Raw genomic sequence first — 103,932 nt, 5'->3', positions numbered from 1 at the left:
TACTTCCTAGGAGGGTTTGTAAGAAAAACATATTATTATTATTATTATTTTGTTAATCCTCATCCGAGGATATTTTTCCCGTTGATCTTTTTTTTTTAGAGAGAGTGGAAGGGAGGGAGAGAGGGGAAGAGGGCGAGAGATATCTGTGTGAGAGAGACACATCTGTTGGTTGCTTCCTGCACACGCCTGACCGGTAAGTGCCCTCGACTGGGAATTGAGTCTGCCACCCTTCTGTGTGCAGGCCGGCGCTCTAACCACTGAACACACTGGTCAGGGCAGGGAAACATGTTTTTAAAGGAGTTCTCCTGGAAGGTGGGTTTATATTGTAATGAATGGGTACTCAGGGCTGGGCCATAATTGGTCTGTGGTGAGGTTGCCCTGAGCATCTTCGATATACAGGCTAATTCTGAGCCTAAGGGGTGACCTACAGCAGCACAGACTCCACAGGGAGGCTGAGCCAGACAGGCAGGGCGCCCGAGCTCTCCGCCTTTGCCTTGGGAGATGGCTGGTCACGAGCACAGTGGTTTAGAGGCTTCCTCTGTGTAGTAAGGACACAACTCAAATCCAGTGCAGCCCTGAGGTTGTCAAGGGAATGAGCTGCAGAGCCTGAGCGGACACAAGCTGGCACCTGCCTGCTGGCCAGGCTGCGGTTCTAGGGTGTGGCGCCTGTGTCCTTGAGAAGCCTCAGCCACTGAATGCCCTCGTGCCCTGCGAGGGGCCTTTGGAGTCCCGACAGCTCCTTGCCTGCCCTGATGGCCGGGTTGCTCCTGCTCCTGGGGAAGGTGGGTGCCGCCTGCATGCGTGGCCCGGAGAGCCAGGTGCACGGTGCATGTCGGGGAGACCCAGGTGAGTGGGGAGGGAGCGGGAGGTCCCGGCGCCGGGCGTGCCTCTCAGGGGAGACGGGGAGGCTATGGAGGACCTCCCATTTCCTCCGGCTCCAGGTACGTCCTTTGGGTTAGGGCCTGTGCTGTGCTGCGGGGGAGCTGGGGCTCAAAAACAGAGCCCTCCAAACGCTTTCGGGCATCACTTTCTTCCTTGGTAAAATGGAGAGCATTCTCCTGATTTCACAAGGGCTCCGGGAGTGTGAGTGAGTGTGAATGACAGAGCTTGGTGACCCTGAAAGGCGGTGTCCATCCTCGGTCACCTTACTCACCAGCCCTGTGGCCTTTGGCAAGGTATTTCACCTCTTGGAGCCTTCCTCATAAAACGGGGTAATAATGCCCCCACGTGGGGTTGTTTCGAGGATTAAACGAGATGAGGTGGGTAAAGCGTTTTAACACAGGAGCAGATGATTTCGTGCACATCCCCAGCGTTGTTGCTGATACAACTGTTGAAGAGGCTTTTATCAGTAGATACCACTCCCCCGCACCTCCCCCTCCGGGGCTGGGCCACCTGGGTTCCATGTGACGCCGCTGGGCTCCCAGCCAGGCTGAAATAAACAACCCCTTCCCTGTCCTTGCAGGACAAGGCTGTGAGGTCTGTGGGAGCCTCCTCAGGCGTCTGGTCTTCAAGATCTGTTTGCTCTCCGGGTGGGAGGCGGGAGAAGGGTTGCTTCTTGCCAGGAGTGGATCCTGCAGGAAACCAGCACAACGGGAAGCTGACCCTGGAGCCTTCAGAGGGAGCAGTGGCCCTCACCTGCCCAGGGGCCCTGGGCGTCTGCAGAGGCCGGACAAGGGAGCCAGCCAGCGGGGGGGGGGGGGGCACAGCCTGCCTTGGGGGCCCAGGAGGGGTGGTTGGTAGGAGAAAGGTGTTAGGTTAGAGTAGCTTTGAGTGGAAAAGAGAAAAGGGCCTGGAAGTAGGCACTACACATGCTCTGAAATGGCAGGACGTGTTTCATCGTGTGTGTGTGTGTGTGTGTGTGTGTGTGTGAGAGAGAGAGAGAGAGAGAGAGAGAGAGAGAGAGAGAGAGAGACCAGCCCATAGGCCCGACAATGCTTGCCCACGCCTCCCTCCACCTTCCTGGAAAAAATCTTTATGTCTAAAACATGCTGGAAGTCTCCCAAGGTCAGGAAGTCACCCAAGTAAACAGTCTCCATCCAGGCTCTAAGGCAGCATGAGCCCAGCGTCTCCCCTTGGCTGCCCGTGCCTCCCAGCCCAGCACTCTTCTCCCCGGGCCTTTGCAGGAGCCCAGGGTTGCTGGCCCTGTTTGTGGATCCTTCGGGCACAGCAACCTTTCACCTGCAGTGTTGGTGGGGGGAGCGTTGTGTTTTCTTTCAGTTTTATCTCTCTCTGTTTTTCTTTTCTGTTTTTTAAGACGCACACAGCTGTGGTCCAACATGGAAAGAAGTGGTGGCCTCTGGGAGGGACCCTCCTGTTTCATGGGTCGGGCTGGGAGCGGCTGCTCTGCAGGGGTCACGGCAGGTCTTTCCTTCTCTGAGTCAGTAGTTCTTCCTGTGCCCTCTGTTAGAGATAATTTACCTCCCCCGCCCCCCCCCCCCCAAAAGGCATCATTCATATAAATATTATGTATGCAGACATCAAATAGTTAATTTAGCCCATTAATTAAATGAGGGAGCTGGCAGGATTACCCACCAGTTTAGAGGAGGAATCACAGTGAGCCAATGTAAAGGAAGGTTGAGACTGCCTTTTTTGGGGTGGGGGAGAGGGGCCAGTTGAGTCTCATTGGGTTGTACTCTGTGTGTCCATAGACAAGCAGTATTTTGCATGAACTCTGTAACTTAGAGCAGGGTGGGGAACCTCTTTTCTGCCCAGGGCCATTTGGATATTTATAACATCATTCATGGGCCATACAAAATTATCAACTTAACAATTAGCCTGCTCTATCTGGCCAAACAACTCACCCCTAATGCCTTGGACAGGGCCAGACCAAATGCTTTGGGGGGCCATATATGGCCTGCCGGCTGGACGTTCCCCACTCCTGACTTAGAGACTTGTAGATGAGCTCAAGGGCAGTGAAAGTATAGAGTCAGAATCAGATAAGTGGAAGGGTGTGCTCTAAACAGTGCATTGTTTTCCACCAGACACACCACAGTCTTTGCTTTTCCAAATTTCCCTCCACTCCCGCCACCTGGCAGAGCTCACTTTTCAAAATAGGACCCCGGCAGCGAATCCAGAGTTGCCAAGTCTCTCACTGCAAAGCAAAGCGGAGCCTGGGGGCTAGGGGGCCTGCCAGGTGCCCTAGGCCAGGGGCCACTGTGGGAGGCGTCCTGGGGGCACTGGCTGCCCTCTCCGTCCTGAGTGGGTGGGTGGCTCAGGCTGTCTGCTGCCCAGAGAGCCCGGTGGCAGCAAAGCTGCTGTAGACTGTCCCTGTCCCCGCCTGTAGACACTCAGTCACTGGATCCAAAATGGAATCTGCTCTTCCCAACCCCAAATGTCACCCATATCCCAACCTGCTCTTTCCGTCTTCCCCACCTCAGCCAAATCCAGGCGTGTGAGTATCACCTGGGCTCTGAGGATGACATCAGCTCCAAAGTCAACAACACTAAGTCACCTGTTCTAACAGTTAAACCAAGGGATCCTGGCGTTTCACTCCTGGCACAACTGTCGCGATTTTCCTTTTCCTTCTGAACAATTCCCAGGACTCCTCTTGCTCACGGTGTGTGCATTCGAATCTCTTTCCAAGCATAACTGCGTTTTGCAGTGAGCTTACCTTCCTTCTGTGGGGCTCTCAGCGGCTCCGGGGAGCTGCGGGGAGGGGGGACTGGGTGGCATTCCCTGTGAAAGAAGCTGTATGGAAGTTCTGAGAAGCTGGGCTGTGGGGTGCCCCCCCTCCGGTGGGTGAACTCTCCCCTCCTTCCTCCCTGAAACACAATTCTTACACCTGGCAAAGGTAGGCACTTACATTTGTGACTGTGGTCTTTTTTTCCTACCCCACCCCTTCCTTCCTCCCCAGGCTGCCCAGCTACTGGCCTTGCAGCAGTATGGGCGAGCGCCCTTGGTGGCTCTCGTGTGCCAGGCTGAAACGGGCATCTCGGACCAGAGTTCTTCGATCCCAAGTAGCTGCTACTAAAGTGTGATAGTCCTGTATCCTCATTAAAAGCACCTTGGGCACTGCTGGGCTGGTGGGGTATGTGTGGGATTGAGATAAGAGGAGAGAAGTAACCCTGTTTTCTCCATTTTGCATGAGTACGGACTGCACTTGCCCAGGATCGGAACACAACTTACCTTGCCAGGATAGCCGCTGAGTGGCAGAGCTGGGTTTCCAGCCCATGATTTCCACTCCGAGGAATGCCCTCCCTCGCTCTGATGACAGTAACTCACAGGACACCGTGAGCAAGAAAGTGGGCCGGTGCGGGGCACACACTGACAGCAGTGTGAAGGCAGTGTAGTGCAAATGAAGGAGCCGGGAACTGCCACCGTTTCCTGGTGAAATGGAGATCATAATCCCAGCCCTGCAGCTTAGGCAGGAGGGTTGTGGTTCTCAAAGTGTGGTCTCTAGACCAGCAGCCTGGGAACTTGTTAAACATGCAAATTCTGTGGCCCCACTCCAGGTCCATGGGATCAGAAACTCTGGGATGCAGCTGGCGCTCTGTGTTTAATGCATGCTCAAGCATGAGGACCATTGCATAAGGATAGAGTCAGAATAGACTAACCACTATAGCAATACCCTCTAAACGTGGGTGGCTTTGAAAAATAAATGTTTATTTCTTGCTCATGTCCCCGTTGCTACTGGGCTGTAATGCTCTACTCCACACAGTCTTTCAGGGACCCAGGCTCCTTCCAGCTTGTGGCTCCAAACTCCTATAGGTTTTTCTCGAATTGGCTCTAGTCAGCTGGTGGTTGGGTAAGAGAGTGAGGCCTGGATGGCCTGCACACCACTTGTGTTCGCATTCATTGGCCAGGAATCCGAAGCCACACTGACCTGGCAAGTGTCCAGCTGTGTGCCTGGGAAGAAGAGGAGAGGTCAGGTATAGGAGGACACCAGTGGTCTATGCCCCAAGTCCCACCACTTAGGGAAGTGAAGACTGGAACTGGATTTTCTGACTTCTGGAATCTCCCTTTGTAGCAAAACGGAGGGCCCAGTCTGCCGTGGGCTGGTCTGCCAGCCTGCAGCCTCTGCTGAGCCTTCTGGCTCCTGGAGGCGGTGGGCACCTCATCCGCTGGGCGGAGGTGTGAGCTCTCACAGGGCCAGAGCTATGGTCTGAGCAGTGGGGGGCAGATGGCACACTAATTCCTGCAGTGCACACAGGTTTGACATGGGAAGTGTGGGCCCAGCTGTGTGACCCTAGAATGACTGTCCAGCTCAGAACAAGAGCCCCGGGGATGGGGTGGAGGGGAGGGCAGAAACCTGTTAGGGCTCAACAAGACCTGGGTTTAAGTCCTGGATTCAGTAGCACCTATGTGACCTTGACAAGGAAATTGGCCTTAGGATAATACAAATGCCTGCTTCATAATCTTGTTCTGAGAATGAAGTGAGATACAGAAATCCAGCCCTTGGCACAGTGCCTGCTGCCACACAGTAGGTGTGTAGGGAGTATGAGCAGTTCTTCCCTGGCTGCTCCCCTGAGGAGGGTGTGGGGGTGGGGTGGGGGGGGCAGGGCTCCGCTGGGGTAAGGACCTGCTCTGGAGCCACTCTGGAGCCACGCTCACTTTGGACCCGCTGCTGCGTGTTTGGTCCTATTGGTCGGGCAGCCTGGGGCCTGGCTGGGCTGGGTCAGCTGTGACTCTCAGCTGAGGGACAGTTGGCAGGGCTGACAAACTGTCTTTAGTCGGAGCCAGGGAGGGAACTTGGGAGGGCTTTGTGGGCGGCTGCCCTGCCTGCCAGGGACGCTGCCCAGAGTGTAAGCCTGCTGGCCACCTGGGACCCCGGATTGCCTCCTGCCCTTTAGTTAATAAGAACCAGTCCTGGACGGAGGCAGCCAATCTGTTAGACTTTGCTGAGCCGCCCCATTCCAGGGAATTCGGGTGGAGCAGAGTGTTTTTTAATTAGCAGGACTGGGGCTCCAGGAGAGGTTTAAGGGGCAGAAGGTGTGGGCAAGGGCAGGCCCTCTGTGTAGACGGCTGTGAGAGAGAGGCCACCAGCTCAGGACTGCTTCCCTCACCCCCTCCCACCCCCCCACTCCCCAGGACCAGGGCTTCCTACCCCGCTAGCTATGTACAGGCACAAGGGACTCCGCATCCTCGGAGCAGGGGACTCCCCCTCTAGAAAATCCTCTCTTCACTGCGTCCCGGCTTTCCAGAGTGAGGCTAAGGAAGGGGGCTGGGGCGGTGAGGAAGTGGGTCGGCTGCATTCAGAGATGGGGGCCTGGGAGGACTGCCTGGAGGGGCATGGAGATGGTCTGGCCCAGGTGCCTGAGCTTCTTAGTGTCCATCCTGTCCATCTCTGCTGCATCCTTGGCAAGACAGGGAGGGCCAGGCCACTGGGGTGGTCAGGACACGGGGGTCACAATGACCTTAACTCAAGATTAAGCAAAAAGAGGCTTACCCGCCGCTGTGCAGGGCGGGCTAGTGACATTCACACAGAGAAGCCAGGCCTGGGGCTAGAACGGACTTGACACCTCCAGGTGTTTCTCTCCATTGGCGGCTCCCCCCACCCTCCCCCTGCACGCAGACCCTGCCTCCTCCAGCAGCCCCAAGTTAGCAACGGAGGCAGGAAAGTAGCCTATTTCTCCCGGGGTTTCTCTGTCAAACCCAGGCTCAAGTCACACATGCCTGTCTGGGACTGAGGACTTTCCCCTTTAAACCAGGGGAGTCTCGGGAGCCTGCTGGGCAGACAGAACTGCCCACCACAGCCCAGCACCCCCACCCAATATTTTGATTCACCAGGTTAGTGAGGAACCAGGTCCCAGATTAAGGAGCAGGAAAACTCATTGTCGCCGACTGTCACCCACTGAATGCCGACGGGCCTGCACAGCACCCGGGTGACAGGCGGACACACAGGGAAAGGAGTGGTGGAGACTCCCAGCGGCCAGGCCGGGCTGGCTGCACCCCTGGGCTCGGAACTTGGGGCAGAGACCACAAACTCGCGTGTCTGTGCTGTGGTCTTTGGTTTGCGAATGTCAGCGCGGGTGCCCTTACCCTTTACAGGTGCTCCGATCCCACCGATTCCTGGGGGCGAAAGCCCTGGGCCCTCTCCACGGATTCTGCTAACTCCAGGGACTCATGCCCGTGCAGCCCACGTGCCTCCCTCTCCTACGCCCCTCGCGGTCTCTGTCCCTCCTCGGAATGGCAGAACTGGATTAAGTTCTTTTCCCCCCCTAACTAAGAAATCTACTCACAGCAAGTGTTTTGTGTGTTATGTCATGTTGGTGAAGATTTGGTGGGAATATAAATTAGTGCAGCCGCTATAGAAAATAATATGGAGATTCCTCTAAAAATAAAGAATGCGTGGCTCAGTGGTTGAGCGTTGAACCAGGAGATCATGGTTCGATTCCTGTTCGGGGCATATGCCCAGATTGCGGGCTCGATTCCCAGTGTGGGACATGCAGGAGGCAATCGATTCTCTCTCATCACTGATATTTCTCTCTTTCTCTCCCACTCCCATCCTCTCTGAAATCAATGAAAATAAATAAATAAGCTGTCCTAATACGTTAAAAAATAATTAAGACTAGAACTACCACATGACCCCACAATTCCACTTCTGGGTACTTATCCAGAGGATATGAAAACACTAATTCGAAAAGATACCTGCACCCCTATGTTCATTGCAGCGTTACTGGCAGTAGCCACGATAGGGAAGCAGCCCAAGTGTCCGTTGAGGGATGAATGAATAAAGAAGGCGTGGTGTGTTTATAGGGTGTCCCAGAAAAAGGTATACACCCTTTACAACTGATGTTTCTTTCTTTTCAGATTTAACCCATTGGAATTAATAATCATTGAACGTGTGTGTATATTTTGGGGGGACACCCCGTATACAATGGAATATTAGTCATAATTTTGGAATTTTCACTCTTATGACTCATGTTGTAGTAGTTAACCTTATCGATGCCACAGCACCCCCAGAGAGCACAGCCACTGGGGGAGGTCCTGCAGGGTCACAGGCCTCCGGCGAGGATCTGGTTGGTTATCCCTGCGCTGCTTATGGAATGCACACCCTGTCCCACCCTCACCCGCCATTTTGACCAGATACTAAGTAATTGCACATGCATTTGGATCTGTGTCTGGCCTTTCTCACTTCCATCCTCCTGTTCTTGTGTCAGAACTGAGATGTTTGATTTTACACATTTGAATACTGACGGTAGAGTTCAACATTCCTCGTTATTTTCTGGGCTGTTCTCACGTTAATTCTCTTGGCTAACTGGGGGATTATTTTATCACGCCTCTTCCCCACTTCCCAGTTGATTTTCAGATTTGGCTTGAAATTGTATTAAATGTATAAATTAATTTAAGATTTTATTACTTATGTGTTGATGCTTAACAAATTGCCTGGAAGTATATACACACTGAGGGTTATGGGAACAGCCTTGCTGGGTGACTCTGGCTCAGTCCCTTGTGAGGTTTCAGTGAAACTGTTGGCTGTTGACCAGGGCTGCAGCCTCACCTGCCCAGAGCCTCTGCCACCCTCACCCACCTGACTGTTGGCAGGAGCTTCAGTTCCCTGCCACGGGGGTCTCAGGACATGGTTTCCCCAGAGAGAGTGAGGAGAGTGTTGCAGAAGACCAAAGAAAACCAAAGACGCTTCTAAGAAAAAGGAATACGCCGGCGGACTCAGGGAACAGCCTTCCAAATCTGAGTGAAGCAACATGCATGGGGCTTTCCTTTATATCTCCCTCCCTGTGGTCTTTGTCCCACAAACATGCTTCCGGTCCTTTTGCGGGCCTTGTAAGAAGGCCTCCAGGTGTTGGGGGTCTCCAGGCCATATCTGGTGGTCTGGCCTGGCGCTAGCATTAATAACCCGCCTTCCGGGGCAGTGCACTGTATCTGGGAAGGAGAGAGGGACTTAATTATAGGTTATCAGGAATGTACACTGAGCTTGCTGGCTTGGATTCTGATCACTAGCCCCAAATATCAGGGTTACATTGGAATTAGCCCCTTTTAGCCTTCTCAAGAGGAGAGAGAACCTAAAGGGGAAGCTCACATGTCTACTGCCTAATCCAAAAGGGGACAGGTCATCATTCCTGCATAGTCTATTGGTCACACAGACCAACCCTGATAGTGGGAGGGGTCACAGAAGGCCAGGAGGCAGGGCTCTTGGGGCCTCTTGGAGGCCCCCTAACAGAGATGAACCGAACACTTTACAGCATTAGGTCTTTCTGAATGTGCCGTGTTCCTGTACCCACTTAAACCCAACGTGTGTTCTCAGGGAAGATTTCCACTTTCCTTCACACAGGTCCCCGCTTCGTTAAATCCATCCTCAGTATTTCATATCTATTTGGCTGCTATTGTGAACGGGATCTTTTCCACTTGGTATTTTCTAAGTCCTTGTGCTCAGACAGGGACACTATTGATTTTTATGGCCACAATTTGTCAGTAGAGCTTAACTGGTGACAAGGCAAAAACCACTCAACTTTCACTGAGCCCTGGGATTGCGAAACCGAGACCAGGTGAGATCCCACATGTGCTCTTGGGAGCGGCTTCCCCATGTGACTCCGTGCAGGGGAGGTGAGCAAGCATAAGGAGAGCCTTCCTGTAGCTGCTGCTCGCGTGGTGGCTGTGCCCAGGGGTTTCCAAGCCGAGGTGATGGGGTTCTCTGGCCAACACTTGACCCTGCCTTGGAGGGAGCCTGTGGCAGGGTGTGAGAGGACAGCCGGGCGTGCTGCCTAGTGCCCACGGAGTCAGCCCCTCTGCCCATGACTTCAGTCCCCGTCTCCAGCAACCTCTGTCCAGGATCCTGTTCTGGATGCCTCCTCGGTGTATGCTCAGCTCTAATCAACTCCACCTTGAAAGTTCCTCATCCATTCCCTCTTCTTTTTTGTTTAAATATATTTTATTGATTTTTTACAGAGGAAGGGAGAGGGAGAGGGAGAGAGAGTTAGAAACATCGATGAGAGAGAAACATCAATCAGCTGCCTCCTGCACACCCCCTACTGGGGATGTGCCTGCAACCAAGGTACATGCCCTTGATGGGAATCAAACCTGGGACCCTTGAGTCCGCAGGCTGACCCTCTATCCACTGAGCCAAACCGGTTAGGGCCATTCCCTCTTCTAATAGGCATTTATCTGGCACCTGCTGCGTTCCGGGCCAAGCAGTGTTCCGGGCAGAGGGCATCAGTGGAGCACCTGCCCTTGTGGTGTGTGTCATCTCCTAAGGGAAGAGAGACAAAAACAAATAAGTAAGATGATGTTTTACAAAGTAAGGGATAAGGGGAAAACTGAGCAGGAGGATGAGGAGTATAGAGGAGATAAAGGTTTGAACAAAGACTCGAAGGAGGTGATTGGACCACGTGGGTTCCAGGCAGAGGGAACAGCCCGTGTAAGGCCCTGGGGAGGCCGGTGCCTGGTGTCTGCAGAAAGCCTAGGACACCAGCGGGATAGAGCCAGGGAGGGAGGGAGGGAGTGTGTTGGTGGTGGGAGGGGCTGCCTGAGGAGGTGAAGGAGGGAGGCAGATTATGGGCAAGGACTTGGCTTTGACTCAATAAATGAGCCATTGCAAGGATTTTAACAGATCTGATCTGATTTTAGTCTTAAGAGGATTTTAGGTGGAAGCAGAGATGCCTGATAGGAGGCTCTGGGGTGAGCACTCTCCCAAGTCTGCGCTCCGTGATTCCCACTGGCAACGCCAGCTCGGACTCCTCGCCTCTGTCTAGGCTTAGGCTTGGGCCGCGGTCAGAGGCTTGGGCCACCGTTCTCCTGCCTCCTGCTCTCCAGTCTCCGTTCCTATCCAGCACCAGAGCTGTGTGAGCAATGCCTCCAGGCCCTTCTTCAGCTCCGAACCTCCGAGTCACATTTGTAAAGGACTTTTGAAATACATCTTATTTCAGTCATATGAGTCATGTAGCTGACTCAGGGCATTAAACAATATGGACTTGTCTAAAGTGGTCTCCCTCCCTCTTCCCAGAAGAAAGCAAAGAACCATGTGTGTTCTTCGATATTTTTTCCTTTGTCTACACAAAATAAACACAGGCTTTAAAAAGGGGATTACACTGTGCACAATGTTATGCATTTTCATTTGATCTGCCCTGGACATTTTTCCTCGCTACACCTCTGTGAAGGTGTGGTGTTCCACCCTGGGCGGCCTCTACCCCACCGAGGGGCCATTCGGGTGGTTTCCAGAAGAAACTGCGTTAGCATGCAAAATCAAACGTACACATCGGCCAGCAAAAAATGAAAACAAAATAAAACGAGTTGAAAGGCGGCAGAAACCCATGTCTGAATACCCCAGGTATCCCCCCCCCCCCCCCCCCCCCCGCCCCGCGAAGGAACCGCCACAGGCTCCTTTCGTGCGCGGCCCCAGCCCCTGGGGTCCGGGCCATTAACAGCCGCGGTGTCCCCCTCGCTTGGCTGGCCAGGGGTTCCCCTCTCCTCAGGTCCTGGCACGTCCCTGAGCCTCCCACGGCGTCCCTGTGCGCTTGGCCAAGTCTCCCCACATAGGCTGTCCCTCTCCTCGAGGCCGCCAGGGGGCGCCCCAGCCCGGGCCCAGCGGCCCGCAGCTCCGGGGAGGGCGGATCGGCGGGCGGTCGCCCAGCGGGAGGGGGCGCCACGCGGGCGGAGCAGCTCCCGGCCGCGCCCGCAGGAAATCCGACGCCGCCGGCGCCCCGCTGCCCTCCGTGGCCTGGCCTCCTGCCCCACTGACCTGGGATTGCCAGGTAGCACCCTGCCCTGCGGCACAAAACGGGGTGCTTCCCATCTGACCACTGCCCACCTTCTCCGAACGGGGTCACCGCCGCAAGAGTGACACCGTCCCCCTGTGCCCGCACCCGGGACCCCCGCCCCCCAGCGGCCTGCGGGTCCTGCTGCGCGCACAGTGCCCTCTGCCCCCCGGGGGGCCCAGGAAAAGGGGGGAGGCAGCCAGCGCTTTCTGCGCGTCCTCTCTCCCCTTCTATTCTCCGGCCCCACCCGCCACAGCTCGCGCACTGGCGGGAAGAGTGTGGGGAGGCAGGAGGCGGCTAGAGAAGGTTCTGGGTCCGAGAACCTCGGAGGCCAGGACTTGGAGGTGGGAGGACAGAGGAGAGGGCGCAGGGCCAGGGGCCAGGGCCGGTGCTGCGTGGCAGGAGCCTCTGTGTGGGAGCTCCGAGGTCTGGGTCACGCGGGGACAAGCCCGCTAGAGGGAGGGCAGCCTGGCCCTGCACGCTTCGTTGTGATGCTGTGGGCTTGAAGCTCATCTGAACCCCCTTAATTTTTCTTCCTGTTCCCTGTGGTCCATCACTCTTGGGTGGAGGAAAGATCACCGATGCCACCAGGCCACAGTGCCGAGTCCTGTTGATTTCCTCCTCCTTGGGTTACATTTTTAAACCATCAAAACATTTGTAGTTGCCAGTGGATGTTAAATTTGAAATCTGGGTAGGTCCCAATGTGGCAGCTCATCGGTTGGGTAGCCATAGGCAAGTCACTTACCGACCCTGAACCCCCGTTTCCTTATGGGAGTACACGGGCAGCGGTGAGCAGCTCCGAGCACCTGTCAGGCCGGTTCCGTCTCAGCTACAGTGGCTGCTGCCCACCTGAACGCTGGCGACATCTGCTCTGTCCCCGTGCGCCAGATCCCAGGCCCCCGGGCGATGCGGTTTTGTTCTTTTTGGTCACCTTCAGACACATTGCAGCAAACAACAAAAAGACCAGCGACAGCCACCAAAACTGCGGGTTCATCTGTCAGCCCATGCCCCCGGCTCAGAACCTCACTGTCGGGAAAGGGGAGAGGCTGTCTGCCTCCGTCTGTCCTTGAACTCCACGGAGAAGCCCCTTCCGTTGTCCCTCCTGATTCCACGTTGTTTTCTTCTTGGCCCTCACACAGAGGAAGCTCTCTCCGCCCCTCAGGCGGAGTTTAAAGCATTACCTCGGGATGCCAGACGTCCTGGAGAAGGTTGGAAATGTGGAGCCGTGGAGGGAAGGCTGGGGAGCCTAGAGGCTGCTGGCTGGCTGCTCTGGCCTGTTTGAAATTGGCTCAAAAGACGTGGAATTAGTAGGCGAAGTCGCCTGCGCCTCCTCCTCTTACCTGCGGAGGAGAGATCGGTTCCTGGCTGGCCGGGGCAGTGTCATCGATACAGCTGGTGTCATCGTTACCTTCCACTAACAGATCACTCGACACCCGTGGCCCCGGCAGGGCTGTGCCTGGCGCTGTCCCGGGAGCTGGAGCTTTGACCCTCCCATTGCCCTGAGCCCCAGGCAAGCCAGCGGGGCGCTGCAGCGATGCGGCGCTTGGTGACCCAGCAGGACTAGATTGTTCCTGGTGCCTGCCTCCCCTGTCGGGTCCCAGCCGCCTCTCGGCTTCCAGCTGCCCGGCCGCCCGTTGCTGTCCTGGGCAGAGGAGATGAGTTTGCCGCTTGCTGGGAGCTGAGGCAGAGTGACATGCAGCACGGAGAAGGGGCTCTTAGGGAGGCCCTGGAGTGAGGAGCCGGGTGAGGAGCAGCCTGGGGTGTCCGGCCGCCCGGGCTTTGCTGGTGTGGGCACCCGGGTGGCACCATGCTGCAGCAGATCCTGCACGACATGTACATCGACCCCGAGCTCCTGGCCGAGCTCAGCGACGTGCAGAAGCACATCCTCTTCTACAAGATGCGCGAGGAGCAGCTGCGGCGCTGGCGGGAGCGCGAGGCCTGGGAGGCCCTGGCCCAGGCGGAGGGCCTCAGGCCCCCGAAGGCCAAGCGAGGTATGTGCCAGGGAGTTACTGGGGGGCTTCTTATTGATGCCGGGCTAGGTTCTGCTTTAAGACGGGCACTGGTGGGATGCGAGGTTGGAGCTTGAAACCCTTGTTCTGTGAGCGTCCGGTCCCAGGAGCACGGGCCGTGGTTTTCTGTCCAGGTCCGTAGGGCCCCGGGGCTGCAGAGGGGGCCGCCCAGGGGCGTGATGGTGCTGGGGAACGGGACAGGCTTTGTCTTGTGGGAAGCTCAAGTCCTGGGAGGACACTGTCAGGACCTCGGGGGGTCTTCGACGCCGTTGGTGACTGCCTGGCGAGGAAGCCGGTGCAGCCAAGCTGTGCAGCCGCTCCCTTTCTTGTGTGGGAGGCACACTGTTCTGGGCGAGGCCAGCTCTGGGCACTGTTACTCTCTGCCCTGCCCTGGTGTGAGAGGATCCTCCCTGGGCACCTGGAGGGGGTGCTGGGGGATGCCCTGCACAGAGTGCCAGCCCCAAATGGCAGTAGCAACTGCAATCGAGCAGGAAGGGCCCGGCCCACATTGCGGGGGTTGCCTGCTGTCATGTGCGGTCAAGCCCAGGGACGGTGCACCTGTGAAGGAAGGCACCCTGAGCCGGCGGCTGCTAGGTGCGGGCCGGGACTCAGGATCTGGGGGGGGGCCCTCCGTGCATGCTGCCTACAGAGTGTGCAGCACCCGTTCATTCCTCTCCCCTGTACTCCCCACCAGCCTAAAATGGCCTCTATCTGTTCTCCAGAGTGAAGGGCAGACTTGATCTGTTTAGAGTTTCCAGTCAGGATGAACTCCTGTTTCTGTGCTGGGCATGCTGGCCCCTGGGGCACCTGGCTCCTGCTCTCTATCCCGGGCTCACTGGACAGTCCCTGCCGTGTGCCACAGGCCACCCTCGCACCACCGGGCAGCTCGCTCCAGCCTCTGTCTTTACATGAGTAGTTCTTCCTACTGGAATGTCCCCCTGCCTTTGTCCTCCCGACAAACTCCTTCAGGACTGGTCCCCTCCCTTGGCATCTTTTGGGGATGCTCCTGGCACAGGGAAGTACTTACTCCTCTGCAGCTGCTTGGCATCGCCCCCCCGGCCCCCCTGCTCTACACTTGCCACGTTGGCATTCGTCATCTGCTTGCTTGGCTCCCCCGGGGACTCAAAGAGTAGGAGGCCTTACTCCATTGTCTTCCATCCCGGGTCCAGCCCAGAGCAGGCACCTCGTTCTGCACAAGATGCAGCGGGACCCCAGGGGGCAGAGCTATGACTTGGCTATGCATGGCTGGTGCCAAGGCTGGGCTGATGGAATTAGTAGGAATTAGTAGGAATTAGCTGGAATTTCACCAGCTGCATCATTAGCTGTTGAAAACGCAGGCCGTCTTTCCAGCCCCACCCGGCCGGCCCTGGGGCCTCACACGGGCTGTGCAGTGACTCTTTGGGGAAGAAGACAGATGCCTGAAAATTTAACTGCAAAAATATTTTTACGGCGATTTGTCACACGCTGACATCTACGTTCTCATGTATAAATTATGCCTTAAACTCATTTGGGTTTCTGGTGCAGATGACTCTTTTCCGGGTAATTAATTTTCTGATTTATAAAGAATGGAAAAAGAGGAGAAAACACAGAGGAATGTGTGTGTTCCAGGTCAGGATCCCATCCAGATCTCAGCTCTTTGCTTCGGTCCCGCCTGGGGAGCTGTCGGGGCAGATCAGGGGGAGCCCTGGGGCCAGCTGTGCCCCAAAAGCAGCGCAGCTTCCGGCTGCCGGTCCAGGATGCACGGTGCCTGGTGCCTGCTTCCTGTCCTCGGGTCATGACGCAAGTTTCAACAACCTCTCACCTCCTCGGTGAACTTCGCGCTTACCAGCTGCCTGCCCCCACTGAACACTCCCATAGCCCGGTGACCCCGTTTCAGTGAAGCCATGGCTTACCGAAGTGCCGCAATCCATCATGTCGACACTAAGAAATGGAGTTGGGACCCATATCCCATGACTTTGACCGTGGGTGCAGTTACTGATGTTTTTCTATTCATTCACTTTTGAATTATGACTCAAGTTCAACAGATCATCTGTGCACTCGCTCATTTCTTCATTCACTCTCTTATCCAACATAACTAAGTGCTGACTGTGGTCACCTGGACAGAGTTTTGCCGATCCCGGGGAACACAGCCGGGAGCAAGGCTTGGTGCAAAGCAGCCACATGGTGGCTCAGGGTGGGCGTGGGTGGGGACAGGCTCCGTGGGCTGGATCTTTTCCTCTTCCTTACCTTCATAGGCACTCCCTCCACCAAGGTTGCCCGAAGGTAGCGTCTGCTGTGCCCTGTTGAGCTGTGTGCCAGCCCCTGGGGACCCCCGAGCACAACTTAGTCCTGGTGAACCTGGAAGGACGCTTCGCTGCCTCCTGTCCATTGCCCCAGTGCTGCTTGGCCCCTAAGGCCTCCACCCCACCCTCTCTTTTCTGGGGACATTTCCCAGCTCCTCGCAGGCCTTACTGGCTGCTTCTAGGGCTCGGGTGCTGAGGGCAGGGTGGGGCCAGGCACACCTGTCGCTGTGGGCGTCTGCTCTCCAGTTGAGCCAGGAGAGGGTAGGAGCCAACACTGGTGATGCAGATGGTGCCAGGTCACAGAACTGATCCTGGAGCACACATTTGGGGCTGCACAGACATCGCTGGGGTGAAAGATGACAGTTATGACGGGAAGCATCACTCCCCTGACGACATGGCCTGTCTCTTGTTTTCACTTTATATTTGGTGAGGATCTTTGGACGTTCTAAGTGTCGTGAAAGACACACATCTTCAGCGTAGGCGCCCTCTCACCTGCCATCAGTTTTGCTGCTTTGCCACATTCCCGACAACGTTTGATGTCCCACAGAAATCGGTGTCCTTAGGCTGAGGCTGGGAAGGCAGTACATCACGTTCCTGCTGGATTTCAGCCAGGCCCAGCATGGTTACGGCCTTGGCGACCTCTTTCCCTCCTGTGCTCTTTCACCAGCGCAGGAACCCACACCCCTACCAGGGGCTGCAGCCTTCACAGCCTCCGGCCCCTCTGCGTGCTCAGCTGTCCTGTTTACTGGGGCTGAGCCGGTGTGGCCTGGGACACAGGACTCGGGACACTTGTGTTCGAACTGCTGTCATGACCCAGAAAGCTCCCCCCTGGCCTGTCAGTTCTTCCATGATCGGCAGTTTCTGTCGGTGTTAGGTCGGTTCCTCGGTGACCACCTCCCTATCCGTCCCTACATCCTTTGCCTGGGAACCAGACATCTTTCCCACCCTCTTTCCCACTTCCTCTTCAGTTACTGACCACAGCCACACTGCGGCTCAGGCCCGCACACGGAGCGGCTGGCTTATTGTCCTCTGTGCTTCTTGCTCACACGGCCACCCCCGTGTTAGCATCTCCACGGGCCTCCGTGCCGGCCCCTGCCTGGCCCTTGCTCCAGCCTACGGAGCGCTCTCGCGCAGCTGGGTCCCAGCCCCACTGCCTCTGTTCCCCACAGCTGGGGTCAAGAGGTGGCTTCCTCCCTCCTTGCGCCCCCTCTCCCTGCCGGCTCAGCCTGTCAGCTCCCAGAAGCAGCCCTGACCGGGGCCTGAGGGAGACACCTCCTAACATCCTCTCTGTGTCGAAGCGTTAAGCTGCTCCTGCTGCATACCTGCCCAGGCTTTGGTGCCTCATGTGTGCCTGGTCCATGCCCTAATGAAGATGTGGGACACAGTCCTAGCTGTGCAGCTGCTTTCATTCAGTAACCATGGCAACCTTCCCCGGGGCCCGAGCCCTCCTAGCCTCAGTGTGTTCCCTTTCCCAGCTTGGAAGTCCTGACTGTACTTGGCTGCAGACATCCCTAATGCAGCGCTGTTCTCACACTGACGCTGTATGACCCTTTCTCCCCGTGCCCTTTCAGCATGCTAATTAGCTCACGCACTTTCCTTCCTCAGTGGCACAGAACATGCAAATGCCTTTCACTGGCCTCTGCCCACTCTCCAACCCAATTTCCACCCATTGGGGTCCCTCTGCTCTTTCCCGAGCCCTCTTGAGGCCAGTTCCCTCCAGCATTCATTTCTCATTACATGGTGAGCTTTTCACTGACTACCTTCCCAGTGAGCCCCATCCCAATCTCTTTTCACAGCACTCTGCCCAGTTTTCTTCATAGTGAGATGTGATTTTAAGCTGTTGGGTTCGTTGTCTCGAGAAATTGCCGAATGAATTCACGGACAAGGGAGGGGTAAGCAAAAGGGAGAGAAATTTATTAAAGTGAAAGTAACAAGGCTCTCCGCATGTGAGAGGGGTCCCTCCCAAAAAGGGTTTCCGCAGAAGCTTACCAGTCTAGGGGTTTATATTTCTTGCACTTGTCTTCTATTGGCTTTTTCGAAAATTTCCTTCCTTATCACTAGCCAATCTCCTCTTGCCCTCGTCTTCCTGCTTTTAGCTCCTGCTCTTGGGTTGGGTGGAGGGGTGGGAAGGGCAGCCCTAGAGTTGGCTGGTACATTCTGCCGCTCTTGCTCACATCCTGACCATCCTCTTGATCTGCTGTCTTCCCTCTCCTAGGCCCTTACCCTAAACTGCCTGATCCTAACTCCTCAACAGCAGATACTTTTTAATAAAAGAGTTTCCCTATTTTTAAACAAAAAAAATGTGCTACCATCCACACCACATAAAATTTACTATTTTAACCATGAAATGCTGTGCAATCTAGTGATATTTAGTACGTTCAAAACTTTGTGTAACCACCACCTCCATCTTGTTCCAGAACATTTCTGCATCTTTGAATCAGTCACTCCCCATTCCCCCCTCCCCTTAGCCCCTGGCACCACTGACTCCTTTGTGGATTCCTCCTTCTCTCTCTCCTTCCCTTCCCTTCCTTCTCCTCTCTCTCTCTCCTGCCTCTTCCTGCTTCTGAATCTGTTTGCTCAGTTGAGGCCAGTCTCCTCCGTGAGCCTGAAAGTACCACAAGACCATGGGTGTTGCTTGCATTGTTTCTATCTGGACTGTGCACACAGCCTAGGGCAGGCGTCCTCAAACTACGGCCCGTGGGCCACATGCGGGTGTTTTTACCATTTTGTTTTTTTACTTCAAAATAAGATATGTGCAGTGTGCATAGGAATTTGTTCATAGTTTTTTTTTAAACTATAGTCCGGCCCTCCAACGGTCTGAGGGACAATGAACTGGCCCCCTGTTTAAAAAGTTTGAGGACTCCTGGCCTAGGGCTTTGGTGGGTGTGTGGGCGTGGCGGCGGGGGGGGGGGGAGGGGGGAGAGTAGCTGCTAAGACCTTTGCAGCCTCGTGTGTCAGAGGGGCTCGATTGGAGGGACAGGTGTTACCGATTTCTTCTTGAGTGAAAGACTGGGTGCTGGTGCTGTGTGACTCCTCCCTAGACCTTGAAAATCTTTAGTGAAAGTATAAAAATCACAATATGTGAGTTTTGGGGATATATTGTAGAAGTCAAAACACAATCTGTAATATACAAGTAATGGGCATTCTGTTACCTCTCCCCTCGTACTTCTAACTCATTTCATTTCTTGTTTTAGGATTTTGACTTAGATTTTAGTTCCACAAGTTCTGCTTTTCGTCTTTGCATCTGCTTAATGTATATTGCCTAAATCTTTTCTTTCTCTCCGCCTTTTGCCCCTGTTTTGTTTGTAGGAGAATCTATTGGAAAATGTAGGGCATATGCTATTTTAAAACTTTTTAAAAGAAAGGCACTCAAATTTATTTTCTCCATCGTTATCAAGATTGAACCATTATTTACTAAAGATGAAAAAGATAAAGGTATTTTTCAATTCTTCTCCATTATTTTGTTTGTATAATCAAGGATTTAAAAAATGTTTTTATTTATTTCAGAGAGGAAGGAAGAGGGAGAGAGAGATAGAAACATCAATAATGAGAGAGAATCATTGATCGGATGTTCCCCCCTGGAATCGAGCCCAGAACCCGGGCATGTGCCCTGACCTGGAATTGAACCATGACCTCCTGGTTCATAGGTCAATGCTCAACCATTGAGCTGCACTGGCCGGGCTTAATCAAGGATTTTAAATAGATTTTGTTTATTTATATCATCTTTCAAGATTTGTTAAAATCAGTAATTATTTGGACATTAATTCTACTTTGCATTGGTTTCATTGCAAAATTGCTCCCTGCATTTTTTCCCTCTGAGGGGAGGTGATACTGCACCAGGGATTTGGCCAACCCACCAGCACCCCCTCACTGTTAGGATTTTCAGTGCATCAGATAGAAATCATTTAACACCAAGAGAAACCCAGGCTTGAAGCTGTCTTCCGCCCACCCCGTGTTGCCAGATGTGGTGTGGGCTCCATTGATTTTGGCATGCTGATTTTCTTCAAGCTCCTGCATGAAATTTTCTGTTGGTTCCAACAGTTTCCTAGTAAATACACTTGGATCACCAAGTTGCCAGTGAACACCGGGGTGTTGGAGGTGGGGGTGCCCAGATTTCTGGAGCTGTTCTCAGACCCCTTTCCTGGGTACCGGGGGCAGTGCTTCTAGGACAGTACTTTGGTGGTGGTGGGGAGGGGGGGCTTGGGGAGACCACTGAAAGAATGTCCCCAGTGCCTGGCAGGTGTGGGTGTCCCCAGGGAGGAGGGTGCGGCTTTTTGGGCTGTGGCGAGAGATCAACCTTACTCGGAGCCCTTACTTGTCAGCTCTGAGCATTCTGCCTCTAGGAGAGAATGGGAAGCGTGGCCTCGTCCAGCGGAAGGCTTTCGGGGGGGAGCCCCAGGGAGCTCCCCAAGAGGGGCTGAGTTCTGGATGCTAAGGAGGAAGGGTCAGGCAGCAGGCAGAGCGAGGTGGAGCGCCTCGTGTGGGGCCTTCCTGGGTCCCTTCAGGGCCTTCTTTTAACTCTCCTCTCAGGGACCTGGGAGTGGGGTCCTTTATGTTTCATAAAATCGAAGACATCAGAGCTAGAAAGACAACTATTTTTATACGCTGCTAAAAAAAGAAAAGAAAAGCTGTAGCCCTTGCTGGTTTGGCTCAGTGGATAGAGAATTGGCCTGCAGACTGAAGGGTCCCGGGTTAGATTCTGGTCAAGGGCACATGCCTGGGTTGCGGGCTCGATCCCTAGTAGGGGGCGTGCAGGAGGCAGCCAATCAATGATTCTTTCTCTTCATTGATGTTTCTATCTCTCTCTCCCTCTCCCTCTCTGCAATCAATAAAAAAGCTGTAAATTAAACCAGATCCACCATTGTTTTGTCAAATGAACTCAAAGAGTTTGGAGGCATTGGCTAGAATTAAGTGACACAAATTATTCATGGTTCTTAGAGTTTGCAAACCGGACACATATCTAGGAATAAAGCCAGGAATGATCCAAGGAACAAGGGAAAAGCATTCGTTTGTAAATGTGACTGAATCACATGAAAGAAACAGCTCTGCATTCTTGGCCCATTGCTCTGAGTTCACTGGTACCGATAATCATGCTGATGAATTTCAGGGGGGGTGTCAAGTGGCCCCGCAGACTCTGCTGAGGAGGTCGCCCGCTGGGCCGAGTCCAGCATCGGGCATTCCGTGCCGATGACTAGCCATGAGTAGCCGTGCTGTCTGATGCAGGGCTGGGAGCTACAGGGAAGTTCAAAAGTTGAAATGTCATGATAAATTTATTGTTTTTCCTCAAGCTTTAAGTTCTGTTAATAATGTAGGAGTGAGGCTGGGGAGAGAACCCATTACTTTTCCCTAACTTCACTCTTTCCTCATTTATAAGGCGTACCCTGATTTCAGAAATGTTAAAATGTGTCTTCACGTCAGAGAAATAAGTTATTATTCCTGTTTGAGTTCAAAGATAAATATGACTAGATTTTTAAAAATCTTCATGATAAAAGATATGAAACTGAGTTTTAAAAAAAGAAGAAAACAGGAGATAAAAGAAGAAAAAAATATTTGCAACATATTAACAAAGGATTAGGATCCGGGGAACTTGGAGATGCTCCAAATCAGTTAGCAAAGGGTACACAACGGAAAAATGGGAACAGAGATGGAGGAGCAGTTCACAGGAGTGAAATTTCAAATCACAATGACCAGGTGGAAAGGAGTTCGACCTCACTAGTAAATGGCATCAAGCAAATTAAACAGCGAGCTTGGCAAAAGTTTAAAAGGTTTAATAGTAGTAATGTTGATGAGGAACATAAGAGCTTGGGCACCGGGATGGGGTAGGCACAGGCCAGTGCCTGAGGCCATACGCCTGTTCAGTGGCCAGTGGCCTGCAGAGAACTTGAGTTTCAGTGAATATAGTGCCCTCCCCTCCTCTTTGTCCCCCTCCCCCACTTTCTCCTGGCAGCTGGGCTGCCAAAAACCCAGGGACTGAACAGAGTGAGTTTTGCTCAGCTCTGGATGGAGGGAAGCCACTCTCCTGCTTGGTGCAGGGCCCCGGGGGATGCTGGGAGGTTCATTTCTCTCCCCTGCCTCAGGGGCTGATGGCTGCCACCTCCCAGCTTCTCCCCCTACCCCCCTCCCTGCTTCCCCTTCCTGCTGGGAATCAGCAGGGCAGTTTCTGAGAAAGGCTACCTGCTGGTTATCTCCAGACTCCCTGGAACCTGACCCCGCGTCCCAGTCCAGCTGCAGCTCAGAGGAGCTGGGCTGAGAAGTAACAGGTTACCGACTGCTCGCTGCCTGTCCCTCGACTGTCCCTCCCAGTGGCCAGCATTACTGCTTTCCAGGTTTTTCTCGAGTAAAAACTAGCAAAGCTTCTTAGGATTTTCCCAATTGGAACCAGATTTTGTGTTAGACCTGGGGGCCTGAATTCTTTGGGTGCATTTTCACATTTATTAACCCGTCCTTTCAAAATTACACGACTTTAGGTCTCAGGGTTCGCTTATGTTTATCCTATCATTTCACTGAATCGCTTGTCTTTTGGCCACCTTGGTTGGGTTCTCACACCCAGACTTTGTGAAATGCCAAAGAATTAGGAGGTCTGGTCCCTGCCCCAGTCATATGCAGCCCTTTCATTTTATTGACTAAGCTGTGAGACGTGGTAAAGAGGAGAAAACCGAGCTGGGAAGGAGAGGAGTAAGCCTGGGTCCAGAGGCTCTCACTGGACATTGATTCTGCTGTGTCTCAGCACTGAAGGGAGCTGGGCTGGAGGCAGGGCACTCGGGATTTCCCAGTGACCATTGCAATGGGTGCCGGCATACATGGGGCATATGCCCTGGTGGAAGATCTTGGGTTTGCCCCTTGTTCTACTCGTAAGAGGGGCAAGGCTTCTGCAAGAGACGTGGCCTTGAACTTGGGGAGCTATTTCGGGAGCCATTGTACAGTCACAAGGTTGGAGGGAGTGATGGGAGGATGGTTAACATGACTGACCGACCCCGTGTCTGCGTCGCTGACTCTCAGCGAGTGGTTCTGAGTACAACAGGAAACAGCCTGGCGTTACTGACAATGACTCTTATGCCCACACCGTGCGGGCCTTCACATCCTTTGTGCGAGAGGCAGTTGTGCAGGGGTCAGAGCGCCTATTTCAAATGTTGGCTCTGCCCTCTTCCTATTTTCCATTAGTTAACTTGAGGTTCTTGAGGTTAGCAAGTTCCTCAAGCCTCCCTGAGCCTCAGTTTCCTCTTACCATATGTAGATTGGAGATGGTGATGAGAAACCTTATCTCAGATTTGTGGGGAAGATGAAATGAGATGGCCTCGGTTAAACCTGGTTTGTTGAAGGAACCCGATAAACATAAGCACATTTATCATGTGCCCAGTTGAGTTCTCCCCTCCCCACCCCCCAGAAGGTTAAGGCTCACCACTTAAAACAAAAGGCACCTGGCCCAGAGGACACAACAGCTGGGGCAACCACTCCCTGCAGGATTCACTGGAAGGCACCATTACACTGGAAGTGGCTGGTCCCTTAGGAGATTCTATCTATCATCTATGTATGTATGTATGTATCTATCTAGCATCTATCTATCCATCTATTATCTATCTATCTACCTACCTACCTATTATCTATTATCAATCTATCTATCTCTCTATTTTAAGGAATTGGCTCACATGATTGTAGAGACTGGGAAACTCAGCTGCATTAATATGTCTTCAATTTCTCTCAGCAAATGTTTTTGCGATGAGACAACACATTTTGTTAAATTTGTCTCTATTTTATTTTAAAAAAATATATTTTTATTGATTTCAGAGAGGAAGAGAGAGAGAAAGATAGAAACATCATTGATGAGAGAGAATCATCCGTCAGCTGCCTCCTGCACGCCCCACATTGGGGATCAAGCCCGAAACTCAGGTATGTGCCCTGACCAATAATTGAACCGTGACCTCCTGGTTCATAGGTTGATGCTCAGCCACCGAGCTACGCCAGTCGAGCTCAAATTGTTTTATAGGGCTTATTTCTCTCACAGGACCCCAGTAGAGAAAGATTGTTCTAGACATTAATTAGTAGATACATGTAAAATGAGTTGAACTGTGATTAGCAGATAAGCCCTCTATAATTGTTAGCTGTTATTATTGCTTTTATTAATTGTTACAATCATTTGACAGTTATGTGTATTCAAATAGCTTCTCTCATTTGCTGGATTTTAATTGTCTCCATGGTGTGTTTTCTTGTGTAGAAATTTCGAATTTTAATCTGTATTCAAATTTATTAACAGTCTCTAGCAGTTTATTCTTTTTATGTCTTGCAGAAGAAATTCTTCCCTTCCACAAAGTTATAATGATATGCTTTTATATTTTCTTCTAAAAGTTTCCAGTTTCCAAGCATCCCTTTTCACAAACTCAGGAAAGCACTCTTATCAGGATCACGGTGACCTCCATGTGGCTGAATCAGTGGTCAGTTCTCAGTCTTATCCACCCACATCAGCAGCCTGGGACACAGCTGCTCTCTCCTAATTCCTGAATTCTGTCGCCCCCTGGCTTCCGGGGTAGCACTTTCTGTTGGCTGTTCGGCCTCACAGGCTTCTTTGTCCTTGTTTCCTTTAGGGGTCCTCTCCTAAGTGTTGGGGGTCCTGGCCTCTTCCTTGGACTTCGTCTCTTTTCCATCTATACTCACTCTCTACCTGCCTTCACCCAGTTTTGTGGCATTTAATGTCCATACACTGATGACTCCAAACATTTATATCTTAGTTCCAACCTCTCCTCTGAACTCTGTTGTATCCAACTGCCTATAAGGTGTCTAATAAGCATCTCAAACTAATCTAGCCACAACAGAAACTCTGATTTCTCCAAGCTGTTTCTTCCACGTTACCCATTTCAGTAACATCACCATTCGTTCTCTTGCTTAAGCTGAAATATTGATTCTGTTGCTTAAGGTGAAACATTGGAGTTTTGTTTCTTTCTTTCTTTTTTTTTGCCTTTCACAATTAATATCTAAAATGTAAGCAAATATTGCCTTTTCCTTTAGAATATATCGTAAACCTTAACCACTTTACACCTCCCCCACCAGAACCTCCTCAGTGCAAGACATGGCTGTTCTTCACTGGACTATTACCAACGCTAACTGGCCTACAGGGTTTCCTGCGCTCATCTGTGTTCCACACAGCCGGGAGAGTGAGCGTTTTGAAATATGAATGAGACTGTGTATGCTTCGTTCCCCACTCCCCACTTCTAGTGGCTTCCCATCTCACACAGAATAACATCCAAGCCCGCACCAGGGCCTACAACGTCCAACATGATTGGGGCTGCCACTGCCCCTCCAACTTCATTTCCAGTTCTTCTTGCCCCTCTCTCTGTGGCAGCCGCAGGTCTTCAGTAATGACCTGTTCAGGCCCCTGCTTATTCTGGAGAGGCCCCTTTACCTGCAGGCGTCATACTCCTGGTGACACGAGGAAGCCTCGGCTGCCACAGGCTCACTGCTCCACACTTTGGTTGGGTATGGATTCCGTGGAGGTATTGCTTATATTGCTATGCATTTTTCTTTTTCTTTTGTATCTACTGTTGTTATATGTTTGGCGAAGAGAGGTATATCTTCATGGGGACATCAAAAAGAAAAGGCCTTAAGCCTACAATTTTTCTTTGGAGCTCACTGTTAGTTGTGGTCATATTTGTTGCTACATTTCCACTGCTAGATAATGCATACTTTCAATTTTGATTTCTTCTGAGATTTATGGGTTATCAAGCAGATATTTTTTGAATATAAGAAAGTTAATATTTTTAATGGCTCTTCTCCCCATTGATTTCTAATTTTTGTATTATTATTAGAGAATATGGCCTATACATTTTTCTCATAATTTCAAGATCAAAATAAATAAAATATATTCTCAATATTTATGAAACAAAGTCCTTTAGCTGGTAATTAAAATTAGTTGACTATATTATTAATTTAAAATATCTATTTGGTCCACCAACTTCTGAAATAAATGTAGTAAAACTCCCCACCATGAGTATATATGCACTTTGAAATTCTCCTTGCATTGTTAGGGGGTTTTGTTTCATCCAATTGTCTGTTCTGTTTTATGTTCTATAAAGTTTTGTGACTGTTGTATCTTCTTTGTGGGTTGCATCTTTTATTGTCACATATTCTTCTTTGTATAAACACATTTGTCCTTGAATTTGCTTTGTCTGACCTGGTCACTTCCGCTTTCTTTTTGCTTGTCTTTGCACTATCATCCATTATTGCTTACTTTTTTATTTTTAACCTTTTTCTTTTTTCAAATATGTCTTATATTTAAATAATGCACAAATGGATTTTATTTTTTAATCACATCTGATAGTCTCAGATTTTTAATTGGGGAATTAATTCTGTTCACGTTTTCAATCTGATAGTCTCAGATTTTTAATTGGGGAATTAATTCTGTTCACGTTTTCATGTTAAGAAATATACCGAGGGTTTAGAGCTTCTGTGTTCTTTTGTTTGTTACAGTGCTTGACTGTAAATAACAGGATACATGACTAACAATTGTTTAAAAAATAAATCTTTCATATTTATAGAATCATATCTATAATAATAAAAGGGTAACATGCTAATTAGACCAGACAGCTTCTGGATGTCATTCTGGACGCCCTTCCTGACGAAGCTGGGGCTGGACAGGGGAAGCCAGCCAGGGTCCCGATGCCTGTGGGCAGCTGGAGGGAAGCCAGCCCGGGTCCCTGGTGCCTGTGGGTGCCAGAGGGAAGCCAGCCCAGGTCCCGGGTGCTAAAGGGAAGCTGGTGCCAGCAGCCGGGGGAAGGAAGGCCTACTCTTGTACGAATCTCATGCATCAGGCCTCTAGTTTTATTTAATAATTACAGAACTTTATTCTTCAAAGTTCCTTATTTTTCTCAAATGACGAGAAATCTGGAGATGAACTTCAATGTATAGATTTAGTTTATTTGCTTAACAAAATCGTCAAGGGCCCGTCTCCCTCTATCTTCTTCGGCATGGAGCTTTCTTCCTGAGGGTTGCAAAGTCTTCCAGCAACTCCAGCATCACTTCTTCATTTAGGGTGGAAGAAGGAGGTGAGATAAAAGAGTAAAGTGTCAAGGGGTTTCTCCTAAGGAGTCTTCGCCTTCTGTTTGGAGAAAGAAACCCTTTGTTGGGACTTCTGTCTACATCTACTTTGTCAGAAATGGGACATCTGGTCACGTCTAGATCAATTGTTTGCCAAGGAGAATCATAGAATGTGATGGGTTTAGACCAATTTGATTTGCCCTTTGAGGTGGGGTAGAAACTTGCCTGTCCTGGAACTGAGGGTTCTCTGTTACTCCCTGAACAAATCGGGGTTTTCTGAGAAGGCAGGGAGGGGGGGCCGGCATGGATGGCGGGGAGGTAATTGTGAGCTTTCATAGCTGAACTCTTTTTGTTGTTTTCACTTTTCTGTTTCCTTAGTTTTGCAGGATTGGTAAGCCTCTTATCATTTACGTTCTCCCAATATTAATTTGGAAGTTTTATAAATCTGGTAGTTGTTGCCTTCCAGCTCTATTATTCATAATCAAACTGGTGTTCCTCCATTACTATTGCTTTTAACATCTAAAAATAACGATGGTCTATATTGGGGGATTAATGCTGCCTTCTGCAACGGGGAACACTGACATTTCAGTGGGTTAATACAATGGAGGTTTATTTCTGAATACGTCACAGTTTGACGTGGATTAGGCAGTTCTTCTCTGTGCTTTGCTTTCAAACATTGAGTCATGGATCAGGCTGCTTTTTCTTGCAATTCCACCATCCTGGACAAGAGACAGAATGTGGGCAAGGCATGCTTGCTGCCAACAGCTTCAGCTTGAAAGTGGCACAAATCACTTCCCCTGACGTTTCACAGACGAGGATTCAGTCACATGACTCCATGGCACTGAAAGGAAGACAAGAAAGGTATCATCTGCTGGGCTCAGGAAGAGAAAACGGGGTGCTGACATAGCAAGTCACTGCCCCAAGTTGTCACTGTGGTCACTCATGCATTTTGTTCTTTCCCCCATATAAACGCATCCACCCCGCCCTTAAGGTGGACACCCTCAAGTCACATCCAGTCCTACACCCGGCCCAAAGCCTGCAAGGGTTCAGTATTCGTCTCTATAAGGTCCGGATGTGGCTGAAAAGACATGTCACTTGAACACCCCCCGCCCCCCCGCCCACACCTTTAAGACAGCGTACTGTGGGGGAGTAGGGTCAGAATATCCTCTGTGGAGAAGGGAGACTGAGCCCCACCCAGTCACCAGTCTGGCATTCCTGAAGTCCGCTAGGTCAGGCTCTGTGACGTTCACCTGCCCTGGCAGCGAAGGGACAGCCTGGGCAGGATGCTGACTGGGCCCTCGAGGGGGCTCCTCCTTGCTCCTTATTCCCCTTGGTCTCATCTGAAGTGAGCGCTGAGGATGCCCTCCCTGGACCAGCGTGGCCTTTGGAACCTGTCTCCTGGTCATCAAGGTTGCGTACCAGATGGATGTTCAAGTCCTGAACAATCGAAGGCTTTTAAAGTCCAGACTCAAAAACTTAGGAGGCTTCTGATCTGTTTGCTTCGATGTCCCAGCAAACACATCTACCATTCGTTTTTAGACACATTTCACAAATGGTCTGCTCTTCTTTGCCTCTTTACCTCTATTCCTCTCCCTTTCAACTAGAGCAGTGGTAGGCAAACTGCGGCTCGCGAGCCATATGCGGCTCTTTGGCCCCTTGAGTGTGGCTCTTCCACAAAATACCATGTGCAGGCGTGCATGTACAGTGTAATTGAAACTTCGTGGCCCGTGCAGTCGGTTTTCGGCTCTCAAAAGAAATTTCAATCGTTGTACTGTTGACATTTGGCTCTGTTGACTAATGAGTTTGCCGACCACTGAACTAGAGCAGTGGTCGCCAACCGGTGGTCCGCGGGCCACTGGTGCTCCGTGAGGTCCGAAAGGTTGGTGGCCGCTGAACTAGAGTACCTGTCTTAGGCTCTTTGTAAAAATAAGCATGAGAAGATGGCATTTTCTTTTTTTAAAAAAATATATCTTTATTGTTCCAAGTATTACACATGTCTTCCCCCTTTCCCCCCATTTGACCCCTTCTTAATGTGCTCATGTTAGCCTGGCTCCTCTGCAGAGCAGCGGCAAGGATGGGATTAAACACACAGGCCTGTACTGAGGAAATGCCTGTGGGTGAGAAAGGGCTGGGAGCGGGAGGAGGTTGGTTGAGTGAAGGACGGAAAGGTCAGGTTGGGTGGAGGTGTTCTGGGCAGATGTGCCATCCAAGGAAGGTCTGTCCCGGCCTCAGGGAAGTGTCCCACCAGAGGCGTCTGCTGTCTCCCGGGAATGAGCCTGCCATGCTCAGCCACAGGCCGGGAGCTGCCTCTGTGAGCACGGCCGTGGGCAGACACCGGAGCTGGAGTGCTGGCTGCATTCTGCGCCCTGGTTGGGTGTCTGGGTACCTACTCATGGCTGCCACAGGCTCTGCACACAGCTCACTTCACCTGACAGGTTTTACGGGGCTGTCATGCAAAACCTTTAAAAACCCCATCTCTTGCAATTTGGGCTCTAGAAGGAGGTGGCTTTCCCAATCTTACAAAGTCCCAAATTTCTGTATTCTCTCTATTTCCTTTCACTTCCACTTGCAAAGCATTCAATTCTTTCTCGAACTAGTTTCTTTCTCTTAACACCTTCCCAAACACAGCCACTGGCAACTAACACACACCGCGGATTTCCTATTCTCCAGTCTCTCCCCTCAGAGTGACACGTTCAGAGGCAGGAGGGTCTGCCTTTTACATTGCAGTGCCCAACAATTTCACCCAATGTTTTGCTCCTGCATAACGTGATCGCCAGCCATTTAGCCTGCTGAACATCACCGGACACACAACGGCTTAGGTAGTGACCCGTAGTTTCTGTTTCTGTCTCAGTGGTACCCAGTTTTGGGATAGATTTCCATTTTAGTCATGGTAATCAATAGGATCTGTTGCAGTAGGAAAACTGAAAAATCTCAGTAGCTTAATGAGACATAGGTTTTGTTCTTGCTCATGTTACCGGTGGATGTGGGTCAGGGAGACTCAAGGCTTAGCTGCTTCTCCTTGCAACGCCACCATCTCCAATTCCTTATTTCAGCCAGTGGCCGGGGGCGGGGGGGGGCGGGCGGTGCTGAGGGAGGGCGGGAGGGGAGAGGACAGAGGAGCAGGCTCACTGGCCCCTAACTGCCTTGGTCCACGGGTGGCACAGTCACTTCCTTCAGGGGGTGCTGCGCTGTGGTTGATGTTCTCTCTGCTGAAGATGTCAGGGCACTCAGCCTCAGACACAGTCCCAGGCTTGGACACCCGCTTCAGCAGGCTGACTTGGCTGCTGTGCTGCTCCCCAGAGGGAGTGGGAGGGAGAGATGGCCATGGACCTGCACTCAGGCCCGTATCTCTCTGGAATCCTCTTTGATGATGACAGTACTGAAGAGTGGTTGTGTACCATCGGCCAAACTAGGCCATTTCTTACTACTTAGAACACAGATCCGTTCTTCTTCCTTTCTTGTTCCTCCTCATGTTGTGAAGCAGCGAGTGACAAGCACATCCAGTGGCTGCTGGGGGAAGATGGCGAGGTCTGGGTCTGGATCATGGGAGAAGGCCCTGGCGACAAGCCCTATGAAGAGATCTCGGAGGAGCTGATTGCAGAGAAGGCATGGCTGCAGGCACAGAGGGAGGCCGAGGAGCTCTGGTGAGAGGTGCCAATGGGTGTCATGTGGGGCCTGAACTCAGAGCCTTGGGGTGGGTCCCAGATAAGGACAAGTGGTTATGGGTCAGAGGGCCGAGATGCCAGGCAGGTGACTGGCTGTTAGGTGACCAAACATCAAAGTCTTGCTTCAGACAGACCTTATGGATTCAAATCCTGGCTCCACCGATTAGAAGTGAGCTATTTGGGGCCTCAGTTTTCGCATCTGTGGTATGGGTATAACAACACTGCTTCTATTGGATGTGGCTTTTTCTCTCACTGAGTGGTTCCTGGGACAGTAGGCAGATTGGATTCACTTTTGTTATCTGCTTGTTTATCTTTCATGAACATTTGAGTCCCCAGTGGACTAGGTGGACTAGGAAGATTTGGAATCAGAATTCTTTTATAAACAACTTTTAACATCTTTTTGCCAAGTTTGGATGCCAACATCCCCTCCCCCTGCCACCCAATTTTTAGTGACATTGTTTTTTGTTTTTAACCTTTTTATGCTTCAGTTTCCTCATCTTTATTTTATTTTATTTTTTTAAATGTTTTTTATTTTATTTTTTATAGAGAGAGAGGAAGGGAGAGTGATCGAGAGACAGAAACATCAATTGAGAGAAAAACATCATTAATCAGCTGCCTCCTGCACTCCTCCACAGGGAATCAAGCCTGCAACCCGGGCATGTGCCCTGACCATTGAATCAAACCTGCGGCCTCTTCGTTTCTGGGTCGCTCAACTGCTGAGCTACACCGGTCGGGCATAGCGACAGTGTTTTAACTGTAAAATTGTTAACAACAACCCAACATCTGCCACCTAAGATAACCACAGTGAGCATTTAAGCAACAGATGCTCCTTGACTTACAATGGGGTTTTGTCCTGATGTACCCATCGTGAATGGAAAATATCATAAGTTGTATCGAACATCACAGCTTAGCCTAGTCCACCTTAAACGTGCTCAGGACACTTACATTAGCCCACAGTTGGCAAAGTCATCCAACACAATGCATATAGTAATGTGGTTGTTGACCCTTGTGATCTGAGAGCTGTGGCTCTCCAGAGAGTATCATACAGCATATCAACACCCCAGGAAAAGAGCAAAATTCAAAACTCAAGGTACAGTTTCTACTGAATGTGGATTGCTTTGGCACCATTGTAAAACCAAAAAACCATTATCAAACCACCATAAGTCAGGGACTGTTTGTACATGCTGTGTAAATGGCTTTATTCATACAGGGATAAATTGATTAATATAGAGATTAATATAGATTAATAAGAGAATGCCTACTTCTCCCCACCTTTGCCAACATTGAGTTTTGTTGACCTTAGACATTTGTCATCCCGACAGGATAAGAAATAACTGTCTGTAGTTTTTATTTCTGTGTTGAAACCAGACAACTATGGGTCTGGGCTGCCTGTCACTACTTGAGCCAATTAAGTAGAGACAGGGTTGAAATCATATATGAGTGTTTATTCCAGTAGTGCTGGCAGTATGGGAGAGCAGCAGGTTATCCACAAAAATCTGCTCTACCCACCCCCTCCCATAAGCCAGATGCTTATATTGGGTAGAAGGACCAAGATCACGTGGGAAAGTGGGAAAAAGGAATTACAGGCATGGGGAAGTATGCACAAGGAATAAGAATGGGTATAAGGGCTATAGGCAACGTGGGCTGGCAGAGCAAAAGGTGGGTGCCTCTGGGACCAGATCGTTTCAGCAGCAACATTGTTCATCTTCCCATGATGGTAGGCAGTAGTGGGAAAAGGAGAATGGACTGAATTCGGATGTTAACTCCCATGTCCCGGGGTGTACAACTCCCAGCCAGGTTAGAAGGTACTTTCTTTAATCAGAACAGAACAATCACAGCTAACAGAACATGATCAATATTTCTTATAACTATAGCTAATCCCACTATTCTATTTCTGCCTCTAACATTGCTATGCAGACCTTCAGTTTCCCACACGAACTTATACCTTCTGGTGTTCTCTTGGAAGGAGACAGAAGGAGGCAGAGATCACCAAGAAGTTCCGGGATGCTCTGGCCAATGAGAAAGCCCGGATCATGGCGGAGAAGTGGAAAGAGGAGATGGAGGACCGCAAGGCTGCCAAGGTCCTGGAGGAGCGCATTCACGAGGAATTCAAGGTGAGCCCGTGCGTGTGGCCACCTGCTTTAGCCCCCAGGCCGCTGGTCCCTGGTTTAGATCAGTCCTTGGCCACTGGTCATTTCTGCGTTATGAGAACAGAAATCTGTCCTGTCTGTGAGAAGAAAGGAACTTGACGTACCAGTTGGGTCAACCCACTTCTCATTGTTCAGTGGAGAAAACTGAGCGTCAACAGGGAAGAGGCTTGCCAAGGCCATGTGTAGTTAAGGACAGAGCGAGGATCAGGCCTCAGGCCTTCTGCCTCCCAAACCAAGATTCCTGAAATGAGGCCGGGAAAGAGCAAAGTTTGTGGTGGGGTCAACCTGGGATGCAGTTCTAACTCTACTGCTCACTGCTGTGTGACCTGGGGAAGCTTGCTGAACCCTTCTGAGCCTTACTCCCTTGTTTGTAATATTAAGTAATAGCATCATCCAGCTGTGGGGTTTGGAGGATTCAAGGAAATGAAGAAGGTGTATTTCTGGCCTGGATAGGGAGCTGTTGATAAGGCTGCAGACCCGCTCATTCTGGGAGAGCTTGGAGCCGATAGAGGAGCTTTATAGTCCTCTGTAAGAAGCTTAGGTAGCCTGAAGATTTTCTTTTTTTTTCTACAGGAATTAAACATTTTTGGGGGCAGTAAAAAACTCAGAAAATGCATATGAGCAAAAAGAAGAAATAATAATCATTCTGAATCCCAACAATTATACTATTTTGTGAAGTGTAGGTAAATGGCATTTGGCCATTAAAAAAATTAAAAAAAAAACACACACACCTTTTCCTCATAATGATTCTATAGTGAGGACATTGCCCCCTCAAGATCATTTATGTTGCAAATAGTTTCCTTAGTGTTGTGTTGTTTTTTTCTTAAATTTGATTGTAGTCCTCTTAGATGTACAGAAGATTGAAATTTTTCCTAGCTAACTATATCCATCTTTTTATTTTTACTATTTGTTTTATGCTTAGAAAGATCTATGCCACCACAAGCTTCTAAAATACTGATATACATTATTTTCTATCGCTTTCATGAATTTGTTTCTTTGCACTTAATTTTCCTTCACTTGGAGTGTGGTTTGATATAGGGCTTTAACTTCATTTTCTCCCAAGTGGTGAGCCATTGTCCCAGCCTGTATAACAGGCAACCCACCCTCTCTCCTCTCATGGACTTGCTGCCTTGATTCTTACTTCTTATATCTCTCTTCACAGATTGTTCTTCTTTGATTATTCCTGAGCCAGATTTACTTACTTAATTATTGTAGTTTTAAAATAAACCTTAACATCATTATGGTGAGAAACTTTTATTATTCTTCATTTCCAAAATTACCTTGGGTAATCGTATCCATTTTTCCTACTAGAAATATATTTGAGTGATTTTGTCATTATACTTCTCTCTCCAACAACAAAAGCCACAGGATGATTTTCATTGGAATTGCATCAATCTTATAGCTGTATTTGTGGAGGATGGACATTTTCACAATATTAAGTCATTGACTCTTCTTGTTTAGGGATGTGGTATGTTCTTCCTGTTATTCAAAGCTTCTTTTTGTCTTTGATAAAGTTTTTTTTGTTTGTTTTTTATTAATACCTGCAAATGCATTGGCCCAATGTTTACAGTATGCTTATGTCCTTCATATTCACTTATGTGCTTCTATTTTTTGGAGTTTTGTAAAATTTATTGTATTATTTAAGTACTCCACAATTGTTTTTTAGGTAAACCTTAGGTTGATATTTTTTTGTTGCTATCATATATTAGATTGTTCTCATTACCTTAAAACCCATTTGTAATTGCTAGTTATAGATTTATATTGTTATTGATCTGCTTATTTAATTTTCCATTTAATTATATTTTTTAGGAGATTCTCTTGAGTTTTCAAAGTAAAGTAATATTTACTATCAAAACATTTTATGAAAAATATTTTCAAACTTGCAGAAAGGTTAAAAGAAAAATTAAATGAATACTCATATTCTCTACTTAAATTCAACAATTATTAATTTTTGCCACATTTGCATCTCTCTCTCTACACACACACACACACACACACACACACACACACACGTACAGATGACCCTTGAGCAACATAGGTTTGAACTGCTGTGTGGGTCCACTTATATGTGTATTTTTTCAATAATTACTGTAAATGTATTTTCTCTTTCTTAGGATTTTTTGAAATAACATTTGCTTTTCTGTAACTGACTTTACTATAAGAATATAGTATATAATACATAAATATCTGTGTTAATTGACTGTGTTAAGGCTTCCAGTCAATAGTAGGCTATTAAATAGCTACATTTTTGCCAAGTCAAAACCCCCACATTATTCAAGAGTATATGTGCATACATATATAGGACGTCCCCAAAATGTATACATGTACTTTGAATAATTACAAAGGCAGTGTTTATTAAAATAAATTTCATTTTCAAAACTGAGCTACAAGCTGTTCAAGTGTGTATATATTTTTGGGGGACACCTTGCATATGTACAAATATATATACACACACACATGCATATATGCAGTTTTTTGTTGCTGTTGTTTGGCTGAACAATTAGAAAGGAAGTTGCAGACATCATACTTTCACTCAGGGGTGAGCAATCTATTTTCTGTGAAGACCCAGGTGGTAAATTTTGGGCTTTGTGAGCCATATTGTCTCTGTCACCATGACCAGACCAGGCCACTGAGGCAAAAAAGCAGCCAGACACCATGTAAACAAAGTGAGTGGCTGGTCCATAAGACTTCCTTTTAAACAATAGATTGAATCCAGACTCAGCCTGGGAGCCTTACTCCTGGTCAAACCCTACATCCTTCAGCGGACATTGCCCAGGCAAGGACCTTCCCTGCACAGCCACGGAAATCATTATCACTCCTGTTGAAATGAACAATAATTCCATAATAGTATCTACAACCCAGTCCATAGTGGAACAGTCCATAGTTTATATTGCATATGATTACTTAAGTCTGCTGGGGAAGAAAACCAGTACTTTTTATATATCTCTGACCTGTTCCAACCTCTGCCCCCCCTCCCAGAGGAGGGCTGAGCCTCAGATGCTGGGGCGGCTCAAGGCTGCGGGGGCCAGTGTACAAGGAGATCCCAGCGGGACTGAGTTTCCAGCAGAGATGTTTGTGATCGATGGTCTCCTTCAGAACCTCAGTGCTGAGGGATGATAAATTGTGGGCTGTCTGTGTTAGGGTTCACGGAGGGTTTAGTAGAGTCAAGCCTCCCTCAGGTTCACTGAGGGACCCAAATGCGGGCGTTTGGTGTTATTTCCAAAGAAGGTTATGGCCATTCTGTGTTCGTTTGTCACTTATTTACTTATGTATTTATTTATTAAAATATTGGGTTGGCATTGGTCAACATGAACATATAGGTTTCAGGTGTGGGTGTCTATGTTACAATTGTTTTTGTTTTAAAAATTAATTTGCTAAGTGTGACTGTTCAGACTTTGATACACATAGTAATCCTGACTTGGCAGTCTGCATGTTGAGGGGCCTCAGAAATGTGGGCAGCATTTGCAAAGCAGGGGTTGAAGGGGGGGGGTGCGGAGGTGGGGGGCTGACAGGGCAGGGTGTCAGCAACGTCCGCTCACGGATCAGGTTCCAGAGCTGGGATATTGCTGCCAGCCTGTCTGTAGATGCCTCCCCTGAGCTCTTCATCACAGGAAATGGTTAAGCACCGCTGACATCGCTGAAAAGGATTCTGCTGGCGGCCAATTCTTTGCGGTGCTCCTTTGGGGTCTCTCCCCTCCTGTGCCCGGTGGCAGCTTGGACCTGCAGCATGCACTTTGACCTGTGAACGTGACCCTGTGGCTTTTGAGGCGATAAGGGATCTGCAGCTTCTACTTCTGCCCCTTTGGCAAGGTCACTTTGCAAGCTGCCTGCGAGAAGCCCCTCCGCCTGCGATCCCAGGCTGCGGTAAGGAAGCCGCAGCCAGCGGAGAGAGGCCTGAGGAGGCACCGGACACGGGAGGGAGCCTTCTGGGCTCTGGACCCCGCCGTGTGGAGCGGAGGGCCCCCAGCCAAGCTCTGCTCGAATTATTAACTACAGAATCACAAACAAGGAACATGGGTGTTGCTCTAAAGCACTCAGTTTTCTGGTGGTTTGTTAATCAGCATACATACCCAAGACAGCTTTGCGAGAGGAATTTATGCATCAGCTTAGAGATGGGATTAGATCCTTTTGATTGTGTCTTTCAACACCAAGACGATAACAGCATGAGTCTAGCATGCAGCAGCGCACCAACAATGTTCATTTTACTTTTTTTCTTTCCTGAGGATCGAAGTGCAGGTGTTTTGGGTGGAGGTAGTAGTAATTGATTCCTGCTCTCAAAAGGCTTACAGGGTGTCCGGGAGAGAGGGACCACTCTGTGAGCAAGCCTAGCCCCTGGGGACTACAGTGGAGGCAAAGGAGCACCTTCCGGGCCCGGGCACAGAAAGACAGGGATGGCAGGAGATCAGTGGAGTGGTGAACGCTGTGCTGGGGAGAGAAAGGAGCCCATGATGCTGGAGGCAGACGTCACCCTCAGAGGTTGGCTGTGGAGCCCTTGGACGCTGCATTAAGGGGCGGACTGTCTCTGTGGACAAAGCCGAGCTGTGAGGATCTCAGTACAAAGAAGCGCATGGTCAGATCACGTTCTGTGAGGCCAGCTGGTGGCGATGGTGTGATTCAAGTGATGGAAGTTTGGGGGGAAGGACAGGCCAGCAGGAGATTTTTCAGTGGTGAGGTGGGAAATGGCGGGTCTGTGACTGTGGGGAGAGGTAGAAGGGGAGGGATATAGAGCAACGGAGGTGGTGAAATCAACGGGCTTGGCATCACGTAGGTGTTGGGATGAGGAAAAGCAGAGAGCACACGTGTCTGAGCCTCAGGCTGAGGGCGGGTCCAGGCCCACTCTCGGCCATGGAGCTGGAAGGAGAAGCAGACGTGGAGGAAAGAGGACGTGCTTGACTGGGTGTGCTGAGGTTTCACCCCAGAGAGGGAGCGGTGGGGGATGCAGGAGAAGAGAGAAGCTGGATGAGAAGCTGGTGGGGGAGGGAGGTTGGCTGGGCAGCCTGTGCTGAGGAGGAAGCCAGGTTCTGCGAATTCTCCTGGTCCCAGGAAAGATACCAGGGCAGATTCCTTTTAGCAAGTGTGTGTGTGTGTGTGTGTGTGTGTGTGTGTGTGTGTGTGTGTGTGAGAGAGAGAGAGAGAGAGAGAGAGAGAGAGATCCCAGAATCTTGTATAGGGATAAAGACGGAATTTCAAAATAGAAGACACAGACAGCTGGAAACCTGTTTTAAAAACCATTCTGTTGTGGCTGGTGCCATTTGAATGCAATTTACATGCATAGAAAGGCATTCCTGTAGAAAAAGGGGGTCAGGAGGCCAGATAAAACTTGCATTTCATTTTCCTGCTTTCTTAACTCATGAGATTGCTTTTCGGGTGCTTCTTCCTCTGCTTCAGACCACAGAACATGGACAGCAAGGACCCCACTTCCCACCTCCCCCAGTCCCCCTGACAAACAGCAGACACAGTTGACACACAGTTGACACAGTTAAATTGTCCTTTAATTTTCCTCCGTTTTCTATCAAAGCCATTTCTCTCTCTTTTTTTGCTCTCTCCTTTAAGGTTGGGGTTCATTTTGGCCACGCAGCGACATCCTCTACAGCTATAGAAACTATCCCTGCATCTTTCCCAATGGAATCACAAGTGGTTGGAAAATTTCCCACCTTTCGGTTTTCTCTCGAAAATTGTAGCCTTTATCTGAGTATCTCTTGGACAAGGCTGGCATCAACCAGACGACGTGATGTGGTTTACCCTTTCCCCATCACGGATCATCGCAAGCCCAGTCTTATCTTCGCCTGTTCATTAATTCATTCCCTCCTCCGGGGAGTGTTTAGGGAGCACCTCTAGCTGCTGGGCCCTGGGCTGGGAACTGGCGCTGGAGGAAGGAAGGACACAGGCCTGGCCCTGCCCTGTGGGGTGCATCACCACACAAAACATACTGGCATTATTGGGGCCAGGCTGACAATGAAAACCGCTGTGCCTTCCAGAAAAAGCATCTGTCTCTTGATATTTTCCACTGGGGCGAGGCGAGCCGCCTCCGTGGGCTCCTGCGGTGTCTGTTACCGATGGGTTATCAGGAGAAGGGGGTTGAGTAAGCTGGACAGTTCAGAGGGCCTCTTTGCCAGAAAAAGGCAGGCGATTCCTAAGGTAGAAGGGGGAGTGTTTGCATACCTGCCTTGTGGCTGCATTGGCCTTTGGCTGCGAAACGTAAGAGGGACTTCTCTTGGGTGATCACAGGGGGCCGAGGGTTCTGATTGCGGATGAGCATTTTCAGCGATTCAACCTGCGAGGGTTGAGCACGTTAGCGAGACCACGGAGGGGAAGAGGCAGCGCTCCTTGTGGGCAGCCGCACAGTGTGTTCTTTCGTCATCCTCTTCGCCGGGAAGAGCTGGCTTTTGTCGCAGGAGAGCCGGTCATGTCCCTTTGAGGCAGAGGTTGCTGCAGGCCCTGGCGCCGAGTGTTGTCCGGCTCGCAGTTGAAGAGGAACGAGGGAACAATGGCCCTGCCAATTCTTCATTTGTTTACATTTATTTCAGGTGATTTCCCCTGACTTTATTGATGTTTAATTGACAAATAAAACTTGTATATATTTGCCTGGCTGGCGTGGCTCAGTGGTTGAGCACCGACCAATGAACCAGGAGGTCATGGTTCGATTCCCGGTCAGATCACAGGCCCGGGTTTGGGGCTCGATCCCCAGTGTGGTGCGTGCAGGAGGCAACTGATCAGTGATTCTCTCTCATCATTGTTGTTTCTATCTCTCTCTCCCTCTCCCTTCCTCTTTGAAAGCAATTTAAAAAAATTTAAGGTGTAGCCCTCGCTGGTTTGGCTCAGTGGATAGAGCATCAGCCTGCGAACTGAAGGGTCCCAAGTTCTATTCCGGTCAAGGGCACATGCGCAGGTTGTGGGCTCAATCCCCAGTAGGGGAGCATGCAGGAAGCAGCCAATCAATGATTCTCTCTCGTCATTGGTGTTTCTATCTCTCTCTCCCTCTCTCTCTGAAATCAATAGAAATATGTTTTAAAAAAATTTAAGGTGTACATTATATTTTGATATGTGTATACATTGTGAAATGACCACAGTCAAGCTAATTAACAAATCCATCACCTCAACTGTTATCTTTTTTTCTGTGTGTGTGATACAAACACTTATGATTTACTCCCTTAGCAAACTTCAAGTATACAGTACAGAATTAACTAGTCCCCATGCTGTACATTAGATCTCCAGAATTTATTCATCTGACATAACCGAACCTTTGTACCCTTTTACCAAACACAACCTAAATGCTGACTGTGGATGGATACAGAAAATGTGGTATACACACACACACACACACACACACACACACACATATACATATATATGTGTGTGTGTATATATATATATATATATATATATATATATACACACACACACATACACACACAATGGAATATTAGTCAGTCTTGAAAAAGAAGGAACTTCTGCCATTTGTGACAACACAGATGAACTTGGAGGACGTTATGCTATGACCTCACTTACATGTTGAATCTATTGAACTTGTAGAGGCAGGGAGTAGAACAGTGGTTGCCAGGGGCTTGGGGGTGGGGCAGTGGGTGCTGTCCTTTAACTTGCTGCTTTACATTAGCTGCAGCTGGTCGGAATGGGAACACTGCCTTGTAATTTGCGGTGAGTGGTCAAATGCCGCTTGTCCATTATATGCCAGTCGTGACCTTTCTCTGGGCTATGGTCTCATTCTTATGGGCTGAATTGTGTCCTCCTAAAGTACATATCAGAATCTCAGCATGTAAGCGTATTGGAAGATAAGGTCTTTAAAGGATGGTGATTAAGTGAAGTCTTTAGAGTGGGCCCCAATTCCTTATCACCGGTGTTCTTATGAAAGGAAATTTGGATAGAGACATGTGACTGATGAAGGTGGAATACAGCTTTGGGGTAAACAACGTGTTCTGCATTGGAGTCGGACTCTGGTTCCCATTTTGCATTAGTCATTAACTCTCTGTTCTAGTATTTCCCATCTTAAAACCAACCAACTCACCCCAACTCAGCCCATTTCAACACCCCCCCTGGCTGCTCCTTCCCGTTTCTGCTCCTTTTACAGGAAGGGTCAAAGGTTGTCTGTAGTCACTCCCACTCCCCCCGACTCTGCCGCCTCCCCTCCCTCTAGGACAGCTCTCCCCACGCTCCGCATCGTCCTGTGGCCTGTCCCTGGTCCCTGTGGCTTCTTCGTCCTTATCTTTTGCGATGTCTCAGCAGCCTGCAGCTCACTTTACTCCCTTTCACTCGGAATGGGTTCTTCTCTTGGCTTCCCCTACAGACATCGCCCCTTCTGGATTTCTATCTTACGCCTTGGCCTCCTTCTCAAGCTGCTTTTCTGATTCCAACTCTTCCTCTCGAGTTTAGATGGAGGAGTGTCCTAGGACAGTTTGGGGGTTTCTCTTGACCTTCACTCTTTCTCTCAGTGGCTACAGTAAGTCCATGGCTGAGAAGCGTCCTCCTCCGCAGAGGACGCCTCGGTCAGTGTCTCCCCCAGACTGCCCGGGAGCCCCAGGCTCACACATCCCACTGCTGATGCTAGGCCTCTTGGACATCCCGTGTCATCGCAGACTCCTCAAAAATAGAATGTTGCCTTTCTCCCTCCAGCCACAGAGGATAATCACACACTCAAACCTGCCAAACCCACTTGCAGTTCTGGGGCCATTGCACTTGGGCTCCCTTGGCCCAGAAGTTTCTTCTCCCTGACCTTCGCTCTCGGCCTCCTCCTAATCGTCAGGTCTCAGATCTCGTCGCCCCTTCTGAGAGGACGTCTGGTCATGCAGCCTACGGCAGCTGCCTGCCCTCTCTGTCACTCACCCTGTCTTAATTCTCTGTGCACTGCTCCTTCCGGGTGACTACATCCTCCCTCTGACCAGAAGGTGGTGGGGAGCTGGAAGGGAAAGGTTTGGGGCCCAGCAGGTCAGGCCGAGTGGAGAGAGCAGGGGAGGGCAGCTTGGGAACAGGAGGATTAAGTCAAGGTCTGCGCTCCGAACAGTGGGACCTGCAGCCAGGGTTGCCCTTAGGGTCCACAGGGTCAGCAAATACTTTTTTTGTGGCATCTTTTTCTATAAAAAATTAGCAATTTGAGCCACATAAAATCAGCCTCTTATATGATCCTGTGATAAAGAAGCTATGCTGGCCAGTAGGATTCATTTGCTTGCTAGGCCACCGTTCTGGAACTATGGCCAGAACACTGGGCCCCTGAATGGCTCCACAAATATGAGTCCTAGCTCCTTGGGGCGTTGGTTAACCCTTTGCATGGAGGACAGGTTGCACTTGAGTGGAGAAACAGGGACTAGGGCTCATGCGGGACATGGTCTGGGCTTGGGACACCTTACCTGCGTAGAACTGCTGCCCCTGCCAGTCCCGGGAGGACTCTTTCTGGCCACTCCTGGTCAGACTTGGGGGGAAATTTGCACAAATGGCACTTCAAAGCCTGGTGTTCCCATGAAGGGGTTCAGCCTGCTTGAGTCCGAGCACTGTGCAGCCCACAACCTCCCTCACCACAGACTCCTGGAATGCTGGTGATCAGACACCATCCAGGTAGGACAGAGGGACGGGCACTGAATGACCTCAGAAAGGACCCCTAGGTTCTTTTTTAAAAAAATATATCTTATTGATATTTTACAAAGAGGAAATGAGAGGGATAGAGAGTTAGAAACATCGATGAGAGAGAAACATTGATCAGCTGCCTCCCGCACACCCCCCACTGGGAATGTGCCTGCAACCAAGGTTCGTGCCCTTGACTGGAATCGAACCTGGGACCCTTCAGTCCGCAGGCCGACGCTCTATCCACTGAGCCAAACCGGTTAGAGCAGGACCCCTAGATTCTTATGCTGGAGGGTTCCTCAGTGAGATGGCTGGTGCCTCACCCAGCATGCCAGAGTGAAGCCACCACTCAAGGAAGCTCTGCCCACACACTCTGAGTCTCCCATTCAGACCCTTACTTTCTCTCTTGAATGGGGTCAGAAAACATCGGAGGAGAGCCTCCCGCATGAATGACAGCAAATAATACAAACTTAAAAAAAGACCCCCAAGGAAAATACAGAGGAAAAGACCTAGGTCAGAATATGGGGAAGGAAACACGTCAAAACCCTTAGAAATGGGCTATTGCATTCACAAAACAAGTACGAGGTGCCATGAAGCAAAAAGGAACAACCAAAGAATAAGAAAGAGGCCTTGGGGATTACAAATGCAGGGGCTGAAATAAAACATTCAGTAGACGGTTTGGAAGATAAAGTCAGTGAAATCAACCAGGGAATAGAACCAAAAAGACAAGAGATGGAAAACAAGAGAGAAATGATAAGGCACTTAGAGGATCAAATCAAGAAGACCAGTTTTTGACAAATAGGAGATGTAGAAAGCAAAAAGAGAAATGAGAGAAGAAATTGTCCAAGAAACCCTAAGCCAAGATGTGTTAGACTGGAAGGACCTGAGACTCCAGGTGAAAGCACCTCAAATGCCCAACGGAATCAATGAAAGACAGTCCAAGCCAAGGCACCTCATTGAAAAAAGTTCAGAACATCCGTGATAAAAGGAAAAACCACTCCTTACGCCGAAGAATGAGAATGCCAGTGGCAGTGCTGGGTGGAAGAAGACAAGAAGGTACAGGCTTCCAAATTCTGCAGGAAGCGATTATTAATCAAATTCTATGAGCTCGGCGAAGTTAGCAGCTATAGGTGAGGGTAGCATAGAGATGTTTTCAGACAAGACTCAGAAAGTGTCCCTTTGTAAATCCTTACTTGTGTAAGCTCTGTAAGCTCTGTTGCTGCAAAGTGAGGAAGTGGCCAAGAAAGAAAACAGAACAACAAGCAAGGGCTTCACCCCAGGGAGGCTGAGGGGCGGGGCCTGGTGGGGGGATGGACGGGAGACCTAGGCAGCAAGCAGTTGAAATGAGGGAAGAAGGGGAGATGGTGTCTGGGGCGGGGGTGTTCCTTGGGAAAAGATAACTGCTGTATCATCTGATATAATGAAAAGCACCTGGTTAAACACAGAAATATTTGAGAGAAGTTTGGGATTTCAGAGAGCTACTTAGAAAGTTAAGAAATGTACTTCTTAGAATTGGTGGAAATATCACTCTCTTTGGCTTTACAGTGGGCCATGTTTACACTGCTTACTGCTTTAACCACAAATTGTGATGTTGATTGTGTGGATGAGGGGAGGGAAAGTATGGGTGTGTCCCTGTTTGGGAAATGTAAGTGCTACATGCTCATGTACTAAAAAAGAAAGGCAGTAATTAATGTCTAGAATCCGTAAGTCAAGAATTGGCAGCATTATTCAGACAAACGTAAACACATGAAGGAACAGCGAAAATACCTGGAAATGGCGGCCTGAGGGCACGGACCAGGGTGGGGTCAGTTGGGATGAAGTGGTTTGGAGAATTACTGTGTTTTATAACAAGGTTGGGCTTATGATGAATATCTAACATACATATGTTACTTTGATGTAGACAAAGGTGGGGGAAACACACACACACACACACACACACACACACACACACACAACCTTTTTGGAGCTTAAAAATGGGAGAAAAATTGGAGATTTGGGGCCCCACACCTGCTCTCTCTTGGAGACACAAGGTGAAGACATGACCATGTCCTGCTCAGTTGAAGCCTCTAGGAAGACCAGATGGAAGTGTGGCCCAGGACGGCCCAGATCCTCTTATCTTTGCAGAAAGCTTGAGTTTACAAATTGTTCCACATATTTCAACCCACCCGACCTTACCTCAGCGTGCTGAGGGTAACGATTGCCCTTTCTAGTTGCAGACGCCGGGACGGGAGTGGCCACGCTGGCTCACCCCACCCCACCTGCTCCGCTGGCCCTGCTGCGCAATCACAGACGCACTCCTCCTCCCCCGGGGGCGGCACTGTCACCTAACGTTATTCTGTGCCCTCGGCATTTTAGAGGAAAGAGGAAGAGGAGCGGAAGCGAGGGGAAGAGCAGATCCGCCGCCAGGAGGAGCAGAGGGCCAGGGAGCTGTACTGGACGCTGAAGCAGGCCCAGCTGCAGAGCCAGGCCAGCGAGAAGGAGGAGCGCGAGTGGGAGGAGCAGTGTGAGTAGAGCTTGGTCCTCAGGGCCCAGACCCGCCTGCCTTCCCCACCCTCCCCTCCCACTTGCTTATCTGCTCAGCCTCAGTCCAGTTCACTCAGCCAGAGGTCTTTACCCAGAACCACCCAGGTGTCCATCCTGCTAAGGAGCAGAGCCTAAGGGCTCTGAGCTAAGCCCTGGGGACCCAGAGGTGAGGGATCAGGGTGCTTATCTTGGAGGGAGACACGCAGGCTAAGGGCTCGGAGGGAGTGTCCTGTGCAGCACTGTCAAGTGAAGCTTGATGGTGGTGTAGGAGTAGCTGAGGCAGAGGCCGGAGAGGACGCTGTAGATGGGGAGCCAGCATGGGTGACAGCAGAAAGGCTTGTGGTGTGCCGAGGCCGTGGGAGCTGTCTGGGGCGGGTGTGCAGCTTGGAGAGTGTTGGGTGCTGAGAAGGTAGATGGACAGGGAGGTGGAGTCAGGGTGGAGGTGTTTGGTGTGCACCCAGGCTTGTTGCAGTCAGGGTCGTGGGACCTGCAGACGTGGAAATGACTGTCTTGCAGGGAGGAGTTTTTACTCCCAGTTCCTAGAAACAGAGGGCTCGCCACGCAGGGCTACCCAGGGTTGGTCAGGAGGCAGAGGGAGTGAAGGGGAATGGGGGCAAGAGCCTGCGTGTGGATTCCGTGGGAAGGGGAGGCAATCAGGGCAAGCAGGCTTAGGCTTGGCTGGTTTGAATTGTTTCCGCAGGCTTTGGGGTAAGGAGCTGTCTCCAGTGGGCTGATACCTGGCCCAGGTAATATTAGGGCAGCTGGATCGTGACCCGAGTGTAAGAACTAGCTACAGGAAGTGGCGGGGACATGGGCTCTGGATGGGTTGGTTTGCATGTGGGAAGGCAAGCCAGTCCTTTATAATCCTTAGGAACTGGCTGGCTCTGGGAGGGGTGGTCTCTAGGCCCCAAGGTCCCAGATGTCAAACATAAAAATACAGAAAATAGAAAGGCATGTTATACAGGTGCGCAGTGGGAAGCTTCTAAAGGTGAGTGACGTGACTGAGGCTGGGTGTGGGAATGAGAGGGGAGGCTGCTGCAATGATGCACTTCAGAGACCACTGAACCAAGGCCACAGCAGGGGGAGCGGAGATGGGAGGTGACGCCCCCTACCAGGCCTCTGGTCCTCAGCCTTTCTTAGCCATACGTCAGATTCATCACAGAGACTTTTAAAAAATTGAAATGTAATTCCCACAACATTGTACACATCCCTTTAAAGTGTACAATTCAGTGGTCACAGTCTACTTACACAGTTGTGCAACCATTACCATTATCTAATTCCAGAGCATTCTCATTGCCACAAAAAGAAACTCTGTACCCACTGGTTACTCCTCCTGCCACACCCTGGGAAACCACACATCTATCACGAATCTAATTTCTGTCCCTATGGGTTTGCCTATTTTGGATATCCTAGATAAAAAGCCTACTATGCTAAGTGTCCGATCGTCTGGTTGTCCATTCAACCAATCAAAGCGTAATATGCTAATGATATTCTAAGGCCTCTCAACCGCTCGCTATGATGTGCTCTAACCACAAGGGGGCAGACGCTCCGACTGGTAAGTTAGCTTGCTGCTGGGGTCTGGCCGATTGGGACTGAGTGAGACGGGCTAGACATGCCCTGGAGCCCTCCCGTGGTCCCTCCCTGGCTGGCCAATCTCCTGCATCCCTCCCCAGCCCCAGTCGTGTACCGGTGGGGTCCCTCGGCCTAGTCTGCGCCCTCTCACAGCTGCTCCTTGAGCTTCGCTTGCTGCCCAAGGACAACAAGAAGGAAGATGCGGGAGTCGGCCAGAAACAAAGGCCCAGTGAGCTCCTCTGGGGCAAGGCCAAGAGGAAGACGTGGTCCGAAGGCCAAGTCCGGGCCAGTTAATGTCCTAGTTTTGTCTGACAGAGCAGCACAGGACAAACTGTAAGCAGCTCCCAGCTCTCAGCTTGTGCCCGGCCGCTGTCTCTGAGACGGAAGAACGCGGCTCCTTGGCCAGGGCAGCCCTGCGGGAGCTCCTGGTACAGCACCCAGTAAGCTCGTTCCCAAGCCCAGAGTCAGTAATTTGCACCAGCAACGCCAGGGTGGGGAGGCCCCGCTGCTGGTGAACATGCAGGAACAACAGGTCCCACAGCTGTACATTTTGAAAAATAAAACTTCATTAAATAAAACACACACACACACACACACACACACACACACACGCAAACTACATCAAGCTAAAACATTACTGCACAGCAAAGGAAACAATCAACAAAATGAAAAAGGCAACCAATGGCATGGGAGAAAATATTTGAAAACCATATGTCCAATAAGGGGTCAATATCCAAAATATACAAGGAACGCATACAACTCAATAGCAAGAAACAAATACTTTGATTTAAAAATGGGCAAAGAACCTACCTAGATATTTTTTCAAAAAAAGACACAGCTGGCCAATGGGTACATGAAAAGGTGCTCAACATCTTTAATCACCAGGGAAATGCAAATCAAAAAAAGGTTCTACCTGTTTATTTTTGCTGTCGGTGTCATACCCCAAAAAATCATTGCTAAGGTCAATGTCAAGGAACTTTCCCCCTATGTTTTCTCCTAGGAGTTTTATAGTTTCAGGCCTTACATCTAAGTCTTTACTCCAATTTTGTTCCTTTGCATGTGGATATACAGTTTTCCCAACACTATTTATTGAAGAAACGATCCTTTCTCTGTTGTGTATATTTGGTGACTTTGTTGAAGCTTAGTTGACAGTATATGCATGGGTTTATTTCCGGACTCTTCTGTTCCATTGGTCGACATGTCTGTTTTTATGCCAGTACCATACTGTTTTGTTTATTATAGCTTTATAATCTTTTTTCATAATAATTATCAAATTAATATTGATAATAATAATTATCAGGTGAGATGTCTCCAGCTTGTTCTTTCTGCTCAAGATTGCTTTAGTACTCAGAATCTTTTGTGGGTTCATAGGGATTTAATAATTGTTTTTTCTATTTCTGGGAAAAATGCCATTGGAATTTTGACAGGGATTGCATTGAATCTCTAGATCACTTTGAATAGTATGGATATTTTAACAAGATTAATTCTTTCATTCTGTGAACACAGGATATCTTTACGTTTACGTGTGCTTTCTTCAGTTTTTGTCATCAGTGTCTTATAGTTTTTAATGTACATGTCTTTCACATCCTTAGTTAAATTTATTTCTAAGTATGTAATTCTTTGTGATGCTATTGTAAATGGGATTGTTTTTGTAATTTATTTTTTGGGTAGTTTGTTGTTAGTGAATAGAAAGACAACTTATTTTTATTTTTTTTTGTATCCAATTTTGTTGATTTTGTATCCTGCAACTATACTAAATTTGTTTACTCTAACAAGTTTTTGGTGAAATCTTTAGGGTTTTCTATATTCAAGATCATGCCATCTGCAAACAGAGACAATTTTACTTCTTTCTTTCTGATTTAGATTTATCTTATTTCCTTTCCTTTCCTAATTATCCTGCCTAGGACTTCCAGTATTATGTTGAATAAAAGTGGTGAGAATGGGCATTCTTGTCTTGTTCCTGATCTTGGAGGAAAAGCTTTTACTCTTTCACCACTGAGTATCATGTTAGTGGTGGACTTGCCATATATGGCGTTATTATGTTGTTTTTTTAAAAAAATATATTTTATTGATTTTTTACAGAGAGGAAGAGAGAGGGATAGAGAGCCAGAAACATCGATGAGAGAGAAACATCGATCAGCTGCCTCCTGCACACCCCCTACTGGGGATGTGCCCGCAACCAAGGTACATGTCCTTGACCGGAATCGAACCTGGGACCCTTGAGTCCACAGGCCGACGCTCTATCCACTGAGCCAAACCGGTTTCGGCCTGGCTTTATTATGTTGAAGCACATTTTTTTTCTTTACCTAATTTGTTGAGAACTTTTATCATGAAAGGATGTTGAATTTCGCTAAATGCTTTTTCTGCATCTATTGAGATGATAATATGATTTATATTCTTCCTTTTGTTCATGTGGTGTATCACATGGGTTAATTATGTTGAGCCATTCTTGCATCCCAGGAATAAATCTTGCTTGCTCATGGTATATAATTATTTTAATGTACGGTTGACTTTGATTTGCTAATATTACGTTGAGGATTTTTTTCATCTATGTTTACCAAAGATATTAACTTGTAATTTTTTTCTTGTATTGTTCCTATTTGGCTTTGATATGAGAATAATACTGGCCTCCTAAAATGAATTTGGAAGCGTTTGAGAAGGACATTTAAATGTGCAGTAGAAATGATCACTAAAGCCATATGGTCCTGGACTTTTCTTTCTTGGGAGATTTTTGATTACTGATTCAACTTTCTTACTAGTAATTATTCTGTTCAGATTTTCTATTTCTTAATGATTCAGTCATGATAGGTTGTATGTGTCTAGGAATTTATCCATTTCTTCTAGGTTTTCTAATTTGATGGTGAATAATTATTCATAGTTGTTTCTTATGATCCTTAATATTTTTATGTTATCAGTTTCCTCTTTCATTTCTGATTTTATTTATTTGTGTCATCTCTTTTTATCTGTAATCTGACTGAAAGTTTTTCATTTTTATTCATCCTTTCAAAAAACCAGTTCTTAGTTTTATTGATCTTTTCTATTGTTTTTCTAGTGTCTAGTTCATTTCTGCTCTGATTTTATTCTTTTCTTTCTTCTGATAACTTTGAACTTAGTTTGTTCTTCTAGTTCTTTAAGGTGCCAAGTTAGGTTGTTAGAGATCTTTTCTTCTTAGAATAGCTTTTGTGGCATTCCATGTTTTGATATATTATGCTTCCATTTTCATTAATTTCAATATATTTTTAAATTTTCTTTTTGACTTCTTTGACCCATTTCTTGTTCAGAAGTGTGTTAGTTAATTTCCACGTATTTTTTTTTTTTTTTTTTTAAATTTCTTTATTGATTAAGGTGTCACATATTTGTCCTCATCCCCCCATTCCCATCCCACACCCCTCCCCTTGGATGCCCCAACCCTCTGTTGAACTTAAGCATTGGTTAGGCTCATATGCATGCACACAAGACCTTTGGTTGATCTCTCCCCCCTCCCCCCACCCTCCCCTATCCTCCCTCTGAGGCCCGATAGTCCGATCGATGCCTCCTTGTTTCTGGTTCTGTTCTTGTTCATCAGTCTATGTTGTTCATCATTTCCCCTAGATGAGCGAAATCATGTGTCACTATAGATATACTTATAAGAATTGAATGTGCGACGAGCAATAATAGTTATGCTGACAGGCAAATGAATCAGTCTGTAGTGAGTTTCTTTCTGGACCAACAGTTCTTTTGAGACCCAATATCAATGTCCACCGGTTCCCTATGAGTACATGTCGGCACTGACCCCTCAGCTCTGGATGGTGGACAAATGGTGGTAATGCAGGTCCGACTCCCTCTGGTTTGGTCTCGGCTGGACCCAGGGGCACTGCTTCACCCGGATCCAGGGGCCCACGGCCTCACCTGGACCCGGGGCCAGGCTCACCCGGATCCAGGGGCCCGCGGCCTCGCCCGGTCCCGGGGCCCAGGGCTCACCCGGATCCAGGGGCCCGCGGCCTCGCCCGGACCCGGGGCCCAGGGCTCACCCGGCTCCAGGGGCCCGCGGCCTCGCCCGGACCCGGGGCCCAGGGCTCACCCGGCTCCAGGGGCCCGCGGCCTCGCCCGGACCCGGGGCCCAGGGCTCACCCGGCTCCAGGGGCCCGCGGCCTCGCCCGGACCCGGGGCCCAGGGCTCACCCGGCTCCAGGGGCCCGCGGCCTCGCCCGGACCCGGGGCCCAGGGCTCACCCGGCTCCAGGGGCCCGCGGCCTCGCCCGGACCCGGGGCCCAGGGCTCACCCGGCTCCAGGGGCCCGCGGCCTCGCCCGGACCCGGGGCCCAGGGCTCACCCGGCTCCAGGGGCCCGCGGCCTCGCCCGGACCCGGGGCCCAGGGCTCACCCGGCTCCAGGGGCCCGCGGCCTCGCCCGGACCCGGGGCCCAGGGCTCACCCGGCTCCAGGGGCCCGCGGCCTCGCCCGGACCCGGGGCCCAGGGCTCACCCGGCTCCAGGGGCCCGCGGCCTCGCCCGGACCCGGGGCCCAGGGCTCACCCGGCTCCAGGGGCCCGCGGCCTCGCCCGGACCCGGGGCCCAGGGCTCACCCGGCTCCAGGGGCCCGCGGCCTCGCCCGGACCCGGGGCCCAGGGCTCACCCGGCTCCAGGGGCCCGCGGCCTCGCCCGGACCCGGGGCCCAGGGCTCACCCGGCTCCAGGGGCCCGCGGCCTCGCCCGGACCCGGGGCCCAGGGCTCACCCGGCTCCAGGGGCGCGCGGCCTCGCCCGGACCCGGGGCCCAGGGCTCACCCGGCTCCAGGGGCGCACGGCCTCGCCCGGACCCAGGATTCAGCCTCACCCGGACCCAGGGGCGCACGGTCTCGCCCAGACCCAGGATTTAGCCTCACCCGGACCCAGGGGCGCATGGCCTCGCCCGGACCCAGGGGCCCGCGGCCTCGCCCGGTCCCGGGGCCCAGGGCTCACCCGGATCCAGGGGCCCGCGGCCTCGCCCGGACCCGGGGCCCAGGGCTCACCCGGCTCCAGGGGCCCGCGGCCTCGCCCGGACCCGGGGCCCAGGGCTCACCCGGCTCCAGGGGCCCGCGGCCTCGCCCGGACCCGGGGCCCAGGGCTCACCCGGCTCCAGGGGCCCGCGGCCTCGCCCGGACGCGGGGCCCAGGGCTCACCCGGCTCCAGGGGCCCGCGGCCTCGCCCGGACCCGGGGCCCAGGGCTCACCCGGCTCCAGGGGCCCGCGGCCTCGCCCGGACCCGGGGCCCAGGGCTCACCCGGCTCCAGGGGCCCGCGGCCTCGCCCGGACCCGGGGCCCAGGGCTCACCCGGCTCCAGGGGCGCGCGGCCTCGCCCGGACCCGGGGCCCAGGGCTCACCCGGCTCCAGGGGCGCACGGCCTCGCCCAGACCCAGGATTCAGCCTCACCCGGACCCAGGGGCGCACGGTCTCGCCCAGACCCAGGATTTAGCCTCACCCGGACCCAGGGGCACATGGCCTCGCCCGTACCCAGGGGCCCGCGGCCTCGCCCGGTCCCGGGGCCCAGGGCTCACCCGGATCCAGGGGCCCGCGGCCTCGCCCGGACCCGGGGCCCAGGGCTCACCCGGCTCCAGGGGCGCATGGCCTCGCCCGGACCCAGGGGCACGTGGCCTCACCCGGACCCGGGGCCCAGCCTCACCCTGACCCAGTTCCCAGCCTCACCCAGACCCAGGGGCACGCGGCTTCACCCGGATCCAGGACCCAGCGGGGTTTCGTCTTCTTGATCCCATTTCCTGTTGGTCAATTCCATCTCAGTAATTCCTTCGGCCATTTTCTCAGAGCTCCAGGGCAGCCGCCGCAGAACTCGTTGGGCGGCGGGCTCGGCGTAGCTCCGGTGTGCCCGGTGCGCGGCAGCGGGCTGGTCCGGTGTTGTTGCGTCAGCCCTTGGGTCTGCAGCGGTGGCCAGTCACCGAGCGTGCGCACCTGGTCGCTTCCGGGGCGTTGAGATTCTTGAAGGACTCGGAGGTCAGCAAGCGCGGAGTCTCCCACCCCATGACTCCCAGGGGCTTGTCTGTCCGTGCTCGGCAGCGAGTGGGGCCTTCCCCTCAGCCGGAGACCGCTGGGGGAACTGCGCCGAGCACGTTCCAGGCCGCCACTGTGTCGTCTGAGCCGTAGTTCTTAAAGTGTGATCTTTGGGTCGCCGGCATCAGCATCATCCCTAGTACCCCTCTCTTTTATTCTAGTTGTAGAGCGTCTGCTCAGTCAGCCCTCCGGTGGTTCTGGATGGTGTCTGCTCCGCTCTCCCGTCGTAGACTCGAAATTGTTGTGGTAGGCAGCAATCAGGCTTCCGCCCTATGCCTCCATCTTGGTCTTCCTTTGTATAGTTAAGTCTTGATTGTTGTTGGTGTCGCTGGGAGGATTTGTCCTCCAGGCCGATTGGCTGTGCGGATCCTCTGTGACTATAAAGGAAGAGTTGCTGTGTAGGAGACAGATTTATGGGCCGGGGCTTGGTGCAGCAAGGCTTTGGCGCTCACTGAGTCTGCCTCTAGAATGTGTCCTTTATGTGAGTGGTTGAAATCTGGTGTCATCTCATACCGACCACTAGATGCCCTCGTTTCTGGGTCTCCAATGGTGTGTAGGTCAGCTACTACCTGAGACCACTCAGCAGGACTTACGGCAAAAACTGCAGTTTCCTCCTCCTGTCTGAGCGTCCCTAGAGCAGTCCGACTAGAACCGCAGTTTATCTGGTCAAGCTGCCACAGGGCAGGCCACCCATATGCAAAAGCCGTTGCTTGGAGCCCAGGTGTGCCTGTAAGACGTGCGGGGCGGAGCTGCAAAATGAGCTGGGCGGGTCCCAGGGCGGGGCGAGTCTCAGGGCGGGGCGGGGCCTCAGGGCGCCACCAGGCCATGGCGAGGCGAACCGCTCTGGCTGCAAGTCTGCTCCTTCTGCCCTCCACGCTTCCAAGCCCCCTCGCTCCGCACTCCAATGCAGCAAACACTGATTGCTGGGCGCGCCTCCGCAAGGAAGTCACTCCCACTCTCCGATCCGAAGGCCGAGAGTTGCGCCTCTCCCCGCAGGCGTCTGGGGCGCTAATCTCCCCTAGGTTTGGAACAAAAGCCACAAGTCCCTTCCCCCGACCCACGCGCCTCCGCACCTCAGCTCCTCCAGAGTTTGCTCTTTCCTCTTCTCTCTTAGCTGTAAATCCACCATTCAGCCTGCTCTCCTGTGGTTCTGGGTGGCAGACGCTCTGTGCGCGCAAAGTTCCTTTGTTTAACCTTGAAGTTGTTGTGCGCGAAATTCCCTTGCTCGACTCTGCTGCCCTCCCGGTTCTCCTCTCCCAAAATGGCCAGAGGACCCGAGTGTAAGACAGGAAGTCCTAAGAATCCTCCAAGTCGGTGTTGGCGGTCTCCGGGGCCCCGAGGATCTCAGTGGGGAGCTCGGTCGGGTCGGTGACGCGGGTGGGCCCGTCTCGCAGAAAGATGGTCTCTTCCTTCACCAAGAGCCGCTGCGCCGAGTCCGCGGCTGCCGCCACAGCAGTTGCCGCGGCGCCCACGAGCCCATGGCCCCGGCTGCGGTGCTGGCTGAGAGGAGCCGCCGCCCGGTCTGGGGAGACGCGAGCAGGAGTCGCCGCGCTTGCCAGTCCATCTTTTAGTTTTTTTTTCGGAACTGCCATGCGAGGCAACAGATCAGCCGTTCACCTCCGCCGCCATCCTCCACGTATTTTTGAATTATTCAGTATTCTTACTATTCCTGATTTTTAGGTTTACACTATTGTGGTCAGAAAATATATTTGATATGATTTCAATCTTTTTAAAAATTTTAAGACTTATTTTGTGACCTAACCTATGACCTCTCCTAGAGAATGTTTCATGTGAGTTTGAGAAGAATGCATAGTCTGCTGCTGCTGAATGAAATATTTTGTGCATGTCTGTTGGTCCATTTGGTCTTAAGTGAAGTCATATCCAATGTTTTATTATTGATTTTTCTGATTGAGCAATCTATTCATTATTAAAAGTGGGCATTGATATCACCTATTATTATTGTATTGCTGATTATTTCTCCCTTCATAATCAGCAGTGCAATAATCCTGAGGTAATATTTACTTTAATATTTAGTTGGCATATGTATTTATGATTGTTATATCTTCTTAATGAATTGACCCCCTTATCATTATATAATGATCTTCTTTTCTCTTGTTACCATTTTCTTAAAATATATTTTTATTTATTTTAGAGAGGAAGGGAGAGGGGAGAGAAAGATAGAAACATCAATGATGAGAGAGAATCATTGATCAGCTGCCTGTTGCACACCCCGCACTGGGGATCAAGGCTGCAACCCAGGCATGTGCCCTTGACTGGAATAGAACCAGAGAACCCTCAGTCCGCAAGCCAATGCTCCATCCACTGAGCCAAGCCAGCCAGGGCCTCACCATTTTTGGCTTCGTGTTTATTTTGTCTGATACAAGTTTAGCTACCCCTGCTCTCTTTTTATTTCCACTTGCCTGGGATATCTTTTTCCATCCAAGAAAGGTGAGCAGTTGGAAAGGCCTGTGGAGGAAATGACATTTGGTTGGGGAAAAGTAGGGAGGCAAAGAAGGCAGGGAAGGGCATTATAACAGAGGGAACAGCACCAAGCAAAAACAAGGTCATTGTGTGTATAGGACATGGCACATGTTTTAATGTGGCTGTAGCCTGAAATTCAATGATGAAAATGAGGCCAGAAAGATAAGACGGTCAAGAGCTAAGAATACTTCATTCATTTAAATTCAGAATGGAAGGGAAAAAAGGTTATACTGAAAAAGGTTATACTGAAAAAAGAATGGACAATTACAAGTGGAATCACATGAGGCTACTATGGTGGGGGAAGGAGACCCAGACTGGCAGTCCGGTCCTAGCTCTGCCCTTGCTAGTGTGACTGTGGGCAAGTTCTTGCTCAGTTGCTCAGTCTCTTCATTTGTAAAATGGGGTAATCATTTTGAGTTGAGTCTTGTTGAGAGGGTGAAATGAGAGGGAAGAAACCAAGGTGCTTTCTAAGTTGTTTCTCGTGAAGTGTTTCTCTTTTTTTAGCTATACGATGAGATGGAAAGTTTATGGGCGGGGCTGCTGTTTTGTTGGGATGGAGAATGGAAATCATCTGGCCCGAGTGCTGCCTGATTGCGAATTAATGTGCTGCGTGGCAAGAGAAAGTGGAAAAAGCTCCAAAAACCAGAAGAAAGACATGATAATACAGGTCCCATGATTTTGATTCCTCACTTTATGCTTTCTTAAAGAACGGTGAGCTAAATTCTGGAGCCTGCCATTCAAATTCAGCAAAGCCATTCTGCACTCAATTAATTTAATATGAAAGATATAGTGGGCCATTAATCTACTGGGAGCAGAAGTTTTTGATAAAAAAAACTAAATTAAATTCTTCAAGTTAGAAAAAAGGGGAATTGTTCCCTTTCATATCACTTGAATACAGACGTAGTTATTCAGTTCAAACAGCAGAGCAGGCTCTGGCTTCTGAGAAGCAGAAATTCATTTAATTATTTCTCAACTGTGAACTTGTTGGAGTGGGGAGTTCAGTAACATCTAGTTGCCCAGATATTTAGAGATGAGCCAGGATGACTTGGTTAGTGATATTATTTACAAAAATCAGCCCTGTATTATTGTGTTTTTAAAAAAAATATATTTTTATTGATTTCAGGGAGGAAGGGAGAGGGAGAGAGAGATAGAAACATCAATGACGAGAGAGAATCATTGACCAGCTGCCTCCTGCACGTTCCCCACTGGGGACTGACCCCGAAACTTGGAATCAAACCATGACCTCCGGGTTCATAGGTCAATGCTCAACCACCGAACCACGCACTGTATTGTTGACCCCTTCCCTTCCTCCTTGAACTGTGTGGCCTGGCTGTGGCTCCTCACCCACAGCTGCACTCCAGTTGCCTCACTCCCGCTGGCATCGTCGGAGCTGAGTGAGGAAACGTGCCCAGGCCCAGCACGGAGGCCAGTCATGTGGGTCCCATGCTTTTCCCTCCCAGAAAGGAGTGTGCTGTGCAATCTGGGCTTAACGTCAGTGATTCTAAAATGCCGTTTGCTGAGACAGGCCGAACCCGAGGGGCCTGTGGAGATGCCGTGTGGTCTGGAGATGGGGTGGGGGCAGAGCAGAATTCGGGGCTGGAGGGAAAGCTGAAGGATTCCACAGGAGGAGGGCCTTTTCTACCCACTGACGGGATGGGCAGTCGTGTCCTTTCTCCTTCGTCACAACCCATTCCAACTGCTCCTGAACTCACTGCCACGTGGTTTTGGTTTTACAGCTCAGAATAAGGCCAGTGTGAGTGCCCACGTGCCTGGTTCGTGGCCTGCTTAGGGTTCTCTCTCCTCGTGATTGTTCAAGATTCCCCAAGGGCTCAGTGTGGCCCCAAAGTAAATCATTCTGAGGATTCTGGTCTTAAGGGACCGCTGATGTTGCTCCTGGTGGCCACAGGGGCTCGCTGTGGAAGCCATCAGGAATTGCGGGCAGGTCAAGGACCGTGGGCAGCTGACCTCAAAAGCCTTGGCATCCATGCAGCTCACTTCTCGGGGTTCACTGTCTTGGTGCCAAACCCACCTATTCCCCAGGGGAAGCTGCTCCAGCAGGTTGGGCCACCAGAGGCCTGTGTGCATGCGCATCCTTCAGTGTCTGCACTGCCTGCTCCCCTTCTCCAGAGGGCAGGGAACCTCTCCTTTTCACAAAATGTCAATGTTCCCGTTTTCCTGACAAGGCTCTTGACTCTGCTCGGCTCTCATCCCACCCACGTCCGCCCTGCGTCCACCCCTTTGTGCCTTGACCAGAAAGGCCCGTTCTAAAGATGGCATTCTAGTTCCCTTATCTCACAGTGAACACAACAACAACAATAGCAACAACAACACAACACCAGATCACACGCAATGAACCTCTACATGTGTCAGGAGCTGTCCAAGCCCCTTCTATGCACTCGCATTTACCTCTCAAAGCAACCCTATGGGCCCCCACTTACAGATGAGGAAATAAAGATGTGGTAATTCAAGTTGCCATGGTCACAATCCAAGGTCACATGGAGTAGAAAATGGAACAGAATTTAAACACACCTGCACTCATACACAATTTAAAGCTTTATTGGTGCCTTTTCATACATAGAGGATTACGCACTGATTTTCAGGGACATTATTCTATTCACCCACGGGGTTACTACAAACTGAAACTGCTTTGAAACACTCAGTTTCCTGGAGGATGTAGCTGGACCATCTGGTTCTGTAAAGCATGGGGCCTTTTTCTGTCTGGGCAGAGCTTGGGGGAGGGCCCAGGGACCGTGGGTAATTCTCTGGAGAAGGGTCTCATGAAGAGCAGCAACCAAAGATCTCCCAGGACCTTGTGCCCAGGGACCTTTCCTCCTGGGATCTCACAGGCACCCCTACCTCCACACGTCCAGACTCAATCCCCCTCCTCCTCATCCTTCCTCCCTGCCTTATCACCTGCCTGCCATAGGCAGAGGCTTGCGGCCAGGCTGGTCTCTACCAGCTTGTAAGGATTCAACCACCTTAATATTTTTTGAATTTATACCCCTCCTCCCCATTGTCCTGTCTTAACTTTGACCCCTGTTGTTCTCTGCCTGGATTTCTGTTTTCTGAGTCTTCCTTCTTGTCCCTGTCAGATTCATTCCCAACAATGGAACCAAATCAATCTTGGACAAGTGCTCTCTCACTGAGAACTTTGCAGTGGCTTCCAAACCCTTGGGAAAGCATTCCAGTTCAGTAGCCAGGGTTGGCTGGTGTCCTAAAAGGCCTTTTCTGTCCCCGCATCCTCACCTCTTGTCCCTCCCTGCGCACTCTGCCTTCTAGCCACGTGACCCGTTCCAAGGGGGATGCCCGAACTCCCTCTTGCTCTGGGCCTCTGGCCCTGAGCTTCCTCTGCCTCGCATACCCTGTGATCAGCCTCTCTTGATGGAATCCTGTGTGTCCACCAGCCATCAAGCTTAGAGGTCCTTCTCCGCAGGATTTCTCTTCCTGGAGCCCCACAGCATCCTGGGACCCCTTGGCCCCCCCCAACCCCAGCTCCACTCACCATTTGCGGGTGTGTCTCCCTACTAGAGGGTAAGGTCTCTGAGGGCAGAGGCTGCTCTATCCACATGCCCTAGCACCAGCCTCGCAGCCAGCTGAGATGGTGCCTTTGTGAAAATTAGAAAAAGATGCCCATTCCTCAAGACTCTGAACGGCCATCTGCCAGACAATTGTTCCAACATCTGCACAAATCTATGATGGTCATGTGGTAACTGTGCCCCTGCAGCTGTGCAAGGCACAGCTTGTCCTGCACGGCACAGAACTGGCACACAGTAGGCACTCAGTACACCTGGGCTGGGTAAATGTGCACACCCTGCCCGAATGTGTCATTGAAAGTGTGGGAAACCCTGCCTCTCGCAATGACGAGCCTGGTTGTATCTGTGGAGCTCTGTCACTGCTCACAGAGACTCTGGCGAGAGGAAACCCACTCCGTCGTCGCCTCCGTGTTGGGGAACTGAGCAGGAGCCGTGGGCAGATGAGGGCATGAGTCCAGGACAGCCTGGCAATGGGGCAGCCCTTGGATGAAGGGTGCTGAGACCCAGCGGTGTGCAAACTTGTCCTAGGCTAGACAGAGTTAGGAGCCACGCCAGGCACAACGCTCCCCTCCCACTCCACCGCCCTCCTCCCCGGCCAGAGGCGGTTGAAATTCCCAGGTCTGATATGGGTGAGGGTGGACTCCAAACACTGAGATTTTGGTTTTCTTACTGAGCAGGAGGGTCCAGCCAGCAATCCTGGAGAGCAAGGTCCCAGGTCTGAGGACATGCCCTCAGGCTAGACAGGTGTGGGTGTATCCCTGACAGGAGGGCTGAGCTGAAAGGGACCACTCCTTCTCACCTGCAGATGAGAGATGGGGGGGGGGGGGGGGAGGAAAAGGGGGGAGGAGTGAGGGGGTGAGAGGGGCGGGGACGAGGTGGGCCCACAGCTGGGCACATGTCCAGCCAACAGTGACATGCAGCTGCACTTCGGCCTCTTGATTCCCAGCCAAACTGGGAGGTTATAGAATGTCCATTCTTAAAATTTGTGGTAAAATATACAACAAAATGTACCATTTCAACCATCGTAAGTGTAGAGTTCAGTGGCACTGGGTACATTCACATTGTGCTACCGTCACACCATCCCCAGAACTTTTCCATCTTCCCAAACTTCAACTCTGTCCCCATTAAATATTAACCCCCTTCTCCCTCCCACAGCCTCCGGCAGCCACATTCTACTTTCCGCTGATGACTCTAACTACTCCAAGTACAACGAGTGGAATATAAACAGAATCACACCTTATTGCCTGTTGTGTCTGGCTTATTCACTTAACAGTGTCCTCACGGCTCATTCCTGGGTCAAATTCCCTTCCTTTTAAGGATGAACAACCTTCCTTTGTATGTGTAGACCGCGCTGTGTTTCTCTGTTCATCCATCGATGGACGTTTTGCTCCCGCCTTTGGGCTATTGTGAATAGCACTGCTGTGACTATGGTGTGCAAATCCTTGTTCCAATCCCTCTTTCAGTTCTTTGGGGTCTATGTCCAGAGTGGAATTGCTGGATCATACAGTAACTGTATGTTTAATTTTTTATGGAACTGCTATACCATTTTCCACAGCAGCTGCACCATTTTACATTCTTAACAATACACAGGGGTTCTGATTTCTCCATGTACTTGCCGACACTTGCTGCTTTCTGTTTTTTGTTTGTTTTTTTACTAAAAATATTTATCCACTAGAGGCCCAGTGAACAGATTTGTGTACTGGTGGGGTCCCTTGGCCTGGCCTGCACCCTCTTGCAATCCGGGACCCCTTGGGGGATGTCGGAGAGCCGGTTTTGGCCCGATCCCCACAGGCCAGGCCAAGAGACCCCACTGGTGAACAAATCAGTGCACAGGGCCTCTAGTATGCATATAAGATCTTTGGTTAATCTCTTCCCGCCCTCCCCCTTCCCCCCTTCCTTCTGAGATTCATCAGTCTGTTCCATGTTTCCATGCCTGTGGTTTTTGCCCTGCGTTGAGTGTCTGCTCCCTGGTGGTCAGTGCGCATCATAGCTACCAGCTGGTCGGCCGGTTGGCCAGTCGCTTAGGCTTTTCTATCATTCTAGTGAAGGTGAAGTGGTATCTCAGTGTGGTCGGTCCATTTTTTATATCTAAATCCAGCCTTCATTGGAAGTCTTCAGTGTTTCCATACTTTGTCGTCTTTCTGCTATTTCTGTGAGACGAGGCTGACTCTCCCTTTGAGATGGAGAAAGGAGACCCCTGGCCCCCTCTGCTCTGTGTGCAAAGCGGCCCTGGAGTGCCTGCTGGACAGGCCTGTGGGAGTCCTCGGGCGAGTGAGGGCTGTGGGAGGAGGCAGCCGCCTTGGTGTGAGCCCTCACGGCCGGCCGCAGTGGGTCCTCGGGGCAGGAGGACACCCCAATCTTGCTGGCTCAGGGCAAACGCTTCCCTGGCTGCTCCCAGGGTGGCTCCTACGGCTAGTTTGTTGTTTTCGCTGGGTTAGATGAAACAGCACTCCATGAATTCTGCTTTCTCACAGCAGGTTCATGGGATACAGGCCAAATCCTTCCCTGATCCTGAGAAGGAACTAAAACCAACCTTTTAAGGTTCTGAGTGTAGTTTAAGGGAAGCTACACAGAACAGATTCCACCTGATGGATGGCAAGGGTGCCCCCTCCTGGACGGTCCAAGAACTGTTAATGGCTCTGTTTTGGACTTCACAATGCCAGGGCTAATGAAAATAAAAATTTTAGTTAACTTACCATGGTGCTTACTGATTCTAAGTGGCTTGTGTTATTGGCTTTACTTACCCTCATCACAACTTTATGAAGTAGTGACTGTTATCATCTCCATTTTATGAGGAAATGGAGGCCCAGGGTGATTAAGTGACTTGTTCAGTGTCACGCAGCTGGTAAGTGGTGTTGGGACCTGCACCTGGGCACCTGGCTCCACACCTCGGGAGACTTGATTTAATAAGACATTGCTTTTCCGAAGCATTTCATAGTGTTCTTAAGTTTCTTTTAATCTTTATAACTCAGTGAGGCAGACATCCATGTCATTCTCATTTGCCAGAGGGGCAAACGGAGGCCTGGAGACTCCCTTAGGGAAGCTGTGGGGTGTTGGTGAGGATGAGGAGAAAAGGGAACCCTTGGGCACTGCTGGGGGGAATGCAAATTGGCTCCACCACTATAGAAAACAGTATGGAGGTTCCTCAAAAAATTAAAAATAAAACTACCATATGGTCCAGCAATGTTCTGGGTATATAACCAAAGGAAATGAAAACAGGATATTGAAAAGGTATCTGCACCCCCATGTTCATTGAACATTATTCACATTAGCCAAGATAGGCAAACAACCCAAGTATCCAACAGTGGATGAATAGAGAAAGAAGATGTGGAAGACACACACACACACATACACGCACACACACAGACAGACACACGCACGCACACACATGCACAATGCAAAATTATTCATCCACAAGAAAGAAGGAAATATTGCCATCTGCAACAATATGGTTGGACCGTGAGATCCTTATGCTGAGTGAGATAAATCAGACAGAGGAAGACAAGTACTGTATGTTCTCATGGATCTGAGGAGTATAAAAAAACCTAACTCACAGAAACAGAGAGTAGAATGGTGGTTCCCAGGGGCTGGAGGTGGTGGAGGAACTGGGGAGACGTCGGTCAGAAGGTGCAAACTTGCAGTTAAAGATGGGTAAGTTTTTGCCTGGCCAGTGTGGTTTAGCGGTTGAGCATCCAGCTACGAACCAAGAGGTCATAGTTCCAGGAGGTCACAGTTCGATTCCAGTCAGAGGCACAAGCCTGGATTGCCGGCTTGATCCCCAGTGGGGGCCGTGCAGGAGGCAGCCAATCAATGATTCTCTCTCATCATTGACGTTTCTATTTTTCCCTCTCTCTTCCTTCTTCTCTGAAATCCACAAAAATATTTTTAAAAAAGATGGATACGTTTTGGAGATCCAATGCACAGCATAGAATTATAGTGAACAATGCTGTGTTATATATTTGAAAGTTGCTAAGAGACTGGATCTTAAATTTTCTCATCACAAAAATGAAATGATAATTATGGGATGTGATGGAGGTGCTAGCTAATGCTACAGTGGCAATGATTAAATTATATAAATGTATCAAACCAACACATGTACATCTTAAACTTACACAATGTTATATGTCAATCATATCTCAAAAAAGGGGAGGGAATGTATGGAGAGAGAGAGAGAGAGAGAGAGAGAGAGAGAGAGAGAGAGAGAGAGAAGAAAGCTGTCTGACTCTCTGAACCCCTTGGCCATACTCTGGGCTGGGTGGCAGCGTTGGCTTTGCCAAGGCCAAGGCCGAGTCCTGCTTCCTGCTGCAGCTTCTCAGTGCCCTCAGGGCTGCTGCTGGCATTTCTGAGCTGCCTCGGCTGCCCATGCATACAGAGGAGACTTTGCTGAAGGCGAAGGCGGGCATGGGAGCTTGGTGGGACCAGGGCACCGAGTGTGGGAGGAGCTCAAAGCCCCAGCGGGCTGGGAAGAAAGTGGGCGCGTGGGACACCTCTAAAGGACCAAGGGGTTCGCCCTTTATCCTGTTACAGCGGGAGCCACTGAAGGCTTTTGAGGAAGACAGCGGTGGGATTAGCGCTAGGCTGTCGGAGGCTGGGTGTATCTCTGTGTGACCAATGACTCAGGGCCTAGTGTGCGTATGACTTCCTTCTGCAACCTGTCTTTCTGTCTGTCACTGAGCGCTGCGATCTCTTGGGGGCTGTAAACTCTCCAAGGTCACTGGCCCTTGTAGGGCACACGTTTCTGTGTTCAGTTTGCAGCCTGGTGACTGCAGAGCCCGTAAGGGCCCTGGGCCCTGTCTGAGCCTCTCACCACACGCGCAGCGGACATTACAGGGTCTCAGGATCAGGCATTTACAGGCACGCCCACCGGGCTCCGGAGCCCAGGTTTCCTCTCAGGGATGGCTTCCGCCCTCTCTTCTCCCTGGAAAACTCCCACTGACCTACCCCTGGGTGGCCGGGACGTGTCTGCCATGAGCTAGTGCAGAGGAGGCATGCAGCCCAGGGCTGGCACGGGGAACCCCGCAGTCAGCGTGGGTGATCACAGTGGTGTTTGCAGGTGCCGACCCCTTTGGTGCCCTTGAAGCTGGGTGGTGGGCAGCGGGTGTGAGAAGCTTCCCTGAGCAGGGCACTGCAGGAGGAGATGCATATGGTGACGTACATTTCCACCCAGAGGCTTCCTGCTCATTCTGGAACAGGCCCAGGAATAGCTGGAGGCCCCTGACCCGAACTGTCATGCAGGTCCTTGTCCCCCAGGGGCAGGCTAGTTCAGGGCTGCTGGTTAGGGCTGGGTGGCCTGCCGTTCCGGCTCCGGCTCCGGCTCCGGCTCCGGCTCCGGGCTTCCGTGCCGCCCCGTGGGGAATCCCGTGGACCCTGGCTGACCCTGGCTGCTCAGCGTGTGGCCCGGGCTGCGGCTCTAGGAGAACGTCTCTCTCCTTCCAGTGCGTCGGTCCAAGGCAGCTGACGAGGAGAGAAGGCGCCGAGCCCAGCGCGCCCGGGACGAGTACCGGCGCCTCTCGCTCCGTGCCATCCAGAAGGGCACCGTCGCTGGCCTCAGCTTCATGTTCCAGGAGCTTGGCCAGAGCCACGAGCAGGAGGCCAGGCTCTACCACCACTTTCCGGGCCCGGGGCCGCTGCTGCCCCTCGCGGGGCCTGCCAGGTGGGTCTGGTGGGGCTGGGGGCTGGGCATGGGGGTGCTGGCTGGGACAGGGCCTTGGATGGGGGCATGGGGCACTGGGGGTCCAGTCCTGGTTCTGCCTCCAACTTGCTGTGAGATTTGGGGGCAGTCATTTCCCCTCTGTGGGCCTCAGTGTCCCAGGCTGTGAAATGGGGCAGGAGGGGAAAGGCGGGGGTTGGAGATTTCTAATAACTCTGGAGTTCTGGGCATCTTAACTTTTCTGGGGACTCGTATTCCTTCGAGAATCTAAAGGAAGCTGTGTACCCCTGCACTCCCAGATGTGCGTATATAAATAGTCCCAGCTGCTTGCACGTAATTTCAAGCTCTGCAGGGTCCACAGGTCGCAGGTTAGGAACTGGCACTGTAAGACCTCAGGCGGAGTAATGCTGCCCAGTGGCCTGGAGCCGGGGCTGGCTGCCTCTAACCACAGGCAGCGCTGGGCATCCTGGTTCTGATAGCAGCTTTGCAGGTGAGCGTGGTGGGATGCAGGAGGCTCACACACGCTGGCGTCACGGGAGGGGTGTGGTGAGGGCACTTAGGGGACTGCCCGTGATAGCCAGGACCGAGGGGGAAGTGGAGGCCTGGAGCCTTCCTCCTTCTGCCCGTGCCCCTCAGTCCCAGATTTGTGCCCCCATCACTGCAGAGCCACTGCCTTCCCCAGTGAGGGCACCGAGGCTGGGCGTGAGTGCCTGCGGCTCCCTGAACCACAGCTCACCTGCAGAGAGTCCACCCCCTCCCCCCAGGTGATGGACAGCTCTCTGAACCACAGCTCACCTGCAGAGTCCACTCCCCCCCACCCAGGTGATGGACAGCTGTCTGAACCACAGCTCACCTGCAGAGAGTCCACTCCCCCCCCTCAGGTGATGGACAGCTGTCTGAACCACAGCTCACCTGCAGAGAGTCCACTCCCCGCCCAGGTGATGGACAGCTGTCTGAACCACAGCTCACCTGCAGAGAGTCCACTCTCCCCCACCCAGGTGATGGACAGCTGTCTGAACCACAGCTCACCTGCAGAGAGTCCACTCCCCGCCCAGGTGATGGACAGCTGTCTGAACCACAGCTCACCTGCAGAGTCCACTCCCCGCCCAGGTGATGGACAGCTGTCTGAACCACAGCTCACCTGCAGAGAGTCCACCCCCTCCCCCCAGGTGATGGACAGCTCTCTGAACCACAGCTCACCTGCAGAGAGTCCACTCTCCCCCACCCAGGTGATGGACAGCTGTCTGAACCACAGCTCACCTGCAGAGAGTCCACTCCCCCCCCTCAGGTGATGGACAGCTGTCTGAACCACAGCTCACCTGCAGAGAGTCCACTCCCCGCCCAGGTGATGGACAGCTGTCTGAACCACAGCTCACCTGCAGAGTCCACTCCCCGCCCAGGTGATGGACAGCTGTCTGAACCACAGCTCACCTGCAGAGTCCACTCCCCGCCCAGGTGATGGACAGCTGTCTGAACCACAGCTCACCTGCAGAGAGTCCACTCCCCCAGGTGATGGACAGCTGTCTGAACCACAGCTCACCTGCAGAGAGTCCACTCCCCCCCCTCAGGTGATGACAGCTCCCTGAACCACAGCTCACCTGCAGAGAGTCCATCCCCACCCAGGTGATGGACGGCTGCCTGAGTTTTGCTTTAATTGGCATTTAGGATTACTCATTCCCTGCGTCTTTCTCTCCCTGCAGGTAGGGAGGACTGACCATGTCTGAATTTCCTCCTTCCTATCCTTCTTTCCTTTTCCCCTTCCTTGTCACTTATGTGATTCACAAACCAGGAAGTTAAAAAAGACACGGAGGAAAGACCCACTCCCATCCTTGTCCTCTTCTACTCAGCGCCCTCTCCCCAAGGGAACCCCTGTTCTCAGTGTGTCTGCCATTTCCTTTGGCAACTGCCAACACGAGAAGCCATAGTCTCTCTTTTTTTTTGCATAAAACTTTGCATGTTCTACACAGGGTTCTGTATTACGGTTTCCCCCCCATTTATAGTGAAAGTTTGGAATTGATTTCTCTTTATGATGAGGTCAAGTATTTTGTATCTGTTTAAGGACCACTGGTATTTCCATATTTGTCTCATCTTTCCTCTACCCGGTTTTTATTGTGTTATTATTTTTCCCTCATCCCCGATTTCTAAGAACTCTGTAAGTATGAGGGGAGAGGATCCTTTTGTTTGTGATAAACACCTTTTCTCTGTTTGCCATTTGTCCTTTGCCTTTTGCCATGAAGTTTTCTGTCATGCGGGAATTCTTGGTTTTTCTGATGAAGTTTTCTGTCATGCAGGAATTCCTGACTTTTACAAGGTCAGGTTCTCTTGTTTCCTGGCTTTGGAGACACAGCTAGAAAAGCCTTCTTGGCATTTTCCCAGGAAAAGGATAATGTGTCATTTTAAAGGAAACGGATGATTAGTCCTGCAGGCCCACGTGATGGAGCTGCATGGGCCGCGGTGCAGCCGGCTCCAGGCTGGCTGCCGTTGCTCTCATTAGGGGAGCATCGGCTCCCACCAAGGGGGTCCAGGGGCCGTGCAGATGGGGCGGCAGACCCAGTGCCCGAGAGGCCCTGCATCAGCCTCCTGCTGTGGCTGCCCCCGGGGCCCAGTCCCTGACCGCACTGCGCTCAGCGCTGCCGCATGGGCACACCCGGGTCTGGCCGTGCCGAGGGCAGACGCGCTGTTGCTGGTGCAGGAGTCAGGCTTCTGGCCGGGTGACTTCCCGCAGACCATCCCAGCATTCCTGCTCTGGCGAGTCTGCTCAGAACAGAGGGACGGGAGGGTCTGGCCGTGCAGAGGGCAGGCTAGTTCAGGGCTGCTGGTTAGGGCTGGGTGGCCTGCCGTTCTTTCTTGCTGTTATTTATAGCCTCCTCTTGCCTTCTAAGGAACCTGAGTTCTCGCAACCAGACACGTTTTCCCTGGAGCAGTTACTGATTGGAGGAACATGAATGAGGAGGAACAGGAGGCTGGGGCAGGGCTCCCGTGTGCTGCATAATAAAGAGGCAGGGCCTCCGAGGTTACTGCGAGGGGAACCCCAAAGTGTGGGTCAGCAGGAGCAGAGCTGGTAGTGGGGTGCAGAATTGCCCAGGGAGGCGGCGGGGGAAGGAGGATGTTTTGGGGACAAACTCCACGGCTGGTGGCGGTAAGCCGTGCGATGGAACCTCACCCGCTGGCTTCCGTGTGACCCTTGCCTCACGTCACACTGCTCGCTGCTGTGTATGCGTGTAAGGGGATTCATCTGAGGACAAGTGAAAATATGACCTCATCCTGGGGTTTGCAAGGAAGCGCTGAACTCAGCAGCTAAGTGTTCGTGCAGGGCAAATGCAGGGCACGTGCGGGGACAGCTCGTTTTATAAAAAACGGTGAATTGTAAATGCCAGCACTATCGGTGGGTGGCAGCGACGGAGGAAGACTTTCCCAGGCTGCTCAGGCCGGGCCGGAGGCTGCTCGTCAGACGCTGTGCTCTCACGTAGCTATCACACACAGACCAGTGCACGTGGCCTTGCCACCTGTTCGTTCAGCCGGTAGCTGGGGTTGCCTGGTACGTGTCCCATGTCGTCGAACTCTAACTGTGCTTCCTGTCGTTGTAGCTCCAGTGCAACAGGGCTGTTCGGCGGACCAGACTCTATACGCATCAAGAACCACAGTTCAGACACAAACACACTAAAATCTTGGCTTGATTGTGAGAAAATATAAACGATATGTAACTCGTGACCCATAAATTCTTCAAGTGCCTCTCTTCATCTCACGCTCACTATCTTCAGCCCCTCCCCAGATCCCCTTCAAATCTATCAAGTCAGCCAGCACAGTGCTGTGTCCCCCGTCCTCTGTCCCCGCAACTTTCCTCTGTCCTTATCCTTTTTGTTTCTTGGTGGTGAATCTCAGCCACAGCCACAGCCACAGCCACAGCCACAGCCACAGCCACAGCCAGTCGGGGTTCTCGGTTTCTCTCTGTTCACTGTCCTGATTCTGCCACATGGAAGCAGGGAGCAGCTGGCGAAGGCAGGTGTCCCCTGAGAAGGCTGGGGGAGGGGCCACCTGAGGGACAGAACTGGAATTCTCTTTAGCGGGGTGTGGGGCGGGGGATGGAGGACCCTCACACGTTAATCATTTTGCTCCCGTTACATTAGAGTCCTTCGTGGACGCTCACGCTCACACCTGGCCATCCTTGAGGGAAAATGTGCCTTTTCCTTCCCCCAGACACCTCGCCTGTCCTCTTTCCCACCCCCTCCTGTGTGGCTCTCTTCAAAGCAAGTGATCACAGTGTTCTTTGGGGAACAAGAATCACAGCTGGTACATTAGAATCTGCAAAGTGTCTTCGAGTACCTGACTCATTGCATCCCCTCCGCAGGTGTGAGTGTGGGCACTGTCCTTATTTGTCCTCACAGTGGCCTCCCTCCCTCCCTCCGTCCCCTCCCCGCTGACTCTCCCTCGCTCCCTCTCTCTTCTCTGCAGGACTTGGGAGCGCCCTCTGCGTCCCGTCTCCAGAGAAATCATAGTCCGCTGGTTCAAGGAGGAGCAGCTGCCTCGCCAAGCTGGCTTCGAGAGGAACACCAAATCCATCGCCCCCTGGTTCCATGGTAGGACAGCGCTGGGTCCCCGCAGACACCTCCCACAGGCCCACCTCTTCCGGAGACTGGGAAGGAGGTCGGCAGGGCTGTTGTAGTCAGGGGAGTAAAGGACTTGCGACTGCTCATTTCACTCTCCCACAAAGATGAGCCCGTCTCCCAGGGGTAAGGGTCAGTGCTCCTGGCTCCCTTGGGTGAGACTGAGTGGACAGAGGTCCCCTTCCTGTCATTTACGTGCACATCGAGTGTGCTGAGGTCAAGGCACAGTTCTCATTTCCTCAGGGCATGTGCTGAAATCCAGAGTGACCTTTCTCGAGGCCTTAGGACACCAAGGCCGAGCTCTGAGCAGGAGCCCGGAGGCTGCGGCACCTGGGTACTGAATGTGCATCCCTCTTTCTGCTGGGAAGGGATGAACACGGCTCTTGCCCATTGCTCTCACCTTGGCCACCAAGGGCTCCTCAGAGGCATCATCTCTACACTCACAAGACAGTGAGCGGTCATTGGACCCCGAGTTCCCGGTGGGCCAGGTCCGCATCTTGTTGTCTGAGCCTGCGTCCCTAGACCTGGCCGAGGCCTGGTCCTCAGCAGGCTCCGAGCAAATGCTTGCTGAGTAAATGACAGAATGGCTGCACGAGGAGGTCAGAGTTATCCAAACGTAGAACCTGAGAGCTGGGAGGCTCCTGGAAGTATTTTGTTGCTTCATTTTTACAGATAAGAAAATAGGCTTGGAGAGGGGAAGACGTTTTTCTAAGGTCACAAAGAAACTTGTAAAGTCAAGTTCATGGCTCATGACCCAGTCCAGTGAGCTGAACATGTAGAGGACGCGAACAGGGAAACAGGAGTGTGATGCTAGTGGAGGCCTGCTACAGGGAAACAGGAAGGGCCGCTGGCCATCATACCCTCTGTATCAGTCAGCGATTGCTGTGTAACAAATTACCTCCAAGCTCAGTGGCTTAAAATAAAGAAGCATTCATGATTTATGAGTTTCCGAGTCAACTGGGCAGTTCTTCTGGGATGGGCCAGCCTCAGATGATCTGAGCTTAGCTTGCTCATGTGTCACCAGACAGCTGTCAGGTCAACCGGGGCTGGCTTATCCAGGGTAGGCTCCGCTGAGACAGCTCTTCTCTGCTCCATGTGGTCTCTCACTGTCCAGCAGCCTGGCCAGGCTGTCAGATTCTCTGGATAAGTTGTGTCTTGCTTGGCCTTGCTCCCTCCCTCATCAATGTTGAGCCCACGTTTGCCTGAGGACTCCCCTGGTCAGGATTGATCTCTTGCCATAATTAGCACCTGTCTGACCTTTATCTGCCTCTTTTTTCCTTCTGCTGGCCTCCTGGAAGCTTGACTGGCCTCCACAATGCCCTGTATTTCCCCTGCATTTGTCTTGATTCCTGGCCAGCTTCCAGGTGTTCTCAATTCCATCCAGATGGAGAGATGAACCCATTGTCACAGTAGGCACTGGAGAATATGGGGTCTTGAGATTCTGGAAGACCCTCACAGGCAAGTTCAGGACGTTGCTCTAGTTCCAGGAAAGGCAGCTGGAGTGATTAGAAGGAACCATGCAGGGGTGAGCAAGGCCATGTGTACCTTCATTCCCGCCCACCTCCAGGAGGCCAAAGAGTTTGTGAACTAAGAAGTGCAGACAGTAGGCACACTCTACAGATGGGACGACTCAGACGTAGCACTGTTAAGGGATTGCCCAAGGACACAAAGGTCACAGAGCACCAGCAGGCTGCAAGAGTGTCCTCACTGGTCTGTCTCTTCCATTCTGGCCCCTGTACAAGTCCCTCTCCTGAGACTCTTTTAACCAGGAACCAGGTCCTGGTACTCCCTGCTCATGACCCGCTGCTTCCCTTCACACCTGCAATGAACTTCCAACTCCATGCCGGGGCCCACAAGGTCCCGATGACCGGTCTGCTTCTGGCCTCAAGCCACAATTGTTTCCTTGCTTTCGCAGCTCTGGCTGTTTCCTGTTCCTCAAACAAGCCATTTTCTTTCCCACCTCAAGCCCTTTGCACTTGCTGTTTCCCTAGTTTCTTGCATGCCTAACACATTCCCATTTTTCATCTGAAATATCTCCTCCTCAGAGAGGCCTTCCCTGAACCCCTTACCCAAAGCAGCCTTCACCAGTTTCTCTCAATTCACTGTGTTTATTTAATATTTTTCACCAACTGGCATTTACCTCCTTATTTGCTGGTGTCTGTTCTCCTATCTAATTGTAAGCCTGCGAAACTCAGGCCGTTGTCCATTTCCCCTAAGCCTGCCATAGGAAGGATCCATGAGGAATGGGAGAAGGCAGAAATGAAGGGCCGGAGTTGGGATGAGACTCCAGTCTTTCAGATTCCAAAGAACAGCCCTTGCTTCTCCGCATTGGACCCTGGTGGGTGTGTGAGGCCCCTCAGGGCCCCGTGAGTGAGGTTGAGCCGAGAGCAATCAGAAAACCCAGAGCCACATGTGAGAGGTTAGGCTAGCCTTCCTGGGTGCCATGTGCTCACTGGGGCCAGAGCCCTACCCATGCTTTAGCATTCTGTATTCAACCCTCACCTCTGCTTTTCATTTTAAATTTTATTTATTTATTTATTATTAAAATTAAATTTATTGGGACCTAATAAGTGGTGATGGAAGATTTCATTTTTGCTTTTCATCTTCCCAAAAACAAGGGCAAGACAAACACACTGTCTCTCTCTGTTGCACTGTTGTTGAGCTCTTCAACTCAATTCATGGCGTCCCTGTGTGCCAGTCAGATGATGCATGGTTCTGCCACAGTAACAAATAATCCCAAAGTCTCAGCGACTTCCACCAACCCAGAGGTTTCTTACACACCCGTGTTACACACCCATTCGCATGTGGAATTTAATACGGGCCTCAGACTGAAGGAGCTGCCTCTGTTGGAAACGCTAATGGTCTATTGGAAACTTGAATGGTCTATTGGAAACTCTAATGGTCTCGTGACAAAGGGAAAAGAGTGGCAAACCTCATGCCGGTTCCCAAGGCTTCTGCCTGGAATGTGCCATTGCTGCCCAGGTTTCTTTGTCCAGAGCCAGCTTAGCATGTGTGGTGTGGGAGTAGAGCAGGCGTCCTCAAACTACGGCCCGCGGGCCACATGCGGGTGTTTTTGCCGTTTTGTTTTTTTACTTCAAAATAAGATATGTGCAGTGTGCATAGGAATTTGTTCATAGTTTTTTTTAAACTATAGTCCGGCCCTCCAACGGTCTGAGGGACAGTGAACTGGCCCCCTGTTTAAAAAGTTTGAGGACCCCTGGAATAGAGTCTATTACATCCACCATCCGCTTTTAGACCCCTTCTTACCCCCTGGCCTCCACACATCCCACAGGAGATGGAGGCTCTTTATGCTCAGAAAGAAGACAGTCCACTTTCCTGAGTGACCTAGCCACACTTCCCTGGAGCTGGTCCCGGGATTCACTGCCTCTCACCTCTGACCCATTACATGTCCCTGTATTCCTCAGAGAGCTCCCGCTTGAATCGCCGCTTTCTTTTTCATCCACACATTCTTATACTCTTTATTTTTTGGGGGGTGGGGGTAAGAAAACTTTTTCTCCCCCCCATTTTTTTTTATTACGGTATTACATGTGTACATATCTTCCCATTGCCCCCCCCCTCCCATACATGCCCTCACCCCCCAGTGTCTTGCGTCCATTGGCTATGCTTATATGCATGCATACAAGTCCTTTCGGTTGATCTCTTATCTCCCCCACCTCTCCCTAACCTTCCTGCTGTAATTGAAAGCATAGCACTAGCATCTTAGGCACCTGTGTAGCTCAACTAACAGTTCTGTGGGGTGGGGGCTGGGCAGGACACAGGTTGCTCTGAGGCTTGAGGCAGACAATGGAGAAGGAAAGACAGAGGTGCTCACATTTATCGTTAGCTTTTTCTTTTTATCTTCACCTGCGGATATGTTTTTATTGATTTTTAGAGAGAGAAAGATCAATGTGAGAGAGAAACATTGATCGCTGCCTCCCATATGCAACCTGACTGGGGATCAAACCCGCAACCTTTCAGTGTATGGGACGATGCTTCCAACCAACTGAGCCACCGGCCAGGGCTTGAGCTTTATTTTCTATCCTGATTAAAAAACAACTCCAACCCCCACCCCCCGCCCCCCAACAAGTTTTATATTGTCCCGGACCAAACAGACCATGATTTCAGCTTCGCAATTTATGTAAGTGATTTCATGTTCTTTTGGCAGCTCCGCCGTAAAGCGTGCAGGCAAGTTGCTAATATGTGGACCAGAGCTATTTAGTTTTCATTGCTCTGTGACAGGACGAAAGAGATAGGCTCACATATGGAAGGTGGCCAACTCTCTTTGCTTGGCAAGGACTAAGTCATACTCGAAGATGATATTCCTTCCTCAGTTTAGTGTCAACATGTCCTGTATTTTATGGCTTGATGGCGCTTATGGTAAGCAGTAGTTATTTTTGTGTTACCTTTGCTCAGAAGCAAAAAGGTAGCAGCTTCATGTTGGATTCCCAACTCTTTAGAGTAACTTCACTCAGACCTAAAATTCCAGAGTCTGGAACCACTGGTCCGGTCTGACTTCTTTCCCAGGGTGGGAACTCCCTGAGAGCATTCCCAGTAGGACTCCTGTACTGGTCCTTCCGGAGAGGAAGCCACAGGCCGGCTGTTAGGGAGTCTCTGCTGGAGGTTGGCTGGTGGTGGCTGGGCGACTTGGCTGGTGACTCTGCTCCACGCTTCTCTCCTGCGCCTCCCGGGACCAGGGGCTGCCAGGCGTGCTCTGCTCAGGGGCCGGAGGGCAAGTGGCTGCACGCTGACTCTTTCGGTCTGTCTCCGAAGCAGCGCACGGTCTCTTTCACCTCACGCCGTTGTCACAGTATGTCACCGAGTGGAGGAGTGGGAAAATATATCCTGCTTCTTTCGTGTGAGGAACTGCAAAAGCCTATGGCCAAGGGTGTGAAGCCGGAGAGGGGAGGAGAATTTGAACCAGTAATGCAGTCTGTCACAGTCCTAATATAAATGCTCCCCGTCCTCCCCGCTGGGTGAAACATGCCCGGTTAATTTAGCTGGGTTTCAGATGCAGGTGACGCAGATTTCCTTCCCGGCCCTCTGACCCAGTTGGCTGTGCTGTGGTGCAAGGCAAAGAGCAGTGTGGACAAGGAGCTGACGATGCGGCCCGCTCTAGAATCCAGCGGCTCTGTGACCTTGGCTGTGTCCTCTGAATTCCTCATCTGTGAAACTGAGATGATAGCATAGACATCACAGGATCCTTATGAAGTTCAAGCCCACAAGTATGGTTTGCCCCCCTGAATGAGCCATGTCAGTGTGAGAGCTGACCTCTCCTGGCATCTGAGGTCAACCGCCAGGAGTGAGGTCACTCCTTAGGGGAGCAGAGTGTGGGGAGATGGGCAGGGATCTAGCTTCCCGCTGCTGCCTCGGGGTTCTTGATAAAGTTTCCTCTGTTAAAAAGAGAGATAAAGTGGCAAGTTCATTCCTCTCTTCTCCTTCATTGTTACGGTCCAGGGGTTTTAAGAGAGACTTCGAGTAATCTAAAAATACTCCGGAGAAAAGGGAGTGCGTGTAAGCTCAGCTTTGGGGTGTGTGTGTGTGTGTGTGTGGGGAGAATCTATTTTTGGACTTCAACATGTATCTAAAATTAATAATTTTGTCCAGTGGCACAGTTGAAATCCATTTCTCTTCCTGAGCGTTGCTTCTAGAAGACAGTCACCATGTGGCCCATGGGTGATTGTCTCGGCAGCAGCCCCTGGCTGTCTTGAGGCTTGCCCTCAGGGCGTGGCGGGGAGTGGAGCCCTGAAGTGGATGACGGTCGGCCTTGGAGAACTCTTCCTGCAGGGCCCTGCTCAGGGGCTGGGAGTCGGGGCCTGGGCGCTCTGCCCTGGCATCTGCATTGCAGTGTGGTCCTGAGACCATGCTCTGCTGTCATTGTTCCAGGACCCTGGGCCTGCCCACGGCCCTGTGGAACCCTCAAAGTTTGCTCAGGGGTCAGGAGCCCTGCAGAGGTTGGCCAGGGCGCGGGAGTCTGTGGGCTGAGGATTGAGGCTTGGCCTTGCTTGTTTCTCTGTTGCTGGTAGCGTCTGGTCCAGGAGCTGAGGCATGGGCAGTGGTGACCCCTCTGCATGGCCCTCCCGGAGTCCTGCAGGTAAGGGGCCGGCGCACCGGGCTGTCCTGCAGGGAGGCAGCCCCCAGAGAGGTGGGAAGGGTTGTGCCCTGGGAGACAGTGCTGAGTGGGAGTGGAGTGTAGGCTCGACCCCTAACCACATGCACTGGGAGGTCACTTCCTCTCTGAGTTGCATGACCAGGACGGGGTTGGACTGGCTGGCCCGTGCTGCCCATTGGCGATCCCCCCCTACCCCCCATGCTGCCCCGCAGTCTTTCGAGTTGGCCTGGTCTTTGTGATGATTCTCAGGAGCTAGGGGGTCCAGGCTGAGGGGCAGAGAGGGAGCCAGCTCAGGCCCCTGTCCTTGGCTCCCAAGGTCAGTGGGAGAATAGGAAACTCCGATGACTAGAGGTGGCAGCTAGAATGGGGACCTGGCAGTGTGGATCCAGGCACTAGATCCATGTTAAGCAAGGAAAAGCTGAAGAACCCAGAGGCAGAGAAAGTAATAATACCGACTTCGTAGTGGTGTGATGGGGATTGGGTGCATTAATGTTATAAAGTGTTTAGAGCATGTGTGGCATGCGATACATGCTCCCGTTTGTTACATGGAATAGTGAACGCGGTAGCCTTTGGAGATGCACATCGGCATTGGAAGCGTGTGGATTGTGGCCTCATACAGGGCTGTCACTTGGAAGGAAAGAGAAGGTCGACATCAAATGACTGTACACGAAAGGAGGATGATACTTATTTCCTCTAAAAATAAGGGCAAGTCTGCGTGTTCTTTCATCGTGAGAGGGTACTCATTTTGAAATGTCCCTTCAAGGCCGTGAGGGGTAACTCACGGGCTATTTGGAAGGATTGTTAGCGTGTCCCGATCCATCGTGTCAAGTCAGATTGATCATTTTCCTCGCGCGCAGAATTTGGAATGGAAATTTTCCACCAGCTCTGGTCCCAAATGCAACATTTCTAAACAGGACAGAAGTAGGTCAGTCGACCTACTTTTCCCTTAAGTTCTTGCTTAAGCTGTTCCAGCTAAGAAATAAAGGAATCTTTTTTTCTTCTTTAAAAAAAAAAAATGGTGCACTGGCTATAAAGTCTCAAAAAAGGGTCACAAAGAAGAGTGAAATGATTTTCTGCTTTAAGAAAGCATCAGTGGCCACAAGAGTTTAACTCTTTCCATCTATCTGGCTATAGTTCTGTGTTCTTGACTCCAGACCCTCTGTCTCCTATCGACCTGGCCTTTTAGTGTGGGTGTTCTGATGGGCTCTCTTTGGTTTCTGACCCACAGGGGTGGGTAACTAAAATGTGGGGAAGGAACAGGGGTTGGGGGACCCAGATGACTTGGATTTCACAGAACTGATTTTTTATCTTCTGTCTGGATTCTAAGAAGCAAGGGTAACAATAAACAAAGCTGTGATTTCTGTTGATGGAATTGCCTTAATCATCTTCTGATAGTCCCATCATACTTCTGGTGATTACAAAGTCTCCTCCTACCTCCCGGACTCCGGGACGTTCCTATCCCAGGCGGACCCTTCTTCACCCCCAGGAAGCTGCCTGGGCTTTCTGTGCGCCAGGCCCCGGAGTCTAGTTTCCCACCGCTCCCCAGGGTAAGCTCACCCCAGCCTGGCACCCAGGGCTCCAGCCCACCCAGGCCCTTGGCCTCACATTCTTGTGAGGAGGCCTGGGGTTGAGCAGGAAGGCTTGGGGTGGGGGACACAGCCACTGTCTCCAACCACTAAGGCCCTCCATCCTGTACGGGGCCTCTGGGCCAGGACACGCAGCGCCTGGTGGGAACCGCCAGGGGCTGCCTTGGGTTCAGTCTGACCTGTTAGCCCTCAGCTGCCCTGAGGGGGAACACGCTCCCCTGGGAGTGGTGAGCACCCACTGCCGGGGCGTGTAAACTGAGGCTGGCAGCCCCTCAGCCAGGCCCATGAAGCTGTGGGGGGTCCAGTGTGATGGGCTTAGAGCAGATTTCAGGAATCCCCCTACCCCTTCTCACCAGGCGAGATTCTCTCTCTACTCGTCCGAGAAGCACACAGTGGCCTTGACGTCCGCTAGAGCACCAAGTCCCGCACTGAGTGGTTGAGGAGCCTGCCTGAGGGTGAGGACTCACGAATATTTATACGAATTGTTCAGAGTTTCTCAGACTCAGAGCGCCCTCTGTTTAGTAGCTGAGTTCTTTATAGATCCACATGCCAGAGCCACCTGCTTACAGGGTCCATGACAAGGAATGCTGCTGCTTTTGGGCCTTGAGCCACACTCCTCTCGCCAGCCCCAGGGGTGCACAGGCAGGAGGAGGCCCTACAGGGGTCCTGCAGGGATCAACATGGCTCACGTGTGTAACCGATGCGTGTTTTCTCCTGCAATCATCACGGATACCCTATCTCCGCTGCAGACGGTGGGTGCTACCAACATTTGTGCAGCTGCGTGGCAAGCTTATTTAAGTGCACAAAGAAATGCAGTTCCACCATTTTCTACAATTTCTCTGATCCCATGAAGCTATCAGCTCCCCTCTCTCCCCTGCATGTAGCTGGGGAGAAAATAAACTCGAGTCTATTTTAACTTCACCCTCTTCCATGGCGGAGCCTGTTTGGTTAACTCAGTCCCTCCGGGGAAATCTAGGTCGTTAATGTCTCCTCCCTGTCTCCCAGCTTCTTTGCCAGAGGGCATCTGGCCTGGGAAGGTGGCGAGGGGCAGGGCTGCCGCCAGTGCGCAGACTCGTCCTGCATGAGGGGGTGTGGCGGAGGGGATGGGAGAGGCTGAGACCCAGCTCCCTGCTCTGCTCCCAGCCCTGCACCCTGTCTGGGGCTGTGTCCACCTGGAGGTACACAGAGGCCACCTGACCTTGTTCCACTCCAGGTGTCACTGGCCGGTATCCGTGGGTGTGATGGATTGGCTGCACCTGTGGGGTCACGCTGGCTTTTATGTTTTCACTGATCATTTATTGAACATTACTTTGCACTGACCTTGTGTCAAGTGAACATGAAGCTTCCAATATTGCATTTATTCCTCACGGTACTCTCTGGGAGAGGTAACGATACCGTGTACGGACACTCATGTGTGCTTCACACACGTTAATGTATTTAATCCTCACCATGTCTCTCTGCACTTGTTACCAGCATTAGCCCATTTGACAGTTGAGGGACTGAGGCACAGAGAAGGGAGGCTATGTGCCTGTGGCTCACTGGTCGTAAGGGGGGGGGGGGTGGCGGGATTCAAACCCTGGGGGTCTGGCTCCAGAGTCTAAGTTCTTATTCATGATGCAATGCAGCCTTGAGGCCATCCCACAGGTGAGGATTAGAGACCCCAAAGGTTAAGTAACTGCCCTAGGGCACACAGTGCTGGGGGGGGGGTAGTTTTTCCCTAGGCCAGGGTGTCTCCCTGAGGATGAAGAGATGGCTGTCCCTTTGGGCGACACCCGGCCTCCTCTAGATCACGGGGCAGCTGTTGGGGCAGCTGTTTCGAAAGGCTGCCGTTCCTTATTCCTGGCGGGACAAGTGTCTGCTCCTCCTGAGGTCAGCACCGCCCCTCCCATAGAATTCCTGAAGGCGGCTCCCACTCTCCGGACACTGCCAAGTCCTCATGCAACAAATGGAGTGAAGCAGGACCTTGCAGTGTTTGGAATTTTTTAGTTACCTGGGCAGGGGCACTAGGAGACAGGCTCCCTGTGTAAGGCATTTAAATAATTAATTGGCTGATTATTAATATTAAGCTTCTGTTGTGTGTTAGGTACTGTGCTAAGTACAGGGTATGTGATGGAGAACAAAAGTGATAACTTCCCTGCCCTTGCATAACTTACATTCACTTGCAATTAACAGAAAATCAAACCAATATAATAAGTCATAGAACTGAAAAGACCAAAGGTCGGTCCAGCTTCGGGCCTTGCTTGATCCAGGCTAAGGACCCCGCCTCACTCCAGCTCTCGACTCTGTCACTCCCGTGTTGTTTTCATTCTCAAGCAACACATCAGCTGTGGCTCCGTGCCTGCATTCTCCTAGCTCAAAGCCAGCAAAAGAGAGAGCACACTTTTCTTTCAGTATTCCCAATATTAGTCCCAATATTCTGGCTTGTTGGGTCTGGTTTGGACACAGGCCCACTCCTGAACCAATCACCGTGGCCAGAGGAATGAGCTCTCTGATTGGCTAGGCTTGAGTCATATGACCATCCCTGTTGTGGGGCAGAGTTCATCCATGGCAACTGCATAGACTGAGTGAGAAGGTGTGGTTTTTCAAGAAGATCATCATCCCCTATCCAGCGGAAGGACAGATGGTCCTGAATGGGCAAGACCAATCGATGGCCATCACGGAGAGGGAAATAACCTGTCCTATCTCCTAGTGAAACTGGCAGCACAGTCAGCAAGACTGGCACGAATCGAGTGCTAAGTTCATACTTCCAGTTGAGGATAGGGCTACACAGGGTCCTGTGTAGACGCTTCAGAAGTCATTTTGCCGGTAGTTGCAACCCCCAGTTAGTGATTTGAACCTGGCATGTCAGCTCGGAGCAGGCAGTCGTGGGCATGGATATTGCCTCTTGTGCATAAATATATCTGGAACCAAGACGCTTGTCCAGGGAAGCCCTGTCTCAGCAGTTAGCCGTGGTGAAATTTCATTTGGAGTTATAAAAATGAAGGCTTTCCAGCTCATTCATCACTATCTCCGTGGCTTTCCGATGCTTTGAGAAACTCTCGAGAATGAAGAGCTTAATAATTCCAGCCTCCTTAATGATCTCGTCTGGAAAGCATGGCAATAAGAAAGAAAAGTCACAGAAATGAATGAGAAATAGCTAAGCAGTAACGGAGGAGTTGTCAGCCAGTGAGGCGTAGCCGCAGTGAGCGCTGTGAGAAATATGCACATCAGATGAATTGAGACCCATCAGAAGTAAAAGGTTGTGCCTGGGCTGCCTGCATTTCTTTCCTTCCGGGGAGAAGCCCTGACAGAAATCCAAGGAGCTCATTTGGTTACTGAGGTTCAGCTCTGAGCTGATGATTTCAGGGACCGGCATGGAGGCGGAGGAGGGGCTGGGGGCCAAATCCCAGGCCTGCTCTAGCTTTTGCTAACACATGGATTTATGGGCCCATCATGGGACAGCGTCCTTTAAACGTATGCTTAAAGCGCCTCCCCTCCCCTCCCCTCCCCTCCCCTCCCCTCCCCTCCCCTCCCCTCCCCTCCCCTCCCCTCCCCTCCCCTCCTCTCCCCTTCCCTTTCAGAGGGGCTGCCCATGAAGTAACTATTTTGATAGCAAATGTGAAGCTGCTGGTGTGTTTGGGAGCATCTGTGTGGGCTGCAGGGGTGAGTGGGGGGGAGGTCAGTAGCACACCCATGGACGTGTGTGTCACAGCAGTAGCAGGGGTGTCAGGAGCTGCCGGCTGCAAACAGCCTGCCTGCATATTAAGGAGTGACACTGGGAGAGTGGGCGCAAACCTGGACTGGCTATGCTGGCGCTCATCTTCCCTTCCGTGTTCCTCGCCTTCTCATCCTCACCGCGTGCAACCACGGGGAAGGGCTGCTGCCCTCGGGCCTCTGTCCCCTGACCTTGGCCTTGCCTTTTTCTACAGAGGCCCGCCAGGGGGCGCAGCAGTTAGTCTGATGCCCAGTGCCCCAAGGAGCCTGGGGACCTGTGGGCTGTCTCAGGTGCACCTGCCCCCTTTCGCCCTTATCAGGAGCCTTGATCTGTATGCTGCTTTCTGCCTCAGTTTCCACATTGCAGCTGTTTGCTTCTGCCTCACCCCTCGACCCGTGTGGCTTAGGCCGAGGCTTGGTTTGTGTCTAGCCTGGCAGGAGCAGCCACCATGGTCGAAGCTGCCATTGCTTTCCTGGCATTATTTCACTCCATTTGGCCAGCTTTGGGTAATACTAATGTGAATCCGTTTTATTGTCCACGGAAGAAATCCCAAACCTAAAGAAAGGTTTAAAGAGTGTATTTGAGCCAAGGGCTGAGGAAGCAAAATCTCAAAGGACGGAGAAAATGCTCCCGGAAAAGCAGCGTTGCAGTTCTTTTTATACATTTAGAATCAAAGGAGAAAAGAAGGAAACGTGAAATCCTTTGGTGGTGGGATTAAGGAGGCAGGAGAAAGCAAAGCAGTGCTTTTACATTGGTGGGTACGGGATAGTTAACACTGAACAATTACAGTGAGTGGGAATAGAGATTGTGTGTGGGGAACGAGATAACACGAGTTTCCCGTAATTGTTCTGAGGCTAAGAAGGAAAATTACTGACATTTGACACGCTCTTAGCCAAAAGGCTGAGAAGCGATCTTTGACATTTTAAAGGTGTGTTATCAATGCCCAAGAACAATGGACAGAGCTTGCTCAGGTAAAGATTAACGTTTCACTAAGGAAGCTCGGGCCTGGGCCTGGGACATGACTTCGCTCCGGGACCTGCCCAGGTAGGAGTTAAAGGCCTGTGTGGTTACCTCCGGTGGTTGAGCTTGTGACACCAGCCAGGTAGTTCCCTTTGTTCACGTACCATTGAAGAGAGATTTCCTTGCTCAAGGTCAGGCCACAGGGGTTGGGGATGGGGGCGTGGGGAGGGGGGAGACCTGATTGGAAACTCGGATTTGCCTGGTTTAGTGCTACTTTCCTTGGATGGTTTATTGAATCCTGGGGGCCCTGTCGGCCTATCCACAGCATGTTTCTGTTTGCAGAGGTGCGACTGCTTCCCACCCTCAGGCCACCTGGGGTTCAGCCCCTGATGAAGCCACTGCTTCTTGAACCAAGGTCGGTGCCTGCAGACCTGACCTTGGCCCCTGGGAACAGCAGTCCTCCGAGAGGCCTCGCAGGCTTCACGGCCGGGTCCTGCCGTGAGCACAGTAAGCCCTGTGCCAGGAGCTGGCTGTGCGCCTCCACGCCTGTGCACACTTTCCTCCAGGCCCCTGCGTGGGAAGCTCTGCCCAGGGGGTGGATGTGGACATGCACTGGAGCGGGGACACACGTAGGGAGAGCAGTGCAGGGCAACAGGAACCCAGGCCTCGCGCACAGGACTGACATTGGAAAGGAGGCTGTGCCTCTCCCGTCCTGCCTCCTAGCGTGAGACCTTGGGCACACACTCAGCCTCTGCAGCCGAAGTCCCCGCTCCGTGAAACGGGGAGGATGGAAGAGCCTCCAGGAAAGAGTTATTATGAAGATCGGATGAACCAGTGTGTATGAAACTCTTCGCACAGGGGTAGGCATAGTGTCAGCATTCCATACATGCCAGACCTGGGGTTATAATCTTCACTAATGATTACTCAACAATATCGAGGGCCTGGTAAGTTCCACACATGAGGCTATAGTAGGAACAAAGCAAACAACATCCTTGCACTCATAGATCTTTACAAAATTATGATAATGTTTATATAAACTGTTGTGGAATTCACCTTTTTGCATAAATTATATCATACACTACTATTTTCCTACAACTTTTATTCCACAGTTATCAGTTAGAGAGCTTTGAGGTCTACCTCCAGGTCAGCGACTCTCAAGGAGATGGGGGGGCGTGATTGGGCCCCAGGGGACAGTTTCCGGGGTCTGGAGGCATTTAGGTTGTTGCAGCTCTGCAGCGGTCAGATGCTCTAGAGATCCTGCAACACACAGGACAGCCCACGACAGACACAGCACACAGGACAGCCCACTGCAGACATAGCACACAGGACAGCCCACGACAGACACAGCACACAGGACAGCCCACTGCAGACACAGCACACAGGACAGCCCACGACAGACACAGCACACAGGACAGCCCACTGCAGACACAGCACACAGGACAGCCCCGTCAGACACAGCACACAGGATAGCTCATGACAGACACAGCACACAGGACAGCCCACGGCAGACACAGCACACAGGACAGCCTATGGCAGACACAGCACACAGGACAGCCCACGGCAGACACAGCACGCAGGACAGCCCACGGCAGACACAGCACACAGGACAGCCCCGTCAGACACAGCACACAGGATAGCTCATGACAGATACAGCACACAGGACAGCCCACTGCAGACACAGCACACAGGACAGCCCACGACAGACACAGCACACAGGACAGCCCACTGCAGACACAGCACACAGGACAGCCCACGACAGACACAGCACACAGGACAGCCCCGTCAGACACAGCACACAGGATAGCTCATGACAGACACAGCACACAGGACAGCCCATGGCAGACACAGCACACAGGACAGCCTATGGCAGACACAGCACACAGGACAGCCCACGGCAGACACAGCACACAGGACAGCCCACGGCAGACACAGCACACAGGACAGCCCACGGCAGACACAGCACACAGGACAGCCCACGGCAGACACAGCACACAGGACAGCCCACGGCAGACACAGCACACAGGACAGCCCACGGCAGACACAGCACACAGGACAGCCCACGGCAGACACAGCACACAGGACAGCCCACGGCAGACACAGCACACAGGACAGCTCCTGAAAACACAGCACACAGGACAGCCCACGGCAGACACAGCACACAGGACAGCCCCTGAGAACACAGCACACAGGACAGCCCACGGCAGACACAGCACACAGGACAGCCCACGGCAGACACAGCACACAGGACAGCCCACGGCAGACACAGCACACAGGACAGCCCACGGCAGACACAGCACACAGGACAGCCCACGACAGACACAGCACACAGGACAGCCCACGGCAGACACAGCACACAGGACAGCTCCTGAAAACACAGCACACAGGACAGCCCACGGCAGACACAGCACACAGGACAGCCCCTGAGAACACAGCACACAGGACAGCCCACGGCAGACACAGCACACAGGACAGCCCACGGCAGACACAGCACACAGGACAGCCCACGGCAGACACAGCACACAGGACAGCCCACGGCAGACACAACACACAGGACAGCCCATGACTGACACTCATCTGCCTCAAGATGCCAATAGTGCCCATGATGAGAAACCCAGATCTGTGTCCAGACTTGTATTTTTATCTTCTTTAAACATTTAAATTGTGCTTGAATGATATGTAACAGGTGTAACTCGTTTACTTGTTTTTGTAAGTGATTTCGTTTTACTCTGGACCTCTATTTCCTGTTAATATCTGAAAAAAAACCGCCTAAAAATTTCTAATGAAAGATAATCCGTTCATCTTGGCTTTAGGAGTCTCTTTCAATTTAACGTGGTTGCTTTCTAGCAAATATTGGATCATTTAAGCTCCAAGTCCAGCCTCTTCCTTCTCAAATGTTGTCTCCTCTTCCCTGATAGGTGTCTGAACACAGGGGAAGCTCTTGCCTTGGGGCAACGGGGGCGGGGGTGGGGGTGGTTCGGGAGGGGGTGCTGGAGGGCAGGGGAGCCTGGTCAGTGGCTCATCTCTGGAGCTTGTCCTCTGATTTTACTAAATTTCTAATGGCTCAGGACTGCAGGAGCCACCCGTGGAGGCAGGTACTGAGCACAGTGGGGCCTGGGGTCCTCTTTCCCATGCACTTGACTTGACCCTACCTTGACTCCTGCTGGGGCTTCTGAGTTTCAGCAACTCCCATCAACTACTGTTGGCTGAGGTCGCCCACCCCAGAGCCTGGGTTTTGGGGTCATCTTGCTCTTCTCTTAGCAGGCCCTTAGGAAGCTGGACGATGCTCTTAATGACCTCTAACTTTACAGAAACCCTAACTCCTGAGGGTTGTGTTCACAGGTCACCTCTTTTATCCCTGCCCCCATAGTTCTTTGTTTTTATCATTATTGGAAGAAATAAGGCTTTTTCTTGTTTCTTTCCTTACTTTCCTTTATCTCCACTCTCCACCCACCTTGCTTTTCCTCCTCAATAAGCAGCCTTTCTGACAAGTTTAATCTGTGTCTGTTGAAAGGGCTCTCGTGTATGTATTTACAGGAGATATATATGTTCTTCATATTCCTTTTTCTCTTGAAAATGTATGTGATTTGACCTTGATGTTTCTTGTGGCTAATTTTTTATATTTTATTTTTAAAATATGTTTTTATTGATTTCAGAGAGAGGAAGGGAGACGGGGAGAGAGATACAAGTAAACATCAGTGATGAGAGAGAGTCATCCATCGGCTGCCTCCTTGCACGCCCCCTATTGGGGATTGAACTGCACCCAGCCATGTGCCCTGCCTGGGAATTGAACGTGACCTCCTGGTTCATAGGTTGATGCTCAAACACTGAGCCACACCAACTGAGCTCTGTGGCTAATTTTTATGTGAAATTAGTTTTCCTGAACTGTTCAAACGAAACCAGGTCCAACAAAGTGTTTTGTAGTCCACAGAGCCTCCTCCTCTGTTGTTGGCAAGTCTTAATAAACCTGGGCAGCTTGCTTCTGAGGATAGCCAGGCTCTGCTCCCTTCGCCCACATGGGTCTGAACCTTCTCCTTCTTTATTTTCTTTGTCCTTATCTTCCTGAATTTTGTTCCCATTCCCAGTGGTGGAAGGTGGCCGTGGAGTGTCTCACCATGGGCTTCTGTGCTCACCTAGGATGGGAAGGGCACAGCCCTCCCCCGTTTCAGCTGTGTGTTCTCACGTTGGTCTCCTGCTCCCCAATGAGTTCCTGTTCGCTGCTCTTAGTCCCTCCGTCACCCTTGTGGCGTCTTCCTCCTCCTGTCTAAGCACTTGCTATCTTGGAAGTCTTGTGTTGATGGTTTGCTTGCACCACCACTTGTATTTGGGGCTCCTGGAGATCCCTTGGCACCTAGTTTTGTTGTAAACGTATCTGTGGACTTTTGGTTTTGCTCTTTAGTTGCTCTGCCTGTTTTTATTTGGGATTTGAAGAGATTGAAAAATGATGCTGCCACCACCACGAATTCCAGAATCCACCCCTCATACCCTGCACTTACATACGTGTGCATGCAAGGTGAGGAGCGTTAAATATCACTGTGTTTCTTTAATAAAGGTGGATCTTCACTCCATTTTTTAAAATTTATTATTTATTTATTCATTTATTTATTTATTTACTTATTTTTTACTCCTCACCCGAGGATATTTTTCACATTGATTTTTAGAGAGAGTAAAAGGGAGAGGGAGAGACAGAGAGAAACACTGCTGTCGATTGGTTGCCTCCTGCATGCCCCAACCAGGGCAGGGAGCCTGCAACCGAGGTAGGTACCCTTGACCGGAATTGAACCCGGGACCTTTGAGTCCACTGGCCGATGCTCTATCCCCTGAGCCAAACCGGCTAGGGCTCACTTGTGTTTCTTGATCTCACTGAGCACTTGCTGTGAGGTCCATGCTCCGGGCACCTCTGGTGTTCTAGTTCTAATTGTCGCACAGTATTCCGTAGGCCGTTGCCACCTAATTTTGCCCAATCCACTCCCTGAGTCACGGATACCCAGATTGCCTCCAACTCATCACCACCACAACTTACTCTAAGTATCAATTGAGTTCCTTGCACTGGATCCCTATGGACCTACATGAGGACTTCTTTTTTTTTTTTTTTTTTTTAAATATATTTTATTGATTTTTACAGAGAGGAAAGGAGAGGGATAGAGAGTTAGAAACATTGATGAAAGAGAAACATTGATCAGCCACCTCCTGCACACCCCCTACTGGGGATGTGCCCGCAACCAAGGTACATGTCCTTGACCGGAATCGAACCTGGGACCCTTGAGTCCCCAGGCCGACGCTCTATCCACTGAGCCAAACCGGTTAGGGCGAGGACTTCTTTATAAGCTCCCTCAGGATTAACGTCGTGGGGCCAGAGGATATGCATGCACTTAATTTGACCAGTGGTGCCAATGGCTCTCCAGAAGGCTGAGCCAGGCTCTGGTCCCAGCAGCCACACAGGAGGGATGCTCTCCCTCCATGTTTCAAACCCCTCACTGGAACATGCTAGGAATCCTGGGTCCCCTCCGTGCTCATGGGAAGGTGGAAGCTGGCAGTCACCGTCTTCAGACGGTTCTCTCTCCATACTCACCATTTCTGCTGGGCGGTGGCCTCCTTACACAGACACAGCACCTGCTAGTTCTCCACAAAACTGGGGCCCAGGACTCCTCTACCTTCTCAGTCCCTCTGGGTGCAGAAGAGTAGTGAGGGCACTCCTCCCAGTCCTTCTCGCCCCAGCCCAGCCCAGCCCAGCCCAGCCCAGCCCAGCCCAGCCCAGCCCAGAAGAGCTCTTTCTCTCCTGGCAGGGACTTCTCACAGGCTCCACCCTCCATCCCTCTGAAGTAGGCCTACAAAACCCCGCCTTCAAACCTCTGTTCCTCTGAAAATACAGGGAGTTTCTAGAATCTACCTGGTCTTCCAGGCCCACTTCACAGCCCATTTGTTGCCTTCAAACCTCTGTTCCTCTGAAAATACAGGGAGTTTCTAGAATCTACCTGGTCTTCCAGGCCCACTTCACACCCCATTTGTTGCCTTCAAACCTCTTTTCCTCTGAAAATACAGGGAGTTTCTAGAATGTAAAACTCACATTTTAGTTCTTTGTCTATCCTAGCTCTCAGTGAATCTCAACTCCGGCTACATCTTAGAACTGCATGAGAAGATTTTAAACATTGCTGATTCTTGGCGTGCCCAAGAAGAAGTAAACCAGACTCTCTCGGTGGGCTGGTGCTGAGAACCAGGCTCCAGAGACGCAGCCCACTTGGACAGTGAAAGCTCATTAGTGACCATTCATTTCCAGGTGATAATCTCCCCGTCCGCCAAAGGACGTTGACTGGTTTTGAATGACTGCCACAGCAGGGATATGTGGGGAGCTGCAGAGCAACAATATTAAAATATTTTAAATATTAAACGTTGAATATGTACAGTGTTTGCACATCCGCATGTGAAGGGAATAAAGAAAGCCCAGGGAGTGGAAAACCAGCATCCTTGCCAGCCTCGGTGTGCTCCTCACATCGTAGCCCTCTTCCTTCCACCAGACATGATCCTCATCCTGAGTTTTTTGTCCATCATTTCATTGCTTTATTTACGGTTACTATGTCGATCTCCAAAAACTCTAGTGTTGAGCTTTGTGGGCTTTTCAATTTAATACATGGAATCATAGTGTAGTTACTTTACAGTTACTTATTTTCAGTCATTAGCTTGTTTCGTGCATCATCGAAAACAATTTTCTCATTGTAGTTTTTCATCTCTGTTGTTTGGAGGTTGTACCACACTCAAACCTGTCTTTTTGTGGTTTACATAGATAATTTAACATGCGTACCTAACATATTCTAAAGTTAATATATCTTTACCCTCTTCCTAACCCAACTGAGTATTGTTTTTAACTCCAATCCTCTTTCTCCTAATAAGATGGTTCTAGTTTTTTAAACTCTCAAATTATCCATTATAATAATTTTGTAAGTCAATATGTATATTTTTTAAAAGTTGACCTACAATATCTATGCTTATCATTCCTTTTAACATCTCAGTTTTTCTATCCAGGATCATATTTCTTCTACCTGAAGTACATCCTGGATTCCCCTTAGTCATCAACTCTCAATTCTTTTTCTGAATATGTCTTTATTTTGCCCTTCTTGAAAGATAGTTTAATTAAGTAGTTTTTTTTTTTTCTTGGCACACTGAAAATATTATCCTATTGTCCTCTGGCTTCAATTGTTGCAGCTAAGAAGTCAACCATTAGTCTAATTGTTTCTTCTTTGTGGGTAATCTGCTTTTTCTCTCTGGTTGGCAAAATGAGACATTGAGTAGCTTTGCGCAGTTTCACTATGATGTGTCTTCAATGAATTCTCCACCACTCACTCTTTAACTATTGCCTCTTCTCCATTCTTCTTTCCTCTTTGGGATTCAGATTATGCTAGTACATGTGTCAGACCTTTTGTTCTACCCTCCCTGTCTCTTAATCTCCTGAGACTTAGATTAAACGTCTCTTATGTTACATTTGTATAAATGTCCCATGGATGTGTCACTCTAAGTTTTCACTGTGACTCTTCACTCATCGTATCCCTTCTTACCGTTCACCTCATCACCTCTCCTCACTGCTCACAGGGTCTACCTGGTCTTCCAGGCCCACTTCACACCCCCTTCGTTGCCTCTGCAAAGCCTGTCCTGACTTCTATTGGCCTCGTTAATCTTCTCCTTCTTGTGTTTTTCATAGCCTTACTGTCCCCTGCATGAGATAACATGGTATAGATCAGAGAGCACTGGGCTTGGAGTCCCAGGACCTGAGTTCAAATTCTGGCTCCACCCTTAATAGCTCTGTGACCTTGGCTAAGTCACTTCTCTTGTTGAGCCTCACTGTTTTCAGTTATGAACTGATGATGGTGGGGTCATCAGGAAGACTAATGGGGCAAGGGCCACAGAGTGCCCAGGTGATGCCCAGTGCTGGTTCTGGCATAAAACATCTCCCATGACCCTTACTGTGTCCTTTTGCCTCTCTGTCTCTAAATGGAAGCCACTTCTGGCAGCCCAGTGACCCGGGAGCTGGATTTTAAGGCCACAGCTGTGGAAATGTACTAGTAGCTGCGAAGTAATCTTCAGATGAGGAAGCACTCACTGGGTTGAGATCCTGTTTATGCCCGTTTAATCCATTTTCCACCCTTGGGCATTCTCATATTCTTCCATCTAGGAAGCATCAGTATCTCCCCATTGTCCTCAGCATGGTGTCTATACTTCTTTTAATGATAAGGAGAGTGCTTTGGGGGCTGACCTCTGCCTATCTCCATGCATCTTCCCATTGCCCAACTGCTCCTTTAGTGCTCCATCCAGCCGCACGGAGCCCTGTGCTAATTCCTTTTGCAAGCTGCTCTCCTTGTCATGCTTGTCTGTTTTAACCTTTCTGTTCTCAGCTGTCTGTCATTCCCATCCCTGGACTCCAGAGCTGACTGGGGCACCTTCCCTAGATACAAGCACTGCGGCAAAGGCCTTACCCGCCGCGGCCTTGATCACCATGGTTACAGCTGCCCCCGCCCCCACCCCCACCCTTTTAAATTTACACCAACCTTTCTTTCTGTCCGGAGCCAGAGGTTTTGGGAGGCAGGGACCGGTTCTCATCGTGTGCTGATGTCCAGGTGCCCAGCCTGGAGCCTGGCTCCTAGGTTGTGCCTAATAAATACTCATTAAAGGAAGGGAAGAGGAAAGGGAAAATAAAGGAAGGAGAGAACTGCAGGGGTAAACTACATTTTCCACTGTCTGGGGTGAGACTGGCTCGAAAGAATCTGCAGTTGCCTTCTCAGTAATCATTCTGAACCCACCACCCTGGACCGTTGTCTGGTAAGTCCACATGCCTCAGCCAGCCCTGGTCATTGGCTGAGCTGGAGTGTTTTCATGATCCCGGTGCTGTGCTCTGTCCTCAGCCAGGAGGGTGGGGTGGGGCCCGCTCCTCCTCTTTCCTTAGCCTGGACTGTAGAGTGCTTAGAAGGGGCAGAGGTGGGTGGGGTGGCATAAGGTCCATGCATTGATACCAGAATACTTGGCTCAGAGGCAATTGGGGGTGGGGAGAGAGAGAGGGCAGAGTGAACAAGACAGGAGAACACAGCAGGTTCTTCTTGCAAACATCCTGCATGTCCCAGCCATGCAGGGTTAGTTTTCTGTGAAAAGGTCTTTGCCATCCTGAACTATGAGGCTGTATCACCTCTGGTCTTGAGCCAAAACGATTTGATTTATAGGTAAGTATCAACGAATACACAGATGGCTACTGTTGAGACACCTGGAGAGTCTCCTAAGAATGGCCCAGGCTGGGCCCAGGGCCAGTCCCCTTCAGAGGAGGTCACCCTCAGCAGCCTCTGTTTGAGAGGATTGGGGGTGAGGGGTGTGGGCAGCACAGCCTGGCAGCATTATGAGCATCGCTGCTTCCGGCACAAGCCAACACCCCACACTAGCACATGTGTAGTGTGCTTAGTGTACCCAATGGAAACAAGGGACAACTTTATGACAACCCTATGACGTAGGTAGTGTTATAAATACCGCTTAATACTAGTAGATGAGGCCGTTGAACTGGGTTTCAGAGGGGCTTAGGTAACCTGCCTAAGGCCGCCTGCTGATCAAGTCCCTGTGCCGTGATTAAAAAAATAGTTTATATTGATTTCAGAGAGAGCAAGGGAGAGGGAGAGAGAGAGAGAAACATCAACGATGAGAGAGAATTATCGATTGGCTGCCTCCTGCATGCTCCCAACTGGGGATCAAGCCTATAACCCGGGCATGTGCCCTGACAAGAAATTGAACCATGACCGTCTAGTTCATGGGTCAACGCTCAACCACTGAGCCACGCCGGCCGGGCTGTGCTGTGATTTTAGTCCATGCACTTGTTCTCTGCTCCAAACCAGTCCCTCTACACCCCGGCACTTGGGGTATAACGTCAGTTTCGGTGTCCATTTGGGTCTTCCAGAAAGCAGAAGTGCATGAGATTTATTGGAGGAAATGCCTGGGAAGATAAAGAGGACACAGAGCAGGAGAGGGTGGCAGATTCTTCAGATGTGGTGCAGGTCTGACTCCTAGGAAGGGAGAGATGGAAGGAAGGACCATTGGGAGGGAGAGCCCAGTGCTAGAGAAAATCCCAGTCAGGCTGATGGGAAGCCCGGAGCAAAGATTGCTCACTAGAGGAGACCCACGTTGGGTAGGAACGGCAGCTCTGTACCCGTGTCTCAGTCACAGAACCCCTGTGCTCTGAGTCAGGGGGTCTCGGTCTGGTATCCCCTGTGCTGGAAGCAGCCTGGGGGCAGCATGCCTCAGCACGGCTCCTGAAGATGCAGCAGCTGGAGGCTGCCAGCTCCCCACGTTGCTCCTGGCAGCAGGGTCTGTCTTGAAGGGAGACCTGGGCCGCATGCTCCCAGGGCCACATGCTCCCTTGAGCTGTCCACAGCCTGTTTACTAATATACTGTAGAGTTTGGGCAGGATGTTGCGAAAGCCCCAAGATGGGCTGTCCCTGCAGCCTCCTGGGATAGAGCCATTTCCTGGAGGGTGAACAAGCTGTACCCTGAATCAAGGGACCCTACTGAGAGGTGAGGGGTGGGAGTCGGGGGGCTAGTTGGGAGGAGGGACTGAAATACAGAAATGTGAGCTTTGCCATTTTGGCCCAGAGAGGCTGCCCTTTCTAATTCAACCACTCAGAGGGACTTATTTTTCTAACTTTCTGTTACACTGGGTAAAACCACATTGTGGAGGATTGCAGAATCGGAGAGAGTTTGTTCTTTGAGCTGAAGGGAAGCTTAATGATGTGCCTCTATTAAGAAATTGTTTGCCTACTGTCCATAGGTAGACAGAGGAAGCCTTTTTACTTCTAAAGAGGAAGTACTGTTTCCAGGTGCTCATTATAATGGAGGGGCAGGGGAATCAGGAGTCATCCAGGTCTCATCATCAAGGCTCTCCACAGGGCAATGCTGTTGACTTGCATTTGCAATGGATGGATGCTACAATTCTGGGTCATTACTAATTCTTTGTAATGGATCCAAATGAGTGTGGCTTAATTTAGAGGAAAGTGTGCTAAACCCAGGCCTGTGGGAACTCCGCCCCAGGCTGACAGCTGGCTGCTCTGGACCAAGATGGCCCCTCAGTGGCCTGAGGCAAGAGCTGGACAGCCCCAGCAGCTCCTCCCTGCCTTTGACACAGGCTGAGGGGCAGGAAGAACCTGCTGACTTTTTTTTTTTTTTTTTAAACCAGGAATCATTAGCCGAGAAGATGCAGAAGATCTCCTTGAGAAGATGACTGAGGGAGCATTTCTGGTCCGGGTCAGTGAGAAAATCTGGGGCTACACCCTCTCCTATCGCCTGCAGAAGGGGTTCAAGCACTTTCTCGTGGATGCCTCTGGGGACTTTTACAGCTTCCTGGGAGTGGACCCCAATCGCCACGCGACGCTCACCGATCTCATTGATTTCCACAAGGTAGTGCTCTTAGCGGTGCTGCTCAGGGGATAAAGCTGGTAGAAACGTGAGCTGAAGGGAGTGCCAGGCTGGAGGCCTTCGATGAGATGGGGATGGAGAGTGAGCCACAGGGATATGGAACTTGGGGTAGAAGAGACCAGAAGTTGTCTAGACCAGGCAATGCAGGTCTTCTCTCTGGCTTACCCTCTGACCCATGTAGGCTCCTCAGGAGGATCCCCTGCCCTCCTCTCACCTTGAGGACCTGAGTGATCCTTACTGTCAACACGTAGTGGCTGGTTGACCAGCCTTCTGTCCAAGACCAGTTCTCATCCCCAACTCATCTCCAGGATGTCCCTCTTGGGGTCATTCTAGAAAGGCCTCTTGCAGCTTTGTAGAGTTAGCTGGAGTCTAACAAGCAACCCCATGGTTAGAGAAGCTTTCCTTGTAGAGTTACCATATCTCTTGTTCCAACTACAGCTTTACCATGGAGTACGTGTGTGACCTTGGGCAGCTTCCTTGGTCTCTCTGAGCTTTAGTTTCCTGCCCGGGGCAATGGATGTAATAATACTTGGCCCAGATCCTCTGAGCATTAAATGAGGGGATGTATGCACCGGGACTCTAACTACAAAGTGATAGGGAGTCTCATTTCCCAGAGCTCTGTCTGTTGAGGACTCACATTGAGAAAGATGGTGCCTTCTAAATAAGTTATTTAGAAAGAAGCAATTTCTGTGTTATTGTGGCTACTGGCATCAATAGTAACTGAAAGAAAGACAAAGGTGGAACTCGGTGAGTTGGAAGGGCAGGACCCAGGGATTCTGAGACAGAGCTGTGGTACATCAGGTGTCAACCCTCTATCTGAGCTTTGCAGGGGTAGAAAGTCCTGCAGAACTACTTGGCTGTCTCACGGGGCTTTTCTATAATAGGGACTCTTGGATTTGTATTGCTTTTTCTTTATGGATGTCCCCAAGCTCTAGGGACAACTCTTAACCCGATCTTATCTGTAAAGCACATAGAAAATCACTCCTTTACCAAATACCTAGACACTTGGAGGAGAGTACTGCCTGGGAGACTAGGCTAACCCGGATCAAGGCAGAGTTCTACTTGTGTTGGGAAGAGCCTTCTAATAACTTCAGGGAAGAGAGAGGGAGGGGATGTGGGAATATTGGCACCTTCTCTGTGTCAAGCACTGTGCCTGTTGCTCTACGGACATGTTCTCATTTCATCTTCACCATAGCTCTGTGTGGGAGGCATATTAGTCCCATTTCACAGATCTGGAAAGGGAGCTTGAGCAGCTTGTCTAAGTTTTCATGGCGGATACAGCTGGGTCTAGGAGTTAAGCCTCAGGCCGTGTACCTCTCAAGCTTGTGCTTTTCCCACATTGCTTGCTTTTCCTGTTCAAGGTAAGCTGCTTTGAGCAGTGATGAGCTCTGTGTCCTTGGAAGTGATCAAGCAAAGGGTAAATGCTCATCTCTCAGAGATGCTGTAGACAGGTTCCTGAAGAGGAAGGCTCACCCAGATGTCTTTGAAGGCACTTATTCTCTCCCAAATCTAAGGTTTGAGATTGACAATTTCGTTTCTAACACTGAAGAGAGAGCTCATCTAGGCCCATATGGAGATCTGGTGGCCAGTTTTACAAGTTAACATTACACATTTTAATTATACAATTAATTTAAGATTACATTCTAAGAAAAATCAAATATAATACCAAGTGTAAATGTTGTTCATGTCAAAGCCGAGTTTCCATCCTCCACCATGTACCTACCCAAGTATTTCCTGGGCATTAATATAGAAATGTATGTATAAGAGGACATATATAGTTTTTATTTTTTATAAACTAAATAATCCTTGTCCAATAACTCAGCAATTTGATTTTAAACATGCTTAATATATTATAGAATGTATTTTGTAAAAGCATGGACCCTGGAATCAGGCTGCCAAGTTTTAAATCCCAACTCTATGACTGTATGTGACTTTGGGCAACTACTCACACTCTTGTGCCTTAGTTTCCCTCTGAGTAAAATGGAAATGTCTCATGAAATGTGACAGATATGGCATATGTGCTACCGATCCCTTACCCAATGCCCAGTGCCCAGTGCCCAGTGCACTCACTTCTTAGGGTTACTGTGAGGTTCCAGTGAGACATCACTGTGAAGTACTGGACCAATGTACCTGCCATTTGTGAGTTATCGGGACACTGGCTATCATTGAACACTGAGGTATCGCCATGCCAATCCACATGCACATCCTGGTAAAAACCCATGGTATTCCATGGCATGAATGTATATTAGAATTCAGTTTTCCCTCCCCTCTTTTTTTCAGATCATGAACATTTTCTTTTTTTAAACAAAATTGAATGCTTTATTGTTGAAAGTATTACTCCCTCCTCCTTTTGATGAGCACTGGTGTAGCTCCCAGATTTTGATGGTCACAAACAGCGCTGCAGAGACTGGCTCGTATATATCAGCTTGGGCACATGTGTGGTTATTTCTCTAGGAAGGACCCTCGAATTGGAATTTCTGGGAAGAAGACTATGCACATTTTAATTTGAAAATATCTGCCAGATTGCCTTCCAAAAATGTAGTGCCAACTCATACTCCTGCCAAAACTACACGAGGCTGTGTCCTCACACTGCTGCCAACACTGGGACTATCAGTCATTTACATTTTCCCCATCAGATGGGCAGACACTGGATCTCACTGTTGTTTAACTTGCATTTCTCTGATTACCTCTGATGCTGAGGCTCTTTTCATATGTTTAATGGCCTCTTGGATTCCTACTGTGAATTGTCTGTTCACATCCTTTGTCCATTTTTCTTCTTAGGTGTCTCTTTCTTATTGATGTGCTGGTTCTTCCAGCAACTAAATTGCTCTGTAGTTATGTCCATTCTACTCTTCAGTTCTTCTGTTGAGATTTTCCTTGTGATTTAAATGTGAAGCTTTGTCATGTCCAGACATTCTCTAATTGGCTCTTTTTAAATAATAGCCCATTCTTGTTTCATGGATGCTTTATCTTCTTAGTCCACCGAGGAGATTAATGCACGTTTCTTAAAGGTTCTTTCTGTTTGTTTTATACACTTGATCTTTTCCTGAATCGTAATTAGGAGCCCGTCCTTCTCATCCCAAGCATTTTGATCTTTATACTCTCAAAGTTCTGTTGTCGAGGTTGCCATTTTTCTTTCATGGTTTTGATTTTCCTTAAATAGTTATAGATTTTGAACGAGGAGGTGATTGTTCGACTTTGAGCTTCTCATTTATCCATCAGTGGACACCGTTCCTGTTTCCCAATCCCGTTCTCTTTATGCTGTCAGGGTTGGAGTTGATAGCGAGCAGTTCATCTTTTGGAGATGGGAGTGTTTGAAATGTGTGGGTCTCTTTGCCCCCCTAAGGAACTGTGTGCCTCTCCTTACTCTCTATCCTGCCTGAGACAAAGACTTCTGTGATCTGGGGGTCCCCAACCTGCCCACTGATACTTGCCCCACAGTAACGTCTCTGAAAACCTCATACTGTATATCTTTTGGTTTTCAAGTACTCCTCAACATTTTTGATTTGTTGATTGCCTTTCTTATTTTCACATACTTTTATGCATTTATTTATTTTTTAAAAGCAGATTTCAACCCCCCCCCCCCCTCACTGTGATTTCTAGAAATTTGAAATAGGAGGAGGCAGGTACATATTCTTAGTTTTTCTATCTTGAATTTGTTTCTCTCTGGTGGATGCTTATTTCCCTTTGTTGAGTATAAGTGAATATTTCTATTTTTTTTTTTTTTAGGAGGAAATCATCACTGTTTCGGGGGGAGAGCTGCTGCAGGAGCCCTGTGGCCAGAGGGACAGCCCGCCAGACTACCACCTGCTGTTTGAATGACGCTTGCCCCTTAGCCAGTGGACTCCTTTAGGCATCCTTTTTTTTTTTTTTGACCCAAGAACTTCTCAGCTCAAATCCTTCTGGCCTTCTGGAAGATTCACCACCATCCAGAGGATTAAGTAGATTAGAATGTCTCAAGAGCTATGAAAGATAGGGCCTCTGTGCTGCCGGCCCCTGTCCCAGTGCTCAGGCCAGAAATGGCTGCTGGTTGATGCAGAGCTTTCATGAAGAGTTTGGATAGGACGTCAGACGATGAAGCCTATTTGTTGTGGCTGCTCTAACTCAGCTCCTAGAGCCCATGGATCATGTTTTTATAATCCAAAATAATGCCAGTGCCGAACTCTGAATTCAACACATGGTGTCCATTCAATAAATGTCTGTTGAATGAATGTACTTTTTCTGAAAGTTTTCAGCACTAATCCCTGATTTCTAGTAAGGGATTTCCTACTTGTCACTCTTTATAAAGTCATGGAGATGATGGAGGAAGCGCTGTAAAGGATTTATGTGGGAAACATAGATGCTGCTTCTTTAATGATGCTCATCATCACCTCAGTGACATTATCAGTGGAATTGCTAAGGTTTCTGAGCCCCAGCTTCTAGAGCAGGTGACTTATACTCCCCCGCCTTCCTTACTCACCTCTTCTTCTGCCTCCCCTCCTCTGTCTGAAACCACATCTAGGCTCTCATTCTGCAATATGGAGGCAATGGTTTTGTATGTTCTTATAGCTGTGCCCCAAACCTGGGGGGAAGTATAATTTAAGAATGGTCCGTAGACATCTGAAAAGTCCTTTGCTCTCTAGGATTTAGCCATTTCCTTGCCTTCATAGTCCTTTTATTTTTGATTCTATTGTCCACTTATTTTAAATATGTTCTTCCCATTAAGAAGAAGACGCTCCCAATAACGTCTCAACTACTCTGAGGGATGGGGTCTATGTGTGCATATTCACGTTTCACGCTTAAGGACATAGACGTAGAGACAGCATTGTGTTTGGTGAGAGTAAGATGAATGGACTCTGTGGATGTCAATGACCTGGTTTACCTTACTTGACAGATATCAAACATCCCTCATGATCTACTTCACCTCTTGCCTCATCTGCTCCTCACACCCTTGACCTCTTGTTTCACCCCAGTCTCCACCGTTGCAGCCATTTTTGCACGGGCTCTGCTCTCCCCACTGTGTCTGTCAGCTGCATGTGAGCATAAGCCGGCAGCACCCTGCCCTGGGCGGTGCTCTGGGCCTCTCGTCTGCTGTTGCTGCCGAGGCAGGAGACACCATCAACCAGGAAGAGCTGGGAAGTGAACTCGCCATGCGGTGAGCCTTTATCAGTGGGAGACAGTGGCTGATAAGTCAATTTTCTCTCTTTCTCCTCCCGGAGGGACTTTTCAAACAGTCCTGCATGATCAGCAACTAGTCATAAAGAAGCCAAGCAGTGGTCAGGTCAGCGCCCCGCCCTCCTGTCTGTTCTTCCTCCTTCACTGCCTCACTCCCCTTTCTCTTTCCCCTGCTCCCCTGGGATTGCACCCCTTTCTCTTTCCCCTGCTTCCCTGGGATTGCACTCCGGCGTCAAGTAGCACCAGGTAAGCACTTATCATAGGCCCTGCCTGTTGGGGAAGCTGGGGAAGGGCCCATCACCCAAATGTATTTAATAATACCACTTGCACTCTGCCTCCACGGCTTCCCTCCTATCCACCTGTCTCACAGGCCCCTGGATGGATAGAATGCAGGGATGGAGGGAGCTTGCTTTCTAAACTCTTCAGTGCTTTAAAGCCATAGATGATATTATTAAAATTACCTCCTTCCTATGGGACTCAGAGAAACCGAATTTGAGCTTTGGTTACACTTCCTCCCCACGGCCTGACTGTTCAAGTCACACTAACGCTCGGTAGAACGGAGAAGAGAAAGTTCTGTGTGGCCATCGCTAAGTTTTTTGGCAGATCAGTTCAATGATGAGTATGGAATCTCTGTCCAAGTGAGAGGTGTTGCTAATTGCAACACTACAACAGCAACAATTATTTCGTGCTCAGGGTGAGGTGGCCAGGGGATAGACAGGATGTGCTGATTTCTCAGGTGTTAGAAGGAAGTTTTGATTCCAAGAAAGAGCGGCAGCTTTGAAAGCAGACCAAGCTGTGTTGAGAACCCGTTGCTCTATCACCCCAATTAATATGTGAGAGACAGTAGCCAAGGTGTCCGTACCTAACACACTTGTTTCATTTTACTTGGGGTCTGCGCTTTCTGCATTCTCCTATATTTTAGGTTTTACCTGTCCCTAAAATAAGTTTCTTGTATGTTGTCCTGCAAATAGAATCACATTCTGGAAAACTGCAATTTCATCTTGAGAATTTTAGTATGATAATAAATGTCAAGATTCTCAAATAAAGGAATTGCCTTTTTCCCCCCCGAACCCTACAGATATAATAAAAAACAGCTACTACAAGCTCAGCCAGGGAACACTTACAATCTGTAACCAGAAAGAGAAGTTGTAAAGAACACTAACGAGTCAGTGGAAGATACATGTCAAGGGACCGAACGAGGAGCTTTGGGTACAGACTCAGGGAGGTCCCTGTATGGTGGAAGTGGGAGCTGTGCCCTGGTGTTACAGAAGACCGGAGAAGAATCAAGCAACGCTTAGAGAGATGGAGTTACACATTATCATTATTACTAGTAGCCCGTTTGCACGAAAATTCGTGCAATAGACCTTCATTCACCTGGCTGCCTGCACCAGTTTTCTGCCGGCACCAGGGACCCAGGCCTTGGCTGTGGCCACCGCCTTCTACCTTTTTCAGGGTCGGGGCTTGGCCCCGGGCGGTGGCCTTGGCTCGGTGGCACCCAACATCCTTGCTAAGGATCGCAGGAGCCGACCCCCAGTGGTTTCCTGCGATCCGTGCAGGCTGCCCGCTGGTGCCCAAGGCCGGGAAAGCCTCCGCCCCAGGCTTTCCTGGCCTTGGGCTCGCAGCATCCAGCGTCCCTGCTACCTATCGCAGGAGCCGACCCCCAGTGGTTTCCTGCGATCAGTGCAGGCTCCCCGCTGGTGCCCAAGGCCCGGAAAGCCTCGGCCCCTGGGACCCCCGGGAGCGGCGGGAGGGGCGGGATGGGCACGGCCAAGCCCCCCCAGGTGGCCGATCGACCCCCGGGACCCCTGGGAGGGGCGGGAGGGGCCGGCCACGCCCCCCCAGGTGTCCGATCAACACCCGGGACCCCCGGGAGGGACGGGAGGGGCGGGAGGGGCCGGCCACGCCCCCCCGGGTGGCCTATTGCCCCCTGGGACCCCCGGGAGGGGCAGCATGGGCCCGGCCACGCCCCCCCGGGGTGCCAATGAGCCCGGCAACGCCCCCCCGGGGTGCCGATGGGCCTGGCCACGCCCCCCGGGGTGCCGATCTCCCAGGCACCCCGGGGAGCCGCGGCATGGGTCCGGCCACGCCCCCCCCGGGGTGCCGATGGGCCCGGCAACGCCCCCCGGGGTGCCGATCTCCCCAGGCACCCCCGGGAGCAGCAGCATGGGCCCGGCCACTGGGCACCGCCATCTTGATCTTCTCAACGGCGGATATGACACCCGGAGTCCCGCCCCCAGCCTCCTGCCGGCCCAATCGTGGGCATAGCGGAGGTGCGGTCAATTTGCATGTTTCTCTATTATAAGGTAAGATTATTACACACAGGCTGAGAGAAAACTGTATTTCAAATTCTGGACCCCAACATGGAAGAAGTTCCCCTATTTATATCTTTTTTACCCTCATTGTCTCCCAAATATGGGGTTTTCCAGCCCCCTTTGCAAGTTCTTAAAGAGCCCTATGTGCTGGGGCTTTGAGACCTCAACCAAAGGCTTGGCCTGGTGCCAGCACTGATAACTTCGTCTGGGGAAGGTTTATGGCCTCTCTGGAATGGGAGTAGTCTTATTTTCCTTATTATTTAAGCAAGCAAGCGTTTACAGAAGCCAAAATAGCAGGGTTAGAATTTCAAACAGCAGTTTTTATGTAAGATGGATGCTTCACTGGGAGTGGGTGTCTCAGGAGCACAGGCTGAAAGAGGCCTCTGAGAGTGAGCCGTTGGAAGGGAGACGTGGACATGAAGACCTGGCACCGGGGGACTATGTCCCCTTTTGTACCCTTGAGCCCTTCGTTACCCTCAGCACTAAATTTGGGGACAGAAAGACCTTTGTTCTGTGACCTCGATTTTCTGGGCCACAGTTTCTTCTGTGAAATGGGACAAACAGTGCCTGTCCCAGAGGGTGGCTGTGTAAGTAACATAGTGTGAGCTTTTGTAATAGTAACGACAGATAGCATTTCGGCTGTGTGTGCGTGTGTGTATGTGTGTGTGTGAGTCTCACAGCCACGCCGAGGGAGACAATGCTGTCATCTCCATCTTGCACACGGGGAAACCGAGGCCCAGAGAAGCTCAGAACTTTCCCTGGGGCCACTTTTCTGGGAAGTTGTATTTTATCAGTCTGTGTAGACCATAAGCCAGTCCTCAAACTGGGATGTGCAGATCAAACACGAGATGGTGTTCTTAAGACACAGGTTCTCCTTCTGCCAACGAGGGTGGGACTTGAGCTGTGTGTGTCTACCAAGCCCTGGGCACTACTGCTGGACTGTCCCACAGCCTGGACAGCAGGGCTGGCAGACGATGGCGTGGGCCACCCTCGGCCTCTGCCTGCGTTTCCCAGAGCCAAGTGGGGTTTTCACATTTGCAAGTGACTGGAAGAAATTAAAAGGAAGAATAACATTTTATGACCTGTGAAAATAAAATTATATTACATTCAAATTTCATTGTTCACAAATAAATAAAGTTTTATTGGAATACAGCAATGCTCATCTGTTTACCTCATGTCTTTGGCTATGACCTGCAAAGTCTAAAATGTTCATTATGTGTCTTTTTACAGAAAAGGTTTGCCGACTCCAGCTTTAAATTATGGTGCATAAATTAGGAATTGTTCTGCTTTCTTTCTCTGCTTTTTAAAAGTCTAGTTGTAGGAAAGATTCCAACACCATCATCTCCACTTCAGAGACACTCAAGTCAATGTGTTACGTGTTTCAACAGTGCTCTCATTTTAAATTTAAATCTCATCTCATTGCTAGTGACCAAAAAGGAGGCCTGTTTCTTAGTCAGAGGATTTTAACCAAGTGCAAGCGAGTACTGTCGCAGATGGAGATACTTCGTATGGGGATAGAATCCTTTGCCATCTGGAATCTATCATACTTTCCGACACTTACCTGTATGTACCTGTTGCCCTTCAGTCTGTGAGGGCCTGGAGGTCAGACCCTGCATGTTTACCTTGGGTTTCACGGTGCTTGGCACAGTGAATGTTGAATGCCATTTGCTATCAATCAGGGACAAATGGGCTGTGCAGATTTCCAAGATCTGCTTTAACCTTCAGAGGAGCCAGCCCTGCTGGGAAAAGCCCAGGCAGGACCCGCTACTCCCAGTTGTCAAGGGGAATAAACAAACAACCGAACAAAAAGACCAACAAATGAGGCTGAACAAATCAAAGACAACTCTGCTAGCAGCCAGTCTGAGATGGGGCACTGAGACCTGAAGCAGCAGCACATCTTGGCAAAGGTTCCGTGACGAGCGAGGCAGACGCAGTGGTCCCCTTATCCACATTTCGCTTTCTGCGGTTCCAGTTATCCGCGGCCACGTGTGGTAAAACTGAAAGTCTCACATGGAAAACTTCAGAAGAAAACAATTCATATGTTTTAAAGTGAGAGCTGTTTGGAGTAGTGTGACAAAATCTCGCCTGCCGGGACGTGGCTCATGCCTTTGCCCAGCATTCCTCGCTGCACATGCCCCTGCTTACAGTGACGTGCAGCCATCTGTCTATCAGATCCACTGCTGTGTGGTGTTGCAGGGCTTGTGTTCAAGTAACCCTATTTTACTTATAATGCCACATTCACATAACCTTTTATCACGGTATCTATCTATATCAGTGGTCGGCAAACTCATTAGTCAACAGAGCCAAATATCAACAGCACAATGATGGAAATTTCTTTTGAGAGCCAAATTTTTTAAACTTAAACTTCTTCTAATGCCACTTCTTCAAAACAGACTCGCCCAGGCCGTGGTATTTTGTGGAAGAGCCACACTCAAGGGGCCAAAGAGCCGCATGTGGCTCGCGAGCTGCATTTTGCCGACCACTGATCTATATAAAAGCCTAAGCAACCATCACAACCGAAAGGACGACTGAACAGGCTGTGTGAGGCGACCAGGCCAGCAGGGGGGTTAGGAGGGGCAACCAGGCTGGCAGAGGGGGGGCAGTGACGGGTGACCAGGCCAGCAGGGGAGAGGGGGAGTTGGGGGGACCAGGCTGTCAGGGGGGCTGTAAGGGGCAACCAGGCCGGCAGGGGGGCAGTTGGGAGCGACTAGGCAGGGGGGTCAGTTGGGGGTGACCAGGCCAGCAGGGGGGGGGCAGTTAGGGGCAATCAGGCAAGCAGGCAGGTGAGCAGTTAGGAGCCAGTGGTCCTGGTTTGTGAGAGGGATGTCCGACTGCCGGTTTAGGCCTGATCCTGTCTGGCAGTCGGACATCCCCCGAGGGATCCTGGATTGGAGAGGGTGCAGGTTGGGCTGAGGAGACACCCCGTCCCGCCCCCCCCCCCATGCACGAATTTCATGCACCGGGCCTCTAGTATTGTTATAATTGTTCTATTTTATTATTACCTATTGTTCATCTCTTACTGTACCTAATTTACAAATTAAACTCTATCATAGGCATGTACGTATAGGGAAAATATAGTATATATAAAGTTCAGTACTATCTGTGGTTTCAGGCATGCACTGGGGGTCTGGAGACATATCCCTCGAGGATAACAGGGTTACTGTAAACTGCACTAGGCCAGTGGTTGGCAAACCGCGGCTCGTGAGCCACACGTGTGGCTCTTCCACAAAATACCACGGCCTGGGCGAGTCTATTTTGAAGAAGTGGCGTTAGAAGAAGTTTAAGTTTAAAAAATTTGGCTCTCAAAAGAAATTTCAATTATTATACTGTTGATATTTGGCTCTGTTGACTAATGAGTTTGCCAACCACTGCACTAGGCCATAGCCTGCAAGAGAAACCGCGCACCCTCAGATCCTTTAACCAGCTATCTGCATCCATTCTAATAGGACATCAGATGAACTGATTTAATAGAAACTTTATGAAATTTGTTTATTGTGGAAAAATAGACATAAAATCTACCATTTTCACATTTTTTAAGTGTATAGTTGAGTGGCATTAAGCACATTCATATTGTGCAACTGTCCCCGCCATCCATCGACACAACTCCTCCTCTTGCTACACTGAATCCCGGGAACGAAACGATCACTCCCCATTCTCCCCCCCAGCTCCTGGCAGCCAGCATCCTGTTTCTGTCTGTACTAATTTGATGGCTCTAGGTACCTCATATAAGTGGAATCATACAGTATCTGTCCTTTTGTCACTAGCTTATTTCACTTTGCATAATGTCTTCAAGATTCATTCATGCTGTAGCCTGTATCAGAATTTTTTATTTTTATTTTTTAGGCTGAATAATATTCCACTGTATGTGTTACCATGGTAACTAGTTAGCTAATATTAGTAATAGAAAGAGGAGCAAAGGGAAGGCCAGACATCATGAGCATGGTCATCCGGGCAGCTTC

At 50.7% G+C, this 103,932-nt stretch overlaps 1 protein-coding gene across 2 annotated transcripts; it reads left to right on the top strand.

The window, feature by feature from the left end:
• Positions 1–13,449: 13,449 nt before the first annotated feature.
• On the top strand, positions 13,450–96,467 carry SH2D4B (SH2 domain containing 4B; the record flags this gene model as incomplete). Of its 2 annotated transcripts, none has more annotated exons than XM_079793919.1 (8): positions 13,450–13,639; positions 30,449–30,608; positions 32,596–32,743; positions 44,705–44,852; positions 63,911–64,127; positions 68,577–68,701; positions 92,269–92,489; positions 96,237–96,467. In XM_079793919.1, the coding sequence occupies 8 exons, from the start codon at positions 13,456–13,458 to the stop codon at positions 96,327–96,329; spliced, it is 1,296 nt and encodes a 431-aa protein (XP_079650045.1). In that variant the 3' UTR covers positions 96,330–96,467. The 2 variants fall into 2 exon arrangements, with proteins under 2 accessions (XP_079650045.1, XP_079650044.1); XM_079793918.1 differs by having other exon boundaries at positions 13,456–13,639; positions 30,446–30,608.
• Between the last annotated feature and the right edge of the window lie 7,465 nt (positions 96,468–103,932).

Source organism: Cnephaeus nilssonii, assembly GCF_951640355.1.
Source record: "Cnephaeus nilssonii genome assembly, chromosome: 16".
NCBI classification, from domain to species: domain Eukaryota; kingdom Metazoa; phylum Chordata; class Mammalia; order Chiroptera; family Vespertilionidae; genus Cnephaeus; species Cnephaeus nilssonii.
The sequence above is the reverse complement of the archived record's forward strand: the minus strand, read 5'-3'. Positions and strand labels throughout refer to the sequence as shown.